The following is a 144,179-nucleotide window of genomic DNA, read 5'->3' as shown; positions in this document are numbered from 1 at the left end:
TTAACCACAATCGTGAACTCCGAAATAAACAACACGTTGCGGCTTTGTCACAGACTAACGGCCTCGGATGTGTGCTTTGACAACAGAACATCTTCAATAGATAAAATGAAAGTATGCAACGCAACAAAATATTGCAACAGGACGGTGGCTGCAGCATTGAAGTTTCATGCGGAAATACGAGAATTACCGGAGCTTCTTACTACCGCATGCTTCATAGAAGACTTTGCTCGATGGTTCGAGCTTATCAATAATAGGGCAGAAGAAAAAGTATTTTGTTTGAATGATCCTATGAAATATGACGAGGATATCGCTCATCTGAAGACCATGGTGCGGTTAATGTATGATCTCCAAGTAGGACACGGACATTGGAAACCATGGCAAACAAGTGTAATCGTTTGCACGAATGCAATTGTGAGGTTGACAGATCGGCTTTTGCATGAAGGACACCCACAAATATTTACATCGCGGTTCGTCCAAGATTGTCTGGAGAGTCTTTTCTCATTGATTCGTGCAAAGCAACGACGCCCAACTCCATTGCAATTCAGCAATAACTTGAAAATTGTGACTCTTTCGCAATACATGACCGTAGTACCGAATGCTTCGTATACAGCCGATACACAACAACATCTTATTGGATTGATAGATTTGCTATCAAAGCGGCGTGAAGAATGTTCAGCCCAGAAATTGATGGACAATGAAGCAGCATCGACATCATATCGAATTTCAGCTTCATCTAATTCTAGTGATAATGTGGATGATATGAATATTGAATTCGACTATGAGTACACCGTCGATGAAGCGAAAACTTTTCTGGACAGAACAGAACAAAATTCGTTGTTCTATATAGCTGGTTTCATCATCAAAAAAATTATTCAGCGGGAAAGAACATGTCAGCAGTGTAACAAGAGATTGGTAGTCAGCAAAACACAACCTAGATTGTATCAACCGTCTCTTTTTTCATATTTGCGAGCTACAGCTTCTAACTCTCCCATCTGCATAGTGAATGATGAGACTTTTAATTTCTTCTTAGCAATGGAAATTCTATTCCGAAATATGAAATCGCATTTGGAACCTAACGAAGCTGATTTGCCGAAGAAAATGGCAGGAGAAATGTATGTTTTGCCATCCACTTTATTCCATTGTGAAAAAACAAGGAATGACATTATAAAAAAAATTTATATCTTTTCGTTTAAAAAGCGGAGAAAACAAAAAAACAAGGAAACGAAAATTTGATAGCAGGAGCATGGCATGGTAGAAATAAAATATATTAGTATCAGAAACCAAATAGATTATTATTAAACTAAACTTATGTCCATTTCCATTTTAGTGTTGTCCGAAAACTCATTTTTTCCACTTTTTCCCAAAAATGACTTTTTCAAAAAATCATAACTTTTGAACCTCTGAACCGATTCAGATGATCAATAAATCTAATTGAAGCCAATGAGGTAGATTTTTAATAGAAAAAATATTGAAAAAAGTATTGAACTTGGAAAGAGGGTTCTAGAGAGGTGTTTTTTTCGTTTTAGAGTCATTATTTTGTAAATTTAACATGTTTTAAGTCTTCGTTCAATATTCTTATGTGACTAGACTAGACCTATGCGACTAGAATCCTATCTTTCCGGTAAGTGTGATATTTTTTCAAAAAAGATTGGCTTATTGGCTTCAATTTAATATGTCGATCATCTCAATCAGTTCAGTAGTTCAAATGTAATAAATTTTTGCAAAAAATTATTTTTGGATAAGAGTGGAAAAATGATTTTACGGACGACCGGTTAACTTTGAAAAGTCACTCAAAAACACAAAAAAGCCTATCTGATATCGAGATATGTTATGTAATAAATCCTCAGCTTTCAAGAAAAAACATAAAATATAAAAACATAAAAACAAAAAACATAAAAATAACAAAAAACAACTACAATCAATAGTTACGAAAACAAAATTCGATTTCTTGGCAAGCCTAATATTTTTCCAAAAAAGATTAATTGGCTTCAATTTGATATATCGATCATCTAAATCGGTTCAGTGATTCAAAAGTTATGAATTTTTAAAAAAGGCACTTTTAGGAAAAAGTTGAAAAAAATGATTTTTCGGACCACCCTAAAATAAGAAAAGGTCACCCTAACGAAAAAATAAAAAATACGGGTCTAATATTTTGCAATAAAGAAAGAAACTACCACTTTTCATGGAAATCTGAGGAGCACTATATCGGTTTGACATGAAATGGATGTATATATATATATATATATATATATATATATATATATATATATATATATATATATATATATATATATATATATATAAATTTTTCAATTCAATCAAAATATAGTAACAAAACAATTAGGTAAAACGTGTATACAATTCCTTCACATTTCCTCTAAACTAAGTATCGTAATATCAATTAAATTCATTTTTTTTCTAAATTCAATACAAACCCAACGTAATTTATTTTTATTGGCAACACAGGAAAAATCGACTTTGTTTACAAAATTTATCGAAATCGACCAATCAGAAATCAGAACGACTGACAGAAATTTGGTCCGTATCTCACAGAAATTTGGTCCGTAAAAGACCCCCTATTGTCTGATCTTATCTTAGGTTTATGCGATGACGAAATGCAGTAACCGGCTATATAAAAAAAAATGGACACATTTTTGTCACCAGCAACGGAACCGTCTGGGATGTGTGCTCACATCAAAACACAATCATCCATCTTGATCTCAAATTTCCCTCGGAAAAAGTGCAAGTCTCGCCCCCGAAGGGATGGCACATTACTTCCAAGTCACGCACCATACCACAGCCAAATGGGCGACATTCACGCTGGGGGGTGGGCTCCACCAAGGCGCTTAGACCGCAAGAAATCGCATGCATTGAGGCCGCTACGGTAGCGGTTGCCGTCTGAATTGGCAATAAAATTCATCGGAATGGTAAAACGAAAAGAAACGCTAGCTTATGTGACAGGCTTCTCCACATGATGATGGTCAGTTTGCAGCTAAAGAATGTTAGTTACTCGAGGAACAATATGTGACATGAGTCGACGCGCGGGAAGCACGTGTGAGATGTAAATTTTGTCCCTCGATGCCAGTGGAACCGGGGGGACGAAAGAGAAACTGTCCATCGGTCCCGTCGCCCGTCTTGTCTCGTATGGTCAAATTATGCACCTCTGAGGGTCTCTCCTGCATCATTCAGAGACACTCCTTCCTTTCGCCTAAATTCCATTCACGGGTGCCGAGGTTTTCGCGCTAGCGCTTCATTTTGGCCTCGGAGAGGAAATGAGGTATTTGGCACCTGCTGCTGCTGCTCGCCACCAATCGTCGCCACCAATGATTATGTGAGGAAATGCAAGTGCTGCGGGTCTTTCGGTCCAAAAGCTTTCGCAATTTACATGGAACCAATCGGTTATTTCACACGGAAGTGGAGTAGTGAGACTGGGCGAAAAGCTATTTTCAGTGATCCTCACCACTCTCATTGTTCGACCTCCAGCAGACGAATGAAAGTTGTGATTTTCCCGCTATCGATTTGGACATATTTAATTACCCGGTGATGCATTGGAATCAAGCCAGAGAGAGAGAGAGAGAAAAAGAAAAAGCAAAAAAAAAAGATCGTCCATTTACGTTTATTACTGTTCGTGTGTAAATTCATGTTTTCCCTTGGCCAGCTTTGGGTGAACCGACCGGCGAAGAAATGCCCAAATATTTCGATCAATCTGGAAGATGATGCCCGCGGGCTGTCGATCGCATCCGGTAGCGTTCCGAGCGTTCGGTAGGTTCCCTTTCCCCTTGCGATTCGAGAGGCGAAACATCGAATCATTTCGGGTTACGTATTAGGTTTTGTTGTTTAATGTGCTGTTCGGAGTTAATTTAATTAAATTGCTCTCAGCTATTCCATTCCGACACCACTTATCAATGACTGCGAGTGAAAATGAAAGGTTGCACTCAATCTTGACGAGCCTCTGACAGCCCATGAGAATGGGGGAGTCCTGACATCGCTTAATGATCAATAATGGCAAGATACCTGCATTGCAATTCAATCCCATTACCATATATATTTGACAGATCGCCATAAACTTGTGGCCAATTAGGAAGCCATTTGGACCGGAAATTCCTCGCTCCAGTGTCATTCTGCCTAATGGCACCAAGGCTAGATAAATATTCAGCCAATTCAGTTATCTCCATCCGTCCTTTTTTTTTCTTCTTTTTTTCGCTCTGCTCTTTTTGTGATTCCTTGATCATCGCGTTGTCGCGGTTACCAAACAACAGTAACAACAACAAAAAATGTATAGGGGAACATATCCCAAAATGCCACCCCGGAGCAAAAAGACATTTGGAGAATAGGAGCTTATCATAGCTCTGTTTACTAAAAGTTAAATATTTTTAATTCTCGAATATTGTAACCCATAAAAATTCGCAGAAATTACCAAACCCAAAAAAAACTTCGATATCACATAGATTCATCTATTTTTTGCCGTAAGCTTTTGCACAAGTCCAAATAATACCTTCAACACTTACTGTTGTTCATTTTCTGAACAGTATATAATTTATAAAATGGAGTTTTCATTTAACTTTCTCGAATTTTATGCTTAATATCCAGCAAAAAGTAACTTGAACAAAACCAATAAGTCGAAAGAAAGATTCGATTTAATCTACTTTTTGAAAAAAACAAACTTGTTCATCCGATCCTATTATACACATGTTTTCAAGATAGTGAAATAATAGGAAATGTAGATTACCTTTTCAGGTTTCCGTCATATGGCTGAGATTTCGCGTTTAGGAAATCACATCACTTACCGCAGTGAATCCTGATTTTTCTTAACCATTCCCACTAACAACTATCCCTCCAATGATAAACGCTAGGGAACCACGCTATAGAGGCGACCCTTCTGGCCTTCGGGCGGCGAATATCATACTAACATTCCTTCCCTTTCCCTGGTGACTGTAAGGTCGGGGATATTTCAATTGACAAGGTTAACCACTTCAAATATCTTGGAATTCAGCTAGACACGACCTTATCATGGACACAAGAAGTACACTCTTTGGAGAGAAAAATTTCTTCACTCTGTGGTTTATTAAAAAGAGTATCTCACTTTGTGGCCAAGAAAGCGTTAATCAATTTCTACTTTGCATGTATACACTCACTATTGCAATATAGAATAATAGTATGGGGGCATGCATGTAAAACAAAACTAAAAAAATTACAAGTGTTGCAGAATAGATGTTTGAAAATCATATACAGACTACCAATTCTTCATCCTACTTCGGACTTATACTCTGACGATTCTCATAGTATACTGCCTCTTATTGGACTGCGCGAATTACAGACTGTAAAATTTATTCACAGCGTTATAAATGACAATAATATCCATCACAACCTGACAATACCTACAGCAAATCACCAACACTCCACACGACCAGCCCAAAATTTAATGCGAAGTCGGGCAACAACCAATGTTGGTCAACAGCGCATTTTGTTTTATGGACCGTCCCGTTTCAATGCTTTGCCACCGGAAATCCGAGCAATAACACGTTCAGATCTTTTTTAAAATAAATTGAAGCTATACCTAAAATCGATCATAAGAGTTTTCCTAGTATAGATTTCGATCAACCACAATAAACCACCTCAGTATTTAGCTTTCTTATTTTTGTATACTTGCCAGTTTTGACGTAGAACTACGCCTTTCATTAAGGGTGCCAAATCAGAAAACAGGTCACGTTTTTATGAAATAAAGTTAACGTTAATAACTATTTTTGACGCGAACGGATTCTGGCGATTTACATACTAAATGAATCGGAAATTCCGTAAGATTTGTTTAATATACTATACATTAGAATCCCCTGGTTTGTAAATGGTTAAAATTCATGAAAACTTTAAGCGTTTCATTTTCCCATACATTTGTTCTGTCCATTTGTGTGCTTTCCCGAACAGAGCTGTCAATAACGAGCAACTTATCGACGACCAACGGAGGGGAAATCGTAGGATTTAAAGTCTGCGTGAACAAAGGAAAAGTAGAAGAATGAAGGGGAATACTTGCCTAGAGTATAAACAGTTGATCTCGCTGAGGCAAACTTTCATTCGGCATCGGACTGTTGAGCAATCCAGTTCAATTTGCTTTCGCTGCGCTTCGATCTAAGATTGGACCCCACCAGTGGTAATCCAACTTGGATATCGTCGTTTGGTTTTTCTGTTCGTTTTTTTCGCATTATTCGTATCGTGTATTTTTCTTTCCGCGTCATAAATTGGACGCTTCGCGTAATGTGTGATGAGCAAGAAGAAGAGGAAGGCAAGCTCTAGCCCTGCAAAAAACGAACGCATTGCCAGGGGCAATAAAATTTCGAGGCAAGCGTCATCTAATGATGCACGCGATGTTGGCGCAGTGAAAAGCGCTCGCACTGAACCGAGCCTTCTTAAATGTGGCACCGCGTCGAACAACTGCGAAGTAGGCGCGTCGGTCGAAAATGTAAACGTCGTTACCCAGGCAGCAACCAAAATCAAGCTCCCCCCGCTGGTAGTTAAGGCGGTCGCTCTTGACACACTCATCAGCGAATTCGCATCGATAGGTGTTACAGCAGAGTACAAGCTGTGTGGCATAATTCATAATTCAGTCTTTTTCCAAGCAGTTAACATTTTTTGTTTTCCGTCATCATAAGGGCTTCGTTGGTGCCTTTGAGAATGCATCAATGCATTTAATTGACGTTATGGCGAAGCAGGCGTTAAGGTTATGCGTCAAAAAATTATTTGGGCGAACGCTTGTTTGGCGCTTGGTTTGCGTTGTACGAACGATGCCTAGAGGTGCGATTCCTTTGAGGCAATACTAAATAACATGTATCAGGATATTTGATACTTGCAAGTGTTGACATTGTTGTTGTTTCCATGCGGTGCCAAAGATATATTGATGTAGTTATGAGATGTGGAATAATGGTGCTGGTGCAACATGTATATAATCGACTGTAGCCGAGTCTGTGTCAATTGCGAAAAAGGCCACCGGAATAACGTTGGAGGTAAATTTTCAATGCATTGACATGAAATAAATTGCGACATACGATCAGCTAGTGTATTGTTTTGCGAGGGCAAGAATGAATCATCAATAACTTATCGTCAACTGATTCTACAATGAAAAAAACTATTTCAGAGATTATTCTACTAAGCAGTTGTTTCTAAAATTTCACAGCATTATAAATAATATCCGAAGGTATAAACAAGCGGCTTATAAAAAATAACAGCGTAGTTCTACGTCAACAATGCGGTCGTATCTTGGTATCTTTATATTCAAATTTTTGTTGTTTCAATTTATCTTTTTTACTATGTTATATTCTTATATTATATTGGATCCCTTAAAAGAAATACTATTTTCACTGGGATCCATACATCTTTGCTTTACATGTTATTGTCCGCTCACCTCGTACCTAAATATATCTTGTTTTGTCCTGTGGAATTGTAAATTGTCTTAAATTTTTTTTTTCAGCAAAAAATAATTGGAGCCCAACTCTAGGATTCTCGAATAAGAGTTTCTTCGAGATGGGGGTGAGTGGAGGGAATTGAAAAAAAAATAAAAAAAAAATTGGGTGGGTTATATCTATGATATAACCGCAAGGCTGACGTGGGACTACCTTAGCTTAGCAATCCTTTGTTGTATTGATTAAATTTTTGATTGAATGAAACAATTTCCGAATACAATTGAATCCAATATATTTGCTTTGTGAGTAAAAAGATTGTATAATGCCATGTAAGGTCAATTCATGAATTGTGATAGATTTATTCATTCATTTTCGTCAAACAAATGTAGGCTACATACTTATATATTAATGATACAATGTTTTCTCCAGTTAAATATTATTTCTACAGTACATGTTTCAGGATTATGTTCTTCGTTACAAGTAAATTTAATGACAGTCCTTTTACGTTTGATATGATGACATCTTGGTTTAGAAGTCTGTACTAGGTAAACACATTTCAGTCGGAACAAAAATGCTCCCGACTTACATGTATTTGCAATGCCAATCCCCATGAATTGAAACAGGTTTTCAATATATCTGAAGTTGATGTTCCATGCATTTCTGAAACTTGGTTGAATGAGTGCATTGATAGTAGTTTGATTGCTATTGATGGTTACAATCTTATTAGGAACGATAGAACTAAAAGGATGGGATGAGGAAAAGTTATTTATCTCAAGAAAGGTTTTTATTATTGTATTGTTGATCTCAGTCAAACAACGATACCGATAGAATCACTAAGTTCTTGATGATAGAGTTGTTAATCGAATGGATGAAAATTCTGTTAATTGCTTTTTACAACCCTCCGGGAGTTGATGCCCCGATCATTTTGGATATATTTTTGCAGAAATGTGGTTCGCTTTACAGTCATATATACTTTTTGGGCGATTTCAACACAAATTTGTTAAACTCTGTATTATTTTCAACGAGACGATTCATGAATGTTCTAGTCAGCCATCAGATGGAAAGCTTGGATCGTGAGCCTACTTATTTCTATAGCAATGGCTCTTCTCATCTTGATCTCATAATAGTGTTTCTATCCAAGTTCACAGATTCAACCCAATATAAGACAATTCCGGTTTTATCAAACCATGATCATATCTTATTGCATCACTGGATTACAGTACCGTAACTGAATGTTATAATATTAGTTATCGTGTTTACAATCGCATAGATAATGATGATCTTAGAACGACCTTAAATGAATTCGATTGGGATTATTTTATTCGTCATTTGATACTGACGTTTTGGTTGATTATTTTAATACTGTTGTTACAAATTTATATGATCAATATGTACCTATGATAATATTTAGAGCATCCAAAACGAGAATGAATCCATGATTTAACAGTGCTATTGGCAGAGCTATAGTCGATCGTGGTTTAGCGTTCAGGCAGCGGAATACTTCACATGAACATGTTCATCATTTACTATACAAAAGACTTCGCAATCATGTGACTTATCTCATACATAAATCTTAGCTAAAAATCTATTAAAACCTTCCTCCTATGGTTTTGTGGAAAAATTTGGGTGATATGTGAATAAGAAGGTCATCCACATACACATCCAACAACTTTAATGCTAATGAGATTAATTAATATTTATAACTATGTATGTTGTCAGCGATGTTGAATTTGTTAATGCTCTGTATGAAATCTCGTCTAATGCTATTGGTACTGATAACATTTTTTCAAGTTTTGAAGATAATTTCGCCACTTGTCGTAAGACAAGTTACTTTCACATTTAATTCAATCGTCGCAACACAAAAGTTCCCAACTGCATGGAAATATTCAAAAATAATCTCAATTAAAAAGCCACCACTGTCACTCGCGAGAACTGCCAAACTCTCAAGCTGGTGTAAATCAAGGCGCTTAACATACCGCATACCGGGTCAAAATGTGAAAACCACTCTACAGCTATGAATTTACAGGATGACATTAACACACTTCTAAAATAAAAAGTTATGAATGAAAAATTACTTTTCTGTTTCGAATATGTGATGATGTATATCATAATAGTGAGTTTTTGTAAATGTTGTGTGTTGTGAAATATATAGCCAAATGGTCAAGAGAGCGTCGTGTTTTAAGTAATCGAATAACTTAGGATCTCCTTTCAAATGTTAAGATTGCAAAACTGCCTTCTTTAAATTTCCGTGAATTTGACGATTGTTTTGAGCTAATTATGATAAGCGAATGGGCGCACCTTGTTTAATAGATCTGCCTTGAGCTCACCGAGTAAATTACTTTTGAAAAATGGTTGATAGCTTATTCAATGTCTATACTAATTGGTATTGTTATATAGCGCATTTTATCAAATTCACCCTGTGGTTTTGAAGTGGATTTCAATTAATGTGAACAAATAATATATTGCGTAACAGCGAACTAAGTTTTATGAGTTTAGAAATATAATTAGCTTGATAAACCATTGATGGAGTGAATATAGTTCCTATTTCTTCCATAAAAAAACTGTTATAGCTATTTTTTTTATTTCAGCTTTAAAGTTTTGATTGTAACTCAAATCATATCCATAAAACTATAGAGGCGAATGAATTGAACATTTTAAAGCCTCTTTAAAATAAAGAAGGTTAATGGTCCATAAAACTAATTATTGAAACGGTATATAACAGGAAAACCTTCGATTTGTGAAGTGGTCGTATGAAAGATTAACCTAGAGTTTATTGTATAGTATAGGCCCAAAATAAAAAATACATTGTCACAATCATTTGAATTCTCGAGCGCAAATGAACTAATGCCTTCTAGAGACAATAGTATTCAGATCGCTTGAAGCTCTCCAGAATTTGAAGTAAAAGTCGCTTTGTTGTTGAATTCATTCTATTGCTTTGAAGGTAGCAACTGAATAACCCCGAGACAAAAGTCTCCGTTGATTACTATGAACAAAAGTAAACAAGTGATACTGATAAAAAAGCGAGCAAATGGAACTGAGACAAAAGCGTTACTTCTTTTGCCGATATTTTGGGTCAATAGTTAGAATTTCATGGAAATCATAACTCTCAAAAAACCCACGTACGCTATCATACTGAAATGTATTCATATATTTCAGAATGTCTTCAAAATGTATTCACAGTAAGCCAAATGTCTTCAAAATGAAAACATGTCTTCAAAACTGGCATCTCTGTCGAGTAGTTTGATAGTTTGGCAATGACAGCTAAATTTGCAACACATCTTGACTCGCGGATCATATCCTCTTGGCCGGGGACTGTAAATAACGAATTCGATCGAAAATGCTTAGATATGGCATTATGTCCCCCGTTCCCCTATACCGAAAGGGAATATACAATTCTCGCTTTCATCCGACCGATGAAAGATGTTTGCTCACACAGCGCATGCCATGGCTCGGGAGCCTTGGGTCAGAGAAGGGCAGAGAAAGAATCCGGGGAAAACGGGGATGGGGGTACGGTTCGTATGTTTTGTGCTGTTTGCGCAAGGAGGGGAAAAGTCTACGAAAGCAGGAGACACACAGCCTGCTGCGACCAGGGTGACTTGTTTGCTTGGAAAAGAGATGAACTTGTTTTTCCTTCATTGCAATTCATAAAAGCAGCGTTTTTCCTGCTCACTCTCACTCTCGTGTGCACTTTGGTAAACAAGAAGAGGAGCCAATTCGTCAGGTTTACTTTTCTCTTTTTTTTTGCCTGCCTCCTTCTCAGGCTCTGCGCGTTGAACACGGATGGCGGCGGCAAATGGCAAGTGCTTTATGTCCATCCGAGAACCTGTAAATCGACCCCTGGGAGATGGCGCACAAAGGCGGCAGCGGCCCGGAGAAGAAGCCACCGAGAGGATACCGTACATAGATCTTGTCGCCACTGACCGAGCGAACTAATGCTGTGGCGGGTTGACGGAACGGGTGACGAGACTCGGTAAAAAGGTACCCGGTTGACACATATTTTATATCGTTTGGCCAGAGCCAGTTGTCGATTGATGGCGATATTTATCAATTGATTTCTAATCGCGAGCCCCGAACTCGTCCAGGAACTCGGGGTTTCAGAGACAGCCGTGAGCCGGAGATGCTTGTTTTTTTTTCCCACTCCGTGTTGCTGTTGCTGTTGTCGTCTTTGCCGCCGAAGTCAAACTGGAGTGATAAGTGAAATCGGTTGCACGAGAGAGCAGCTGGAAGCGGTCAGCTCAATTACCAAAAACAGATGGCGATTTTGTGCGGTACGCGTGTGCGATTGCGCCGGATTGTGAGATGGTGACAGCGGCGGGAGAAATGGACGAACGGTGGCAAAAAAAAAGAAACCCGGCCTAACTTACAAAACTGCTGCTAAAATCCGTGGTCCAACGTCGTACAATTTTCGCACGGAACGTCAGCCAAGTGATCTCCATTAGATATCAATTTTCGTCACACGCCCAAAACGTGCCTGGAATCAATCTCTTGAGGCGCGCTGCAAACGAAAGGGGCAAAACTTTCGCTCATTAGTCTATTTTTTTCTGCTACTCTCGCTCATATGGCTGTGTTGTGCTAAGATCCACCTAGTAGCGCGATGACCCTGCCCTGGAGTGGATGCTAATTTTGCATTCTGGTGGTGGCGCGGTTTGACGGCGCATGAGTGAGTTTCGGCATTCGAGTTCTACAACCTGCGAACAACAAGTAACACAACATTGGCGTGATGATCATCACAGCTGCGTTTGTATGCGGGCTGACATTGCGATTGCGGGATCAACGAAACGACGCCGGCGTGAGAGGAATTCCGAGCGGTCGTAACTCTCTGCCGGATGCTTTTGAGCAGCGATCATAGAATGACTGATGCAGCTGAATATTTGGCGATGTTTACCGGAATCGAAAAGCTTTTTAATTTTTAACAAAAAAAAAACGGATGAGTAATGTCATATACATGACCGGAGAGACATATGACTGAATAGTTCATTATGTTGCTTCTTATTTATATTTCAGTACAGAACGGTGCAAACCACTCTCAAAGCAGCGATAAAATTGTTCGAATCAACACTCAGCCTCAGCATTACTATATACTGTTAAATGCTCGCTGTCTAAAGCAACACTAAAACACGGAACTTATTGAATTTCCAAATAGTTTTTCAGTATCTTTTAGCCCCAATGCTTCCAAAAACATCATTTCCAGAGGAATAATCCACAAACCCAACACCTTTCGTAGAACGGTAACAGAAAATCTGAAATCAATTGTGTTGTGATGGCAGCGACTCCACTTTTAACCCCAAAAACACGCCTAAATTCACACAAGCTCTCCCCCGGCAAACAAATTAGAAAAATCAATCTTGTTTTCATTTTTTCGGATATTACTTCAAAACTATTGCGTTGAATTGCATTGAAACAAACTCTTCAGTGAAAGTTCGGCGGCCCTGAAAGGCGTCATGATTTTATGGAAGCAGCTGAAGATGGTTATTCCATTGGATTCATTCTTGCTCTCACGAGAACAAGCTGGCCGAATGACGAAATTTAAGTCCTTGTTGCTAATGCTTGTCCACGTTAAATTTCGGACACTTTTCTTTCAGTGTTGTGCATGAAATATTTCACTAATCAATGAAATATTTCACTTACATGACAGCTGAAACCCTCCTATTTATTTCGATGTCCAACATGTTTACATTTTTCTTCAGTTTGGTAAAATAGCGTCGAATCAAGTGGAAGGACGCAAACGCATTTTGAGCAAACGGCAGCAAAAACCAACACTGTCGGTACGCGATCTCGCCAAAAAGCTAAAACTGCCGAAGAGTACCGTGTTTAGTGTGTGTAAATCGTTTGACCAGCGCTTAACTGTGGATCGGAAGGTTGGAAACGGAACAAATCGAAAAGTATGCTCCCGACAGATGGACCGAAAGGTGGTTGCCTTAATTGAGAGTAAAGTATGCTCCCGACAGATGGACCGAAAGGTGGTTGCCTTAATTGAGAAACATCCCAACCTTTCAGTTAGAAATGTGGCTCGAAAAGTTGGAAAATCAAAATCAGATGTATAAAAAGTGAAGTAGAGGCATGGACTGAAGGCGTACAAAGTGAAAAAGGTGCCCAATCGTGATGATTTCAAAATTTCACCTCTACACCTAGTTTTTGCAAAAATGTTCATGCACCATAATGGATGATGATGCTTATGTTCTCGAAGACTTCAAACAGCTTCCGGGTCTCGCTTTTTATACTGCAATGCGAGGGAATGCCATAGTCGAGTGTTTCCGGATCAAGTCTAAATTTCCCAAAAAGTACTTGGTTTGGCAGGCCATATGCAGTTGTGGCCGAAAATCCAAATCTTTCGTCTCTACCATAAGAAGCCACGACTCTCCAGCGTTGTTCTGGCCAGATTCGGCCTTTTGTCACTATGCCAAATCCACCCTGGAATGGTATAATGCACATGAGGTCAAATATGTGCCAAAAACAGAAAATCCACCAAACTGTCCAGAACTTCGACCAGTGGAAAAGTACTGGGCTCTGATTAAGCGAAAACTATTCGAAACTAAGAAGAAGGCGAACGGCATTAATGATTTCAAGAGGAGAAGGAAAAGCGCCGCCGCCAGCAGTATCCTCAGATATGGAACCTAATGGCAGATGTTCCCAAGGAAGATCATGAATTTTACAGACAACGTAATTAACGTCGAAGTAAGCTTTCCTTGTTTTAGACATAAGTCTATTTTACTGAAATAAACAATCGGTTTTGTTGTATTACGTGAATTTTTGTTTTACTGGCATCATCTTGGTGTCCGAAATTTAACGTGAATAGGCTTTAACGCACGTAACGCATCTCCTTTTTTTCTAGACACACGGAATGCAGTCACAAGCGATTCTTTAAACGTTTTCAGTTCATTCGCCAAAGAACCAAAAAGCCAATGTCACGACGTCTGGTAACTAGTTGGATGGCAACAAAAACTGTGATAATTTGTTGGGACAGGAGTGGAGCAAACGGTTCAGATGGTGCAGGGAAATTGGAACTTTATGCCGCTGCTGACGATATTAGTGCTACTGCTGAGATTAAGTCTATTGATGTTGCTGGTAGCTACCACTTCTCCTGTTGTGAACTGCTTCCCGTCTAGCAAATGAATGATAATATTTATCCGTATGGACTGGTTGGATCATCACACACTGGGTTGGGGCATGCGATACAATGTTTCGCTTCTCTTTAGCCCTCCACTGTATTGAGCAAACCGTTGTAAGTGCCAGGACATTAGGAATGAAAAGGAAAGCTGACATCAGCTCGCTAGCTTGCGCGCGTATTGACTGTACAGTCCGTGAAACTCACCGAAGAGGACTGCATCGTAAGTCCCGCCTCTTTTCCCCTTTTTCGTAAGCCCAATTTCTTTTTTCCACTTCGCCGGAAAGCTGTTCTTCACCAGCACCTTCAGCCGCTGTTTTAGGGTGATTGCTTGCTGCTCAAACGCGACCGGCCTCGACTGGCGTTTCCGCATAAAAATGTCCATTTTGGCTCCACCAACTGCTCCGATCTGCTTAGCCCTCCACTGTATTGAGCAAAACCGTTGTAAATGCCAGAAACATTAGGAATGAACAGGAATGCAGACATCAGCTCGCTAGCATGTGCGCGTATTGACTGTACAGTCCGTGAAACGCGCTGAAGAGGACTGCATCGTAAGTCCCGCCTCTTTTCGTCTTTTTCGTAAGCCCTTTTTTTTCTTTTTTCCGATTCTTCACCAGCAGCTTCAGCCGCTTTTTTAGGGTGATCGAAGCCGGCCGGCCTCGACTGGCGTTTCCGCATAAAAATGTCCATTTTGGCTTCACCGACTGCTCCGATCTGCTAGCCCAAGGCGTGAAACGATGAGGCAATCTTCAGAAAGATCGTATGATGACAAATCGTTGAATCTAACTGGAAACACGTTCGGCCTCCAAGATAGGAAGTGTGAATAATACCGACAAGTTGAGAAAAACTTCGCATGTATTGAAAACTTTGTTGAAAAATGTTTTCCAGAACTAAAAGATTTAATTGAATATTTTTGAGGTGTGGGTAAAGCGCGCATATTATAGGGGTGAGACATAATTTTATCCAATTATGACTTGAAATCATTTCGTATGTTCGTTAAATGTTGTAAAACTGAAGTGAATTAATCCACCTTAGAATGATATCGTTTATTTCTCTTGCCACAGAGCATGTTTAACGTTTGCATTAAAAAAATGGACTTTTTTCGGATGGTAATAAAAAAAACTAAAACAGATAATTGAGTTATATTAGTATTATATTAGCTAACTTGCAAAAAAAAATCTACGCCCTTGCGAGCGGCCTTCCGACAGTTAACCGGAACATTCGCCATGGCGGACGAAAACATGCGTGTAGGCTTATTTTTGAGTTCTTTCTTTGTTTTCAATTCCTTCTCAGTTTTCGCGACAAAATTGTTGGAGTACATCTTACGCTTCAGGTTTTCCCAGACATTCTCGATAGGAGGCAGCTGGGGGACGTTGGGCGGGTTCGCCGACTTGAGTACCACATCGATATTCAGGCGCTCCATCTCCTCTAACGATCGCTTCGAGTAGTGGGCCGACGCCAGATCCAGCCAGAACACCGCGTCTTCACTCTTATGGTATTGCTTGTAGAACGACGAAACTTCCGGCAGCCACTTCGTATTATAAATTTCCCCATTCACGGTCAGTCCGGAGCTAAAGAAGAGCGGCTTTGACATCCCCTTCTCGTTGATTGTCAGCCACAGCAAGGTGCTGCTCTGGGAACTTGGTGTGTGGAATAAACTTAAATTCGGAGCTCACCTTCCTTCGCGGAGCTTCCTTCCGTTCGCGGTACCGTTCTTTGAACGCATACACTTCTGAGCAGAGCAGCTTCACTGTTTTCGCCATCACGGTTAGAGTTCGACTGATAGAGCTGTCATTTTTTTCTGCTGACTCATGGGTGACTATGATTGATGATGCATGGGTAGTTTCGTTTCATGGGTGTGAAGGTAAACCCATGAAAAATCGGCAGTTTTTGTCCATTTTTTTAAGAAGATTGTGAAGATTGAGGTTGCGAAACATCTTCCGAAGAATAAAACAGACTTACCGAACGTCATACATACAGCGTGGTATGCTATTCCAGGTTCTAAGTGTGAAAAAAAAATTGGTGACAAGCCTTCCACGAAGATTGAATATGGTTCCACGAAACAATGAAAGTGAGTTTTGCAACGTAAAAGGTAACACTATCAGTGTATTTATTATTTTCGCCATCACTGTAAAAACGAAACCTCGGTAAATGGCTGTAGTGATTGATATCTCGTATACTCTCTAATGTAATAATTCCAAATGTATGCTTGTTGTAAAGGTGACATTTAACACTAAACAAGTTCTTTTGTGGTAAATTAAAAATCCATTCAGTTGTGAGGTACAGGAAAACCTGTTTTGGTGCGGTTGCTTTTTGTGCGATTTCTCATTTGTGTAACTGTTTAGGCGCAATTTTATTATTTGTGCGATTAGTTTGAGTGATTCAAGACCCGATGCTACAGTAAAATGGTACAAAAAGAGTTGTACAAACAAGGCATCACGCGAGAAGCGACCGCACAAAAACAGGTTTGCCTGTACAGGGTATTAACAATGGGAATCAACAAAGAAAACAAACGGTTCATTTTCAGTCTTTCTCTGATAAAAGCGAAAATGCAACATAGGCCTCTGAAATTGTGAAAATTTAACAAAAAATGGTGCGTATTTGACCCATATCGGACAATCCGAAACATTTTAAATAAAGTTTTGAATTTCACGCAAAAATAATTAATTCTTTTCCCCCAACTTGTATACCAAACTTCAGAGTAGGACCAAAATCATGGAGTGAACGCGTTGATTGAAGTATCAAACCTCAGAACATATGGTTTTATGATGATAAGGCAACAATACGAATTCGAATAGGTTATCATGACGACATGTGAATTATTGAAATTCGCACGAACTGTCACTACTTTCATCGCTTACGTGCACTTTCTACGGAGATATCTATGGCTACGACATCACAAGCCCATTGGTCATACATCTCGCCTGCTTCGGTACCCATTAGGTAGTCAATGAAGCGAAAAGCATTTCGCCTCACGCCACTCAAATAACGTGTTAATGGTGGCAACTACTGTCTCTAATAGCAATCAATTCCATGGAGATCCGTTTCCAAATCTCTACGCCATGGTTGTACGCATGAACAGTTCTCTTGCGTGTCCAAATTAAGTTAGCTTTAGTTTTTTGGTAAGACGACATTGACAGTGTCGGACAAAATAAAAAAAAATCTCAAAAGCTTCTGCTTACTTGTGTTTCACGTGTCATATGTTTTATTCTTCTGTCAACCAAACAACTAACGTACATCCGACGTACGAGAAGTGCAAGTGACATTTCTCCTCTATTGACAAAAACACGAACTGATCGAAATGATCCGATTACTGCTCCCGCAGTACATTCCGCACAACGTAAGGGTTCAACAAACTCTCGGACATGTCGAAAGTCATGTGTAAAAACTCAGCCAACTTCTATTTGACCAATTGAGGACAAACACACAGAGCCACCATCGAGCAATCAAAACTGTCAAACCAGGGACCGGGCGAAGTCGAATTTCGCACATGTCAAACCAATACGAATGTTTACTTCGATCTTATCTCCGCGAGGCTCTCCGAATTGGAGATGAATAAAAAAAAAGAAAACAAACCATTCTCACTCACCCCATTGCAGGCGCTGTTTGGTCAAAACAAAAAATAAAAATCAACTTTGCAGCAGGAAGAGAAAAAGCGCACCGCGCGGTCATTACACTAAAAATAATAGCCGCAAGGCTCTTTCGTGGCTTTAAATTGCGAAAATTTTAGGCATCACCCGCCCTCCCGCTCTCCCTTCTAGCTGTCGATCTTTTGTTTTTTTTATTACGCCGTATAAAACATTTCTCAACTAGAGGCTCCTTCCCGTGGTGGTGGCTTTCACACACGTCCCATGCCCTTGCTTCGCGACGACTCTCGTGGCCGACCCCTCGTCCTCTGCATCGGTGCTGCCTTCGGTGCGGATGTGTGGATGTTTGAATGACGTACGTGAGCTTTTCATTTCTACCGATAGGGTTGAACGGATGGTATTTGGAAGATTGGTGGGGTGTTCCGTACGACGCACGACAATGAGAGTCCTTCGGTTGGGGACGGGAAAGTTTGCTGACCGATTGATTGACACACATCGGGGGTCGATATGTAGCGTTTTCGTGGTCCGCCGTTTTACCTACAATCCAATTTGTATTATTTTCAACCATTTCCAATTGCGTATAAGTGTGTAGCCTCAACCCGGTACCGTTGAGGTGTGCGGTGTTCCACACCGCAATAACTGAGATAATAATTATGTAATTTTCGGAAAGCATGTTTTCTCCTCACGCATTATTCGCAACCAGATTGGCAATGACGTTATTCGATAATAGGACCGATTTTACAATCACCAATTTTACATTGATTATCTATCATTCTGTGAAAAAAATCAGTTTAAAACTGGTAAGAATAAAGTATGCACTCTTGATGAACATGTTTTGTAATCATAGACAACATGAGATCGATAAACCATATACAGAAGAAGAAATTGCTATAAGCGCAACTAACGTTTGCATTTAAAAAAGGGCTTTTTTCGGATGGCGATAAAAAAACTATGACAGATAATTGAGTTTGATAAATTTCCCATGAAAGGTAATTATATTAGCTAACTTACAAAAAAAATGCTACGCCCTTGCGAGCGGCCTTTCGACAGTTAACCGGACCATTCGCCATTGCGGACGAAAACATGCGTGTAGGCATGTTTTTGAGTTCTTTCTTCGTTTTATTTATCAATTCCTTCTCAGTTTTCGCGACAAAATTGTTGGAGTACATCTTACGCTTCAGGTTTGTCCAAAAATTCTCGATGGGAGGCCGACCACATCGATATTCCGCCGCTCTATCTCCTCTAACGATCGCTTCGAATAATGGGCCGACGCCAGATTCGGCCAGAACACCAAGTCTTAGCTCTTTTGGTATTTCTTAATGAACGATGTAACTTCCGGCAGCCCCTTCGTACTATAAATTTCCCCGTTTACTGCCAGTCCGAAGCTAAAGAAGAGCGTCTTTGACATCCCCTTCTCGCTGATTGTCAGCCACAGCAGCACCTTCTCGGGGAACTTGGTGTTTGAAATAAACTTCACTTCGGAGCTCCCTTCCTTCATGGGGGAAGTGAAATGCGAAATGCCCTACCAGTCTTTGACATTCAGGGTGAGATACGTCTCGTCGTCCATCACCACCGCCACGTCGCGATTTGTCGGGAAAATCGACTTGACCATCTTATTCAGCCGCTACCGCTGCGTCATTGCCTGCAACTCCGAGACCGTTGGACGGGACTTCCGCTTCCTGACATTCCTGATATTCCTTCCTGACATGGCTTCCATGTCCATGTTCGCCAGGTACATTTTAACTAATTGTCCGGTTACACCGGCCTCCCGGCCAAGCGCACGCAGCGATGTAGCCACTTTTCCCTCGATCTTCCTTTTCAGCATCCTTTGGAGCTTCTTGTCGCTAATAGTCATCGGCCGTCCGGAACCGGGCTTTTTTTCGATGCTCCGATTGTTGTCCAATAGTGCCAAGATTTTGTTGATGCCAGAACAGGCGTATCCGGCGTCCACAAAGTGCCGCACGATGTCCGTTTTCGACGCGGCGAGGTACCGTTCTTTGAACACGCACACTTCTGAACGGAGTAGTTTCACTGTTTTCACCATCACGGTTAGAGTTCGACTGTCAATTTTTTTTCTGCTGACTCAAGGGTTACTATGATTGATGCTGCATGGGTAATTACGTCAGTGCGCGTGAAAGTGAACAAACTTGCAAACTATACTTCATGTCAGATATCGTGTAACTGCGACGCGCAATCGAAATAGAGTTGTTCCCAATTAGGTGACCTCAAGCATATAGGATTTCTTTCATTGATTGAAAAAACAGGTGCTCCGTCGAATATAAAAAGCTATGACATAAAAAGCGCTTCGCCATAAAAAAAAATTAAGGGGTTGTATCTAGGACACGACCTCATTTTCGACGAAGAACTACGCAATTATATTAGGCTGTCAAAAAAGTCCTGCGGTATTTTTTTTGAATTTTCATTTGTTCATAAAATTAGTTACAGTCATCTGTTTTAAGTCAAATATGCGCCGTTTTGTTCGATGACTTGTTCCCAACGAGATGCCAACTTCATAATATCCCTGTTATAGAAACTCGCTTCCTTATTGGCAAAAAACTCGGATAGCCAATTTTCACAGGCCTCTTTTGTGGCTAACTTCTGACTACCTAGCTCGTTCGCCATGGACAAAAACAGGTGGTAGTCACTTGGTGCAAGGTCCGGACTATACGGCGGATGCAAGAGAACCTCCCATCCGAGCTCCCGGAGCTTCTGGCGCGCCACCAAAGAAGTGTGTGGCCTGGCGTTGTCCTGATGGAAGACAATGCGGCCTCTGTTTATCAAAGATGGCCTCTTCTTCATGAGTGCTACCTTCAAGCGGTCCAGTTGTTGGCAGTACAGGTCCGAATTGAGCGTTTGGCCATAGGGAAGCAGCTCATAATAGATTATTCCTTGACAATCCCACCAAACACACAGCAGAACCTTCCTGGCCGTTAATGAGGGCTTGGCCACCGTCTGAGCCGCTTCAGCGGGCTTCGACCACGACCGTTTGCGCTTCACGTTGTCGTAAGTGACCCACTTTTCATCGCCAGTCACCATCCGCATCAGAAACGGGTCGATTTTGTTGCGATTCAACAGCGATTCACATGCGTCGATATGGTCAAAGATGTTTTTTTGCGTCAACGTGTGTGGCACCCATACATCGAGCTTCTTTGTGAATCCAAGCTTCTTCAAATGGTTAATAACGGTTTGCTACTGTGCCGGTCTTTCTCGGCTAATTCAGCGATTTTGTCGCAATTTTCGACGACAGGCCTTCCGGCATCTTCGACGACCTCTACAACAGAACGAAAACGTTGAAACCATCGTTGTGCGGTGGAAATGGAAACTGTATCGGGTCCATAAACTGCACAAATTTTATTGGCAGCTTGAGATGCATTTTTGCCTTTGTCATAGTAGTACTGTAAAATATGTCGGATTTTCTCTTTATTTTGCTCCATATTTGCGACACTATAACTCACGAACGACTTAACCAAACAAAACACTGTCAATACAACAATATTATAGCGCGCAAAAATACCTTTCCAACAAGCTATAGTATGACTCGATACAATGAATACAACTAGAACTACGCGCTCACAACGACACCTCGCGGAAAAACCGCAGGAGTTTTTTGACAGCCTAATATTACACAAACGCTGTACCAGTGTGGGAGAGTAGCAAATTTTCTGTTATTTTTGAGCTCATTTAATGTAACAAATCCGGATGCCAAAACATGTGCTATAAATCAATTTTGAGTGTATCAGAAAAAAATTGTATATTTATTACCGATTATTTCCATTTAAATAAAGTTAATTGTACAAAAATCAGGAAGTATCAGGAAAGTTTCAGTAAAATCAGACAAAATTGAGTGTTTTTCAGAATATCAGAGAACGTGTCGGAAAGTCTGGAAAATCCTGAAAAATCAGGAAGGTCTGGCATCTCTGGCTGTCAATGCAGAATAATTAGGAAGCGGACCAATCCGTTGTTCCAATAATAACCAGAATTGTTGCAGATCAGTGAAATTGTATAGAAGCCCTGTTAAAATCACAGCTGAAACGACGACAGCAGCCACAGATAAAACAAGCGAATTCACCGCCCGAGGGACAGTTTGTTTTAGAAAGCGATGCGGAGTGGTATCACCACTCGGACACGTTTATCTGCGCTTTTTCCCTCCCATGGATCACTCACATCCATCCTTAATTCCACATTGTTTTCTCAGCGATTCCGCTTTTGCGTAGAGGAGGCGAAAATTATAAAGTGATATAAGATGAAGAAGCAAAAAAAAGCGCCAGAAGTCATTAAGGGAATAACACTTTTCGGATGTCTTTCCCCTCATTGGACACACAACAAGAAGTCCCGTGGCCGGAGTAAGACGACCGATGAAGATGCACAGAGAAAATGAAGGGTATGGTTTATTAATAGAGAAATCATCTTCCCTGCAATTTTGCCCCCTCGGTACGATCTGATATTGACCAACCGCAAAATACGCGTGGATCGTTCATTTCCAGTTTCCTGTTTCTCGGAAGAAAGAGAGAGAGACCCGCAATGAAGTGCGAGATGAGTTATGGAATATGGGCGAGAAGAACTGTTGTAAATAAAGACGACATCGTGCGAGCGGCAACAAGTTAACCGTCGGTTCCAAAGCAGAGATGGTCACATTCCTAACAAAAGGAAAAGCTCTCTTCCATCGCTGGACCGCAAACAAGCGAAGAGTGTGGTATTACGGACACAGGTGATGATTTATTTTTGTTTTGTTAGGAAAAACGCTTGAAAAAAATCAAGCAAACTTTCCCACTGTACTTATCTGCAGCAGCACTAAAAACGAACAGAGTTGTGGATAACTGAACAACTTGTTGGCAAATAAATCGATGGAAAAGTTTCGGGTCCAGAGACGTACTTGTTTTACGACCATCGTAGGCAACAAAGTTGCAGGGGAATGAAACAAAATATCTAATTTCTCAAAAGTCGCACAGATAGCTCCTACAACTCTATAACTTATTGATTTACGACAACAATAATCGAACAGCAAAGTAAATCACACTTTCCAACCTGCCATCGAACACCAAAAAACACACCAAATCGAATTGAACAAATTTCTTACCAAGAAAGGAAAAAAAACCCGAGCGGTCAGTCAACCAACCGGTTTATTGGCAAACTTTTGACAAGCGAGCATAAATCTTTACACATTTCTTTTATTTATTATCCACAAAAACGCACTTGTTTGGGAGAGTTAAGTTTTTTTTCCTCACCCTACAGAAAGTGAATCCATCCCATTTGATGTGACCATACGTAGTCAAAATTTTCCCAAACCACTCGGGAGGTTCCGGTCCCCGGAACGGGGGACGAGGGACGGACATTTACTACATTTTTGTTTTCCATAAACATCGGAGTGGTATGCGCGTTTATGATCTGGCTGTTGTTCGCTTGGGACCCACTTCTGGATATTTGATGCTGCCGCACCACCGGTCGGCACTGTCGCTGCCGTTAATCAATCAATGAAAGTGGATTCCATTCAGGTGTCGTGAATGGTTTTTGGAATATGCGGCGAGTTCGCACAGCTGCGGAGAAAAGCGGAACCGGAGAAAACGAGAAGCGCGATCGAGAACTAGTTTAAATTTGGTGACCGGATCGGGAACGTGGTTGACAAATTGACTTTATTTAGGATATCCGGCTTCTGGAGTTCAATTGTTGGTGGTGGCGAGAGTTGCCAGCTTACATCTGCTTATTCCCGGTCAAGCGACACGTAAAACTGGTAAGGTAACACGGGGTGAGTTGGACATACGGGTTAATTTGGACCACCCCATTATCTCAAAAAGTACGGCTCAACTAGGATTTTTTATAATGTCATCTTCTATCATTAATGAAGTGTATGTAACTGACGTAAAAAAACTAATAAAATCGTAAAAATCGACTGGGGGAAGGAAATGGTAGCATTAACACAGTAAGCACTTTGATTGTCCAAAAATGTGAATTTTCCGATCGTGGTTTTAAGGTTTTCCCCGCTGATTAAACAAACTTTTTGTTTATTGTGCTATAAAGTTCTGTTCGCTTACAGAAGAGGAACAATTTGATGCAGCGAAACTGTAGGTTTTGTGTGATTTTAGCCACCAAAAGTCCAGCCATTTCGGAGATGTTTTATCCTTTGTCCGCAGAGCACACGTCTTTAGGGATGTGCCATCCGCTCATGAGCTGTTCATTCGAATCGCTTCATCATAGAGAGCGGATTCGGATCGGTTCGCAATCAAAAAAACGCAGCTCATTAGCTCATTACGGAGCTGATGAGCTGTTGAGCGCAAAAGCTGCAGAGAGTGTGAATTGCGAGACGCGAAAGGATTTTTCGTCTCCCGCGCTTCATGGCATGACGTCAGTTTGTTTTCGTGTATCCCTCTTCGTACTTTAGCTTTAGCAGAGATGCCAGATAGGAAAAAAAGTTTTTGTTTTGAAGATATTCAATCGTTCGTTACTTCATTAAATTTTTCTTATATGGCCAAACAAAATAATGCACATTATTATATGCTTGTAAATAAATTTAATATATTACATTGTTATTTAAACATTACTGTGGAAACACATACATTTATTTCCGCGTGCTGAATCAAAACAATTCAGAAAACCACCCGGCATAAATGTTGATGATTAATACTGGTCCTTTTGTTACCGCGAATTTTTGTTTTTGTGATCGCGAATAATTATTTCTCGTTGCACCTATTAGTGGATTTATTTTTATATCCTCGGATGCAAAAAATCTCGATGGTTTTTTTTTCAAAAAACGTTGTCTCGGCCAATATTCCTGGAGGCATTCTATTTGGCTACTGCTGGTTTTTCTGTTGTTTAAGTTCAGCATATCCTAAGCTAATCTTCTATGTTGGATTTCAGCATTCAGTATTTGTTGTATATTATATTATTAGAATTCATATTAGTTTTAGTTTTTGTACAATTACGAATTAAATTCGTTTTTTTTTTGCTTTCCGTCTATTAAAAAAATGCACACTATGCAATGTCTCATGGTGATTACGTTTCATATGCAATTGTGTGGACAACTGCAAAATTCAACTGAGCTGAAGAGCTGTTCCAAATGAGCAGCTCACTTGTATGAGCTGAACGGCTCTGAGCCGCTCACCATGATGAGCTGATTTGCCCATCTCTACACGTCTTGCCTTTACCGCTGCCAGAATCCCGAGCGAGACGAGATCTCGTGCTGCGTAATTAGGTTGGGCGATGCAGGGTTGCATCGCATAGGCACGGTATGTATAAAAGGGACAACGCAACTCATTGCAAGTGAAATACATTGGATGTAATAGGAGGATCACATTCACGTCCCACACATCACCCCTCTTCCGAAAAAAAAACCGAAACTCAGGGATAAATAGTTCATTGTGTTGTCGAATACATGATCAAATATATACTTTAAACATGCTAGATTTTAAAATGCTTCATTTCCAACTACTGTTATGAAATTTTTCGAGAGTTCAGGTGTTCTCTTCGTTCGTTTTGGGCGTTCAACAACTATAGGCTGTGAAATTTCATACAGGGGTGGCTGTAGAGCAGTGTTGGCGACCTAGCCAACTGTTATGGGAAACGCCACCACTTTTACAGTAAAAGGCAGGAACTGTATTCGTCGCCACCACGGTTGTAGTAGCTAAATCTAGCACTGGGAGGGCCGGAACTGGACACGTCGCCACCACGGGATGTGGTAGCTTAATAGCATTGGGAGGGCCGGATCTGGACACGTCACCACCACGGGATGTAGTAGCTAACTGTCACAGGGAGGGCCGGAACTGGATTCTTTGCCACCACGGAATGTAGTAGCAAACCTGGCACTGGGAGGGCTGGAACTGGAACTCGTCACCACCACGGAATGTAGTAGCTAACTTGGCACTGGGATGGCCGGAACTGGAACTCGTCACCACCACGGAATGTGGTAGCTAACTTGGCAATGGCACTGGGATGGCCGGAACTGGTACTCGTCACCACCACGGAATGTGGTAGCTAACTTGGCAATGGCACTGGGAGGGCCCGAACTGGAACTCGTCACCACCACGGAATGTGGTAGCTAACTTGGCAATGGCACTGGGAGGGCCCGAACTGGAACTCGTCACCACCACGGAATGTGGTAGCTAACTTGGCAATGGCACTGGGATGGCCGGAACTGGTACTCGTCACCACCACGGAATGTGGTAGCTAACTTGGCAATGGCACTGGGATGGCCGGAACTGGTACTCGTCACCACCACGGAATGTGGTAGCTAACTTGGCAATGGCACTGGGAAGGCCCGAACTGGAACTCGTCACCACCACGGAATATGGTAGCTAACTTGGCAATGGCACTGGGATGGCCGGAACTGGTACTCGTCACCACCACGGAATGTGGTAGCTAACTTGGCAATGGCACTGGGATGGCCGGAACTGGTACTCGTCACCACCACGGAATGTGGTAGCTAACTTGGCAATGGCACTGGGAGGGCCCGAACTGGAACTCGTCACCACCACGGAATGTGGTAGCTAACTTGGCAATGGCACTGGGAGGGCCCGAACTGGAACTCGTCACCACCACGGAATGTGGTAGCTAACTTGGCAATGGCACTGGGATGGCCGGAACTGGTACTCGTCACCACCACGGAATGTGGTAGCTAACTTGGCAATGGCACTGGGATGGCCGGAACTGGTACTCGTCACCACCACGGAATGTGGTAGCTAACTTGGCAATGGCACTGGGATGGCCGGAACTGGTACTCGTCACCACCACGGAATGTGGTAGCTAACTTGGCAATGGCACTGGGAGGGCCCGAACTGGAACTCGTCACCACCACGGAATGTGGTAGCTAACTTGGCAATGGCACTGGGATGGCCGGAACTGGTACTCGTCACCACCACGGAATGTGGTAGCTAACTTGGCAATGGCACTGGGATGGCCGGAACTGGTACTCGTCACCACCACGGAATGTGGTAGCTAACTTGGCAATGGCACTGGGAAGGCCCGAACTGGAACTCGTCACCACCACGGAATGTGGTAGCTAACTTGGCAATCGCACTGGGAGGGCCCGAACTGGAACTTTCACTTGGAAGGTTTGATCACTAATAAACCAAATCCTAGATTGGTTTTCATTTTATACCCTTTGAACAATTTGAGGTGGCCAATCGTATTCGCTGTTATATTTGTTTTTAACGGTTGCTTGGTATGATTTGTTCGGTTACCATAAGAACAAACATTACTGATGTGTTGTTTTAACTATTGCGTAGCATTGGTTGTTTGGTTGGTATGGAGGCGAAATTCTAATTTGACATTCAACATAGTTTGCTTAGATAATTTATTTCGTCCGCGAACAAGCAGTGTGATCGTTTCTTCTGCTTTCCTAATGTTCTGTCGGGATAGCTCCTTCGGAGTGTCTCCCATTGTATGCTTTATTTGTCTGCGACACATGTTTTTTCAAGAACTGACCGCTTTCATCGCTCAAAACCAGCATGCCATTCCGTTTTTCCATCGCGATATACTTATGATGGTCGAAACGTGATTCCCCTTTTGCACGAGTTTGACGTTCAACAACGACTGTCTCACCTAATTTAATACGATATTGACGAGCTCCCCACGCAGCAGAGTTATATGCATGAACTGTTGCGTCAATTCCTCTCGGTAGCTTATTCCATTTGCAAACTGTGATCATGTCTTTTTTTTCACCGGCTTCATGCAGTTCTCTGGTGATTGCGCAAAAATGAAAGACTTCATCTATCCCTCCGTCTCTTTCGCATACTGGTCAAAATATTTTCAAAACCCATTACGTTTCTCGCGTAGTAATCTAGATCAACCATCGTATATAATTACCAAATCTATTAATCTCAATCTGGTCGTCTCAATCCGCTATCATTCGTTCTAAGTATCACGGTCGCCTCTATTCGCTAATTGAATAAAAACGCAGCCGTCTCGACCCACTAAACACACTCAAAGCGCGGTCGTCTCGATCCGCTATAAATGTTCAAAGCACAGTCGTCTCGATCCGTTACAAGTACGGAAGTCGTCTTGATTCGCTATAAGCGCGGTCGTCACGATCCGCTTTTAATAACACCAAGTGCGGTCGTCGCGATCCGCTTTTAATAACAACAAGCGCGGTCATCGCGATCCGCTTTTAATTACATCTAGCGCGGTCGTCACGATCCGCTTTTAATAATACCATGCGCGGTCGTCGCGATCAGCTTTCAATTACACCAAGCGCGGTCGTCACGATTCGCTTTTAATTACATCTAGCGCGGTCGTCGCGATTCGCTTTTAATAACACCAAGCGCGGTCGTCACGATCCGCTTTTAATTACATCTAGCGCGGTCGTCGCGATCCGCTTTGAATAACAGCTAGCGCGGTCGTCACGATCCGCTTTCAATAACACCAAGTGCGGTCGTCACGATCCGCTTTTAATGACACCTAGTGCGGTCGTCGCGATCCGCTTTTAATTACCACGATTCCGATCCCTTACATCCACAATGTACATCACTACACATTTCAAACAAAAAATGTACATCACTACCCATTTAATAAAAAAAATACATCACTACACATTTCTAACAAAAAATGTACATCACTACACATTTTTTTCTCATTTAACAAACAAACAACATGTGAGAAAAAGACGGGTGGGTAATGTCGGGGACATAACCGGAGTGACGTAGGACTATACAAAGGGGACAGCTTTTGTTAAATATATATTTTAAATACATTGTTTTATTTTCTTCTCCAACGTGAATACCTACCTATCTACCTGAAAAATGGATTAGTTTACTGTTTACTCTTCATGAATATGTTGATGGTTCTGAAAAGAACCTTTGGTGTTGTGTTTTTGTTATCACTCGATATTCCCATCTTGTTCGGTTAAACCTTCCTGTTTAGCTATTGCGTTTGCCACTCGCCACAGCTTTCACAGTTGGAAAATTTCTTCCCATCCAGCTTGTACATGTTGTTCAGTAAATTACATTGAATGCGACGTGCCGGAGAAACACTTTGCCACTCACTGAAACTAATTGTTGCCTTGATGAGCGCCGAACTGAAGCTGCTCTGTTCTTGATGCGGGTTTTCTGATTGTCGTGAGCAGCTTTGCAAGCCAACTCGAGCACTCCGACGGCCGAAACTCTATAATCGCTGTTAGGTATACTGGTGCTCCGGCACCAATCCGTTCGGCCTAGTTACCCTTGCGGAGCAATCAGTGAATGCGACCAATAGGGAACTGGAGACCTGCACGGTTCGAGTGAGACTTTGCCTTTCCCTTAACTTGTCCTCCTTTGTTACGTCCACGATGCCGATGCCGTACAACCACACGGGTTTACCGTTTGAAAGAAAATAAGATATTTTTCTGGGGTCCGCGTGTTTTATACTCTAGCGGTACACACTCACAGGATAGAGACAAATCGGCAGACTCAGCCAGAAGGGCGAGTCCAACGAGACGAACGAATGAGCGTTAAAAGGGAGCGATGGCAAAAAAATACATTCATTACGATTTGTTCGCTCGTTGGATTCACATGCAGGCTAAAAAAGGTCCTTTTCAGGATCACAAAATTATCTTTAATCTAAAGAGTTTATTGTTTTGTTATCACTCGATATCCCTTGTTCGGCTAAACCTTTCTGTTTAGCGATTGCATTTGCCACTCGCCACAGCTTTCACAGTTGGAAAATTTCTTCCCATGTGACATATTTTACAGTAAATTACATTCAATGGCACGTCGCATTACCACCACTCAGTATCGGATTGGAGGTAATTTTAACCTGTAATTGAACATTTGCGATGACAGTGGTACAGTGTCAACTTTCAATGTGGGGTCATAATTTGGACCCCGAACTCTATGCTTACAAAAATGTCCAACTAAATATGTCGCATTACAGGTCCGTCCAATTAGCTAAATGTCGAGATAAGTGTAAATTACTGTACTTTCAATCTAGAAGCAATTTAAGAATTGGTGAAAATCAATAAGCTCAGAACAACTGCCAAATTCACATACTCATCATATCCTGGCAAACAAATTATGAAAAAATCAATTTGTGTTTTATTATTATTTTGGATAATGTTTTAGAAAGCATTGAACTGTATTTCCTAAACTCTTTTTTGGAAGGTTTAATGGCCCTGAAAAGCGCCTTGTTTTATGGAATGGTTCCAATTTAGAAAACTTAGTACTCGTGGTTTTGAAAAAAAAAACATTTCGAACGCCCTTGATGCCGCCTTGTTCTGGATTTGCCACCAAAGCAGTTTGTATAAAGAACAAACTTTTTTCTTCTGCTACCTGATGCCGTTTTGCGATTGCGTTTGCCACTCGCCACTCGCTGCTACTGCCTGTTGTTGTCTTGATGTCCACCGAACCGACTGTGTTCTGTTCTGAAAGCGGGTTTTCTTATCGTCGCGAGCAGCTTTGCCAGCTAACTCGATCACTTCGGCGGCCGAAACTATATAACGCCGGCCAGGTGGACTGGTGCACTGGTACTAACGCGCTCGGCCTAGCTACCCTTGCGGGGAACTCCAGATCAACACGGTTCGAGCGGGATTTTGCCTTTCCCTTCACTTTTCCTCCTTTACCATGTCCAGACATGGCTGCTTGGGTTGGTTTGTTGATGTGTTGTGATGCGAACCGATGTGGTGTACGGTTTGAATGAGAATGATCGTTACGGAAGGAAGGAAGGTATTGTATTATAGAGACTTTAAACTTTTGCAGTTCATTCGTCTCTAGCCTTGAGAAAGGCCCTTTGAAAACTCTACTCTACTTTACTCCAGCGCTACCACCTCCACCCTCTTGCCTTGAGAAAGGCACTCGATCCCTCGCCGTCCAGCTCGTCCAGCAACGATGTTGTCCAGTCGGTGTCCACACAAAGAATGCCGATCGTTACGGCAGCGGAGCGGGGATTTTTAAGCTTACTGGCTGGCTCGAGAATTACGCATGTGTGAGACTGCGACCAATGTTTCGTTCATTTTTTTTCTTTTTCCTTTCCAATCGTGCTTCATTCTATTTCGCTGCTGCTCTGGTTGCCCGTTTTGGTCGGTACGATTTGAGGAGCACAATATGGACCAATCAAAAATGGGCACATAGTGCATTTTGACAATGCTTGATATTTCACAATTATTCAATTATTTATCTCAAGAAAAATGAAATGTTATTCGTTATGATAGATGCGTAGATATATTTCCTATCAATTGATGCAAAAACCTTTGCAATCTATTGAGAAATGCTCGAGTTATAAGCGTTCCAAATCTTGCATTTTTTCCTACTTGTTCAGTGCCTAGATTTCCATTTCACCCCCTATATCTTCCGGTTAGACGTAGTCCTACGTCAAAAAAACACTCGTGTTCAACCATCTTTCCAGCTACCGGCGATATTACAACAATCACAATAACTAAGCCGGGATGACAGCCATGTTTTTTCTCACTTCCGCGTATTTGTTTTTTCGATTTTTTCTTGCGATTTCGCTCCACACAACGCTAAAATAATCAGCCAAACGGTTAATTACCCGCGACGAACACAAGTAGCCGTACTGCAAAAAAATCCAGCTCCTGGCAGGATCGCCAATGTGTGATTTTAGCCACCAAAAGTCCAGCCATTTCGGAGATGTTTTATCCTTTGTCCGCAGAGCACACGTCTTGCCTTTACCGCTGCCAGAATCCCGAGCAAGACGAGATCTCGTGCTGCGTAATTAGGTTGGGCGATACAGGGTTGGAGCAAACCTTATAGCCGGCGAAATATGAGCGGCAGGGCTGCATCGCATAGGCACGGTATGTATAAAAGGGACAACGCAACGCATTGCAATTGAAATACATTGGATGTAATAGGAGGATCACATTCACGTCCCACACAGGTTTGATAACAATAAATGAAATTATTTGCATTTCAATTTTTGTATGTTGTGTGGGGTGACATGGACACGTTTCTGTGGGGTGAATTGGTCCTACAGATTTGAGGTTTTTCTTTGGTCTATTGATTCCAGATGCCGCTGAATTACAAAAAGAGGATGGAGAGACAACGTTGGAAGAAGGAGGAGCTTCAAAGAGCAACGCAAGCCATCAAGAACGGATTTTCTTTACTGGTCCAGAGCCATTCTTAGAGATTTCTGACTGTGTGTTGAATAGTGAGCTGAAAATTGGGAAGGCCAAAAAATGATAGCCGATTGATTAGCTAATCTAGAACTTAAACAAGTCAATAAAATTATCACACCGAGTATTAAACGATTGCTGAGTGTTTAAAACAAAGGCCTCAGCACATTTGCTGAACTTATAACAGAACACTGTCCGAGCAAATAACATCCTCAAAACATAGGTTTCGAATTTCGATTTGTCGCTTTTAAAACACCGAAAGCGAAACCTCAAAACATTTACCCTCCAATTACGGAGCTCTAACAACATGCAGACTTCAACATCTTGAAAGTAATGTTGAAGACTCCATTTAACGAGGATAAGGAATCGAGGCGACCCAAGTCGCCAGGATGACGCGATCCAAGTCGACCGCCGATCCGTCGTCGGAAGCGGCGGTCTCTTGCACGCAAACTTGTGCTCTACTGATTATCCGGTTAGTTTGAAACATACGATACGATCCCTTAGCTAGATTCGTCCGAGCTAGTGTCAGACGTCATACGTTTAAATGCTGCATTACGTTTGGCCGGTTAATTTTTGTTTTGAAATAGGTGGAGGTCATTTTTTATAAAATTTTAATGATGTACAAACTTGCAAAACAATGTATCAGTAGCTTTGACACTTATTGTGTGCACCTAGTTGGCCTTGTGTTAAAATTGTAAATAAAAATAAAAAAGTAATCTACAAGTAGCAGTTGGATTTAAGTTTTCTTCTGCAGAAAATAAGGTTCCCATTGTTATCGAGTAATTTTTGGGAGAATTTTTCATTACGTGAGTGTTTTACCATCACTTTTCTTCCTGTTTATCGAATTGGTCTCTTTTGTCATTTTTACTCCAAAAATATTGATAAAAAAATACTAATTAAGTCGGTAAGACGAACACTCCATCGAATTGGCTTTCGAACTGGCGGAAAGAAACGGTCAAAATCGCCTGAGTGGTGCCTCGGCATGTCACATTAAATGTAAGTTACCGTTTGTAACAGTCGAGTTAGTCTTTTAAATAAATACTAGCTGACCCGGCAAACTTCGTCTCGCCCAAAATTTGGTTTTTGTTATCAATACCTTCAAACATTCACGTTTTCTTACTATAAGCAAGTTCATAGGTCCAACCGCAGAACTGTTCATTGATTGATCTTCTATTTGACCCCGTTGAATTTACCTTTTATTATAAAATTCCTAGTATTTCTAACAAAACTCATCATTATAATATCAGACTATTTTCAGAACAATTCTCGTTCAAGGTTTTTCAACCACTTGCAAATAACATGTTTCTCCGTTACATGGAATAAATGTTTTATATAGAAAATATGATAGAATAAAGACAGCCCTAAATCGGACAATTCCTTCCTCGAGTTCTGCTCTTATCAACACATCCGGCGATCCTTTTTTGTGGTATAGATAGATGAAGATATAGGAGTGCGTTTCATCACATAAAATTCCATTTCCAGTTTCGAAAAAGGATCAATTTCGCTAGCGCAAACATCAAATGGACTAACAGCACTTGTCACTATGTAATTGTAGAACATATGGGAATTTAATTTTCCGAACTTTCCCTTTTTCCTTCAAAGTTTTCCGAAAATTTTCAATTGTCATGTTAGAATATTTTTGGTTGAAATATGTGTAATGTTTTTATGGGACCCTCTCTTCATTTCAGAGGAGGGAGGGGTGTCATACCATTATAGAAACATTTTTCATAACCGAAAACCTCGAGTTATGCAGAAGTTTGTGTTTCGTTTGTCTGGCAGCCCCCCTTAGAGAAGGGGGAGGAGTGTATTTACCATAGAAACGTTTCATGCCTCGTAAAACCTTCACATGCCAAATTTGTCTCCATTTGCTTGATTAGTTTTCGAGTTATGCAGAAATTTGTGTTCCATTTGTATGACAGCCACCTTTAGAGAGCGGAAGGAGTGTCTAACCACCATAGAAATACTTATTATATCCTACAATCTCCACAAGTAATTCTCGAGTAATGCAGGAATTTGTGTTCCATTTGCATGGCAGCGCCATCCCCCCCTCCCCTAAAGAGGGGGGTGGAGAGTCTAACCACCATAGAAATATTTATTGCACCCTTAAACCTTAATATGCCTAATTTGCTTTCATTTGCTTAAATAATTCTCGAGTAATGCAGAAATGTGTGTTTAATTTGTATGGTAGACCCCTCTTAGAGAGGAGGAAGGGGTCTCAAACTGTCACGAAAACATTCCCCGGCCCCAAAAACCCCTACATACCAATTTTCATGATGATCGGTTCAGTAGTTTCCGAGTTCAAAAGAATCAGGCAGACAGACAGACAGACAGACAGAAATGCATTTATATATATTTAGATTTTGTTTTTTTTAAATATTGTCAATTTTTTTGTAAATTTGTTTAGTAGGGAATAATGTTTGTCAAGTAGGGACGTAAATAAATTTGATGTGTATTATATTTATAAAATCGAGCGAACATGGTGGCGAGTTGATACGGTAGAGCATCACGAGGAGAGAGAGAGAGAGGGAGAGTGAGAGTGAGAAAGAGAGAGAGAGAGAGAGAGAGAGAGAGAGAGAAAGAGAGAGAGAGAGTGAGCGCTGTTCAAAGAATCCAAAGAAATAAAAGAAGTCTCGAGGAAGAATCCGCTAGACAAAACGAGGCTTTTTGGATTCAGGCGTGGTGTGTGACGGACGTTTGTCCAGGAGTTCGGTCGAATAGTTTGGACATAGTTTCCTCGAGGAACTTCCGGTTGACCGGCACACCATTTTTGTATCCATGACGTCAGAATATTACTAGCCTCCTTTGACCTTACACTTTTTCTGAGCGGGTGTTTCTGTTACAGGTGTTTTTACGAAACCGCTGGAACCGGAACCGTGCTTACTATGATGTTAACATCATCATAGTTCATCCTCTTCGACTAAGTTTTGTGAACATACAAAGCTAAATTTTGAGAAAAAGATGAAAATCTCCCACCATCATTTCAAATATACGGTGTTTCACACTCAATTCACATATCGCTATTTTATAACAAACTAAAAATAATGAGAAATATATCTCAAGAATTGTGAGTTTCATTGGAAAAAGGAACCCTACATCTCTTGTTGAAACACTCTATAAAGACTGGAACGCGCAAAAATTGGTCGACCTCAAATTAGTGTATTTCTGTTAGAAATGTATTTAAAAAACTATGGGTGGGTTATACCTACGATATAATCGCAAGGTTGACGTAGGACTGCCGTTGGCATAGTAATCGATTGTATTTCTTCCATTAGCAATAATCCCACCTCGGATGTTCCTCATTGGGAACGATATCGCCGCTGCGCAGAGCTATCTTTTGTTTGTATTGATTAAATTATTGATTAAACTAGTGAATGAATGAAACTATTTACGAAATCAAGTGCAAACAAATCCCAATTTAAGTCAATTCATGCATTATGGTAGTAGTTATCGCAGCAAATAGTTATCAACATTTCACCTAATCATCAAACGGTATGCGTAGAAGATCAGTTATCTGGCGACATGAAGGGATATCTTCCAATGCAGTCTTGAATAATCGAGCCAAAGCGTTGCATTTGTACCCGCTTTTGTAGACCGTGATAGCAAAATGAATTACGGAGTGTAAAAATGCTTGAGGGTATAAAAGTATTGCCGACTTGAATGTATCTGCAATTCCGATATTCCCAACTTCTAGGTTTCGGAATCTGTATTGGGAAAACACATTCCGTTTTGCAAAAATGCAAGCGAGTACAAAAGTACTCGCAGCTTGCATCTATTTTGCAATGTCGATTTCCCCAGGCTTCATGATTTTGAAGTCTGTGTTAGGGAAACATTCCAATTTGCAGAAACGCAAACGAGTGCAAAAGCACCCACTGCTTGCATCTAATTTGCTATGCCAATTTCCCTTGGCTCTATGGTTTTGAAGTCTGTGTTAGGGAAACATCCATCCATTCCAGCGATCGTACCTCAATCGTTGCGCAATCATAACTGAGTGGATTTCCGAGTGGAACTCGCTTATATACCGACGGGTGTGATTTCAATAGCCTGTTTTGAAAGCAACTTAGGGCTATTGAAACAAGTTTTTGGATCAAAAAGTAACAAGCATATAACGCGTGGACATTTTATTTTTCGAGTGAAGCGTTTATCATACCATTTCATTCAGTTGTTTAGGAGCTATTAACACTCAAAATCTCGTTCTCCGGCGTAACGCTTTCGTTTTCGAAACTTTGAACTTACACCCCAGTATAGAAATGAAAGACGTAGTCCTACGTCAAAAAACCTGAAATGCTACGATGAGTTTTCGTCGTTTGCTCTCTAATTTTCAAAATGACGTCGAAGCAAGAGGAGCAGCGCGTGAAAACTTTGCTCGCGCAGCACGAAGGTGTGACATTCACCCACGCCAAGTTGGTAAAATTGCTGAATGTGGCCAAATCGACAGTGACATATTCTTCGAACTGATTAACACGTTGAGTGTCACGGTTTCATAGCGACTCTATGGGAATTTTTAAACGTATTAGGTCCATCATGTCTTATCGTAGGGGAAGGTATTTTTGTTCGAAAAGGAATGCTTATAAGCTTATATGCTTATATTAGTTACCTATATTATCATATGTTATACTGTCAGTGACTGACGCAGCATAAGTGAAAACTCGGTGTCAGTCATCGATGACTGACGTGGCAGTCAACGTGTTAAACTGAAAATCTTAAACTAGTGGCAAATGAGCTCCCCGAGTTAAACTTAAACTAAACTCTCGGCCTTCAGAAATATGTGATATGTGTGAGGTACATCTGCAGAAAATCAATCACATACGCATACTTCATAGAGCACGCCCATATTCGTATTGAATGAGCAACTGGGAGAGCGGAAGTGGTTTGTATCAATCGACCAATCAGAATGCAGGATTTTCGCTTAGATAATGCTTGACATTTTCAATTGTTCGATAGTTAGTTGCATAAAATATATAGAGGGTGTGTCACATCAAATTGCATCACGGAAAAAACGCTGTAGAAATTTAATTTTTAGGAATTATATCTTCAGCTTTCGCTTATAATCAGATAAGAGTGTATAGATCACGTTGGCCATGCTTCACTGTCAATTTTTCGTAAATTTGGAAAAATGTCGTCGAACGAAAAAGAGCGTCGTGAATTAATCCTGTGCACTCATTTCGAGAATCCGGAGTTGTCACATCGGGACATCGGTAAAATGATGGGAATCGTCCAATCCACGGTCAGCAGAGTACTAAAACGATACTTCGAGAACCTAACCATCGACCGGAAGGTGAAGAACGGCAAAAATGGATGCTCCGTCAGTGAAAAAGATCACAAGCGCGTAGTTAAGCAGTTTAGACGTGATCCGAGAAGCTCGGTCCGGGATGTCGCCAATAAGCTGAATTTGTCAAGTTCATTCGGCCAGCGGACCAAGCAGCGGGAGGGCCTGCGTACATACAAGGTTCAGAAGGCTCCTAACCGCGACGAAAGGCAAAACATGGTGGGGAAGACGCGAGCCCGAAAGCTGTACACCGAAATGCTGACGAAGCCACATTGCCTGGTAATGGACGACGAAACCTACGTCAAAGCGGACTTTCGTCAGCTGCCGGGACTGTTGTTCTTCTCCGCAGAGGACAAATTCAGCGTTCCGGAGGAGATTCGTAAGATGAAACTATCCAAGTTTGCCAAAAAGTACATGGTGTGGCAAGCGATCTGCTCTTGCGGAAAGCGGAGCGCCCCCTTCGTGATGGCCGACACGGTAAACGGGCAGGTTTACCTTAAGGAGTGCCTACAGAAGCGCTTACTACCACTATTGAAGCAGCACGAGGGCCCGACCATCTTCTGGCCGGATCTCGCTTCGTGCCACTATTCAAAGGACGTGTTGGAGTGGTACGAAGCCAACGGGGTCACCTTCGTGCCAAAGGAAATGAACTCGCCCAACGCGCCGGAGCTTCGCGCAATAGAGAAATATTGGGCGATTATGAAGCAGGCCCTCCGGAAGAACCCAAAAGTTGTCAAATCGGAGGCGGACTTCAAGAGAAAATGGATTTCTGTTCAAAAAAAAAAACTACAACCTGACGTTGTACAGAACCTTATGAACGGGGTAAAGAGGAAAGTGCGAGCATACGGGCTTGGGCTCGAAGTATGAATAAAAAGAAAATGCCAAAAGTTGTTTAATAGTTTTTATTTTACTGTCTAAAATTTTCAAAAGGATCGATCTACTGGGCGAATTTCTACAGCGTTTTTTCCGTGATGCAATTTGATGTGACACACCCTTTAGCTTTTCTCTTTTTAATAAATTATTATGGAGTGCCCTAATGCGATTGATGCAATAATCTCGTAAATCACTCAAGAAATGACTGAGCAACAAGCGTTCAAAATTGGATCATTTTCGCAATGCAACTATCTGTTTTTCGATTTGCACCCCAATATGTTTCGGAAAGACCACTCGATTTTGTTCAAAAAATTTTTTTTTCAAGTTCAAAGATTCAGAAAAAAATTTCCTGGCATCAGATTCTGCCAGGAGTCAACCTAAAGCTTAGCTGAATATTTTTCTGAAACTTTGGACTAAGATTTTTTTTAGAAATTCGAGTTGGTTGAAGTGAGACTTTAATAAAATTGTGTTGTAATGGAGACTTGGTCTTATAATGATATAGTGTAGAATGACTGTAAAAATCAAGTCTGGTTATGCTGAACAGATACCCAGGTAAAACACTACTTCACATAAACTGACCACTCTGTATCCAATCAGAAGCCAATGTTTTCCGGAGCGGAAACAAGCAACACTCCGCGCATGGTTACAAACCAATTTTCGCGCCGCCTTCCTGTGTGTCCGAAAGCAGGCAAGCAAAGAAGCAATTCGGTTTGCCCCTTGGAGACCCGGCGGATCCTGTTCTTCCTGCTGTGCTGTGTGCTGTGTGTATTACGCGATGATGACTGGTGCGCGAAAGTGTCCGACAGCGCGGATTGCAAACGAGCCGCAAGTACCCGAAACCACCACCACCACTGGCTAAAGACCGAGTGAGAGGTGAAAGGTGTCCGCCTGCCTGGCTCATTGGCTGGCGCGATGCGTCTCGTTGTCTCGCGGGATGCATTGCAAAATGCATTCAATTTGAAACCCGCCAGACGTGCGCAATTGATGAATGACTCCGGCACTCTCGGTCGGTTGTAATGTTTGCCACTTGCTGCCCGGCCGTGCGGTAGGCAAATCGCACCGCGATCCCGTCGCGTCGTCAAAGAGACATTAGTGCAGCAGCAGCATCCACAAGTAGCACCTGACGGATGGGGTGGGATCGAGAAACAGAGAGACAGAGAGACAGAGATCTCTTTGGGTAAGAGTTGAGCAGCATGCGACAGGCAATTTGTCAAGTTTGACTTATTTGCATGTCATTATTTGCCCGGTGCGTGTGACGGACGCTGGTAAAATTAACTGTCAGTGGTTAGAAGGGGAAGATGAGCGGATGTTTATTATTTTATTGTGAGAAAATAGCAAATAAATCACGGAGAAATTTATCACACTTTCGATTTCTTCAGTCAGAGTTCGAAGAATTCGTACCCTGAAGAAGGAAACGCAGAAATGGCGATTTGGATTAGTCGAGGATGTGCAGAGGGGAAAAAACGAATGGTGTTGGAGCTCTTTTTTACCGTAGGCCATTACTTAATCCAAAAATATATCACGAGTAATGCTTTCTGATGGTTTTTGGTTTACATAACGAAATGGACCACATAATTGAATGAATCGATCATCTCGTGCGTGATTGATGAAAATCATGAGCTCTACCTAATAATATAATCTCGTTATTGCAAAACATTAGGCGGAGAGCTTCGAACACCGAAAAGCCAATCCAGGCAAGTGCAGCTTCTTCAATTATTAAAGAAAACATCCGCCGACAGCAGAGATGCCACTTAGAAATGTTTTTGAAATTCACTTTCATCGCACATTGGCTGCGAATAGGCGGCGAAATTACACACTGGCGAGAGTAAGCCGGTAGCAATCAATACAGGAATGATGATGACGAGACTTTTGCCGGGGTGGCGGCTTCTGTGAACCACCGACTTGTTGAATATTGGCCAGATTGAGGTAGGGGGGGAAAGAAGAGTTGCCGGTAATGAAAGAGCTTCAAGATGCGCTCCTTAATAACAGAGCGAAAATTGTCCGCATATGTGAAGCGGCCTTTACGTCATTATCGTAATGTGTCTCAGGCGTTCAGCAGCGTTTACACAGCGACTGTCAAACACTCAGTCGGCTTTTCTCTTCAATCAATGATGCGTATGACTCTCGGAAACGGACCTGTTCACAAGCGGAAGAATGCATGAAAATTTATATTTAATAAAGAGCTGCTCAAATAATCCCATCCCATTAGGGCAACCGGTGCTGTTGTCGGAAGGGAAACGTAATTGCCGTTGAGTCGCGAGATCGTTATTTCGGTCATTAAAATTTGGAAGCGGTTCCCCAAACTTGGCACTGATTTGCCGGAGTATTTCCCACCGAAGCGTTTGACAAACGTTCAATGACCGACCGACCGACGACTGGCGCAGCCTTTCAAAAATTTTGGGCGCAGAGAGGGAAGTCCAGAAAAAAAAAGAACTGCATTGAGCCACGCAAACCGAGCCACGTCTAATCGGCTAATGGAGCAAATAATGGCCGGCGCAGATTTCGTCGACGAAAGTGAAAATTGTCCCGCGTACCTGGCAAGGGTGTGGGGCTGCGCTCGATCCGATCGAATGAACACAGGCATTCGATGACATTTCGGCACTCCCGCAGTATTGTGACGGCCGAGGCGACGACACACAGATAAAGGTATTCATTTATGGATATGGGAATTTAGCTGGAGGAATTTGGGTTTTCTTTTCTATCTCAATTTGATTCATTCAGCTATGAAAGGATACTTTGCACTTTACGGATATTGATTTCTGTAATGCTATTCTGTGCACGCTAAATCTTTATTGAACGAAGTGTCAAAAATACTGAACACACTTGTGTGACACGACGCATGCATAATATACATTCAATCACTAAATTGAGCGTACACCTGCTACTTCACGACATTTTCCATTTGTTTGGTACAAAACATATTTAATATATTTATTTTTCTGATGCATATTAATTACTCACAGAAAAGTTTTTTGACTTATTATTTAGCCCCAAAAAGGGGCTATCTACATACCACGTGGACAGGAAAAGGACCATTTTAGACTTCCTTCCCCCAGCGAGGGTAAGCGTGGATATTAACCCCTACCCGTGTTGCCCACGTGGATATTTTATTAAAAAAAAACAGAACATAATTGAATTGCATCTAAAGGGTGTGTCACATCAAATTGCATCACGGCAAAAACGCTGTAGAAATTCGCCCAGTAGATCCTTTTGAAATTTTTAAACAGTAAAATAAAAACTATTAAACAACTTTTGGCATTTTCTTTTTATTCATACTTCGAGCCCAAGCCCGTATGCTCGCACCTTCCTCTTTACCCCGTCCATAAGGTTCTGTACAACGTCAGGTTGTAGTTTTTTGAACAGAAATCCATTTTCTCTTGAAGTCCGCCTCCGATTTGACAACTTTTGGGTTCTTCCGGAGGGCCTGCTTCATAATCGCCCAATATTTCTCTATTGGGCGAAGCTCCGGCGCGTTGGGCGGGTTCATTTCCTTTGGCACGAAGGTGACCCCGTTGGATTCGTACCAGTCCAACACGTCCTTTGAATAGTGGCACGGAGCGAGATCCGGCCAGAAGATGGTCGGGCCCTCGTGCTGCTTCAATAGTGGTAGTAAGCGCTTCTGTAGGCACTCCTTAAGGTAAACCTCCCCGTTTACCGTGCCGGTCATCACGAAGGGGGCGCTCCGCTTTCCGCAAGATCGCTTGCCACACCATGTACTTTTTGGCAAACTTGGATAGTTTCTGCTTGCGAATTTCCTCCGGAACGCTGAATTTGTCTTCTGCGGAGAAGAACAACAGGCCCGGCAGCTGACGAAAGTCCGCTTTGACATAGGTTTCGTCGTCCATTACCATGCAATGCGGCTTCGTCAGCATTTCGGTGTACAGCTTCCAGGCACGCGTCTTCCCCACCATGTTTTGCCTTTCGTCGCGGTTAGGAGCCTTCTGAACCTTGTATGTACGCAGGCCCTCCCGCTGCTTGGCTGGACGAATGAACTTGACAAATTCAGCTTATTGGCGACATCCCGGACCGAACTTCTCGGATCACGTCTAAACTGCTTAACTACGCGCTTGTGATCTTTTTCACTGACGGAGCATCCATTTTTGCCGTTCTTCACCTTCCGGTCGATGGTTAGGTTCTCGAAGTATCGTTTTAGTACTCTGCTGACCGTGGATTGAATGATTCCCAGCATCTTACCGATGTCCCGATGTGACAACTCCGGATTCTCGAAATGAGTGCACAGGATTAATTCACGACGCTCTTTCTCGTTCGACGACATTTTTCCAAATTTACGAAAAATTTACAGTGAAGCATGGCCAACGTGATCTATACACTCTTATCTGATTATAAGCGAAAGCTGAAGATATAATTCCTAAAAATTAACTTTCTACAGCGTTTTTTCCGTGATGTAATTTGATGTGACACACCCTTTATTTAGTAATCAAATTCTTCTGTCGATAGTGACTATTCTCACTGAGAATATTATAGAGGAGATGTGTCTAAAACGCGCCTACCGGGCAATTTGACCCGCCTGATTTTCTCGTAAACCGTGCTAGTCAATGATATAATCCTACCATGCAAATTTTACATTTGTAACATGCTTTAAAAAACTAAGAAGAATATATTTTTTTTGAAAGCAATTTTCTATGTACTTTTCTACATCATTTCTATAAGGTTTTTGTTGCTTGAAACCGATTCAGAGGCGATAACTGTGGGTCATATTTATTGAGTCGAGCTCCCAGTGAATATCTCAGATGAAGAAAATGGTTAGAAAGGATTCACTTCTTTCTCAATTTGATATCTTCCGCATCAGCTTACCATCGGGCATTATGGCATACCCTCCATCGGGGCAATTTGCTCGCTTTCGACCGTAAACATTCTCACGAGAGAAATAGCTTGTATGTGAAGGATGCCAGATGATTTCTTCGAATATCTCTGCATGGCACGAAGAAATGTCTTCAAATGTTATCATAATGAATAAAAATGAGCAAACCATCACGATTTCTAAATCATGTTCGGTAAATTACACAAACAATTGTTTTTACATACTTTGAAATGACCTCAGTATTTTTTCACAAAATTAAATGTCTTCAGAACGAAAACATGTCTTCACATCTGGCATTTATATTATGTGCTCAGGGAATGCAGGAAAACAAGAGCGCGGACTGGAGAATTAATGCACGAATACTGAGAGAAGACGCTCACCGGAGGAACGGTTTCTTCTCTTCGCTGGTGGACATGAAGGGAATAGATTGATGGAATCTCTCATTCATACAAGTTGTTTCTCTGAGCTTTATAGTCTCTGAGAGAAACAACTCATGGGCATATTATACTTCTGCTGGGCCATTTTACACCGTATGATTGGAAATTTAGAATTTGGGCGCCTTACAAAAAAAAATTCGTAGCACTTTTGTTATTTAGTATCTAAAATACAGAACGATTACAGATGACTGAGGGTTAACTAATCTACGTACTGACGTAGTTGTTGCCTTAAATTTTAAGAGCACGGTCAAGATAAACCCATTCTCGCTTAGGGGGTGCGTATTACGCACTTCTCCTATATTACTCACAAGAGAACGCGGTTCATCTTCACTCTCTTTTTCCGATTGATTTCTCATCGGCACCCTTGTCCTTGCCCTTGTTGTGTTTGTAAAAAACCGTACCGGTAAGTTTCTTCGGTTTTACAACAGATGGCGTAACTTGATTTTAATTCCAGTGAATCAAATCTCCAGACATTCTTTGGGAAGCTACTGTCATTGCGCGTCTTTTTCAGTATATGTTAAAAAGTCGAAGCGTAAACAACATAGTTTTTGCCACTTCGAATATGTCGAGTGTTAATTCATTATTTCAATATAAAGAAAAAAGCTGCGGAAAGTCATCGCATTTTGGTGGAAGTTTATGGTGACCATGCTCCGACTGAGCGAACGTGTCAGACGTGGTTAAACCGTGCAATTAAAAGTGATAATGTTGATTTGGAAGACGAAGAACGTTCCAGACCGCCAGAAATGTTTCAAGATGAAGAATTGGAGGCTTTACTCGATCAAGATCCCTCACAAACGCAACAAGAACTTACAGATACACTTGGAGTAGCTCAGCAAGCCATATCCGATCGTTTAAAAGATGAGATGAGAATGAGAATGATCCCAAAGATAGGACATTGGGTGCCGTATGAATTGAAGCCACGAGACATCGGATGCCGTTTTTTCACGTGCGAACAACTGCTCCAACGGCATAAAAGAAAGAGTTTTTTTGGCATCGAATCGTTACTGGCGATGAAAGGTGGGTTCGTTACGACAACCCTAAACGTTGGGCAACGTATCAATACTTCGACCATGCATCAACATCGATGGCCGCGCGGAATATTCACGGCCAGAAGGTTCTGCTGTCTATTTGGGTGGGACCAGCTAGGTGTACTATGAGCTACTAAAACCGAATGAAACTATTACGGGGGACCTTTACCGATGTCAATTGATGTGTTTGAGCCGTGCACTGAAGGAAAAACGACCACAATACGAACAAAGAGACGATGAAGTTATTTTGCAGCACGACAATGTTCGGCCGTATGCCGCGAAACCGGCCAAAACATACTTGGAAACGCTGAAATGGGAGTGCCATCCGCCGTATTCTTCAGTAATTGCTCCGTCCGATTACTACCTTTTTCGATCGATGCAACATGGCCTGGTTAACCAGCACTTTTCCAATTTTGATGAAGTCAAAAAATGATTCGATTCTTGGTTAGCCGACAAACCGCCCGATTATTTCCGCAAAGGGATCCGTGAATTGCCAGAAAGATGGGAAAAAGTTGTGACTAGCGATGGGCAATACTTTGAATATTATATTTTAACTATTTTCGCAGAATGATGCATTATTTTTTGAAAAAAACGAAAAAACTTACCGGTACTCCTATTACTTTATTTATCATCTAAATTTATATATCCGCCTTCAAAATAGATCCCTTCTGAAGCAAAATTGACAGTAGTTTCTTTAAAAAAATAGTAGTACTATGAGAAAAAAACAAAAAATATTCAGCACTTAAAGTTACAAATTCCCGGTATATAGCCGACAGAATGTATTGAAAACAGCGAAGTGTCAACGATCAGAAATTGCCAACGATGACAAAGAAGAAATAATAAAAAATCAAAACGAAGAACTCGTTTATAGAAAAGAGACCTATTATCCTACTAGCTGACCCGGTAAACTTCGTCCCGCCCACTATTGCATTTCTGAATAATATAATTTCGAACACTCACGTTCCCGGAAATTATTTCTCTGTTCGCGATCTGCATTCGCAGTATATAATTTCTTTTTTGACATATACACCTGACGCAGACTGAGACAAATCAATCCCAATACTGACTGTTCAAATCCGTTGCTCCATTCTTGAGTTAAATCGTGAGGAACGGACAACAAATCATTTTTTTTATATGGATGTACAAAACTTGCTAAAAAATTATTTTCCATTTTTCCAAAATTTTCCGAATGGTTTTTATAATTTTTCTAGTATATAAACCTGACGCAAACTGGGACGCTTCAATCCTGATACTGGCTGTTCAAATCCGTTGCTCCGTTCTTGAGATATATCGTGAGGAACGGACACCAAATCATTTTTATTTATATAGATTAAGCTTGGAAATTTAATATAAAAGTTTGTGAATTTAGTCACATTTAGTTCGCATTTATTGTAAGTTAATACCATTTGTGTAAAATATGAATAATCTGAAGTTATAATTAGTGAATTTAGATTGTTGTACAACACAACGTCGCTGGGAAGATTATTTTTTGAGGAGTGAGTCTACAAATAACTGTAAGAGCATCACGAATTTACAGTTGTATATTGTATAATAAAATGCGTTTCAGCCTTTATCGACTCGTTACCAAATAACCTGGTTATTCGCCAATAATCGTTCAAATGTCGTCCAAGAAATTCTCAACGAGCAATTTTTTTACTTATCCGATTTTTACTAAAAACTCTTGATTTTTTTTTTACAAAAATGAGTACACATTATAGACTACCATAGAATAAAAGAATTCTTGACACTGTGCTTCCGGACTTACTAGTTATTTCGAATATTTTAGTCGCCCTAAAATTGAGTAAATCAGATCTAAGCAACGCAAACCACTTTTTACCTCATAATGTTCGCTACTGTTATGAAATGTATCTTGTTTACACTGCTGCTGGTACAATATTGTGTTAAACGAATGCAGTATTGCTAGATTTTTATGATTGTATGTTTCCAAAAGCCCAATGCGCACCTTTGCCCCGCGCTACCTTAGTGCTAATCTGTACACGCTAAATCTTTATAGAACGAAGTGTCAAAAATGTTGAACACGCTAGTGTGATACGACGCATGCATAATACACGTTCGTATAGCTTGGGGCTGTCCACATACCACGCAGACAGAAAAAGCACGATTTTAGACTTCTCTCTTCCCCCTTTGATTGTCCCGTCGTTTCATAAATTTGTACCGTATTTTAAGTATAAAGAAAAAAATATTTGTATTGCTGTCCTGGTTTAGATCGATTAGTGATCTTTCAAACATTTACTGTCCTTGTTTTGAAGAGATGCTGTATCTGTAAATTGAAATTGTGAAGAATATGTAAAGTGTTCTCATAAAAATATAGAGACCGCATTATTGACGCAGGGCGTAGGACCGGTGCCATGCATCTGTGTTTGTCTTGAGATCCCATTTTCGATTACTATAGTTGTTTGTGCTCTCGCGGCCGAGTAGTTAGCGTCACACACTATCATGCCGGGGGTTCGGGTTCGATTCCCGTTCTGGTCGGGGGATTTTTCGTCAAAGAAATTTCTTCCGAGTTGCACTGTGGTCACGTGTATTCTAGAGCTTGCCAAAACCGAATACATTGAGGGCGTGTTATTCGGCATGGGGCTTCGTCATCCGCACATTTTATGAAAAAAACAATCGGTCAGTGATTGCAAAACAAAAAGGTTCCAGTCGACATTTTGATATACCCAGCTCAGAATCGGTATCCTGTGCTTAAAGCAATTCGAACGTGGTTAACCCGTGAGACTGCCACATGAAGCTCAATTCCATGGGGCACAATTGGACGGCATAGGTGTTAAAGAACACTTTTACTTCATATTTCATCTCTACAAAATCATATTAAATCAAATAAACTTGATCATGTCTCATTCAATGTCATTCATTCAATGATGTTTTTCTTTATTGATATCTGGTAATTTTTGTAGTACGCTCCTATTACAAAGGAATCCCCACGTCTAGAAAGTCCATACTGCTACTGATGACATTGACCCTCGATACATACCACATTATTCGCTACACCTATCTAAAACCACCGTTCTTGAGCATGGGTAAACCACCTGGTGAAGCACGGGTACGGAAAACGCTCCAATATATGGACTAAATTGTGTGTCACATCAAATTGCATCACGGAAAAAACGCTGTAGAAATTCGCCCAGTAGACCGATCCTTTTGAAAATTTAAGACAGTAAAATAAAAACTATTAAACAACCTTTGGCATTTTCTTTTTATTCATACTTCGAGCCCAAGCCCGTATGCTCGCACCTTCCTCTTTACCCCGTCCATAAGGTTCTGTACAACGTCAGGTTGCAGTTTTTTTTAACAGAAATCCATTTTCTCTTGAAGTCCGCCTCCGATTTGACAACTTTTGGGTTCTTCCGGAGAGCCTGCTTCATAATCGCCCAATATTTCTCTATTGGGCGAAGCTCCGGCGCGTTGGGCGGGTTCATTTCCTTTGGCACGAAGGTGACCCCGTAGGCTTCGTACCACTCCAACACGTCCTTTGAATAGTGGCACGAAGCGAGATCCGGCCAGAAGATGGTCGGGCCCTCGTACTGCTTCAATAGTGGTAGTAAGCGCTTCTGTAGGCACTCCTTAAGGTAAACCTGCCCGTTTACCGTGCCGGTCATCACGAAGGGGGCGCTCCGCTTTCCGCAAGAGCAGATCGCTTGCCACACCATGTACTTTTTGGCAAACTTGGATAGTTTCTGCTTGCGAATCTCCTCCGGAACGCTGAATTTGTCTTCTGCGGAGAAGAACAACAGGCCCGGCAGCTGACAAAAGTCCGCTTTGACGTATGTTTCGTCGTCCATTACCATGCAATGCGGCTTCGTCAGCATTTCGGTGTACAGCTTCCGGGCTCGCGTCTTCCCCACCATGTTTTGCCTTTCGTCGCGGTTAGGAGCCTTCTGAACCTTGTATGTACGCAGGCCCTCCCGCTGCTTGGTCCGCTGGACGAATGAACTTGACAAATTCAGCTTATTGGCGACATCCCGGACCGAACTTCTCGGATCACGTCTAAACTACTTAACTACGCGCTTGTGATCTTTTTCACTGACGGAGCATCCATTTTTGCCGTTCTTCACCTTCCGGTCGGTGGTTAGGTTCTCGAAGTATCGTTTTAGTACTCTGCTGACCGTGGATTGGACGATTCCCAGCATCTTACCGATGTCCCGATGTGACAACTCCGGATTCTCGAAATGAGTGCACAGGATTAATTCACGACGCTCTTTTTCGTTCGACGACATTTTTCCAAATTTACGAAAAATTGACAGTGAAGCATGGCCAACGGGATCTATACACTCTTATCTGATTATAAGCGAAAGCTGAAGATATAATTCCTAAAAATTAAATTTCTACAGCGTTTTTTCCGTGATGCAATTTGATGTGACACACCCTTTACATATCAACCCATATTCCAGAAACCGATCTAATTTGACATATCCTAATCTGAACGATCAAGATTAATTTTCACATTCTGCCATCCAAGGTTGCAACATTCGCGAAACCCGATAGGATTTGACTCGATCAGATTCAAGAATGCAACATTGTGCTAATTTAAAATCCGACATTACAACATTTTTTACAACTCGAACAGTGCGATTAGATCAACATCGTTTGTTTATTTATATCACTTCTGTATTGTTTCGACGAATTTCTTTGATATTTGCCAATAACTGTTCTCAAACAAAGCGCTTAATTTCATTGTTTTAATTTTTTGATACTCAAATAACCAACCAGCTATAATGAAAATATTCGGGAGTAGGTTCACATTGATATTTTTTATATGAATATGGAGATAATGTAAATGGGATTTGGAAGACAATAATGAGCTTCCCGGACAATCTTGAAAAAAACAACTCGTTACTATTAATAAGACTACCATTTTTATCAATAAAAACATGTAATAGGAAACAGAAACAAACTTGAAATGAAATTCAAGCGGAAAATATAGAATTTATATTTAATTTTAATTATATAGAAACATATATCTAGACTGTATGGAATTCGTGAAGCTTACTGATTTTATTTTGTGTTTGCCTGGTAGTATCGCAATCAGTCGAAAGGATTTTTCTATGATTATCGTTATTTGGACAACAGAAAAGTCATGGTATAAATGCTATGATATTTTTTGTGACAGAACTTTCATCGGGAATTTGACAAATTTTATGATAAAACTTGCAAAAATCATAATTTTCTGCGCGAAGTCTTTTCAGCATCTCAATATTACTTCGTTATAGGAAGCTAAGCGGGTACATCTAAGAATGTTTGATTGATTGGATTTATTCGCGGTATTATTCACTCTATAAAATTCTTCAAAATATTTTAAATAAATATAAAACTTTTTTTTGGTTTACGTATTCCATTTTTATTCCTGAACTATTTGGTCAGCCTAACCTTTAGTCATATTTAATTATTTGAGTTCACGATGGATAGACACTAAACCGTCCATAAATGGGGTAACCACTTTTTGACACAGGAATATGTTTTTGATTTCTGTATAGGGGGGTCACACTACGAAAAATGTACCGATCCATCAGGAGTTTTCAAACGCATATTACTCAAAATCGTAATTGCGACATATGTTGTGTTATATACCATTAGACAGGAAATTTATCCAAAAATTTTTTGGCTTAGAACATGAACAGTGAATATAGTAAAAAAGTTAACAATTTGACTTTTAAAATGGGTATGTTTTTTTTCGATTGCACTAACCACTTGCTTTCCTGCCCGACGCAACGAGCAATCTTTTTGCCTAAATTCGGGCGTTAGCTCACAATGAGTTGATGCGTATAATGAATAATTCTTCATTTACCGATAATAAGCATTTATCAGTTATTGTATTGTATGTTTCCCAATTAATTCGGGCTGAATTCACCTTTTTTATCGTGTAGGTCTTGCTACTTACAATTTTTGTATTTGTGGTCCAGATGTCATAATATCGAGCATGTTGTTTGGTTATGTGAAAAATGCAATCAATGAGTTTAACTGGCTGCTGACTTAGTAGATTGAAGGGTATACTCACGTATATCAGATTATGATAGCTTGAGTAGTCGCGATCTTAATATTATGCTCCCCATATATGTCTTCCTATGAAACACGCTTCACTTCTTCGAATGCACTTTCCCATTTTCCTCCTAAAGGATACAAGTGTATACACGGAACGGTTTTTTAGGGTTTCCATTTGATGTATCAAAAAGGAAAAAAATACAGACTTTGAACAATGAAAAAAAACAATTCAAATGCACTTACTGCCCACAATCACAGTCCTATGTCAATATCCCGTCTGTGCCCTAGGCCCAGACCCATCAACTTTTTGCAACAGAGATCAGATTTTCGTTTCTCTTTATATGGACGTAAAAATAAGATTGCGTACGCGGCTAATAATTTCGTTCCTAGGGGGGTACAAATGTAGATTGAAGTCAGTTGAATGAAGAGGCAGATTTGTTTTCATTAATCACGTCAGTTAGAATAACCACTGACTAGACTAGTTCATCAGTCATCCTCGCTCTCAACGCTAGTCAAATCATTTTTTAGCCACTTCACTTCTTGTTGACAGTGACTGCCGAAGCAGTTCTAGCCGAAGCGAAGCTACTGAGAGTAGAGTAGGTCCTCATTTTTCACCTTCGAAGATATCAGGCCCTGTCTAGAATGCTTCCAAAGTGCTCACGGTGAAAAACGAACTTTGCCCGGAAAGTTATTTGTATTGCTGTTTAGTTTCTTCCAAATTCTATTTATGCTGTTTTTTGGTGATTTTGGTTTGCTCAAATATGTAAATATGCAATCCGAATAGTTTACTAGAGAGTAATTCACCGCCAAATTAACCCGTCGCGTAACCATTTGAGTATATCATGAAACTTCAACCATTATGGATTCGTTTAATTTTTATAGTTTTGGACAACGAACGTTTATGCATATCCTGTAAATATAAAAGCTCGATCATGGGGAATAGCTCGGCCGTTCACAATTTACCTGTGTTATTTTCAAAACAGAGATTTCAATGGTGTGAGATGATGTGAGAAAAAATATATGAACTTATGCTTGATTAACATTAGGATCAAATTGTTACGAAAACCAACTTGTTGATTGACCCAATTCATAAAAGCTTCAAATGGTAAGCAGTGTACACACAAACACATTGTGATTATGGTCTCATTAAAAAAAAAATCGTTACAGCAGGTTCGGCATTATTTGACGAAATCGGAAAATTGAATCTTCAAGAAGTCAGTTAAACAAACACTCACTTTTCTGAGAACTATTCGGATGCTTTCTGCAATATAAGACTAAACATTTATGACCACTAATATAATTGATTGCTTTTGGGTCGGATAGAATATTCAAAACAAAACAGAAAAACAAACAGTTCTCCGTTCCCGATGTTCCTCAATTATCATGGAATGTGTAGATTCAAATACAAGAACTCTGTTTTCGTTCTGCCTGGCAATATAAATATGTCCTTCGTCTGTATTTCGCTATGCATTCGATCCCTACAGAGAGTGCCCGTTCTCTTATCATTCAAATATTTCCTTTTCCTTCTTATGCAGCACTTCGTTTCTCGTTTTCATATAGCACTCAGAACAACTTAAACTGGAGAAATACAGCAGATGATGGCATCGTTTCTGGAACTGATTAATCACCGCCAGTGTTTATCGAGTTCTCGAGTGAAACGTTGTAGTTTTGTGCCCCCTTGGATAAGTGAATTAGCTGAAGCGCAAATTGAAATTCTGTGGTGAAATTCCTACGAAAAACAGGTGAATCAGTGGGATTCAAATAGTAAAGAAGTATTTGGGGTACATTCTCAATCCAACAACTCAAAGTTCACATTTTTAATCTCGTTGCTCTCGGTCCGATCCCAAGAGGCTTTTCACTCCACCACGTAGTTTCAAATTAGGCACGAATTTGATAACGACGACTTGGAACCAGATTTACAAGCTCTCGGCAGTCGCCGTCAGCGAAATGCGAAACTAAAATAATAGCGCAAATATCTGTGATGCTGCGCGATGTGTGAGACACAATCAGCCCACATGGCATAGGTTGATAACCAAGCACTAACTACTGCGGCCCAGCAGCCGAAATTAAGCCTGGAGGGGTTTACCGCCAAAGTGAGAGCCAAAGCGATTGTGGAAGCAAGAATTTGCACGTTTTTTCGCTTGTTTTGGGTGGTCACTTCGTGAAATCCATGACCCGCTGCTGGGACCACTACCAGAGCGCGTTTCGTCGTCGTCGCACTGTGCCAGTGCCAGAAGGGTTCAGCCGAAAAAAGAGAAACCTTTAGCAGCCGTTCCGCCACTGTCACCGGAGGGGAATGCCAAGAGAAAGAGCTCCCCGAAAAAAAATGGTGAAATATAACAACGGTCAGTGATAGCACACACACACACCGAATTCGCGATTCATCTCTCGGACGCGTACTCGGGCCTACTGACCATTCACGCGTCCCCTGCTTTTAGGTGGACCCCTTTGCTTCTTTGTGGTGAAAGTTTTGACACATTGTAAATAATAATTACGATCGGAAAGGGTGGATTTTCCTTCTGCGTGAAGATTATTCTCTGATCGCAGTTGTCTTATCATTTGTTCCAGCTGGGAAACAACACATTTGGAAAACGGTCCTATTAGACCAGAGCATGATCGCGCGCAACAGATGTCATCGGTGTGCTTCAAGGGCCACCAAAATCAACCTTTGGAGTCTTTTCATCATACTGCTCTTGATTGTTGGCCAGAGTAGCTCCGAGGCGGCCAGAAGGCGGAACAGAAGCGAGCGGTGCCCCAGGGTAAGTAGGAGAGTAATGATTCCATAGAGGATGCCCAACGTCGAATACCTCTCATGGCATAGCATATCTAAGCGCTACATATTCTCAAAATATAAACGTGTTGGTTCCAATCTGGCATAATTTAGGACAACGACCATATTAAGCTGCATTTTGAGGAACATTAGGGGTTAAGGGGGGGAATTTGGACCACCTGAGCAAATCGCCCAATATTTCCAAACAAATGCGGTCTAAATAGAAAATGTCACCTCGAACTCTGAGCTTCACTTGTTTTCTCTCAATCAATAATGTTTAATCATTATAAGAACCTTCAAACTTCCAAATATATCATAAAATAAAAATGATGATTTTTAGACATTAAAACTTGATGCGGAGTGATTTGGACCACTGTGTGTTTCATCGAAAAAAAACATACTTTACATACTATGTTTATGTAAAGTATTTCGGGATAATGTTACAATCAGTAACAGTGTTCTGGGATCGATACCAGGTGTCTTGACCAGATTCCAGACCAGAAAAATTAGATTGAGACCACCTCGAATTCTGTATGGGTTTTTTCACTGTTGTTCGAGCATTTTCAAACCCTTTCGATGCTTGGTCAAAGAAAAACCGCTCTTGATGGCATGCGTTGCTCTTTCAAACTCCTCCTTCTTGCAACGTTGTCTGCCCATCCTCTTTTTGTAATTCAGCGGCATCTGGAATCAATTAGATCAAAGAAAAGCCTCAAACCTGTAGGACCAATTCACCCCACAGAAACGTGTCCATGTCACCCCACACAACATGCAAATATTAAAATGCAATTAATTTCATTTATTGTTATCAAACTTACAGTTTCGATACATCAAATCGTTCCTCTTCTGTAGACGAACAGAACTTTACTGCACAATACACGAAAAGTTTCTACGTTAGATACATACAGCTCAACAATAAAAGGAGATGACATTTTAGAAAATCCAAGTTGAGTCGTACTTTTTGAGATAAAGGGGTGGTCCAAATTGATTGTGTCACATTTACCCGAAACCCACTCATCCGAATGACAGTTACCCGAAAGACATTCACCCGAATGTAACAAATATCCGAAAGCGACAGCTATCCGAATGCAACAATTACTCGAATGCAACATTTACCCGAATGTAACATTTACCCGAATGCGACAGTTACCCTAATGTAACAATTACTCGAATATAACATCTACCTGAAAACGACACTTACCCAAAAGAAGGATATATTCAAATAATACACCAATTTTACTATATTTGTATTTGTATTTGTATATTTAATTCTGATCAGTGTTATATAAAGATCATATTTGTCTCATACTTTCATTTCCATTCAAAAAGTATTTTTCGTGGGAAGTACAATTCGAGAAATACTGGCATTGAATAAAATCCTTTTCAAAATAATGAAAAGTGAAAGATTGCAGTTTTATAACGTATTATTAAGTCCCTCCATTCTTATGGATGACGCAGCCTGTTTACGAGCGTCGGACGCCATATGTTTATCTGGTGCATCACGTTTGCAACCAGGCAATCAAAATGCATGACATGCATAATTAACCGGGCAAACGTAATGCACCAGGTAAACGTATGCAGTCCGACGCTCGCTAACGCTCGGTCGGACCTGACTAAAGGATCGTCTCCTATGTTTCAAACAAACCGGGCAATCGGTGGAACACAGGTTTGCTTGCGAGAGGCCGCCGCTTCCGACGGCGGGTCGGCGGCCTACTCGGATTGCGTCACCTCGGCGGCTTGGTGCCGCCTCGATTTCTTATCCTCGTTAAATGGGGACTTCGCCCCCATTACATTGATCTCAAAATAAATTTCGTCACGAAATAATAAACTCATGATAAAAATTGCGCTGCGGCGGCTAATACGTAAGTACCATTTTTTCTTATCTATTCTTTTCACATTTTCTTTTAAAATTTTTATGTTAAAGTTACCTGTTTATTTTCGGAATATTTCATAACCCATGCTCATTTCTGAATGATCTCTTGGTCTTAAAGAGCAATACGGAAAGGAAAGAAGACAGCATGTCAATGGTGCCTACACTAATTTCTAAAAATGACACAGCGAAGTCTTCAACATCTTTTTCGAATTTCCTCATTACAATTTCTCAGTTTACTTCGTAACTTCCTAACAGCAGACTCGACAAAACTCATAAACTGATTTGTAGGATTTTTTCCTTCTTCTTTCGGGTAAACATCTCATTCGGGTAAATGTCGCATTCGGGTAAATGTTCATTCGGGTAAATTTCCATTCGGGTATATGTTGCATTCGGATATTTGTTACTTTCGGGTTACCCGTATGTCCAACTCACCCCGTGTTACCCTACTTGAAGGAGACGACAATCCAATTTGTCTCGATGCAACATATCGGGAACTGACTTGATGGCTAAAATATTATTCTAAAACACATCAACATTCTTGAGTTCATTGCTGTTAGGGGATGTTTAGATCGGCATTGTAAAACAAGTAGAAAGGGTTGTGCCTACAGGCACGGACGGAAACCTTGACGTAGGCCCTCGAGGAAAATAGCTTTTGAATTGAGGTTCAGAAATCCATAAATTTAAAATAAAATAAAACTACAGATAGTGGCCCTAGAAACACCGCTACTCATTCGATGATCATTGTACATTGTACAATGTGCATAAAAATCTTATTGATGAAACCTTCTCTACAGAAATATTAATCGATCGGTCGCCTTAGGCGGCTCGCACGCCGGAGCAATAAGCAACTAGCAAGTGTCAACATGCAATAAGCAATATTATCGCCAATGGATTTTTCCATTTAATCTTTGTTGATCTCGCACACCGACGCAATACGATATCGCTGTCGTCTTTACAGAGCAACACATGTCGCTAGCAACACGGCGTGTCGGTTGAAGAGCAACTTATCGCCCGTATTTTGACAAGTTTCGTACATTAATCCGATTGTTTGCATAATGTCAGGGGTTTTTATTGCTCTCGTATGCGAAGAACAACAAAATATGTTGCCTGTTGCATATTGCGTATTGCAGTTTGCTAGATGCTTATTGCTCCGGTGTGCGAGCCGCCTTACTTCTTTCGTTTATTTAATTTAGCTGAATACAATAAGAAGTCATTATCTTACAGAGCAGTATTAACCTCAAAAGGAATTAAGGGAACCATCAGTATTTCTTGGTATGATGTCGCGAACTGGTTTGCGTGGATGTACCCTTCCGAAACACTCAATCGGCAACGAGCTAGGTTCTTTCATTGCAAAATTTTCGACATTATCAACATACTCAATATGATATCCTACATGATAAAAACTGTGCGCTTCTCGCTATTGAGGAAAATCCCTCAACACTATGACACGTCTTACTTACACGAAGGTCCAAAGAGAAAAAAATGCCGAATATTGATGTTCCATGACGTCTAAACTATCAAATACAACAAATAAGTTTTCAATCTGAGTTATTACTTCACGAGAAAGTCAATTAAAAGAATGCTTAGGCGTCGTTCACAAATTACGTAACGCTAAAAATGAGGTTTTTGGACCCCCTCTCCCCCCTCCCCACCCCCCTATGTAACAAAAGGTAAAGCAAGACGAACCCCCTCCCCCTCATGTTACGTAACGCTAATCTGTACACAAAGTAAAAGTCGTTTGAAAATTTTTTAGCTTTTTTTAAAGAAATGAGAATATCAACGTAAAAAAATCAGATATCTGCCCAGGTCGGAATCAAATGTTCAGACGAAAGTTCTTTATATGCGAGTAGTGACTTCGGAAGAACTTTCGACAAGTTCATAGAATTTCGAACAAACGGAGATGGAAAATTAATGCTCACATCTGTTGGGATTGGTGCTTTCAAACCATCTGGCGTTTAGCTGAGAAGACCATGAACTGGTAGAAATTGATGTTGATTTACACAAAAATAACTACTCCTTCGTTCAATGCGGCAGTTCCTGCCGTTTTCACTATCTGCAAAAAGTCTAAGGATGTCTTTACGTGACGAGCAAACAATTGTACTTGATATTGTATTCATTCCGCTTCGTCGATTTGGGAGTTTGCGGACTTAATAGGGGAAAGTCGGGAAAGACGAACACTCCTGTATTATTATTAAATTACATTTTTATTTTGAATTTCAATGATATACAAACTTGCAATACAGTGTATCAATACCTGTTACACTAAATGTGTACACTTAGCTGGCTTTTTGTTAAATTTATTGATAAAAACAAAAAATAATCTACAGGGAGCAGCTTGATGTAAATTTTCGTCTGCAGAAGGTTCTCATTGTTATCGAGTAATTTTTTGGGGTATTTTTCGCTACATGAGTGTTTTACCATCACGTCGAATTTATTCAGGAATGAAAATGGAATTTTGTTACGTAACGATCAAGGCGCCTAGAAGTATATCCTAAGGTGGGCCAACTTGCTAAAACCACTCTTCAGCCATCTTGGAAGTCTACTGTGCTTTGTTTGTAAACAAAACACAATACGCTAGTGCCGAAGCTCGCTCGTGATCAGTCTGTCTCTTTCACGCTACAAGCAAATAATTCCCCTTCTACTTTCTTCCGTACTGTTTTCATATACCGCTCTCCTAACCATCTTAGTGACGAAACGGCCTCACCTAGTACCATAGACCCGTCTTGGTAACGATCACACATTAAGTAATGTAGCCATGTATTTAGCCATGAACGAAGAACAACGCTAGTACAGCTGTATGTAGAGATGCCAACCTTCCTGATTTTTCAGGATTTCCCAGACTTTTTGACACGTTCCCTGATATCCTGACAAACACTTAATTTTTCCTGATTTTTATGAAATGATCCTGACTATTGCTGATTTTGTACTTTTTACTTTATTAGAATGAAAATCATCCGTAATAAATGTACGAAGTTTTGGTTGGAAATGAGAATTGTCATAATAGCTTACATAAAAAAGTTCTCCAGTCCGCACTTTTATAATGTTTAATCTTTTTTTGATTATTATCTATATATTCCGGAGCGATTCGGTTTATTGAAGACACCCTGTTGATAAATGTCAACAAAGCTTGAAGTTGGCGTGAAAGAATGATACTCTATCAGATTAGCACGCCCAAGGGCAGTTATATTTATCGTTATATTTTGAATGAAAGTAATTACTTGCTGTTTTTTGAAAACACGTAGTCCCAATTCTTACTTTACAACTTTGTCTATACATTTCCTGATATTCTACCAAAACTCATCATCATTAGCATAATCTTTCGAAATTGATCTCGACGCTGAACTTGTTCATTATTCTCGAAGCTCTATTATGAACTTCTACTAATTAAACAGACCATAAATTCCTACAACTTCTGCTCGCAACAAACTTAAGGAACTTCCAGAATTAGTCAATGTGATAGCCATCGTGTTCCATCAGAGTAAAGCCAAACTTCATGTTTTTTGACAACGCGACAATTTATTTTAGAGTCTGGCTGGAATAGCAGCTAAACTAAACAGGTTACGGTCCCTGTGAAATTATCTCAACCACACGAACTTCGACACTATGAACTATCTATCATTTATATATAAAACAGTTTTCGATGAGCATAAAAACATACTCTGGGATGATAACATTTTTATGCTGTGTGAAAGATGGTGAAAGAACGTGGAACAAAACTGTGCTAATAAACTTGAATAAATGTATGTCTGCCTATACCTAAATCGGTTTGAACTTTTCGGACAACACAATATCCTGATTTCAACTGATTTTTATTTTTATTCTCCCTGATTTTTGAAAATAATGGTTGGCAATCCTGGTCATAAGTATTAAACTTTAAACCAGGCTCTCGTCGAAATTTTGGGAGTAAATATTAAAGGGTGTACCGTTTATAATCCACACATACAACATCACAACATCACCAAATTTTCAGGGAGTAAAAAGAAACAATTAAATGTAGTTTTGGCATCATTCATTTAATTAATTTCGCCTTTATATCCGAATGCGCGAACCTTGGCCTCAACCGCAGCCATAAGGTTCTGCACGATCTCAGAATCAACAGATTGTTGGATATTAACTAGTAATTCCGCATGTTGCAACATCAAAAAAAGATCTGGACATAGAGGAGAACGCACAAAGAACACCGAACTCACTTCGGTGTTCTGCTGGAAATTTTGAGAAATAGAAATTGAAATTTTGAAATTTTTGAGTAGTGGTATAAAGTTAATACTGTTATGAGCTGATAGTCAATTATATTTAATATATAATAATTCACTTTTTTTTGCTAAGCGAACGTTCATGGGTCTAATCGCAGAACTGTCCATTGATTGATCTTCTAATTGACCCTTTACAAATTCCTTTTACTATAAATTTCCTAGTACTTCTACCAAAACTCGCCATTGTAGTATCAAATTATTTTCAGACACAATTCTTGTTCAAGATTTTTCAATCACTTGCAAATAACATGTTTCTCCCTTACATGAAGTACATATTTGATACAGAAAATATAATAAAAAGATGACATCTCAATCGGACGATTCCTTCCTCGAGTTTTGCGCTTACCCCTTTGCTTGATCAGTTCTCGGGATATGCAGAAATTTGTATTTCTTTTGTATGGCATCCGCCCCTCCACCCCAACCTTAGAGAGGGGGAAGAGTGTCGTACCACTATAGAAACATTTATTGCCCCTTAAAACCATCGCATCTCATCGCATTTGGCTCCATTTGCTTGATTAGTTCTCGAGTTATATGTGTCGAATCACAATAAAAATATTTCTTGCCCCCCTAAAACATCCACAAACCCAATTTGGTTTCGTTTGCTTGCTTAGTTCTTGAGTTATGCACAAAGTTGTGTTTCATTTATATGGTCGATCCCCTCTTATAGAGAGGGGAGGAGTGTTAAATCATCATAAACACATTTCTTACACCCTTAAACCTCCATATGCGAAATTTGGCCCCATTTGCATGCTTAGCTCCCAAGTTATGCAGAAATTTGTGTTTCATTTGTATGACAGCCTCCCCTTAGAGAGGGGAAGAGTGTCGTACCAAGATAAAACTAATCCCTAAAACCTCCACATGCCAATTTTGGTTCCATTTTCTTGCTTAGTTCTTGAGTTATGCAGAAATTTGTATTTCAATTGTATGGCAGAGAAAATTCGAAATATTCTTGCTATAATTTGTTTATCTCTGTGAAATATTGATAAAGAAGTAACGATAAACAGTACATGATAATTTGCACTTTTCATAATTTATGTGCTCGCTTTTCGTTTATCGTCGCACCCATCTAAAACACCTTGATTTGCACTTTATAGAAGGCCTCCTCGAGTATCACCTTTATTCCACCGAAGTGAGCCATGAATTTTCAACAGTCGGGACTGATTTCGAGAAAATTCATTCTAAATGGAGATTCAAAGCGAAATAGTAATTCCCTCTCAGAACGATCTTCATCATGAAAAGCAAGCCGTACTATCAATGAATATTTTGGAAGCAGTGAGTAGATTAAATTATACAGAAATGTTACTGGCGGCAATACTCAAAAAACATGTTCTCCCTCTTTTACTGGTGACTCGTCGGATTTCTGGTGACCATTATCGCAACGACCTCGGGTCACAAAGATCTGCAGTACCGCTTGCGTTGGAGTGCATTTGTACGCTCTGGTGAAACACCCGGTACTGTATCGTGGTGAAATGCTATTTTTCGGAGTGTACCTGGGATATGCCCTGCTGTCCACATTCTCCTGTTTGTCACTGTGCCGGGGTAATGTCACGCTCAATTACGTCTCCGAGGCGGTAGTATCGTTCGTCGGATGGTTTGGATTCGTAGTGTGTGGATTTTTCGCGGTGCTCAACGTGGATTACAACGTACGGAATCATCTGTCCCACAGCCACGACCGGTTGGAGAGTATTTTTTCGATGCTGACCTCGGGTTTGTTCCTCATGCATGGCTCATTCATGCTGGACGTTCTGGGCGTCTTGGAAAATATGCTCGGAACGGTCTCTGTCGCATCTTTACGCAGCGATGACGGGAGAGCTCGTCAACGCCTAAAATTGAAGCCATTCTGGATGTTCGACTTCAGAGGCTTTTTTAAAAGATTGCTGTATCGTGCACCTAACACAGATTGATGTATGACTTGTTGAATTGTATCGTAGTAATGTGATAATGCTATAATAAATATTTTGATTTATTCGTATTATGAGTTCAGATGACTTTTTTGTGTTCTAACCAAAAAAGCACGGAAAAGCAGATCTTCTTCATAATTTTTCTATAAAAACAAGAAAAAAAATCACACATCACTTCCTTCATTATTCTAGGGCAGGGGTTTTCAAATGATGCTCCGCGGGAAATTTGTGCTCCGCAAAGTTATAGCAATTGCTCCCACTTGAAAACCCACCTTGAAATAAACATTCATTAAGTCAATTTCACAGGGCATATAGTAATCTATCTTGTTAAGTCCGGGTCAGATGTCGTGTAACTGCGACACGCAATTGAAATAGAGTTGTTCTCAGTCGGGTTATTTCTATGCAAATAGAATTGGTTTAATTGGTTAAAAAATGCAGTTGCTCCGTCAAATGTTTTTACTATAAAAAGTGCTCTGCCATAAAAAAAATCTGAAACCCCCTGTTCTAGGGCATTGATGAGGGGCCTGATCACGAACGTCACTTCACGGTGAAAACGAAATGAAGTGTATACAACCTTGCATACAATTCATTTCGTCTCAATCTCATTCAGTCTCATCAGTGTCCTAATATAATGAAGGAAGAGGAGTAATAACTGCTATCTGCTACTTGTCCAATTATTTGTTTAGGTTTAAATACATTATCTGTATTATTATTATGTTTAAACCGTTTAACTTATAATAATAGTTCACTTATTTCATTCTCTAGTTTTCAGTGCATTATCTGTATCATTCGTATATCTCTACAATGAAACCATTCAACATTTCTTTAAATTCATATTTATTACTTCATTTATTTTTCGAAATGTTTCTGAATTCACACCGGTCTGCTTGTAGTCCAACTCTTACATTTTAAGAATGAAATTCGATTTCGGTCATATGACCACCACGGGCCCGTTTACATCGATCTTCCGTCGGATCCATTGTTCCCCTGCTCGGCCACACATTTCAACCGAAATAATGCGAATTCTCGCATATGATTGACGTTAAGATCTTCCAATTCTGGTCAAAAATAGTCTTCCAACATGTCGCGATAGCATAACAGTCCTTCTTCAAGATTCGCCAGAGCCCAATCGGAGAAGTTTCGTCGCTTCATATGGTCAAGTAGTTTCAATTCTCGAGTCAATTTTATCTTGTAAGGAAGTAGCCCAAGATCTTTTCGCACAATACGCCACAATAAGGTTCGGGAGATGCCCAATTCTTGAGAACGCGATGCCATGGGAACATCCAACAGCGAAAATGTAGACACAAATTTGGTTATTAAACTATGCAAAGCCTATCGACTGGGACGATTATTACGGCCGAAAGTTGAAGTAAGCGCTCTCAAAGTTGCAATCACCGTCTCCGCATTTCGGTAGTAATTTTTAATAATTATTAAGCGTTGCTCGTTTGCGTACTTCACCATGATGAAAATGTTGATTTTGATTAACGTTTTGGTATCGACAGATCATGAAAATGTTTTAAGGGTTCGTTCATACGAAGAAAAAAAAACCTGTAAAGTCGCTAATGGGTGACCCTTCATACAAACTAGTGCCCGCTCGGAAAACCATTTAGTTGTGATTGCGATATGACTGGGGAATAGTCTCGCACGTTCGCTAGAAACTATGCTCTTTTCTCCCAATCCCATTTCATTTCTGTCATCGGACTGAACGGAGCGTTTATAAAAGTAACGAAGATAATTCGATACAAATTGCGTACGAATGGAGCCATTGCCTATGGATTTGTTAGCGGAGAATACGAAATGTTCGATATGTGGTAGAGAATATTTCTCTATATCAAAGAAACCTCATTGTTCGGTAAAGGAAGCAGTTACAATATCATTTGTTCACGAATGCCGCATTCGATCGAAGATTTAATCGTGGGGATGGTGGTATTATTTGCACTGGGTAATCTCGAGAAGGAATCGATTCCTACTTTGAGCGTTAACAATTCTTCTCCAGCTCAACGAAGTGGTATGGTAATCCTTTTATACAACAGATACAATGTCCAAAAGTTATATGCTTGCTACTTATTCATCCTGAAAACTGTTTAAATAGCTTAAAAATTGCTTTGAAAACAGGCTATTGAAATCACACAAATCTGTATATAAGCCGTTGCCTGCTCGGAACTTCATTAGCCTCTCTAATACAAACAAGGAAGGAAATCAATTTAGTCAGTCTCTCTCTCTCTCACTCTCTCTCTCTCTCCTGAATTTCGGGACATTGAAGCAAATATAAACAAAACGGAAAACAAAAAGTGGTGGATTTCAACATTTAATATACACGGGTAATGAATTTAATTTTTAGAATAGTAGGTGTAAAACAAAAATATAAGGCTCTGTAGAGCTAATTAGATTAAAATATACAAATTAGCAACGTTAGAAATACCTTTTTGCTGCATAACATGTACTTTTATGGGGCGGAAAAAAATTAGCACATCTTCTGGAACAACATGAATGAAAATAGAATTCTCCCTTTCAAATGAATATTCTATGTAAAAGTATAACGAGTTTTCTTAAAGTGGTTGCAAAATCGTTTGCGAAAATAGGGTTGAACAATGATATTCCGCGAGTTTTCTCAGTTGTCATTATTGGGAGAAAATGCAACCTGCAATGTATTTATAGGTCTGGTAAATATTTTCAACTTCGCTGCGAAGGTACTTTTTTTCGATTCTGTATTGTGTATCCGAAAATAAAACGTTGATTTATGAGATAAAAACCGCTCTACCACAACGTATTTGTATGTTTCATAAATGTATGTTTCCAAGAATTCACGTTTACGGCTTAAATCCGGGACAGGGATTTGATTTAGTAAACAAGATGACCAGCCCAGAATTTGAAGCCCCTATCCATCAAACCATGTTATGACCTTCCGGATTTTATGAATTGATGTCAAATTACCAAATTATCATGGTGTTTTTGATGCAAAAAAAAATGGGTGGGTTATATCTATGATATAACCGCAAGGTTGACGTGGGACTACCTTAGCTTAGCAATCATTCGTTTGTATTGATTAAATTCTTGATTGAATGAAACAGTTTCCAAATTCAATTGAATTCAATATATTTGCTTTGTGAGGAAAAAGATTGAACAAAGGCCATGTAAAGTCAATTCATGCATTGTGATAGAATGTTCTTCGTTACAAGTAAATTTAATGACAGACCTTTTACGTAGGGTATGATGCCTAGGACAAAAAATATATGTATTGAAGAATTATCAAACGTTTGATGAACCAGGAACAAAAATACCCCCGATTTGCATGAATTTGAAATTCCGATTCCCTCCAGGCACCTTGGTTTAGCTTGGTTTTGATGGCTGTGTTAGGGAAACCGTAAATCGGGCCAATCAAAACGAGGCAGTTGGGGCGTTTTGATAACGCCTAATATTTTACAGTTATTCAATTGTTTATCTAATGAAAAATAACATTTCGTTGGTTGCGATAGATGCGTGGAAATATTCCCTATCAATTGATGCAAACATCTTTCCGATCCAGTAAGAAATGTTCGAGTTATAAGCATTCGAAATCTTTCATTTTTTCCTGCTTGTTCTGTGTTTAGGTTTTCATTTTACCCCCCATACATTCCGGTTAGACGTAGTCCCACGTCAACAAAAGTAAATGACTCTGAAGTACTTTATTGCACTTCTGACCGTGCATTCGTGTTGATGAAAGGCTATCTGAACCAGGCCTTTATGAAAATATTTCCCTCAAACCATTAAACTGCCTTCTGCAAAGTTACGAGTTGAAAAATTACATGACACGTTCCGCAAGTCCTTCTGTTATGAAGAAATTCTATCCAAATTGAATTTCTTTTTATCAGAGAAGTTCTCCTGAAACAGGGAAACTCATGGGATTAGCTTCCACATTAGTTATTGTACCCGCAGCTTTGGAGATGGGATTTTTATGGTTTGGGGAGATTTTTTTCAAAAATGCCTGGTTCAGATAGCTTACCATCAACACGAATGAACAGTCATAAGTGCAACGAAATACTTCAGAATCATTTAGTGCTGTTTTTTCATAAAAAAAAAAAACAATGTGATATTTGGGTAATCTGTCATTAATTCATAAAACCCAAAAGGTCAGGGCATAGTTTAATGAATAGGGGCTTCAGATTTGGACCTGGACAGATTGTTCACCAAATCAAAACCTTATCAAGAACTTATGCGGAGTGACCGTACGAATAATAGATGCAGCTTACCAGCAGTATGAGCGGTTTGAAGAGCTCAAACGAGCAGTATCCTCTGAGTAGAACGCATCTACAATATGGCGCATCTTAATCGAAACCATCCCGAATGGGTTATTTGAACTGATTGAGAACTAAAGATGGCCTGCGAATCAGAAACTTATTGTAATTCATGTGAAATTGACGTCATTTTGTATAGCAGTGAGAGTTTTTCCATATGATTCTATAGTTGTGAAACACTGAACTTTAAGTTCTTGAATGTTTCTCGCCTGAACACAAAAATAAAGTTCAAATGGCCAGGCTTTTAAATGAAGATAGTTGTTATATCCTATACCACATACTTCAATTCAACCAACTTCTTACATATCTCTGGAAACTCAGAAAAATTGAGTGGTTCTATAGTTGTGAAACGCAGTGTATAACCCATCTCGAGTTTTTAATTCAGTTATTCCTTCTTTATTTTCAAACCAGGTCCGAGCGATGCGCAACTTCGATCTTACCTCTATGATGGGCTACTGGTATGTAATCCAGTACTTTGCCTCGTCGGAAACTTTGGCGGAGTACTCTTGCATGCAGAGCTCCTTCGGCAACTCGGATGGTTTCGTGACGATGAACTTCACCTACTATTTCTCCGACGATCCGCTCAAGAACTTCCAGCAGGGTAACATCACCTGGGTCATACCAAACTATAGCCAACCAGCGCACTGGATACACGCCGAGTGGACCTGTAAGTGCTTCCGATGGGTTTTTTTGTTTGAACCTCAACAACCTCATTATGAGTGATTGTTTCAGATGAAGAAGTCTACAACACCTACGTCATCGACACCGACTACAAGTCCTGGGGACTGGTGATGCACTGCGCCGAGAAGACCAAAACCCAGAAGTATCTGTCGGCATTGATGTTATCCCGTCAGCCAACCCTCACCCAGAACGTGATCAATTTCCTGCGGGAGAAATTGCCACGGTACGACATTGACCTGCAGTACATGTTCCCGATTCCACAGGAAAATTGTACCACAAGTGGGGCCGAGGATCCTAAGAAGTACTTTAAATATGAAACATTGTAACGTTATGTGCCAGAATTTCGAGAATTGGTTGTATATGTATATATGTTATTGGAAAAAAAAAATAAAATAAACATGTTAAAAATATAAGTTTCAAACGGTCGTTTCAAACCGCCATGCGTTAGACATTGAACGCACTCATTTTACAGAGAGCTCGAAAACTGCTCGAGCCGCCGCTCATTCCGAGCCAGCGCGTCGCCGCTGCAGGCGCAGCGCTGTGTCCCTGTGTGTTGGTGTGTTCTCGGCTATACAAAAAAAAAGAAACTTCGCTCCGATGTGTGTACCTTTCGTTCGTCGTGTAAAGAAGGAAAAACTTTCGCGTAAATAAATATCTGCAGTTTTGGATTGGAATTGGCGTGTTTTTACGGCTGAAAAGTGCATCTTCTGGTAGCCGAAGCGTCGGGCACTATGGAATACACAACCGGAAGTGAACCCCAGCGGCGAAACCGTGCGAAAAGTCATTTCTCGGTGAATTTTTCCAACCAGTAGAAGAAAGAGGAGAGACCGCAGGCGGACCAATCTCCTCCGCCACCACCCTCTCTCCGCCCGCGCGCTCCTGGCAGAGATCCAATATTTTAGAAAAAAGTGAGCCAACGAGAAAGGGAACCACAAAACGCGACGGAACGGAAGAACGCAGTGTGTGTGTGTGTATGCTGCACACTGTTTTGTTGGTAAATGCAATTGGCAGGATCCAGGCAGGCGGGTAAGTGAGACAGCAAGCGTGCGTTTGTGTGTGCTACAGGGTGAAAGAAGCTGAATATTTTGAATTTACGTTTGTCGCGCGAGGTGCTCCGCGGTATTAATGGTCTTCCGAAGGGGATGGGATGCAGTCGCCATGAGAGACAACGTGATTTGAACACCATTGACATCAAGTCAAGGCCTGCTGTAAAAGTATGCCGTTTTCGCCGCACGATTGGCAGTCGTTGACAGTCGACGGTTTGTTGCACTGAGTGCGCTAGTTGTTTACAAACAATTGCAGAGGAAGAGTGGTTTTGGACGAAGATAAAAAAGTTGCTAAATATTTCCTCCACGGACAATGATATGTTTTGCTAACATTTACCAGAAGAAGACAACGGAACAAGAATAGCACCCAGTTGGTGGTCTCTGGCAAAAAGAAGATATTTTGCTCGCAGACAGGACAAACAGCTCCGTTTTGTGGCTGTTTATGCTTCGCGCTGGTGTTGGTGAAAAGTTGTAAACATAAAGGCGCTGCTGCTGCTGCACCATTTCTCAGCGTAAACCAGTTTATGATTAGAATGAGGTAAACTGTCCGTGTTTTTCGCTGATGTCGGCGAATGTCATTTAAAAACGCGTATAGCAGTTTTTTGGTTTAATGAGATAGGATTAACTAAATCAACGTTAAGTTGGATTTAGTTAGGGGTTTTGATCTTGTAAAGTGTTAGGATTTGAAAATATTGCACATTTTTAAATAGATCAACCGTAGCGTACAATTCTAATAGTTGAAAAATAAAAAAAAGGTTTCCAGTAATCTATACTTTTTTAAATGTAAACGTCAAACACAAAAAAAATCATTAAGGAGGTACAGTCAATTGCAAAATTGAGTGTACACATGCTACCTGACGATACTCTCCAATTATTTGGTGCAAAATATTTTAAATACATTCATTCTTTTGATGCAAATAACACACGTTCTGATGAATAGCTTGATGCTTTCTATATTGGAACAATATAGAAGCACCGTCAGGAAGAGGAGTGTGAAGAACTTGAACCACTGCATCGTTATCATGAGACGCGAAAGTTCTACCAAAAACATCAGGGAATAAGGATGGGAGTATCCTGGCGAACGAACGTGAAGTGACCGAAAGGTGGAGGTAGCATTTCGATGAACACCTGAATGACGTACAGGCAGAGGACCAAGATAACGATGGAAGTAAATAATGAAGATGTACCACCACCCCCAACGATAGGTGAAGTTAAGAGTGCCATTAAACAGCTTAAGAACAACCAATTAACAGGAAAAGATGGCATCGGAGCAGAACTTATCAAGCTGGGCTCGGAAAAAAATGGCTAATTGTCTGCATCGACTGATTGTCAGGATTTGGGAAACGGAACTGCTACAGGAGGAGTGGAAAGATAAGGTTATTTGCCCTATCTTCAAGAAAGCCGCCTACCAAGTGTTTTCCCAAATCATATTCCGTCGTTTATCGCCACTTACAAATAGATTCATGGGAGATTATCAGGCCGGTTTCATCGAAGGTCGATCTTCTACTGACCAGGGGTGGCATTGCGCATTTTCGAAACGATTATTATTAAAAATTCTGTGACCTACTAAACACAAACAGAAAATACTGGAGTTTGCTGCAGAAATAAGCATGCATTTTGTTTTGCCAACATTCAACTTCAATTGCTTAACTTTGAGCCATTGAGTCAGAGAATGCAAATCTTCGTCTATGTGCTTCGCGGTTTCTTTTATATTCTCAGCTGCGATGATGTCACAGTATCGTAAAACCCGTCGCAGATCATTTATGTATAAAATAAACAAAACGGGCCCTAAAACACTTCCCTGTGGAACCCCGAGTGAGTTACCAATGGGATCGGAAACAGAATCGTTGAAATGAGTCTTTTGAGTTATGTCGCACAAATAGCTTTCGAACCATTTGTACGCCATTCCTACAATTCCAATGCGCTTCAATGTTTGTAACAATAAGGACCTAGAAATTGTTTCAAGAGCGCGTTTAAGTTCCAGAAATATCGCACATATGTTCTCTTTCTATTTTGCTAACACCAGGTTCAGTGCGGTTTCACAAGAGTATCCGTCTCGATATCCCGACTGTTCTGGTATTAGCAAATTTTTGTTATCTATAAATTGTTGACTTTTCACAATAAGTTCTAACAGTTTTTCTAATATGTGCAACATGTTGATAGGGTGGTACTCTTCGGCTTTATCCGTCCCATTAACTTTGGGGATTGGAATCACAAGGGATTTCTTCCAAAACTTTGGCACGTGCCCAGTTCGTAGAGATTCATTTATCAGATCGAGCAGATCGTGCCCAATAACATGAAAACAATCTTGAATCACTTTTACGTGGACATTATCAGTACCAGCCGATTTTGAAAAAAATAAATACCTTCCAAACCAGCAAAAGTGAAAGGTGAATCTGATCTGCAATTGATAATAATCGGCTGTATTATTCCGACAGGTTCACTAACCAACTCAATACTTTGGTTGATCAGTAGAACACTATTAACGAAATAACTGTCAAATTAATCTACAATAATTTGGTCTGACTGTTCTTCTGACCCTCCGAAAACTGTGGAACGCTGCACATTATTTTTAAAATTTAATATTGTTTTTAGTACTTTCCATAGTCCCTTGCTATTTTTTTATGTTCATCGATTTTCCTCTGTATATATTCACATCTAGTATTTCTGAAGGTCTGTAAATATATTTTTCGCGCCAAAGTGGCAAGGGGGTGGGTGGCAATGGATGTATGGAAAAAAATTCATCGAATGTCAAAAACCGACCACGTACAATTTGTTTATTGGCCCAACAAAATGACCTGTGCAATGTTTCAGCTCAATCGGACATAATATAGGGTGCCTCAAAACGCTCAAAGTTTTGATTTTTTGATCCTCGAAAATCTTCCAATAGGGGAGTGAAGGAAATCTGGAAAATCAAAATTTTTTTTTTCGAAGTCTAATGACTCAAAAATGCATGAAAACAAATATGGCCGAAAATCGATCTTTTGGGATTTATCCAAAAGCTGTTCTAACTAATACTCTTTCAAAGTATTAGTTAGAACAGCTGCTTTATCATTCAGATGTCCAGTCAAAATCCAGGCTTGCCGACACAAGTTGAGACATAGCTTCCTGAGAATATTATTCCCAGCATTTGATCTTCACTTTATTTCTATCACAGTCCTTCTGTCCATTCTCAATGTTAACAAAATTGTCTCATAGTAAGTTATTTTAAATTTGGCCTCTGTCGAACAGTAGCAAAATTTGAAAAGACGTGATCAATTAGAGTTCTACTATGTTTAGAAATTCTAGTAGCCAACCAACCAATAAAACGCTGGTCACTGAAACTGGAGGAATGGTATACAATTCCATAATTTCCCATCTTCATGCCTTTTTCAACCGAAATAGCCAAGAACCAATAATTTTCAACAGATTCGTTTGACCGACTGTTGAATTTAACTGATTATTTTGCATAAATAGCAACACCTCCAGTGTGTTTGGAGTGAGACAAGCGAAAAGCAACGTTATAACCTGGTATGTTGTACTGGTCAAATTAATCTTCGTCAACTATGTGAGTTTCAGCAAGAAATACCATTTGTTTTCTACAAGTAATCGCATTTCTGCGTAATTTGTAGAAAGCACAGCTACATTCAAATAGATTATTGCTAACTTACCTTCACGTGTACTTTTCCTAAATTCATATTTAGTTGTTTGAAAAATGTTGCTTTTTTTTCTCCAATAGTCTCCGATACACAGGACACTGTGTACTATAAGCTGGTTGATTTTCATCCAAATTCAATTTTTGTTTTTTTATTTACTTTACAACAATTGATGCATTTCCATTCAGTTGATGAGCACTCAGATGTTTTATGTTTCACAGTACATCTAGAACATGTTTGTTCTTTGTTGCAATCTGTACTGAAACAACATAAAATATGAAAGGCCTCTACCACGGTACATCTATCCCACCCGATGCATACTTTTTGAGCAGCCATCAGGTTGTCGCAAGTAACATGGTCAACTTCAATGATTGTATTATATTTGTTATAGTCCAAGCGTGGATTTTCATATTCCACAACAACTTTAACATCCTTCATCGAAATGTTTTTATTTTGATTCTTCAAATAATCAATGAAAATATCGGAGGAATATCGATCACTCATCCCAATAATTTTCAATTTTGTTTTCATTGGTTTTGGTATGAATGTACTAAACCTCTTTCCACGATTGTTTTCAATTCCATTTTTTACGTTTTAAAAAAAGTGATTTGGAAACTAAAAAATAAAAATCTGCATAATTGGTGCACCGAAAAGGGTGTTGTAAACCACAAAATAGCAAAAAAAGAAATCAAAGTTTGCTCAGAAAGTGTTAAACGAATCGTCGCAAAGTTCGGTAGGGAGTGTTCTTTCGAGGATCTTAGCAGAAGTGGACGGAAACCCGGACCAAGTAAATCCGAATTGGACCGAAAAGTTGTAAATTATATTCGGAAGAACAGCTCTGCATTTATTCGCTATGTGACCAATAAGTTCAAAATCAGTGTTGGAATGATTCAGTGAATTAAATAGAGACATGCTCTAAAGACATATAAAAAGCAAAAAAGTGGCCAAACAAACGTATGAGCGTATTTTGAACGATCCCAACCAGTACATTCTCATGGATGACGAAACATACGTCAAAGAAGATTCCAGAACGCTGCCAGGACCTCTATGTTATACTAAATCAATTGGAGAGAGTGTACCATTTGCGGATACGACTGTTACGATGGAAAAATTCAGCCAAAAAGTTTGGCAAGCCATTTGCACGTGTGGCCTGCGATCGTCAACTTTTTCATAAAAGAGACTCGAAATGCTCAAATTTATGAGGAAAAATGCTTGAAGAAGAGATTGCTTCCATTTTATAGAAAGCACGAGATTCCTCCTCTATTATGGCCAGATTTGGCATCAGCAAATTATGACAAATCCACTCTACAATGGTTTTCGGAAAACAACATCATGTTCGTCGAAAAAGATCTCAACCCACCTAACTGTCCCCAGCTGCGGCCAATTGAACGTTATTGGGCAATTGTCAAGGCCACGTTCAAGAAGGAAGGTATAGTGTCTAAAAATATGTCAGAGTTCAAGAAGAATTGGTCTGTAGCGCCCAGAAAGTGCACAATGACTACAGTGCAGAATTTGATGAGTGGAGTTAAACCTAAGGTTCGATCATTTTTTTTTTGTTGAAATCAACAATAAGCTTGACTTTTTCATTTCATTGCTATGTAAACTTGATCTTCTTTAATAAAATTCACTCTCTTAACACTTTCTGGACGTTTTCAGTTTTATTTTTATGTTTGAAAGTTTAAGACTTCTTTTCGATACACTCCTTACAATGGCAGCTTCTGGAACTGGAACCATGGGGTTTATCGATACGGCGATGGACAAATTGCAGAAATTGGGCCCCCATCGTGATAACAGCATAATGACCCGAAGCACACTGATTTCATCGTGCGGGAGTGCCTACTCTATAATGTCCCAATCAACTCAGAACATCTCCGCAATCATCGGAATTTAACACTAGCTTGAGCATCTATGGTGAAAAAATCAAGAACCGTCTGAAGAATAACAATCCAGGGATCAGAGCGGAACTCAAAACGACGAATAAGGAGTGGTCTACAGTGACCAAAAATCTCGCCTGGCGCTTGCAGGCAGTGCTAGAAGCCAAAGAGGGCCATAGCAAATATTGATTTTCATTATCTGTTAACATTTCTGAACTGATTTCAATTTTCTTCTAAAGAAAAACTTGAACTGTATGTTCAATTTTGCGATTGACTGTTTGAAATAAATTGTTCAGTGTCGACGACAATAAAATATTTGCAATCCCGTTACCAAATGTTGAAACTATCCTAGTCCAATTCTAGCATATAATCCAAATCTATACTATGAATCACTAACCACCATAATTTATATTTTAGGAAATCAATCAAAGCAATCGTTTGAACACAAAAAAAAATCTAGTGACTCCGATAGTTGGATCGCGTTGTGTCCAACTAACGACATAAGCGTCAAAACATGTCCAAGTGGGGCAAAAGCCACGGGCTGATCGTACCGATCGATTCGTTGCTGAAGGAAAAGGAAAACACTAATCGGCCTGCACCGCTTCGTTCGGCCGGTCTAGTAGGAAGATGGGGCATTACGAGCTTTACCTCCATTCGGAACACCAGCTATGGTGAGAGATTGCACCCAATTTCAAGTCAAATCCAAACTGTTTAACCCATTTCTCTTGTTTCACAGAGTTCGAGAGCACCAGTCCGAAGGAGTCGGACGAGGTCAACTGCACCTCGAACCTGGCGAGCTTGTCCACGCAGGTCAGCAATCCGATCAAGCCGAAAAAGTTCTTCAAAAGCCGTAACACTGTGCCCGCCACACCGGATCCCCACCGGCAGGAGGCCTTCAGCCATCAGCAGCATCCGTTCCTGCATCACCAGGCTTCACAGCTGCAGGCCAGGATCGGTGGCGGAAGTTCACCCTACACATCGCCCGGTGGTGGTTACCCGCTGAATCGTGGTTCCTCTAAATCACCTGCTCACGCGGAACTCCTGTCGGACACGAAGCCGGTCGAAACGAAGAAGGAGAAGCCGAAGAAAAAGAAGCAAAAATCACCAAGCTCGGCAGCGGAGGTCCCTGTGGAACAGGAACCGGCAACCGAGGACGATTCTTCCGCGAAGAAGGAGAAAAAGGAAAAGAAAGAGAAGAAACCGAAAAAGGTGAAAAAGGAAGCCGAACTCCCTCCGGAGTTACCCAAGCGGAACTCTACGCGCATACGCAACAAGGTTGTCAACTACAACGAGGATGACGATAGTTACGACAGTCCTGCACCATACCCTCCGGAAGCACCTTCGATTCCGATTTCCAAACTGGCGCTGGAACCGCCGCCGGCAGTAGTAACACAATTGGAGGAGACGATCGCTGAGCAGGGAACCGAGAAGGAACGTGGAAAACCACCGGCGGACACAGGTGGCACAGAAGAGAAAACATTGAATGAATCAGCGCCATGCGAGCTGGTGACTTCGCCGCCTCAGACGGCGTTGCTAGCGGGTGCGATAAGTCCGACTAAATCCGGCAGTGGAAGTGGAACCGAAGATCGACATAAATCGAGGGAGCACAAAACGGCGGCAACGGTGCCAATGACGCTGGGTTCACCCTCCGTTACCGAACACCCGCCGATCGTGCTGCGGATATCGAAGGTGAGTGAATGGAAATGTTATCAATTGGGATTTTTTTTTGCCGTATTATAGTGTCTTTCAGCTTTTTAGCTGGTTCGCCACTCGGGCCATGATTTTACTCCCATTCCGAAGGTCGAATGTCGGAAGTGAGAATTGTGAGAATGTCGGGAGTGAGAGAGTGAGAAGTCCCTTAAACCGGGGACAAATTGATCACGATTTCCAGAATAATGCGGATATTTCCGAAATGTTTAGTTTAATAACTCTGTAAACCCAGATTTTAAAAACCAGTACTGGTGCCAGGGTCACAAAACGTTCTGAAATGTTTTGTTGAAAAATTACTTTAATCGTTAGTTTTTGTTATCCCATCTGTTTATTTTATTAGGCTCATTTAGCAATTCAGCTGTAACAGAGCCGAATTCAATCATGTTCATTTTTATCTCACGATAATTTTTACACAATGTCGCCTTTTTCGACGTGAGAATATTCTTATTCGAATGTTCACAGTTGGACCATACATAGCGGGACTGTTGACATGGGGCTTCAATTATGTGTTATTAATATCCCCAATCACCTATGCAGCAAACCGTATTTGAAGTGAGAGACCATCACATGATGATTGTTGCGTGGACGAAGTAGCTAGAATAACGGACTCATGATGCTCATGATCATTCGCTTAATAGCGGACACGTAACCAATTAGGCTTAATTGTTAGTTTGGAAAACTTCAAAACATACCTTTGGAGCGAAATTGATCCATCTATTTTTTTTGTAGTGCGATATGCACGAAAAGGGGAATTCATTCATTTTTTTCATCTGTGGTAATTAAAATAATAATTCATAGGTTTGATGATACCAAATCTGATTTAACCCATCTACAGATGTAGTCGTGTCTTTCCCATATTTCGATCAGAAATTTGAGCTGCAGGAATTTTGATACTCCAAATGACGGGTTTTGTGTTGTTTTGGGTTCTAGAATCAATTCCCCAGAATTTGTTTCCTTCATATCTTCGGAGTCCGTGGATCGATTCCGATCAAACTTTGAAAGGTTTTCAAATGATACAAAAGTTTCAAATGAAACCTGTCGAGTCCAATTCTGTTCAGCTGTTTCCATGGAAATTAAGGCGCAAAATTAGTTGTTTGGTTAAGAAAAAATTGTATTTCATTTGTTTTATTTTTTGTAAAATTCATTTTTCTCACTTGTTTTAAGACTAATTGTAACTATCTGATTTAAGTGCTCCCGTGGTCGAGTGGTTAGCCTCACACATCATTATGCCGGGGGTTCGGGTTCGATTCTCGTTCTGGTCGGATGATTTTTCGTTAATGAAATTTCTTCCGACTTGCACTACGCACCTTGCCACTCCAGAATACATTCAATACGTGTTATTCGGCATAATAATCTTAACTAAGTACTACTAATAAAAAGGGCGCAGGTAATACATACGTTGAGAAGGCAAAAGGGCCATCCAAGAGGAACTATCTGATTACTATTTCAAATTGTAAAGAATCAGCTGAGTTTGAATTAATACGATTGACCTATATTCATATCGATTTGATGTGTTGAAAATATATTTCTCTACCATAATTAAAATGGAAACGAGAGTGCTCTTCAGAAAAAGATCAATTTTCATGCAATTCGATGAGAACCACTGACGAAAAAAACCTACAGAGGATTATTGAACGTGTCATATAAAAAAGTTTCAAATTTCATTAAATAATTCCACCAAAAATTTCAGTTTGTTTTCTTTGATACTTTTGATCAATTTGTCCCCGGTGACGATACGAATGTTAACTACTACGTGATCTCGCTTCCTCTTTATTTGGGTCGTGTTACCTTTTTTTCTAAATGGAAATATAAATTTTGTTCTCAACAAAGCAACGCATTAATGAATTTTCAGTAATCCTAAAATTAGCAAAGTCTTAGATTATGAAACGTTTTCGAATAGAGCTGCTTTGTCGTTCGAATCGCGGAAGTCCTTCAAGAAACTAAATGCCTCGCAAAAGGCATTGTGCCGCGGGCCTAAATGTGCAGGAACAAGGAAGGAGGCATCTTGACGAACGAACGCGAGGTGATCGAAAGGTGGAGGTGGAGAAAAGAAGGAGGCACTACGATGAACATCTGAACAGCGGGCAGACGGGTGAACAACGTGAACAACGACGACGTATCATTCCCGTCGATGGGTGAAGTTAAGGAGGCCAATAAATAGCTAAAGAACCACAGAGCAGCGGGTCAGGATGTCCTCGCAGCAGAGCTTTTTGAGGGATGTCCGGGAAAACTTGTAGAGTGTATGCACCGGTAGTCTGCCCCAATCTATAAGAAAGGTGATAAGCTGGATTGTGGAAATTGCCGAGCTATCACGGTCCTTAATGGTGCCTACAAAATTCTGTTTCAGATCCTCTTTCGCCGTCTATCGCCAATAGTAAACAAATTTGTGGGAAATTATCGGGCCGGATTCATGCTCGGTTGCTCGACGACGGACCAGGTTTTTATATTGCGGCAGATCCTTCAAAAGTGCCGCGAGTATCATGTCCCTACGCGTCACATACTCACTGATTTCAAAGCCGCATATGATACCATCAACCGATGACAGCTATAGAGAATCATGGACGAACACCGCTTTCTCCGAAGGCTGACAAAATTGATTCAAGCAACGATGAACGATATGCAATGCAGTGTGTGAATCTCAGGCGATCTGTCGGAATCGTTTGAGACTCACAGGGTACTTCGACAAGACGATGGACTCTCCTGTCTGCTCTTCAACGTGGCGCTGGAAGGTGTTATGCAGAGAGCGGTCTTCAACAATTTTCAACAAGTCTAGTCAGTTTATCTGCTTCGTCGATGGCGTGGATATAATCTGAAGAACACATGCGACAGTGGCCGACTTGTATACCTGACTGAAACACGAAGTAGGGCTGATTGGGCTTGGGAGCAATGCGTCTAAGACTAAATACATGCTATTAACTGACAACAACAACAACAACAGCCGTAATATTCGACTACGCATAGACAACGGAAGTTGTGCCTATTATGGGCTCCGCAAATCTTTAAAATCCAACAAACTTCGATCCCGTACAAAGTGTATCATGTACAAATCCCTAATTCGACCGGTTGTTCTCTATGATTCACAAGCACTTGGTCTTTTCGAACGCCGAGTGCTCAGAACAATATACGGTGGTGTACAGGAAAACGGAGTATGGAGAAGAACAATGAAGCATGAACTGGCGCAACTCTACGACAAACCCAGCATCCAGGAAGTTGCCAAGACTGGACGAGTGCGATGGGCAGAGCATATTGCAAGATTGCCGGACAGCAACCTTGCAAAGTTGATGTTCGCATCGAATCCGGTGGGAACAAGAAGAAGAGGAGCCCAGCGAGCGAAATGATTGGACCAGGTTGAGTAGGACTTGGCAGGAATCGGCGCGATCAGAAGTTGGAGAACTGTAGTAAAAATTCACGTTGATCCGTTTTGTTTTGAAAAGTAGCAGGCGGGAAGCTGAGAGAAGAAATTGGATTGTGGACACCCACATTAAAAATCCGACGTGTTCAGGTAATAAAATCGCGAAAGTGGTTAAGTGTACCGTGTATGATGTGCTAAAACGTTTCCGTGAAAATTGTTGTTCGTATGGATCAGATGACGCGCGTCGTAGCTCGGAAGGCTCGGAAGCTGAGATCGAAGGTATTGATAACAATTAAGGCAAACCCGGGACTCTCGGACTACGGCATCACCAAAAAAAAAGACAACTCTAACTAAAGTACCATCCGGAGAATCCGTATGCAAGAAGGTTATCATAATCCCGTGCCTGCAAGTTACCAAACAGAACGCTGAATCAAAATCTGATCGGGCAAAAAACGCGCTCGAAACATGTTCAACAAGGTTTTGACGAAGTACGAAGGATGCATGCTGATGGATGACGAAACGTATGGGAAGATGGATTTAGGACAGCGTTCTTGATTTGGCAAGAGATTTGCAATTGTGGACAGAAAACCAAGATTCTCGTCACCAACAAGACAATGGATTCGAAAATGTATAGGGAAGAGTGCCTGCAGAAAAGTATCCTTAGGGATCAGAAAGGTCCGGCAAAATTTGGACCACATTTGACAAGCTGTCAAAGTCGTGAAGTGCCTCAGAAGTACCGTGACAATGGATTCCATTACATTGAAAAAGACCTCAATTGCCCCTAATCACGCCCAACCGAAAAATATTGGGCAATTGTCAAACGGAAATTGAAGGGTGTCAAAGTGACTCGGGATACTGCAGAAATAGAGATATCGTGGAATAAAATGACCGCTGAGGTTGACCTAGAAGGAGTGAAAACTTTGATGGAGGGTATCTGAAAAAAGTACGAAAATTCATCGAAGCTGTAACGGAATAATACAGCAATTCCAAGCCAAACCGATATAGTGGTTCTTAGATTTTCGTGAAAAGTAGTAATTTTGTTCTTTATCACAAAACATTAAACCTTTTTTTTATTTTTTCCTTAGGGTGACCATTTCCATTTTAGGGTGGTTCGAAAAATCAATTATTTTCACTTTTTCCCCACAATATTTTTTTTCATAACTTTTGAACCACTGAACCGTTCTAGATAATCGATATATCAAATTGAAGCCAATTATTAAAAAATATTGAACCAGCAAAAAAATGGATTTTGTTTTCGTAATTATTGATTGTAGTCCTTTTTTGTTGGTTTCATGGCTTTGAACTAGAGGGCGCTATAATTTTTTATATTTTTTCTTGGAAGCTGAGGATTTTTCCATAACATATCTCGATATCAGAGATGCTATTTTTTCGTTTTCAAGATATTATTTTCCAAAGTTCGAAGAAACAATTTTTTCGCCTTTTTTCGTTACAAATTCATAACTTCTGAACTTTTGGACCGATTCAGATGATCGACATATCAAACTGAAGCTCACGAGTCAGTTTTCTTTGAAAAAAGTTTGCATTTGGCAAAAAAATTGATTTTCGTTTTTATAATTATTGATTGAGTCAGTTATTCATAGTTTTCTCGGTTAAAGATAGAGGGCGCTATATTTTTTATATTTTTTCTGGAATGCTGAGAATTTTTTACATAACATATCGCGATAAATATCGTTCAATATTCCTATGTGACTAGACTAGACCTATGCGGCTAGAGTCCAATCTTCCCGCAAGTGTGATATTTTTTTCAAATAAAGTTAGTTTATTGACTTCAGTTTAATATGTCGATCATCTAAATCGGTTCAGTAGTTTAAATGTTATGAATTTTAGCAAAAAGTCATTTTTGGTTAAAAGGGGAAAATGATTTTTTGGACTATTGGTTAACTTTGAAAAATCATATCTAAAAAACGAAAAAATAGCAACTCTGATATCGAAATATGTTATGTAAAAAAACCTCAGTTTTCGAGGAAAAATATAAAAAAATGTAGTGCCCACTAGTCCAAAGCCATGAAAACAACAAACCACAAAAACTACAATCAATAATTACGAATCAAAAACAAAATCCATTGTTTTTTTGCAAGTTCAATATTGTTCAACAAAAGGCTCATTGGCTTCAATTTGATATGTCGATCATCTGAATCGGTTCTGTGATTCAAAAGTTATGAATTTTTGAAAAAAGTCATTTTTGGGAAAAAGTTGAAGAAAATGATTTTTTCGGGCCACCCTAAAATGGAAATGGTCACCCCAACAAAAAAATAAAAAAAAACGGGTCAATAAAGAACAAAACTACTCTTTTTTATGGAATAATAAGATGACGAAAAACTTCACGTTTTTCGAAACCAGCGAATAAACGACTAGATAGTTGAGGAAGCTACCAGCAATCAAAAACTATCAGCTACATTTTCCGTTAGAAAAAAAGGCAATAAAACATCCCGCGTTGTGTGAAGAATCTACATTACTGCGGAAAATGAATGCGATATAAGATCCGGAGAGCCCGACACAAACACCACTTCCAACGTCTTCAATGGTGGCGGAAATAAAATCTTGCACCGAGATGGCCACGTTAGAGGAGTACTCACAAACAGTTCTCACATACTGTGTTTACTCCAAGGAGTTATGACCTTCCTTTGCTGTGTAGTGAAATCCAAGCACAACGTGAGAAAAATTATAAAATTGCTTTGAAAATCCTGTACAATTCATTTGAGCTACATCCAATGCTTCGGAACGTCTGTTTTTGAATAACGGCTTAGCGAAAATACCAAACCTACATTGATTGGTTTTCCTGAAGCAATGCACTTTTCAAAAGTACGGAATCGCTGATGAATGTTGTATTGTACTATTTTTTTTTTTGCCAAGAAAAGGCACTCAGAAGATTCAACGTAAAATCGCATCTTTTTGACGTAGGACTACGTCTTACATTAGGGGGCCAAAGAAAACAGGTCACTTTTTTATGAAATAAAGTTAACATTAATAACTATTTTTGCTGCGAATGGATTTTAACGATTTGCATACCAATCGAATCGGAAATTTTCTAAGGTTTGATATGCTATACATTACAATCCCATAGTCTGTATATGGTTTGAATTGATGGAAATTGGAAGTATTCCCATTTCCCCATACATTTGTTCTGTCCATTTGTGTGCTTTCCCGAACAGAGCTGTCAATAACGGGCAACTTATGCAGCCGCTAGAATTGAGACAACGAAGGGGGATAGCGAATATCCCTTCCGTAGTAAGTAAGCTTTCGCTAGCGTATAAGTATTGCATCTCCTCTGAGGAAAATTCTCAGAATCTTTCTGTGCCCGAAACAACGAAGGTCGCTTATTCTGCTCGTTTTGTGTTTTATGTTTCCCCTCGAGCTGTGAACGCTAGCGAATATTTCACTTGAAGTGCATCTGGCATTGCAATTAACACAACCATCCGAACTATGGCAACGCAGGCGAAAAAAGAGAAGAGTGCATATGATCATAGCCATCAATGTATGGCTTCGAGTGTGTTGCTTGTTTTCGTTGCGCGAAACTTAGAACTTGTTCATTTCCTGTACATGTGATTATCACACCTTCGATACTTTTAGTTGCCATTCGTATTTGCTCTCGTGCACATCGGCTCAGTTCTGATGCAACCAGCTCCTAGCTTTGTTGACGGTTTTGACCGAGAGTCGAGAAACGATTTTTCGTAAACGGCCATTCTCGCGATGTTCCATTTTTATTGCTGTAAATGTGTGCATCTGTCAGACGCGTGTTTGATGCTTGTTGAATGGCGATGCACGGAAGATGCCTCTCGTTAAATGCTCAGTGCAATGCGTGCATTGACATAAGGAAACCAATTGTGACATATGACCAATTATTGTATTGTTCTCGCAAAGGCAAGAAAGAATCGTTGCTTCTCAAAATGATTCTACAAAATCACGCAAGCCCTTAAACCTTTTCTGGGTCCCCAGAACTTTTACTAAAGAGTTATTTATGAAATTTCGACGTATTCGCAAATAATATCCAAAATGATAAGCCAACAAATTAAAAAGATTGCGTAATCCTACGTCTTAAGCGGTCGTGTCTCGGATACAACCCCTCGATTTCTCGTATTATATTAGTTACGATATAAACTGCGTGATGCTTCCTATGATTTTTGAAATGTACATGGAATGAAAACGTTCATTTTAATATCGTTGAAAATACCTGTTTTTATTAATTTATTAATTTATTAAATCTGGCGATAATTCGACCTTAAAGAGACGTTGAATCGTATCAATCAGCAATATGCAGAAATATTTTCATTCAGTTGATGAACGACTTTGGAAAATCGGACACCACTAGAAGCAATCCGAATTAATGTGTAACTGTTTCGGAATGATATCTACAATATCGAAACTTGGCAACCGGGCCAAACCGCGCAACTTCATCATTATCATTACATTCATTCAAATATGTTGCGTAACACAACAGTTCAACGAATACAAAACAGCGCTTGCAGAAAATGGTATACATCCATATGTTCGACTAAGGCAATTTTTTTCGATCATACCCAAATACTCTAAACCAAGCCACTATCGTATTGAACCATACCCGGCATGTTTCATGCAATGTTATTTCTTCTAAGGATTCGGGAAACGTCTACTCCACACTTATTACTTCCCTTACTCAACACCACCACCAAGATGGCGCCACGTGTGGTTTGCTGACGGTGGCCATGTGCAGCCAAGTGCCCATTCATACGCACACACGGAACCTGCCTGTGTTCGTTGCGTGTGTAGTGATTTATTCCGTCACAAGACTCGAGACTGTATTGGTTCAACTCCGACAGCCAAAGTCTGGGCTGGTGTTGGTGTCGCACAAGCGAAACGAGGCCGTGTAACATATCGAATTGGAATACTCGCTTGCCGAAGCAAGCGAGCAACCAGAGAACCAACGGACAGTTACGAGCTTCGCGTTCGGCTGGCGTAGTCGCTGTTTTGTGTTTCCTCCTGCGTTTGACAGTTATGTGTGTTTTATAGCTTTTGTTTTAAATTAGGCTTTTAATCGTCTATCACCAAAAGATTATGTTGCGATAGCGTTGTATCGTCGTGTACCCCGTTCTCAATGTGTCTTGCAAAGTGTTCCTCTAGTGCATTGAATTTTCGATAAGGTGAAAGTGATATCATTCGTGGTTTGCAGCTGTGGCTGCGGTGTGTTTTGTGTTAGGAGACAAGAGTTGTGCTAATTAACGATAAGAAATACGCCAGTGTTGAAGCTCTCTGAGTTTAGAAACCATAGCAGCGTGATTTGTGTCCTATACCTTGTGTTATGTGGTTGATATTGTAGCATCTGGAAGCAGAAAAATAAAGTAAATAGTAAATACAGTTAATCGCCAACACTCACGTTACAAACACGAATACACACATACGCGACGGATTTACATCAGAGCCTACTAATACGGGTGTTGGCGGGGAAAGCGGCAAACAGTGGAATACCGAAATAGCGCATCGTGCGTACGTACGTACGATTGACGATCGCTGAGGAGGAGGAGCGGCTTTCCGCGCCTTGTCTCGTGCAAACGGTGCAAGCAAGTGTTGCAAGGTTAAGTGACCCGATACTGGTTGCCGATAGCGCCGAGTGAAAACGGTGAGTTGTAGACGGGAAGTGGTTTATGTTTTGAGATAAGGAAAGTGTCCCGCGCGTCAACTGGTTTGTGCAGCTGATAATAAGCTTGTAAGCTTGTAAGCTTGTAATATGAATGTCAATTAGGTTCAATCTTCTCCGACCACACTTCGTTGGCCAGTACATAATTTTTATGTTTATCGATTGCATATTGGGTATGTGCATGTTGTGTTCGCAACGGCATGCCTGTTATGTGTTTATGATTGGTTCGCATATGTTGAGTAATTCTATCGGAAATTTCCACCGTCTGAAGGGGAAAGCGATATAAAATGCGGACGGTTCTCTGAATAAACGATGGAACAGTGTCATGCCGAGAATAGGATAGTATATCGAACTTATCGCCGGTAAGGGCCCAATCAGATGGAAATCACTACAGATGGAAAATCCCAAAACGATATAAAGTTCAAAATAACTGGCATAGGTTTTTAGTGGGAGGTCTGCTATAAATAGCAGACACTGACGAATGACGCGTTGGGCATTGTTATCCGACTTTATGTTAATCTCTCAACCGAATAGTTATACAAATTTCTTGATCGTATTTAAAAACGAAAAGTAAGCGAAACTCTATGAAATTATCAGGTACTAGCTGATCCGGCAAACTTCGTCTCGCCCAAAATTGATTTTTGATACGAATTCACATTTTCTTACTAAGTAAACGTTCGTGGGTCCAATCGCAGAACTGTTCATTGATTGATCTTCAAATTGACCGTTTAAAATTTCCTTCTACTATAAGTGTCATAGTATGTACTTCTACCAGTACTCGTCATTATAATATCAAATTATTTTCAGACACAATTCACGTTCAATATTTTTCGATCGCTTGCAAATAACATGTTTCTCCGTTTTATAGAATACACGTTTGATACAGAAAATATAATGAAAAGAAGACATTTATAATTGGACGATTCCTTCTTCGGGTTTCACGCTTACCAACACATTTGGCGATCCGTTTTTATTTGTATAGTTAAAATATATAGAAGTGCGTTTTCTATCCTGAAAATCATCTTCAACTTTCGAACAATGCTCAATTTCGTTAGCGCAAACTTCCAATGGACTAACAACGTTTATCACGATGCTATTGCTAAACAAATGGGAATTCGATTTTCCGAATTTTCCTTCATAGTTTTCCGAAAATTTTCAATTTTCATGTTTGGCTGGAATATGGTTGATTGAAATATGTGTAACATTTTTATGGGTCCCTCCTGCCCCTAACAGAGGCGAGAGGAGTGTTAAACCATCATTGAAACATTTCTCGTACCCAAAAATCCTTCACATGCCAAATTTGGCTCCATTTGCTTGATTAGTCCTCGAATTATGCAGAAATTTGCGTTTCATTTGTAAGGCAGTAGGGGAGAAGTGTCGAATCAGTATAGAAACATTAATGCCCCCTAAAACCTCCACATTAGGATTGGGCGATCTTGGATCTATTTTCAGAAGATCGATCTTTTCCATTTCGATCTCCGATTTTTTGGATCGATTCAATGTGGTCGACAAAATCGTGAAAATGGATCTTTTTCCTTCGATTTTTTAGATCTCACATTTTTTTCCTGTGTACATCGATTTTAATCTCACTACCTGACAAATTTTACAAACATAAGGTCAACATTTGGACAGCTTTCGAGGATATAAAATGAGTGAAAATTAAAAATAAATGAATAGGATTGCGCGATCTTGGATCGATATTATGAAGATTGATCTCTTTCTCTCCGATTTCCGATTTTTTGGATGTATTCTTTTTACTCCAAAAAAAGTCGCGAAAGTCGATTTTTTCTTTTCGATCTTCCCGATCTTTTTGATCGTTGAGAGAAAATGTAAATTTGTTTTTCAGTTAACATTGATTTTACTCTCCCCGAGAACCACTTGGCGAATTTGGATTTTGGATCCCTTTCAAGGTTGTCAAATCAGTGGTAAAGTTAAGTTAAGAGAAGTTAAGAGAAGCATTTTTGTAAGTTTGATCATTACAAAAGAAGAACTGAACTACTAGAACTGGGTCTACTACCAAGATTTCGACTAACTGCCAGACGTATGATCGAATTAGTTTCAACGGAATTATTATCTGCGGAATTCTGGATGTATATCCGTTGTTGAATTTCTAATAATAATTTTCAAATAATTTATTCCATTAAATAATTCCATGACGGTTCAAGATGAACGCCCTGGAAAATACATTTTTTGTTGTTTTTTTTTGTATCTTTCATTCCGAGAATCAAAATGAAATGCTTTTGATGTTTGAATAGAAATGTGAAATGTTTATTCCATGTTCAAAGAAAATACACTTATATAGAACAAATACATAAATTGGAAAATGTATATTCGATTTTTAAAAGATCGATTCAGTAATGATTCTTTGGTACCGATTTAATCAGTGAATCGATTTCTGCACCGTTTAGAAAATCGATCCATCAAGATCGATCTTTTTCTAAAGATCGCCCAATCCTACTCCACATGCCAAATTTGGTTCCATTTGCTTGGACAGTTCTCGAGTTATGCGCATCTTCTCTCCTTAGAGAGAAGGAGAGGAGTGTCAACCACCGTAACAACATTTATTGACCCCTAAAACCTCTATGTGCTAAATTTGGTTCCTTTTGCTTCATTAGTTCTCGAGTTATACAGAAACTTGTGTTTCATTTGTATGGTAAATTTTTAAGGAAAATACACTATCGGTTTCCTAGGGCGTATTTTGTCGATTATTCAAATTGAAAACCTGTATATGAGGTAATCCAGATTTATTAATCTGGATTAATCAGGTAATTTCAGATTAAACGCACACGCGACAAATTTTAATAACTTCTACAAAAGTGAACCGATTTTAATTTTAAAAAACGAAAATAAAGCTTATTTGAGGACAAACGGTAAACGAAATTCTTCATGCACAACTCCAACATTACGACTTCGATGCTGTTGAGTTATTTCTTCTCTAAATTCCTCCAAATTTTGTAGCTTATTAATATAGCAACGGTCCTCCACGTGCCCCAGAGGAAGTAATCGACGACAAAAATGTTGAAATTTTTACCATAAGGGGACAAATTTTCATAAAGGTTTCGGTTGTTCAAATAATACGATTTCACTAAAAATACACGTTCTTGTAAATTGTACATCTTGACACTAAAAACCATCCGATCAGACTGAACGAGTACCCGAATATTATCGTCCCGAAGTGGGGAATGCAGTGTTACCATCGACGGAGCGAAAAAAAATTTATAAGGAGTTATTCGATTTTTTTGCGTGAGCGTTTGATCTGAAGGACCCTGTAGTTGAAAATTCACCAGCGAAATTTAAAAAGATAGAAGTTGTAGAGCGGTTAGGGAGCTTTAATTTGGTTGATAGAAACATTCAAGTTTATTATGACTTTTTTGGATAAATTTAAGAATAACACCTTTAAAACACTAACATTTAAGTTTTTCACTTGTAGAATCCATTAATTTGGAAGTTTCACATCTGTATCTTGTATGGAAGTTTATCATCCTTCAAATGGAAGCAACAGAATTTTTCTACGTAAAAAATTACAAAATAAAGTGTCCGAAATTTGAATTCAATCTGTCCGAAATTTGATTTAGTGTCCGAAGTTTGATTCTTATTCGCTTCATTTGAAAAGCAATTTTTTCGATGATTTTCTTTTGTTTTCAATCAAATAGGTACCAAAGTAGAAAGCTTAAAAGCATATTGAATTAATTCATTAAAAATATCTACCAAATAATACCTGTGCCTAATGTTTAGATCTGTTTTCTGCATCATATGCCTTAAGCGTCCGAAATATGATTCGATACGGTATACAGTGGAAATAAATTGGAGACTATATATAATCTGTATTAACAAGCATCATCTTCTTCTCGGATGGCCCTAACGTTCCCAGTGGAACTTTCGCCTTCTCAACGTAGGTATTACTTGCGACATTTTTATCAGTAGTAGTTAGCTGAGATTTCTATGCCGGATAACAACTCCTTGAGTGTATTCTGAGGTGGCAAGCTCCAGAGAATACACATGACCACACTGCAAATCGGAAGAAATTTCTTTGACGAAAAATCCCCCAGCCAGAACGGGAATCGAACCCGAACCCTCGGCATGATAATGTGGGACGCTAACCATTCGACCACGAGAGCACATATAAGTTCTTATAAAAATGACGCAAGTAATACTACGTTGAGATGTCGACGATCCTGTCTAGGAATGGCAGTTTAAGAAAAAAAGTATGACTTTACGAATCTAACGGGTGAGTAAAAAGTAGCGGTTCTAAATGAAAACACCTTTGGTAATTTTTTTTTAAATTCAATGGTCCTATCCAAGCATCCGAAAGGCGTCTTCTCGGAGGAAACTCTGTTCCGCGACCTTCACCATAAACAAACGAAAACACATTTAGCACGAACAACGCTCACAAAGAGAACAGAATCACTCATAGTTTCTCTCTCTAGCGCGTGTGACGAAAAACGTGACACGAATTGATTCCCGCTACTTCTGACTCACCCGTTAGTACACACAAGAGTCGTATGTGGTACATTGAAGACCGAATATCCAGAGGGCAACATCCTGTTTCGGGTTCCAGACTCGACAGGATTGCTTGAGGTTTTGTTGAGACGACAATCGTCGTTCTTTTCATCTATCAAGCAAAAAAATGCTCTATGTATATTTCTTCGAAGAGGTTTCCTTGCAGAAAACTGTTATAACGTCCATCTGATCGACCTTTTGTTTCCAACGAGAAGTCATTGCGAAAAGATATCGCAGGGAATTGTATCGGACGACTGGTGAATAGTTTCAATACCCTTCGTTGGTGATCGAAGTTGTCGCTACTGATTCTGCCCAGAAAAGTTTTGACAATTTCGCCTCCTACAACATGCATTTCGCTCGTCCTACCATCGTGCGGTTGACACGTTCCGCAAGCCTATCTGGACCGTTGTCCTTCAACGCTGACGCTCAGTCGTTTTTTGGAAGTCCTTGTAGCGTTGCAACACTTCTTGAGGAACGTATTTTTTTCGTGTCATGTCATCGAAAACTGACAAATAATCTCGGCATCCTACTAGTGAGTTTTTTTTTCCATTGGTCCAACGATACCCGAATGAACCAATACAAGAACTTCATAAGCGCGGTACCCAATATGATTGAATGGAAGTCGCGTTTACTTCCCGAAGACACAGGTTTTGCATTGGTCAGTGTCGGTTCCATCGAATTGGATTCCTTCTGCCATGTCATTCCGTAGTTTTATCAGATTTCGTGATATCAAATGACGCTTGTATCACAAATCTGCCGATACACTCGGTGTACATGCTAGCACCATTCGTGGTTTTTGGTCTGACTTGAACAAATTGTCCAAACAACATCTTGTTGGGATAACCTTACAGATTGGATTGATGATTTTGCAACCTGTCCTGGTTAGTGTTACAACATGGTCTTGTTCAATTATCTTACCTACTAAGAGTAAGTTTACTGCCAGGTCCGAGATTAGCTCTAAAGGGTGTGTCACATCAAATTGCATCACGGAAAAAACGCTGTAGAAATTTAATTTTTAGGAATTATATCTTCAGCTTTCGCTTATAATCAGATAAGAGTGTATAGATCACGTTGGCCATGCTTCACTGTCAATTTTTCGTAAATTTGGAAAAATGTCGTCGAACGAAAAAGAGCGTCGTGAATTAATCCTGTGCACTCATTTCGAGAATCCGGAGTTGTCACATCGGGACATCGGTAAGATGCTGGTCAGCAGAGTACTAAAACGATACTTCGAGAACCTAACCATCGACCGGAAGGTGAAGAACGGCAAAAATGGATGCTCCGTCAGTGAAAAAGATCACAAGCGCGTAGTTAAGCAGTTTAGACGTGATCCGAGAAGTTCGGTCCGGGATGTCGCCAATAAGCTGAATTTGTCAAGTTCATTCGTCCAGCGGACCAAGCAGCGGGAGGGCCTGCGTACATACAAGGTTCAGAAGGCTCCTAACCGCGACGAAAGGCAAAACATGGTGGGGAAGACGCGAGCCCGGAAGCTGTACACCGAAATGCTGACGAAGCCGCATTGCCTGGTAATGGACGACGAAACCTACGTCAAAGCGGACTTTCGTCAGCTGCCGGGCCTGTTGTTCTTCTCCGCAGAGGACAAATTCAGCGTTCCGGAGGGGATTCGCAAGCAGAAACTATCCAAGTTTGCCAAAAAGTACATGGTGTGGCAAGCGATCTGCCCTTGCGGAAAGCGGAGCGCCCCCTTCGTGATGACCGGCACGGTAAACGGGCAGGTTTACCTTAAGGAGTGCCTACAGAAGCGCTTACTACCACTATTGAAGCAGCACGAGGGCCCGACCATCTTCTGGCCGGATCTCGCTTCGTGCCACTATTCAAAGGACGTGTTGGAGTGGTACGAAGCCAACGGGGTCACCTTCGTGCCAAAGGAAATGAACCCGCCCAACGCGTCGGAGCTTCGCCCAATAGAGAAATATTGGGCGATTATGAAGCAGGCCCTCCGGAAGAACCCAAAAGTTGTCAAATCGGAGGCGGACTTCAAGAGAAAATGGATTTCTGTTCAAAAAAAACTACAACCTGACGTTGTACAGAACCTTATGGACGGGGTAAAGAGGAAGGTGCGAGCATACGGGCTTGGGCTCGAAGTATGAATACAAAGAAAATGCCAAAAGTTGTTTAATAGTTTTTATTTTACTGTCTAAAATTTTCAAAAGGATCGGTCTACTGGGCAAATTTCTACAGCGTTTTTTCCGTGATGCAATTTGATGTGACACACCCTTTACATTCTTCACCTTAATTACATCCGGATTGCACGTAGACTGAAGTTCCGTTGATTTTTTCACGACAATCCTCATGGCACTCTTACAGCAACGCCACGTTTTCAATCAAATGCCTTACCGAGCTGGAAGCAAAATGCAAAAATACCAGAAATATCAGAAATTTCCAATCCCAACACCACAGGGCGATACTTCTCAACAGAATATTATGGGTTGTTTACATTTAATGATATTCAACAGGCAATAATATAGTAATTATCGAGTAAAGTAGTGAAGTGCAGTAACTAACAATGCGAAACAAATACAGAATAACCCGGATTATCCGCGGAATAGTCGGGCTAGGTCACCGCGTATAACGCAATGAAGGGGTGAAATAAGGTGTAAACACGAAAAAAGATGTTTTATCATGAAAACTATGTTTCATCAAAACAGAAAGCATTAAACTATCCATCTGTAACGTCGTGTACACCAATGTTCAGATAATGTGAAAGCCATGACCAAAACAAAAGCGCAGGACGCTACCACTCAATGACAAATTTCGGGAAGGCCTATACAATTACTAGGAAACTCGCTTTCGCGGATAATCCGCATCGCGGATAATCCGCATCGCGGATAATCGAGGTTCTACTGTATTACTTTTGTTACTTTCGAGAACAACGACGAATAACAATATTCACCTTCACCAAATAAAATCATTGCAAGAATATGTTCGTCCTCTACTTAAGGAAATCGTTAATCGGATAAATCATTAACAATCTCTTCTTATTTTCGCATAAGTGGTGACCATCAATTATGCATTAGTCACTTGTCTGACTGCCTCCTCGCCGCATTAGGTTAAATCGCATAAACATGTAGTGATATCTAACGTTATTTACTCCGTTCTGTGTTTGTGTATGTTTTCACTCACGTCGATACCATAAAAACGATAGCAAACGAATAGCGATAGCAAAGATGTGCTTTTGCTTCTAAACAACAATGGGGGGTAATAAATTAATAAAAAGAAAGGGAAATCCCGTGAGCTCTTTCCAGCGCAGAGACTGATACTTACTCTAATGTCGGTTACACAGAGATGTTTGTTATGATTGTTTGACAAATGATAATCATGCCCAGAACTACTATGTCGGATAAGTTGGAAATAATAAAACGATCTCTCAATCACGTGGTCACGTTGATGTTGAGTGTAGATTCGGAAACCATCAAAGCCTGCCCCACCACTCGGAGGCTATTAAAATAATTCTGATCGGCATCGAGCGGATCAACACTCAATCATCGTTTTTTTTTCATTTGCAAATGACGGTGGCAGCCGAGCTACTTCAGGTAGAAACAAATTTGTATCGTTCGACAGGGGTTCACATTGAGATTGTTTATTTTTATAACACGTTCACGTGTGTAGCAGTTCCACAACGTGCCGTTGCGAATGCCCTTGTACGGGATATTTAGGTTGTGAATTTTGAATAACTATGGAGTAAAATTTCATCAATTAAGTGCAATTATAGTTGTCATTATCACCTTCCTTCTCACAGGGTAACGGTCATGTGACGCACAACCGCATGATGTTATGATAACAGATATGATTTCCACGGCTTCTACATTCGAAGGCGAAAACAGTCGCCGTAGCAAATCGCAAAGCAAAGTGTGAACCCGAGACTGATTGGCCTCGCCAGGCGAATGAAACAAATGTGTAGGGAAGACAGAAGCTCCGATAATCGTGTTGGCAAACAGCGATTTGTAGATGTAAGCATAAAATTTGCGCGCGAATCGCGAACACCGTTCTTGGCAGTGTTTGTGATGCTACAGTTCGACTTATTACTTTGCTGGTTTTCAAACGTATAGCCCGTGTGAAGGATCCCGATAGCCCCAACTAGCGATGTCCGAATAATCGTTCGATTGATCGATTAATCGAATACTGACTGCACAAATCGATTATTAATCGAATGATTACAGGTCGGACTCGATTATATACTCACTTGATTATATATGATTCGATGAAAACATGAGGAAAAATATAATATTTCAACGTTAAGGTGAAATTTAATTGGCTATTATGAGTACAGTGGAATAAGAATCGTGATTTTTAAAGATTTTGATTGAGCTCTCATCAGAAGTTATTTGTAACGATATTGCGGCGGAATTAAGAGAGATAGAAGTTGTGTTTCAAAGAACAAATTACAGAGCGGTTTCCGATGTCCGAATAATCGTTCGATTGATCGATTAATCGAATACTGACTGCACAAATCGATTATTAATCGAATGATAACAGGTCGGACTCGATTATATACTGACTTGATTTTATATGATTCGATTATATACAGTTTGATTTTTTTTATGTTTCAAACATGAGGAAAAATATAATATTTCAACGTTAAGGTGAAATTTAATTGGCTATTATTAGTACAGTGGAATAAGAATCGTGATTTTTAAAGATTTTGATTTAGCTCTCATCAGAAGTTATTTGTAGCGATATTGCGGCGGCATTAAGAGAGAAAGAAGTTGTGTTTCAAAGAACAAATTACAGAGCGGTTTGAGATCTTTAATTTGGATGATAGAAACAATCAAGTTTATTACGATTTTTTAGTTAGGATTAATAATAACACCTTCAAAATCACTATCTTTTAAGTTTTTACCTTCCAAAATGTGATTCAAATGGAAAATTAAATCCACTAGTTTAAATGTTTCACAAATATATCTTGTACTACATCTTTCAAATGAAAGCAACATCGTCCTACGTAACATACTTTCCGAAATAGAGCCAGTTTGAGGCAAACAGATGTAGCTGTTGGTTTTTTCTTTTTAGTCAGGGAAAAGACGATATCTAGCGTTCTGACCAACTGCGCACTGCTTCCCGCGCCCGACTGGCTCAGTACTTTTTATTAACAGCTTTTGTTTACTATCACAATTTCTTATTTACTAACTGAATTTTTCGGGTCGCGCTAGAATCGTACGCACACGTTTCCGTGGTGCTGACTCGGCGCGAACCCCTGTTGTACAATCAAACCGCTATGTTGAACTTGTCCCCCGGAAATTTGGCGAATAAACAAAAACTAAAGTGGGGCCGGTTCGACATAAGCGAAACTTATAAATTAAATAAGGGCGCTTCACAGATCCCGGAACCAGAAGTGCAATAACTCTGTCATTGTTGTAATTCGACCATATGGATTTTTTTTGTTTATTTTTTCATGTGAGAAAGGCGATGAATCAAAAACTAAATTCTTCTTTTTTATTCAAAAAACCAAAAATATATGTATAAATAAAAAAAATAGTGTTTTGACTCAATTATATACAGTGAAAAGAAATCGGAGATTGTATATAATCGAGTTCGCCCTGTACTACGCAACCAACCCAAATTCCGGTTTGGTAGCCAAAATTGGGTCGAATATAATGTCGTCAGTGATCGACTCCAAATAGTCCCACCTTGCAATCGTTTCATCGACCTTTTGTATGTGTTTGATCGACAATTTGACGTCACTTTTTTGCCAACATGTGTTTGCACTGCTTGCAGCGATGATTGTTCCATATTATAGTTGTATTTGTAATGTTTCGAAGTAAACAGAAAATAAATGAAACACTATTGATCACCAATGTTGTGGTCAGAACCGCAGGGCATATGAAGATGTCCCTGTCGCAATGTGAGGCAGTTAATTTGTCTTGACAGACGGCGAGAAACAAAGAGAAGGTGTAAATAAAAACATCACAAAGCGAACAGAATCAAAGGTAGAGGTGAAAATACAAGGTACAAGAATTATAAAAAAATAGATTGAATTAGGGATTATTTCCATTGCTATTTGTAAGTAGTAAATGAGTTGATTACTTGAAAATATGTTTAACTGTGAAATTCCCTATAGGAAACATTATAATTGTATCAACAAAACCGAATCATATTTGCAAGAGGTGTCACACGGATTCAGAAACTAAATTTGTAAGGTTTAAAAATAATTCAAGTTTGAACTGTAAAAAAAAAACAAATATAATTTCAGCTTTGATCAGGCTAAAAACTAGCTGATTTGCATCGAATTGATGGAAGAAATCCGAACAAAATCAAAGAAATTTAACCTCAAAAGATGGATTCGGAAAAAAGAGATTGCCTGATGTGCAATGCTCCCAACGAAATCTGCGATATGGTGCAGTGCGATACGTGCGAGCTGTGGGCTCATTACTCGTGTGCTGGCGTTACGGAAGCAGTGAAGGAGAAGGAGTGGAACTGCAGCAAATGCGTTAACACGCTGCAGGCTCCGAAAATTCGGAAAACTACAAGGAGCGATGCCAAAAAGACGACAGGACTGAAAACGAAGAGCGATTGTGGATCGTCCGTTAGGTCTGTTTCGGAGAGCGTCGGAACGCTTGAAGATTCGTTGAGAAAATTGGAGAAGGAGCAGCGTGCGAAAGAAAAAGCCTTAGAGGAGGAAATGATCCTGCGTGAAAAGCGACTCGAAATGGAAAGAGCTCTGCAGGAAAAACGTCGACAAAGAGAGAAAGAGTTTATGGAGAAGCAACTGCAGCAGGACAGGGAACTAAAAGAGCGTCAGCTGCAAGAGGAGCGCGAGATGCTGGAAAATGAATTGGCTGAGGAAAAATCCTTTCAAGATCGACGCAAAAGGATGTTCGACGACTTCTTGAAGGCGAAAAAGGCCGTCTCAGAACCGGCTCTTGACGACGAAAGCGCTGTCGGTGATGCAAAGGAGGAAAATGAAACGTTCACCGAGAAAAAGGTGAAATTTTGGTTGAAAAAACAGTCTGTCACGAAAAACTATCCACCGACTGCATCGAAGCAGGAGGATCAGATAGCTGGTCCGTCCAAACAACAGGATCAGATAGCTGGTCCGTCCAAGAATGTTCCAGTTACACGTGAAGAGAATAAAGAAGATGTAGCCGAAAGTGAGGATGAAGACGATGATGACACCGAAGATGATAGCGAGGAAGAGGTGGGTGAAGCAGAGTTGCAGCTGTCTCGAGAGGAAAGGGAGTTACTTGCTCGTCTGCTGACCGGAAAAAAGCAAAAGCAACCGTCGGTGAAGAAGCAACAATCGTCGACGAAGAAGCAGCAACAAAGGCGTTCGCAGCAAATGGATGTATGTGTCCAGAAGTTGTCCAGAGAACAGATAGCCGCTCGACAAGCCTTCTCCAAAAACCTGCCAGTTTTTAGGGGTGAACCAGAGTTGTGGCCTATTTTTATTAGTAGTTACGAGTACACCACGCAGGCGTGTGGGTTCTCAAATTTGGACAACCTGAAGCGGTTGCAGGATAGTCTGCAGGGGAGTGCATTAGAGGCTGTAAGGAGCCGACTTGTTCTACCCGACTCTGTTCCTGATGTTATCGATGATCTTCGACGTCTTTTCGGCAAACCAGAAATACTTCTCAAGATGTTGTTAACAAAGGTGCGCGGCGCTCAAGCTCCGAAAGCTGATCGTCTGGAGTCGTTCATCCAGTTCGGAATCACGGTGAAGCAACTATGTGATCACCTTGAGGCAGCTCACCTGTCGGACCATCTTAATAATCCGATGTTGGTGAACGAACTAGTCGACAAACTTCCGTCCAATTATAAACTGGAATGGGTCCGGTATAAGAGACAGAATAGAGGAACGCCGCTACGCGTTTTCACTGATTTTATGAACGACATCGTTTCCGATGTGTCGGAAGTGTCCGAGTTCTCGGCGCTCAGTCTGAGCGAAGTTTCGTCTTCCGAGAAAGGAAACCCAAAGAAAAAAGAGTTCCTTCATGTTCACGGTTCAATCCCGAATGAATCCGAGGGTTTGACGATGTCAAAGACGCTCAAGCCTTGTTGGGTTTGCAAGAGAACAGATCACAAGTTGCGATTCTGTGACGATTTTAAAAAACTCAGTGTCATAGATCGACTGAAAACAGTGGAGCAACATAAACTCTGCGCGCTGTGCCTGAATAACCACGGCAAAAGTCGATGCAACTTCAAAGTTCGATGTAATGTCGTCGGATATCAAGGAGAACATCATCCTTTGCTGCATCGAGCCGAGGGAACCGTCCAGCTGCTTAATGTAGAGTGTCATGCCCACGGACTATTAAATCGTGCCGTTATCTTTCGTATGGTGCCAATTACACTCTATTTCGGAAACTACGCGATAGATGTTCTGGCCTTTTTGGACGAAGGTTCATCCACAACACTTGTAGAGGAGTTCGTAATCAACGAATTGAATGCGGAAGGAGTTATTGAACCGTTGGTCGTTACGTGGACGGGCAATGTAAAGCGCTACGAGAATCAGTCGAAGAAGGTGGATCTCAAGCTCTCGGCTAGAGGATCCCGTGAAATATTCCCGTTAAAGAATGTACGTACGGTGGAAGTGTTAAAGATGCCGAATCAAGCGATGCAGTTTGAGAAGATCGGAAGTCGTTATCCACATTTGAAGGGGTTGCCAGTATTGAGTTACGCTTTGGAAGAACCTCGTATTATAATCGGTCTAGACAACTTGTACGTATTCGCTCCTTTAGAAACGCGCGTCGGCGAGCCTGGTCAGCCGATCGCCGTTAGGTCTAAGTTAGGGTGGACCATCTATGGGCCAGAAACTCCTGCAGCAGTTGTCGTTGCGGAAAATTATGTGAACGTTCATTCCATTGAACCGATCAGCAACGAGGATCTCCATGAGATGCTGCGGACCCAGTACTTGCTGGAGGACACCGGTTCTCTTTGCATCGCAGTCCCAGAGTCCATTGACAACCTTCGCGCACGTAAAATTCTCGAATCAACGACGCTACGGATCGGCAATAGATTCGAAACGGGTCTACTGTGGCGTGAAGACAAGAGAAGATTCCCGGACAGTTATCCGATGGCGGTCCGACGGATGAAGGCGCTAGAGAAAAAAATGGAGAGAAATCCGGAGCTTCAACAAAATATCCACCAACAGATAGAGGAGTATGAGGCGAAGGGTTACGCGCATAAAGTAACGAAGAAGGAGTTAGCTGGAACAGAGAAGAATGCGGTGTGGTATCTTCCCTTGAATGTGGTGCTCAACCCACGAAAACCTGGCAAAGTTCGTCTAGTGTGGGACGCAGCAGCCTCGGTGGATGGCATTTCGCTCAACACCGACATACTAAAAGGTCCCGACATGTTGCAGTCTCTGCCGTCGGTGATCAACCAGTTTCGCGAACGGCGAATCGCGTTCGGTGGGGACATACAAGAAATGTACCATCAGATACGCATACGGGCGGAAGATAAACAGGCTCAGCGGTTTCTGTTTCGGTCTAATCCTGCCGATGTTCCGACAGTGTATGTCATGGACGTGGCTACGTTTGGGGCTTCCTGCTCCCCCTGTTCGGCGCAGTTTATCAAAAATTTCAACGCATTGGAATTTGCGACTGAGTTTCCACGAGCCTCGGATGCGATCGTTCAAAAGCACTACGTGGACGATTATTATGATAGTGTGGACACCATCGAAGATGCTATAGATCTAGCGAAACAGGTGAAACATATTCACTCTCAAGGTGGTTTCAGGATCAGGAACTGGGTGTCCAACTCCAAGCAGTTTCTGAAAGCGATGGGTGAACAGAGAGTGAATCCTACTGTCCACTTCAGCCGGGACAAAAACACGCACACTGAGCGAGTTCTGGGAATCGTGTGGGAGCCCAACGAGGATGTTTTTTTGTTTTCGACCGCCGAACGAGAAGAGTATCAACCAGTTCTGCAAGGGGTTAAACGACCAACCAAAAGGATCGTGTTGAGCTGTGTCATGGCGATGTTCGACCCTCAAGGTCTGCTTTCTCCGTTTACCGTATTTGGTCGCATGTTAGTTCAAGACCTGTGGAGAACTGGCTGCGGATGGGATGACGAAATCGACGAGGAGTCATTTCAGAAGTGGGTTCGCTGGACAAAAGTGCTGCCGATGATAGAAGCGATCCGAATTCCCCGAAGTTACTTCGGAGACGTCAGAAGGGACCAACTCGAAGATCTTCAACTGCACGTGGTGTCTGACGCTAGTAAAGGTGCGTACGGGTGTGCGGCCTATTTCCGAGCTGTGATTGGTGGAACGATCCGGTGTGTGTTGGTGACTAGTCGGGTGAAGGTGGCACCATTAAAGCCAATATCCGTTCCTCGACTCGAACTACAAGCGGCAGTATTGGCAGCTAGGGTGGCCTTTGCGGTGAGAAACGGTCATTCATTCAGTATTAGGCAGCAGTTTTTCTGGACGGACTCAACGAACGTGCTTTCGTGGATCAGATCTGATCAACGCAATTACAAGGAGTTTGTTGGTCTTCGCATTGGAGAAATTCTAACCCGGACAAACCTCTCGGAATGGCGTTGGGTTCCTACGAAGATGAACGTCGCAGACCAGCTAACTAAGTGGACGAGAGATCCTGAAGTAAATTCTACGAGCAGTTGGTTTACCGGGCCTAGATTCCTGTATCTGCCAGAAGCAGATTGGCCGAAGCAGAAGCTGCCGCGTCCAGATACCGAGGAAGAATTGAAAGCACATCTACATGTCCATGACGTACAGCTTCCCGCCTCTGTTATAGATGTAAATCGTATTTCGAAGTGGACGGTCCTGGTAAGAACGATGGCTTGCGTGTTTCGGTTTGTATCAAATTGCCGGAAAAAGGTGAAGGGGTTGCCGCTAGAAACGCTGAAACCGACAGAAAAGCAGATGAAGAAGATTATTCCGATTGCCCATGCGGTGTCACGGACGCCACTGAAACAGGAAGAGTTCCAGCAGGCGGAAATTTGGCTAATGCGGATGGCACAATCGGATGAGTTTAGCGACGAACTGAAAATTCTTATAAAAAACTCGAAGCTTCCAATCGAGGCGTGGTTGGAAATCGAGAAAACCAGTTTCCTCTACAAGATAACTCCTCTCATCGATGAAAACAACCTTCTGCGCATGGATGGCCGAGCGGGACCAGCTGATTTCCTGCCGTTCGATCTTCGATTCCCGGTGGTGCTGCCGAAGGACCATGCCGTCACCTGGAAAATCGTGCAGCATTATCACGAACGGTTCGCCCACGGTTACAGAGAAACCGTGAAAAATGAATTGAGACAACGATTTGTGATCCCGCAAATGGGTAGTATTGTGGCGAAAGTAGCCAAAGCTTGTATCCAGTGCAAGGTCACCAAGAGCCGTCCAAGATGTCCTCGGATGGCTGCGTTACCAGTGCAGCGAGTAACTCCCTTCCAACGACCGTTCAGCTTCGTGGGGCTCGACTACTTTGGGCCGATAACAGTGTCGCTCGGTCGCCGAAGTGAGAAAAGGTGGGTCGTTTTGTTCACGTGCTTGGTAATTAGGGCCGTTCACCTCGAAATAGCATATTCTCTGACAACGCAGTCGTGCCTGATGGCCATTACACGCTTCGTCTCTCTTCGAGGGCCGCCGTTGGAAATGTTTTCGGACAATGGCACTTATTTCAAAGGGGCCAGTAGGGAGTTGTTGGACCAATTACACAGCATCAACGAAGAATGTGCAGGAGAATTGACATCGGCTCAGACGAAGTGGAGTTTCAACCCTCCAGCCTCACCCCACATGGGAGGAGTTTGGGAGAGACTCGTCCGTTCAACGAAAACAGTACTCGAAACAATTGCCGATGGAAAGCGATTGACGGATGAAATCCTGGCAACTGTGATAGCCGAAGCGGCGGAAATTATAAACAGCCGCCCGCTTACATATGTTACGCAGAAATCGGAAAACTTGGAAGCCCTTTGTCCCAAACATTTTCTTCGCGGTATGGCTCCAAACGAACCGAGGCTCAATGCACCTCCTGTGAATCCAGCAGTAGCCCTGCGGGATTCATATCAGCGATCACAGGAGATAGTCGAAAACTTATGGAAGAGGTGGATAAAAGAATATATTCCATCTATAAATCAGCGTACCAAGTGGTTTGGTGAAGCAACGAATTTGAAGCGAGGTGACTTGGTGTACATTGTTGAGGGGGAAAAACGAAAATGCTGGGTGCGCGGAATCGTTGAGGAACCGATAGTAGCTGGAGATGGAAGAGTACGTCAGGCCTGGATCCGTACAAACAGTGGTGTACTGAAGCGAGCGACAGCGAAGCTTGCAGTGTTAGAGATTAATGAGGGTGACGCTGGACCGGATGTGGCCATCGGACCAGGTTCACGGGCCGGGGCATGTTGTGGTCAGAACCGCAGGGCAGATGAAGATGTCCCTGTCGCAATGTGAGGCAGTTAATTTGTCTTGACAGACGGCGAGAAACAAAGAGAAGGTGTAAATAAAAACATCACAAAGCGAACAGAATCAAAGGTAGAGGTGAAAATACAAGGTACAAGAATTATAAAAAAAATAGATTGAATTAGGGATTATTTCCATTGCTATTTGTAAGTAGTAAATGAGTTGATTACTTGAAAATATGTTTAACTGTGAAATTCCCTATAGGAAACATTATAATTGTATCAACAAAACCGAATCATATTTGCAAGAGGTGTCACACGGATTCAGAAACTAAGTTTGTAAGGTTTAAAAATAATTCAAGTTTGAACTGTAAAAAAAAAACAAATATAATTTCAGCTTTGATCAGGCTAAAAACTAGCTGATTTGCATCGAATTGGTGGAAGAAATCCGAACAACCAATAATGATTTTGTTTTACATTTATGCAATTATCATAAAAACTGTGCGATCAGCCTAAGTCAAGACTTCCTCCTGTTCTGGAATAGTGAGCAGGAATATTCGCGAAATCATTCACATAAGCAGGGTTATAGCGGCTCTACATCAGCAGCGCCTAGCTCCGACAATTTTATTAGTTCCAGCAATAGGTCTTCCGTTCAATTGACTTCAATTCCCTTCCCCTTAGAAAGGGGGAAGGAGTGTCGAACCACCATAGAACCAATTAATCCTCCACATGCCAAATTTGGTTCCGTTTGTTTGATTAGTTCTTAGGGAGGGCGAAAAGTGCATATTCACTATAGAAACGTTTCGTGCTCCCTAAAACCTTCATACGCCAAATTTGGCTCCATTTGCTTCATTAGTTCTTGAGTTTTTTTTTATAATTTTTTTATATATTTTACAATTCATTCATATCACGAACTGTATCTATGCTATCCAAATATACTTTGAATTCGTTCTCAAGTTTATCATGATTAATTATGTTTTTCGATAGAAGAATCCGGTTGGAGCCAACATTCAACTTGAATTCTGATATGATTGGAGAATGATCACTGAGGTCACTAAAAAGAGTATGATTGCAAAGCCGGTGAGCATCAACCATTTTACAAAGAATATGATCCAAAATATTAGAGCTAACAGATCTCGTAACAAAAACATTGGAACAAATAAACCCATAAGACTGCAGTAAGTACTTGTATTTTGTTACTAAATTATTGTTGGTCAGATTCACAGGTATATTTACCAAAAACAGGTATATCACCAAATATGAAGCAATGTCGATTCGCATTGTTACTCATCAACCAACTTTCCAACTTTCTATCATGGAACATATTAAAATCGTATGAAGGAGGTCGATATAAACCATGAACATCGTACACTGTACCATTTAACGACAACTCAACGAATATATGATGCAAACCATCGGTGCAAATATTTTCAACAATTTTATACTCAATTTAATTTCTTATATATATTGACGGACTATCTCTGTCCTGTTATAACCATCAATTTTGTACAACGATGAGTTTTCTTCTTTTATCCACGTTTCTCCTAAAACGATCACATCAATGGGAGCCACCAAGTGATCAATTGCTATCAAAATATCGTCAAATTTGTGTAAATCATTGATTCCACGGACATTCCACTGTAAAATACGCAGGTGTGTGATTGAGCTTTCCTCATAGGCTGTATTGAAATCATCAATGCTTTCGTGTATGATTTTTCGTGTGTGATTTAATATTGTATCCATTTCTATATTGAGACATTACACAAATATTACATAGGTTAACAAAAACATAATTAATTCTTCTTGCGCTTCGGTGATGGTGATTCTCTGAGCGAAGTAGAATAGTGCGCAATCAACCGATTTAGATCTTCTCTTGTCCTGATCAAATCCGGTTCAGACATATCATCATTCTTAACAAGAATGACTCCACCTCTCCCCGGCCACACATGTTTTATCTTGAAAGATGCAGAAATTTACGCTTCATTGGTATGGCAGACTACCCAATAGTTTGCAAACCCACAGCAGCAGAATACTCACAGAAAGTTGATGAGCGGATCGATGAGCAATTTAGAGGAGACCTGAATGAACAGTGGAACCATATCCACGGTACGATCAGCAGTACAGCGCGAGAAGTGTTGGCCACAACAGTGGCAACCCCGCCCAGTGAGTGGTTTGACGCGGAGTGCCAGCGAGCGACAGATGAGAAGCTACAACGGTCACACGTCTGATCAGAGGAAGATATCGTGATGCTAGAGCTGCTGAAAAGAGACTCCATCGCAGGAAGAAACGTCAACATTCGGAACAAATTCTTGCGGGGGCGGAGGATTGCTTCTACAGGCGCGACGGGAAGCTTTTATAAAAAGATAAACCGTAAAAGGAATGATCAACTACAGGGAAGGGAACCTGATTACCGATAAATCGGAGGTGACCAGGTTTAGGCAGCAACATTTCGATGGGTTGTTGAATGGTGAAGATTGAGTCGTCGAAAGGAATAGGATTGAGCTTGAGGATGATGGACAAGCTGTGGATCCACCAACCATAGATGAAGTGAGGAAAGCAGTGAAAGAGCTGAAGAACGGCAAAGCGGCTGGGAAGGACAGCATACTTGCCGAGCTACTCAAAGTCGGTGGCGAACAGCTAGTTTGTTTTATGCATCGGATTATCGAGCGGAAATGAACAGATGAAGAACTACCAACGGACTGGTTGGAAGGACTCATTTGCCCGATATATAAAAAGGGTCACCGCCTCGACTGTAGCAATTATAGAAGGATAACTCTCCTCAACTCTGCGTATAAAATTCTCTCCCGCATCCTGTTCCATAGACTGAGGCCGTTGCAGGAATCTTTTGTTGGCGAGTACCAATATGGTTTTCGAGAGGGACGATCTACAATGATCCAAATGTTCAAGCTGCGAGAGTACAACCTGCGGACTCACCATCTGTTTGTAGACTACAGGGCTGCGTACGATTCAGTTAAACGAAACGATCTATGGCAGATAATGCCGTAACATGGTTTCCCAACAAAACTAATTAAGCTGATTCGTGCCACCTTTGATGGGTCTGCATCAAGCGTCAGGATAGCGAGTGAAACATCCGACTCGTTCGTAACGTTGGGCGGTCTGAAGCAGGGTGACGGGCTTTCGAATTTACTATTCAACATCGCGTTGGAAGGTGTTGTACGAAGGGCTGGTGTGCAAAGGAGTGGTACCATCATCACGAAGTCTCACATGCTCCCGGGATTTGCGGACGTCGTCTATATTATTGGTGTTTACCATAAAGCCATGGAAGAGGTCTATGGACCTCTTAAGAGGGAAGCTGCGAGGATTGGGCTCATCATAAACTCTGCCAAAACGAAGCAAATGATGGCTGGTAGAGAACGTAGTGACCCGTCTGGTGTTGGTGCTGCGGTTGTGGTAGGTGGGGATACTTTTGAAGTAGTCGACGAATCTATTTACCTGGGTACATTAGTGACATGCGACAACGAGGTGAGCCGTGAAATTAAGAGACGGATAACGGCTGCAAACAGGGCGTTCTACGGATTGCGTAACCAACTGAGGTCCCACTCAAAACTTGCGATCTATAAGACATTGATTCTCCCAGTGACACTCTATGGCCATGGAGCATGGATACTGATCGAGGCTGACAGGCGAGCTCTTGGTGTCTTTGAGCGTTTAATCTTACGGTTCGTCTTCGGCGGCAAACTAGAAGACGGTGTATGGCGCAGGCGCATGTATCTTGAGGTATACCACACATTCAAATAAGCGGATATAGTCGAGCGAATAAAACACGGCGGTTTACAGTGGGCTGAACAGTAGCTAGAATGTCGGATGAGCGGTCAGCAAAGGCTATATTTAGCAAAAATTGCGATAGAGGATGTCGATTTCGTGGCAGGCTTCGCATTCGCTGGACGTGTGCTGTTGACGAGGATGTGGGTGTTAGGGGAGACTGGAGGACAGCAGGCCAAGACTGAGCAACATGGTGATGTATGCTGGATTCGGCCTTGGATCTATAATCGGTCCATCGCCAAAAAACAAACAAAACAACATGTCCAAAATTTACCGAGGAACAATGCATTAACACCTTAGTCTATGATCTTATTCGGTCACGCATCGATTCGTCGATTCAACTCTGCAGAGCGTCCTAGTCCTCATTTGCGGTCGTTTGTCTGCTCTCATCCACCACACCAAGGAATGATATTAAATACTTTATTAAATGATGTAATAGATTACATTTTTCATAAACGAATTTTAATGTCTAGTGACCAAGCAAACAATTTGTCATGCGTACATGCGAAAACAGAATAGAAACATACGGTATGAGGCATGATGTCGATGCCAACCTCTCTCAGTTTCTATTCTGTTTTCGCATTTTCGCATGACAATTGTCATGACAAATGGTTTGCTTGCTAGTGACCTTTTTTCGCGAATGTATATGGAGTTCCCATGATTAATAGGTAACGGTATTCGGTATAAACAAAATATTATTAGCGTGGAAAGACAAGAGGATCTTTTTCAAGGGAAAATAATTCCGACCGCAAGGGGTTAAACAGGTTTAAAAAAAGTATCACAAGAAATACATGTTAATCGAAAAACTAGCCCTTGAACAAATCTCGTATAATTTGCGCCTTTTTCGTTGCTTTGTCGTAAACAGCCAGTTAAGGTTTCTAAGGTTATTGAAGATCCGATGATTGTTGAACTTTTCGATTAACGTGAGTGAAAGCTTGTACTTTCATCCATATTTGCCTTTTTGAAATGTTTCCGGTTCGTTGCAAAGGAATTGTCGAATGAAATCTTGTCTTTCCATGCGCATTTGATGATGCTGACTGCCGAACGAGACCTGATATTGTGTTCCAGCATAATTGTTGGTCCATACATATTTTACATAATCACTCCATAGAACAACCCACCGCTTCCGTTTTCCCTCCAGAAGAATAATTACAAATTAATTCAAATACAGATAATAACGGAAGGAAATTGCTAACGAATTAGTAATATTAGTCATATATAATAACCATTTCTCTGATTGTGGCGATTAATCGATTATTCCAACAAGATTAATCTATCGAATAATAAACAGCTGAAAAATATTCGATTATTTGATGAATGATTCATTTCAAAAATCAGACATCACTAGCCCCAACCATATTGTCCAATCCATAAATCAACACTATGATATCAACAATATTTAACATTCTGTATTTTCCTTTTCACCTAGGGCACCTCCCGGCTGATCAGTACCGACAGCGAAGATGTCCATTCGCCACCGCATGCGGTTAGTGTTCAGCCCCAACCACCGGTAGCATCCCAGCAGCAGCCGGTCCCGGCGGCGGCGGTGGCTGCCGCATCGGCTTCATCCGCAGTTGTCTCCCACGAGGTGGAAGAGCAACCAGAGCCAGCATCCACAGCTGCACCCGCACCCTTAACCACTGCAACAATTCCAACCATTGTGATAAAACCTGTGGTGCCATTGCCTCTCGTAGCTACCACTAGCAGCAGTAGTACCCCGGAGCAACAAGAACAACAACCTCGGAAGGAGGATTTGAAGATCAAAATATCGCTGAGCAAATCGTTGATTAACAACGCCGGGAGCACTAACAGCAGCGGTGGTAAGAGCAAGAAGGAAAGTAAGAAGGAGCTGCGGCATTTTAAGAAGCGTGCGATTGCACGCGAGAAGGGCAAAACAAGCAACAAGAGGGCCAAGCGTGGTGAGGCGGAAGAAACGCCCCCTGAGGTGGCGTACGACGAGGGAAAAGACGAAGAACTATTGGCTGAAGTGGCAGACGATTTGCGGGTGGATCCGATTGTGATACCCGCAATTAGGCCAACCTTCCCACTGCCTGGAACGGACGCGTACGAGCTGTACCGAACGCTAGCGTCTCCCTCCGGTGGAGACGATTTCGATTCTCAGAGTTCGATTCTTGGAAGTGCCTCGTCCAACAATACTCCCAAACATGGCGGCTTAACGGCGGCCGAGGACTGTCGAATCATTCACAGCCGAGGATCGAGCGATTGTGGAAGCGATTTGGAGTTGTCCCAGAACAGCTCGACGGCTGCAGCGCCCCCTTCGGAGATTAATTTCGAAAGTGAAAACACCCAGGATATTAAAGAAGACGAACCAAAAGTGGTCGAAGAGAAAAAGGAGCAACCTCCCCCCAAGGAAGAGCGAGTGGAAGTGCTGAAGTTGAGCTTGAAGAGAGCCCGGGTGACAACCAGAGCTACGCGAAGCAGCGCCATGAAGAACGCTCAAATTGAAGTAATCTCCAAACCGGAACCAGTCCCGATTCCAACGGCGCTGCCTACAGCGGAGCCACCGATCAAAAAGTTTGGTCGTTCAACACGGAATCGTAACAACAACAACGTAGTTCTACCGGAGGAAAAGCAACAGCAGCAGCTTTCCACCGAATCGGAACAACCAGCAATCGATCCGATTCCGATTCGTGAAACAACTCCACCGCTTGCCCCCGTTCAAAAAACTGCCACACGGCAATACAGTCGGCGGAAGAAAAACATCATCCCGCCAGACTACCAGCCGGATCTTATCACCAGCCCACACCGACAGACCGATATGCTAGACTCCGGTCCACCTCCATTCACTCTAGCTTCGGAGAGCGAATCCGCCATAGCTGTTACGAAATCGGCCTGCGATGCGGCAACAGAACTGGATCTCACCATCGCGGTTAGCCGATCAGAGCCGACAAAAGCAGTGCCCGGTTCCGTTCAGGATGAGAACAACCCGGAACCGACAGAGTACAAAATTAAGAACAAGTTCAAACGATCTTACTTCCGCAGCGAGGCACTGGCCAAACAGCAACAACAGCATCAGCAGCAACAGTCGGAATGTAGACCACTCTCGGAAGCGCCCGCTAACAATACCATACCATCGGCAGCGCCAGCCAGCACATTAACGGTTCCTCCCATCACCATTCCAATCGGATCATCCAACACCCAACAGCAACAGGATCAGTCGAATCTCCAGCAGCAACCGGTGAAGCTTGTGATATCAAAAAAGAAGGGTAGCATCTTCAAAAGCAGACCTCTGACCGGGAGTGCAGAAGCGACGGACAAAAAGCGACACGTGTACAAACACAAGTGGGATGACGATGACGATGACGGGAAGGACAAGAGCGCGATGGCTGAAACGGAAGGGGAAAAGAAAACGACGCATGTTTTCGAAGGTGAACCTTCGGGGCTATCGCGGGTGACGAGGGCGCGAAATTCGGGTGGTGGCTCCTGCACCGAGTTCGATGATGATTTTGAATTTGACGCGAAACTAAAGTGCGACCGGGACGCAAAACCGTACTACACGGTGGTGCGGAACGTTAAGAAGGCCCACCAAATCCAAGAGATCGGGGAATCTCAGGAAATGGACGACGACGTTGAGTATATACTGTCCGCTCTCCAGCCGGACAACCCGAACGCTACCCGCTGCCTATCGGCCATGACGCTGGCAACCAAATGTATGACACCTGCCTTCCGAATGCACGTGCGAGCACATGGGGTCGTGACGCGGTTCTTCAAAGCGCTGAGTGACGCCCATCTGGATCAGAGTCTGGGCCTTTGCACCGCCACCATTATGTTCGTCCTCTCGCAGGATACCCTCAATATGGATCTCGATCGGGACTCGCTCGAACTGATGCTTAATCTGCTGGACGCGGACCATCGTTCCAGCGGGGACGAAGATCTCAACCGCGGGCAGCTGGAGAAAAATAAACAAAAGGTCCACGAGCTGTGCGAGGAAATTAAAAATTCCGGCAAGGCAAAGCACATGGATTTGGAGAACATCACGGTTGGATCGCTGGCGATGGAGTCATTGCTTTCGCTCACCTCCAAGCGGGCCGGCGATTGGTTCAAGGATGAGCTGCGGAATCTCGGCGGGTTGGAACATCTCATCAAAACCGTGTCGGACTGTTGTCGACAAATTTCCGATTACGTTGTCGAGTGGACCGATGATCTGCTGTCGAAACTGCGGAAGATCGAACGGTGTCTACGAGTGCTGGAGAATGTGACACTTCTGAACGAGGAAAACCAGAGTTACATCCTGCAGTACGACAATGGAAAGCTGGTGCACACGCTGGCGAAACTTCTCAAGCTGGTGGACGGTGAGGTAGTCCTGTATCCAACCAACGAGCTGACACCGAAAGAAGAACGGGGCGCTGTCCTACGGGAGGTCATAATACCGGTGCTGAAAATTTTCATCAGCTTGACGCATCCCTTCAATGAAAATGGTGAGCGAGTTGGTTCATTTTAAAAACTTGACACAGATTATTCTAATTCCACGATCATGATTCTAGCTTACGGTGCCTCGGTAATCGGACCATTGCCACATGTGATCGCCACAACGCTGCATCTGCTGCTTCGGGTGGGTGAATACGTACCGCAGAAGTTCATCTTCGAAATGAACATTCTGGTGCTGCTGTTCCTTATCAATCTGACGATGTACACCAAAGCGAACCGAAAGCTGCTGATGGCGGCGCACGCGCCGGATGATTTCAGCGACGGTGACGGGCAGCAGATGGCCATCGATGCCCTGGTGGAGTACTTCCACCGGCAGGATGAGCTGGCGAGGTAAGAATTGACCGGGGATTGTAAGAGATTTGAGGTTGGATTTATTCATTCGCGCGTGTTTCCTGTTTTCAGGTATGCGGAGAAGAACACGGATGCCATTTTGGATGCCAAATCCAAGAGGAACGAAGATATTGAGGAGACTGTTACCAAATGTAAGTGTCACCACAAGATTCAAGATTTTTCTTACGTAGGATTACGTCTATCATTTCTGTACCGGGGTGTAAGTTCAAGCTTTCGAGAACGAAAGGAGCACACTTGGAGTGGAAGGTTTTGAGAATTGATATCTCTTTGCTGGCTGATAATGATAATCATTGCATTCGAAAGATAAAATGTCCAAGAGTTATATACTTGTTAATTGAACAGAAAGCTGGGTCCGTGATTGCAACTTTAAGAGCGCTTACCTCAATTTTCGTCCCGGTCGGCATGCAAATTTGCGCAGTAGATTTTGGAGTGTGAGTTCATTCTCCGGATTGCAAGTTAGGATCTATGTAGCGAGTGGCCGATGGACTTAAAATTTTAGTTCGGTGCTTCAATGATCAATATATGTGTACTAGGGTGGTAATGGATGCATGGAAATAATGTCATCGTCGGATTTGAAGAACTGACTATGAACATTTTGTTTATTGACCCAAAAAAATGACCTATGCAAAATTTCAGCTCAATCGGACATGATTATGAGTGCCTCAAAGTTTTGATTTTTGACAACTGACCACTCGATTTTCGGTCAAAACGGATTCAAACTATCGACATATCTAATTGAAGCCAATGAACTAGCCTATTATTAAAAAAAATTGTAAGTGGTTGTATCTAGGACACAACCGCATAATTTCGACGTAGAACTAAGCAATTATATTATGTAATTAACTTGTTTACCATTTCGAATATTATTTTAGAACGCATCGAAATTTTTTGTAATAGATAGACCTTCTTCGTTACAAATAAATTTGATGAACGTCCTTTTACGTTTGATATGATGCCTAGGACTACCAAAATATGTGAACGGAAGATTTGTCAAACGATCAATGTATTTTACATTTCTCTCTGAAATTATTGCACATCTCATGTTTACGTAGTTCTCGAACCGCGAAAGTTCATCCACGTCTAGTATCTGAAATGACAATTTTCCCAGGCTTCTCAGTTTAGAAGTACGTTTTAGGGAAACATATTCCGGTCTGCACAAAGACATGGGAGTACAAATGAAGTCAACACCAAAAATTACCCTCGACTTGCATGTATCTGCAAAGCGGATTTCCCCAGGCACATTAATTTTGAAGTCTGTGTTGGGGAAACCGTAAATCGGGCCAATCAAAACTTGGCAGTTAGGGCGTTTAGATAACGCTTGATATTTTACAGTTAGGGTAGATAGGGTCAATATGGTCCCCCTAAGAACGAAACGTCCTAAAACACGTAGAAACGTTTATAAATTATGCTACATGTTAAAACCTCACGTTTAAAACTTTATTGATCGATGTAAATTGCATGAATATACTTTAAAAAAGATTTATGTGGAAAATTAACAATTTTAAAAATGTGTTCCATTTCCGTCGATCGAAAGTACTACGGGGCAAAATAGTCCACCATGCGGGGCAATATGACCATGTTAGTTGTTTCAATCTTTTGAGAATGTTTTCGCTAGGAAATAACGTAACAAGTTCATAAAAAGGAAGTTCATTCTATTTTGCAACTATCTCGTATATTTCATTGGGTTGTGATCAAAGTGATTGGACTGCAATTTTTCGTTACTCAAAGCAGGAACAGAGAATATCTGTGCCGTTATGTACCCAATGTTGGCATCGATAGCGTTGGATCCATCCATCGCCGCCCGTAGAGGAACTGAATTGTGCCGACAGTAGCAACATAGGGAGTCCTGTGGAAGATTCTATGATTGTTATTCCGTGTTCAGCACTCAGCACTCAGCTGAAGTTATAGCGCTTTTCTGCCTTTTTCCCCGCATTGTTAGAATTTTGGAATTTCTGGTCTGTACCTGTTGAATGAAGATAATAATTTTTAGTGTACTTGCTTCTCCTATTGATAAGAGATAGTTACTGGAATCACTGAATTCTCATCGACGTTGAATTGCCTTGGAATGTTGTACTTCTGTTGTACGTTCTCCAGTGAATCGTAGAATTTCCCGACTGCAATGCGATTGAATTCTTGTGCCCTGGCGACGGAGGTTGCTTCTGATGTTCGAAAAGAGAGTTGTGGGTGGTACTTTCGAAAGCCAGCCAACCAATCTATTCCGGCTAATTGCTTTTGGCTATTGGAAGGGTGAGGAATATCATTTCTTTCGGCCAAATCATACGCCAGCTTCCGGATTTCTCTTGTCGTAACACCGTAGAATCGTTGTCCATAGCGAGAATACTGCTCCGTCGTAAAAATATTACCAAATGATCCGAGCAGCTGGAGCTGCAAAGGATCTGCACAATGTAAATAACGTTCAAGTGTTTTCCGCGGGACACAATGCACTAAGAATGCATGTCGCATTGCCGCGTTCAAGCCGTTCTGTGACCACTTTTTACGATCGGATGTTCTGGTATGCTTCCGCATCATGATTCCACATCTAGCTATTTCCAACTATGTTTACAAATGTTGACAACTGTATTTACAGGTTATGTTGAAAAAATACATGGTCATACTGCCCCAAGCAGGTATGGCCAATCCGCCCCGTTCATTTACGCCCAATAAAAATGAACTGATCTTATACATATGAAACGGCAAAGCAGTACTATAAATCAGTGGAAATTCAGTATGAAGCGTACAGAGCTTATTTTGTTGACTGCTTTTGACGTAGGACTACGTCTAACCGGAAGATATAGGGGGTGAAATGAAGTAGGTAAAAATGCAAGATTTGGAACGCTTATAACTCGAGCATTTCTCAATAGATCGCAAAGGTTTTTGCATCAATTGATAGGAAATATATCTACGCATCTATCATAACGAATAACATTTCATTTTTCTTGAGATAAATAATTGAATAATTGTGAAATATCAAGCATTGTCCAAATGCACTATGTGCCCATTTTTGATTGGTCCATTTTGTGCTCCTCATATCGTACCGACCAAAACGGGCAACCAGAGCAGCAGCGAAATACAATGAACCCGATTGGAAAGGAAAAAGAAAAAATATGAACGAAACATTGGTCGCAGTCTCACACATGCGTAATTCTCGAGCCAGCCAGTCAGCTTAAAAATCCCCGCTCCGCTGCCGTAACGATCATTCTCATCCAAATCATACACCACATCGTTTCGCATCACAACATATCAACAAACCAACACAAGCAGCCATGTCTGGACATGACAAAGGAGGAAAAGTGAAGGGAAAGGCAAAATCCCTATGCCGAGCGCGTTAGTACCAGTGCTCCAGTCCACCTAGTCGGCATTATATAGTTTCGGCCGCCGAAGTGATCGAGTTGGCTGGCAAAGCTGTTCGCGACGATAAGAAAATCCGCATTCAGAACAGACCACATTCGGTTCGGTGGACATCTAGACAAGAATAGGCAGTTTCAGCGAGTGACGAGCAGAAGATAAAAGTTTGTTCTTCATACAAACTGCTTTGGTGGCAAATCCAGAACAAGGCAGCATCGATGGCGTTCGAAATGGTTTTTTTCAAAACCACGAGTACAAAGTTTTCTAAATTGGAACCATTCCATAAAACACGGCGCTTATCAGGGCCATTAAGCCTTTCAAAAAAGAGTTTACGAAATACAGTTCAATGCATTCTAAAATATTATCCAAAATAATAATAAAACACAAATTGATTTTTCATAATTTGTTTGCCAGGATATGAAGAGTATGAGAATTTTGCAGTTGTGCTGAGCTTATTGATGGTTGGGGACTTTCTCGATTATTCAATTTTCACCAATTCTTAAATTGCTTCCAGATTGAAAATACAGTAATTTTAGTTCGATAATTAGCTAATTGGATTTTTGTAAACTCTATGGGGGTCCAAATTACGACCCAATATGTCCCAAGCTGGATGGGAAGAAATTTTCCAACTGTGAAAGCTGTACCACTGTCATCGCAAATGTTCAATTACAGGTTAAAATCACCTCCAATGCGACACTGAGTGGTGCTTCGGCATGTCGCATTAAATGTAATTTACAGTACAACATGTCCCAAGCTGGATGAGAAGAAATTTTCCAACTGTGGCGAGTGGCAAACGCACTCGCTAAACAGGAAGGTTTAACCGAACAAGATGGAGATATCGAGTGATAACAAAACAATAAACTCTTTAGATTAAAGATGATTTTGTGGACCTGAAAAGGACCCTTTTTAGCGTTTGCTTCCTTCTCCTTCTTCTTGTCGGTTTCCGAGATATTCTTCTGCGCCGTGCCGAACTTTTTGGCGGCTTTTCCACTATTCCACTAGTCTTCGGTGCCTTCGTGTTTGTTAGAAACACCTGCATGTGAATCCAACGAGCGAACAAATCGTAATGAATATATTTTTTGCCATTGCTGCCTTTTAACGCTCATTCGTTCGTCTCGTTGGACTCGCTCCTTTGGCTGAGTCTGCTGATTTGTCTCTATCCTGTGATCATTCTCTTTCAAACCGTAAATCAGTGTGGCATCGTTTCACATCACATCGCATCAACGGATTGGTGCCGGAGCACCAGCATACCTAATAGCGGTTATAGAATTTCGGCCGCCGGAGTGCTCGAGTTGGCTTGCAAAGCTGCTCACGACAATAAGAAAACCCGCCTACAGAACAGAGCACATTCGGTTCGGTGGCAACAATCAGTTTCAGCGAGTGGCAAACGCAATCTTAAAACGGCAGCAGGTAGAAGAAGGAAAATGTTTGTTTATACAGACTGCTTTGGTGGCAAAACCAGCCACCGTAAAACACGGCGCCTTTCATGGCCATTAAGCCATTCAAAGAAAAGTTATTAAAAGGTATTCACAATACCAATGCATTCTAAAGTGACAAAATATGGCATATAATATGAACTGAATTATTTTGTTTATGCTTGTTTTTGAACTTATTGGTGGTTGAGGTCTTTTAAATTGATCATTCAGTTTTCACAAACCCATACGTGGTCTCCGAATTAAAAGTGGCTCCAAATTACAACACATTGTATGCAGGATGGCATTAACGAATTTTCTCGGTAGCAAGAACTGCTTTCTTTAGTTGATAACTGATGTTGAAAATTGACTGACGTTACATCCGCATTGTATAGAAACATAACTAAGGAGCAATATGATGAGCTATGCATTTCCTGCTACTCTGTTCTTATTTTAAAGGACTTTAATTCGAAGGTCATCCGTCCCTGTATTCACATTGATTTTTCAGAACGTTTATAGCTCGTCTATTCCTCGACAGATTGTAGAGTTCGTCTCCAAAACCTCAGTTCTTTTTCATTTTTATTTATTTTGTTTGCGGAGACTACAAATATTACAATTCATTCGTGTCCGAAACCACAGTTTAAGGTACGGTAATGTGCTCAATGAACTGACGACCACCTATGCATTCCTTATCACAGCCATCATTTTGATTGTACGATATGTGCATACGCCGAAAAATGCCCGGCGTTGAACATTTAATGAGTACAAAGCCTTCGGAAAAAAAATCAAGAATCTTATAGTTGATTCTTGATTTTTTTGAGAAAAGTGAGAAAAAAATGAGAAATTTTTACAAAAAAAAACGCAAAAACACAACCAAAAGGTTCATTTCAGAACTCCCAACATGTTCATAAAGAGTAAACAGTAAACTAATCCATATTTCAGGTAGAGAGGTAGGTATTCACGTAGGAGAAGATAATAAAACAACATATTTAAAATATATATTTAGAATAAGTTGTCCCCGTTGTATAGTCCTACGTCACTCCGGTTATGTCCCCGACATTACCCACCCGTCTTTTCATATATGTTTTTTGTCATAATCAGTCAGTGTGAGATTCGTTCCAATAACTTTATAAAACAATTGAATTCGAATACGAAATTAGTGCTATTGGTTCAATAATAAGCTCAAACGAAGGGTGGCCCATTTCGTCCCGCCTGGTAATATTGCACCCATCTACCCTATTCAATTGTTCATCTCATGAAAAATAACATTTTATAAATTGTGATAGACGCGTAGAAATAGTTCCTATCAATTGATGCAAATATCTTTCGGACTTGTTCGGAAATGTTCGAGTTATAAGCATTCGAAATACGGATAGGGTTAGCACACAAATCGGCAGAACAAATGTGTGGGAAAAAAGGAAGTTCATCCAGTTTTCATGAATTTAAACCGTTTAGAGATCAGAGAATGTCCGATTCGATTGGCATGCAAATCATGAAAATTCGTTTACAGTGAAACTAGTTATTAACGTTAACTTTATCTCATAAGAACGTGACCTGTTTTCTGATCTGGCACCCTTCCTGAAAGATGTAGTTCTACGTCAAAATATTAAGCTTGCTACAAAAATCGATTTTATTTTCGTAATTATTGATTGTAGTCGTTTTATATTGTTTTCATAGCTTTGGACTAGAGGGCGCTATATTTTTTCTCGAAAGCTGAGGATTTTTTACATAACATATCTCGATATCAGAGATGGTATTTTTTAGTTTTTGAGATATGATTTTTCAAATTTTTCCACTTTCATCAATAAATGGCTTTTTGCAAAAATTCATAACATTTGAACTACTGAACCGAGTTAGATGACCGACATATCAAATTGAAGCCAATAAACTAACCTTCTTTGAAAAAATATCACACTTGCGCGAAGATTGGACTCTAGCCGCATAGGTCTAGTCTAGTGAATCATGAACTGAAACATCTTTAACCATCTAGCATTATTTTGGGGTGAATCAAACAGAATCTCAAGGTGAATGCTCCTAAGCTCCTAAGGGGTGGGGTATTGAGGTTGCGTCATACGGAAGAAGCCGTCCATTTCGGCTAAAGATAAAAAACCATCTGGAATATGCCCGTAAAATGTAGTATAGCCTGTAGAGTTCGTGGACGAGTGGAAATTCAACATTTTTGGGTCCGATGAGTGCTCTCGTCGCTGAGTGGTTAGCGTCCTACATTATCATGGCGGGGGTTCGGGTTCGATTTCCGTTCCAGCCGGGGGAGTTTTCGCCAAAGAAATTCCGTCCCACTTGCACTGAGGTCACGTGTATTCTAGAGCTTGGATTTCCAATGAAAATATACATAAAAAAATCGAAGAGGGGGTGTTTTGAGGAATAAAAGTTTTTAATATCAAATTCAATTTTTTAATAAGATTTTTCAACAGGGCATTTAAAATGTTATAAGTTAAATGTTCTTATAGTTCATTAATTTTCCAACAATTTTCTGAAACATCATATTTTTATCAGACATCTGGATTTTGATTCACGATTTTTTCATATCTTGTTGCACTTATCAAAATTGCCTTGTTTCAACTATCTTATGAGTGCAGAGGCTACTGTCAGAGCAACGCGATTTTTTTTCGCAGCAGAAACTTGGAAAGTTTTATCTTTTTTCACTTCTGCGCAAGTGATCTCGCGCTTCGTTCTGATTGATTGGAGAATATAAGCGAAAATTCGCTCAAATTTTTCTTCGTTGTGAAGAAAACAAGCTTCACTCGGTAAACAATAGGGTTTTTTAAAAGTCCGTTCTAGGGCATATTCTTGAGAATCTGAACTTCAGAAATATGAAGAAAAAAAATCGGCTTTTTTCAAATTTCTAGACTAGGATATTCCCTTAAGGGGGTATTCTAGTGTAGAGACACGAATTTCGGACGTTTTTTCGAACTCCGTAAAAATAAAACAAAGAATATTTTTACTATCCATTATATCATTATTCGTTTATCTATCTTTCAACAATAAAACAAAAATAGGACGGAAAAAAAATATTCATAATTAGAATAGTTACATGCTGGTGAAGTGAGGGTGTTCAAAAAAAAGTTGTGCCATGGCGTACACGATTCCAGTCCTTCTGGTTATCTGAAACAAAAAAATCGAACAGATTCTGAATCAGTAAAGATGTCGCTATGGCATGAACCTCGGACAAGTCAAAAACATGGGTTTTAACAAAATGGCGGCCGTTTGAAAACAAAAATGCTGTTTAAAACGTTTTTTTTTTGCGCTTACCGATTTTTTAAAAATAGTAAAATTAAAAAGTTATAATTTTTTATTGGTTCATGCGATAGAGAGATGTATGCAGATTATTTTCATATAAATTTGACATAAATCGGTTCAGTAGAACTTGAGATATCGTGTACGCCAGTTAGAAAAAAACTAGTTCCGAGAGAAACGCGTTTGAAGTTCATTGTGATGGCCGTAACAGGTTAGATAGCACATCACTAAGATGGCTCTAACTAGGTAAATAATAGGATTTTCGATAAGTCCTTTCTAGAGTATATTCTTGAATGCCTAAACTACAGAAATATGGTAAAAAAAAAATTTCGATTTTTTCAGATTTCTAGACTAGAATACCCCCTTAAGAAAAGGGATACTAATTAAATTATTATCAATCATAATAATTTTGGGAAGAACCAGATTTTTAAAGTAATCTCAGCACAATTCAAGAAAGAATATTCGGCCACTCAAATTCTATAGCTTCTAATTTTCTGTTGTTGCAGTACTTCAAAAAGCGGGTCACCATATGGAGCACACGCTAATGGCCAGTTACGTGTGTCTGCTGATCGGTTGGCTCGTGATGGGCAGCGAGGAGAACGAGGCCACCGTTCGAACCTACCTGAAGGACAACAATTTCGTAATGATGGTCAGTTCGCTGGAAAAGTATTACAACTTCCTGAATCTGACAGCCAATGTGAGTATCTTGCAATAATGCTCCTCCGCAGAATATGGTGTTCAAGAATGATGCTGTTGTTTTTATTTCAGTCCGATGCACTCAGCTTGCAGCACGTGCGCCAAACCAAGAACATTATCGACAATCTGAAACGACTGGATTCGGCGGATCGAGTTGCCAGTAGTCAACCGTCGGATGCATGCTCCAGTCAAGCTTCCGGTACTACATCATCTTCTCAACAACAATCACCTTCCACACCGCACCACCGATACGGATCGCGATCATCCACCAGGGCGCACTACTGACAGAAGGCCTCGCTCTAAAACGGGCGCGCTCCCATGGCCCCCGGACATTTGTGTGCGCGCATAATGTTCCAAACTTTATTCCCCTTGTTGTCGTCGTCGCGTGCTTTTGTTTTTAGTTTCATCAAACCGCACATAAAATTATTAATTTTAACGAGAGCATTCATTTTGGAAGTTGTTTTAACTTGTTGTTCACGACGAGAGCTCTGTTTTGCGGACAGGTACGATCCAATCGAATGCCGCCAAACATTTGTAAAGTAGTGAGAAAAGGGCGGGATATCAAGGGGAACACCGCCCAACCAGGAAGTATAATTACAATTATGCTGTGTTCCATATTGCCCACGCCCACGGCTGGGTCCACTCCCAGCCACAAATACAAAACAGTTTATTTTTTAATTTACCCGTGTTTATTTTTATCTAGGCGGTAAGGTAAGGTTATAAATATATTAACTACTAAACGTGTATTAGTCTCACTGTTGATATACATTGTCCCATGATGGTTAGCATATGTAAGACACCCGCGCTCGAACTGAGACTGAGTTGGATTTAGTTGATTTGATTCGGGCCTCCCTCCTCTTTGCTATATTATCATTAATGATGATGATGATGATGATTCTGCAAAGTAGTCTTCTAGTGAAAACAACAGAGCAACATAGCCTGTGTTGTAAAGTAAAGCAAAATAAACAAAAATCACACAATTGGTGGATAGAATAAAACAAAGAACCAGCAGCGATGCAGCTTTTTTCATCTAAGAGAGAATATTGAAGTATAACAGAAAAAAGTAAGAAATGTAGCTCTAAGTATCTTTTGCGTTAAGTGTGTACATAGTATAATATATTGTTTAAATTATTAAGATGCATTAAAAGAGAAGAATTCTTTGAAAAGAATACATTTTTTAATAAAAAAAAGTGCAGAAAGTTTACGAAAATCTTTAGTATTCACATTCAAAGGATGGTGAACCTGTATGGAATCGTACGTGGGAGTATCACATTCCATATTCTTGCCGACTGACTTTTGAATTTCAAGATTCTCTCTTGTGTAGATTTTGAAAACTCAGGATTGCTCGGGATTGCATTGTAAGGTAAGGATACAGCAAGAATTCTCGTTAAAAATGCTACTTACGCAGCTGCATTATTGTGATATCCAATATACCGCTCAGCTTTTGAGACGTGCAGACGTATATTCCCATTGCGCCTATCACAAGTGAAGCATTAACCGTTGATTTTTCTAATACTATACTGTGCCGCGTCGCGTGATCAGTGTTCCGCGATGAGGCGAGAAAACACGTTTAAAATAGACTATTCTCAATTCGCCGTTAAGCCGTCGGTCGAAAAGCTTGTTGGATTTTGTTCTTCAGTTCTCGGATTGAAGATGGAAGACATCTTCTTCTTCTTTTTTCTTGAGGAACCATCTGTTGACGGTTCGATGTGAGGGCCAGTTACTGCAGACTATATGCCCTGTGTTTTTCTGCTGACCGCATACTGTTGTGTTTGTAAATTCATTCTAATGACTTTGACAAATGATCGCACATGTTGTGTTTATAAATTCATTTCAATGACTTTGACAAATTCCAATATTTCTTTATAAAAGAATTGGTTCCCAGATTCGAATAGTTCAGTAAGCGTAGCAAAATGAGTTTCATATGAGAATTTGGATCGTGATACAGCGTATCTTGGGCAACCCATAATAACATGTTCTGATGTTTCTGGTACGGCGCAAATCTCACAATTTGGATCATCTGTTATTTTCATTTTTGCCAACCAAAATTTTGAGAAGTTATGTTCGGTTATGAGTCTGTTTAGGAGCCTGACTTCATATCCTTTGCATGTGCTTCCAGTGTACCACGGTTTCTCCGAAAATACAGGTTGAATCGAGGAGAAAATTTTGCCCTTGTCTTCTGAATAAACCTGATACCAGTCTAAATTTCTTTTCTGCATCTGTTTTTTAAGCTGTAACATTGCGTCATTGAGTTGTAAACGATTGCTGATTACGCTGGTTGTTGTTAGTCCTCCTTTTGCAAGCTGATCCGCGATCTCGTTTCCTTCTATATTGACGTGGCTGGGAATCCACTGTATCCGAATGTCCCATCTTCTGCAGATGGTAATAATATCTGTAACATTCTTTTCCGCTAATCCAGATTCTTGTGCGTTTTGCAGTATAACACATGCTGCTCGTGAGTCAGTGTATATAACCATTGCACTTTGCTGTTGTTCCTCGATGATATTCGTGGCGATTCGAATCGCGTAAACTTCTGCAGAAGTTATGCTGGTTACATTTTCCAATCGATAACTGATTTTCTGTTTTGAGAACTCTGCATATATACCTACTCCGCACACCGTCCCGTCCTTTGAAGCGTCAGTATATACCTTTCCACGATGCCTATCTCTTCCATTCATCACAAAAAGTGCCAATTGTTTCAACCGCATAGGATTACAATTTTGCTTCGCTGAGTTTAAACCTTCTAGGCAATCGAAGATTTCGATTCCTTCAACTCTACACATCTTGATCAATGGATCAATATTGTCAAAAATCCTTTTGTTACTCCAATATATTTTTTCCATGTACGTATATTTGGACCATTGCTCGCTGTCTTCTGGTAAGTGTACTTTTCGAAGTTGCTTAGCTACTACATTACCTGTAGAAATACACCTTGCAACTTCTCGTGATGCAACGTATTGTTGTCTGATGTCTAATGGACCATGTCCGCTTAGACCTGCCAATGCATTGAGTGGTGTCGTCCTAGTTGCGCCAGTCACCCGGCGTAGGCATTGATTGTTCGTCACAGTTAACATTTTGCGATTTGTTGGTTTGGCGTTGTTGTAAATACCACAGCCGTATTCCATAACACTGCGGAAAACTGCCTTGTATACTTTAAGCATTACGTCTGGATGAGTACCATTCTTCACACCGCTAAGTATCTTAACCATATTTAGGCGATCTTGAATTTTCCTTCGTGTGTCTTTGATATGAATTCCGAAACTCAGAAAGCGGTCTATAGTTACTCCGAGATATTTATGATACGGTACTGTCTCCACTAATGTGCCGTTTATTCTAATGTCTAAAGTCTTGTTGTTGTTCATAAACAGCACCGCTTTGGTTTTGTCTGGATTGATTTCAAAATTTAGAGATGTTGCTGCTTCCAAAAACGTACCGATGAAATTTTTAGCGGCTTCATTCAACTTTTCTAGCGTTTTTGCTCTAACAAGTAGACCAAAATCATCTGCGTATTGCACGAGTGCTCTATCTTCCCGACTTATCTGGTGAAGTTCTAACGTATATACGTTGAAAAGTGTTGGGGACAAAACATCTCCCTGGGGCAAGCCATTCGTGATTCTCCTGCAAATACTCCGATCGCGCAATTGGAGGCTGATTTTCCTCTTCGTAAGAAACGATGATATCCATGACTGTATATCCACAGACACGCCGAGTATAGACATTATATCCACTAATTTTTCTACTTTGACCGCATTGAATGCATTTGAAAGATCGATACATATTAAAGCAGTCACAAAATTTTCTCTTTTGCTTGCTTTTATCCAGTTTATCACAAAGGAAACGCAAGTGGTCGTCGATAGATGTTTACGAAAACCGAAAGAGGTATCCGGAAGCACCCCACCTGATTCGAGGAACTGTTGTAAACGGTGTAGTACTGCTGAATTCGCTACCTTTGCCAACGTTGGTACTAACGAAATCGGTCGCTTTCCTGTGGGTATGCTCTGGTCACGACCATGTTTTGGAATAGCAACCACCTTTATAATTTTCAGAGATTCGCTTACTATTCCGCGCCTCCACATGATATTGATATCTTCGATGATCTTGTCCGTTACCTCTGGGCTTAGACACCTGAGCAGTTCGTAAGTTAATTTATCTTCTCCTGGCGCAGAGACTTTTCGTTTAGAGTTGAGTATCATTGTCCAGTTCTCCCTCGTCAGTAAGTCATCCGTGGCTACTTGAAGTGGATAAAATGGATACTCTATTTCTGGAGCTGAGTATTGTGCACCAAAATGTGTATTAAGGAAACATTCAGCTTCATCTGCATCGTCGTAGATAATGTTATTTTCTTTCCTGCTGATTCGCTTTCCTGTTAGTCTACCTATTTTGAGCCACAGTTCTTTCGATTCGGTAAACGGTCCGACTTCATCCGGAAATTCTTCGAACTTCTTTTTAATTTCTTCTCGTTTTCTTCGTAGAAAAATTGCAGCTTTCCGCTTTAACTCTATGAGGTTCTGCACACTGGATAATCGGTTGAATTCTTTCCTTGCTGAATTTTTCTCCTTCCATGCTGTCTCAACGCTATCTGACCACCAAAATTTCGGTGTGCGAACATCTTTCTTCTTGTTCCTCTTATGAATCGTTATGGAATTTCTTGTTAGATCTTCTATAGTTTGCACACTTGATAGGTTCAGGTTAGAGATTTGTTCAGTAATCCTCTTTCTGTCAAAAAAGAACCCTGATCTAGTCTCATTTTCACTTGTCCAATCAATTTCAATTCCGACATGATGGCTTCCTATGCCGAAATCTAATGTTTTCCAACTCATATTGTTAATCAATTCTCTCGAACATAGTGTAACATCGATTGCAGTAGATCGTGCATTATTACAAATAGGTATGAATGTGTACGAGCCATCATTTAAAAAGAAAAGATCACTGTTGTTGGAAACATCTACCAGAATTTCACCTTTTCTATCACAGATATCGTCACCCCAAACGAAATGATGTGCGTTTAGGTCTCCTCCAATCAGCACTCGTTTAAAACCTTGCAAACCGTGGAAAATTCTTCGTATATCATCTTCAAATACCTTCAATGTAATTGAGGGGCTCGCATACAGTGATACTATTACTAAATCAAGGTGTATGATCCGTACACTAGTCACCTGTGTCAATCTAGAGACGATTGGAGAAGGAATCAGTTTGTAGTTCAACGAATTTTCCAAATATATTCCGGCCCCTCCATACTTATCATCTCTTGAACTAGGAATATAATGGAAACCAGTTATTTTGTATTTGTTAGTGTTTTCCATTGCTTGATATGTCCATGTTTCCGATAAAATCGCTGCTGAATATTCATATCCATTGAGTACACGATGTATTTCATTTTTATTTCTGCTTAAGCTTTGTACGTTGGCTTGGAGTATTTTAAAGGTTTTCTTCGCCATTTGGGATCTCTGGTAGGTGTTCCATTTGATCTGTATCCATAATTATCGTGTTAGTCAGATTGAAATGTTTCATAGTACATCTTCTAAATGTCTCTCTCACGTCCATGTCTTCGTTCACATTTTCGATAAAGTCCGCGTAGAAAGACATAATAAGCTCCTGTTGTCTACGGCTTTCCGTGGCTTGCATCTGGTGGAATTTTTCCATAAGTAGTTCTTCCTTTTTCTTGAATTCTGCTTCCAATCGCTCCTTTTCCGTCGATTTGAGGTTTTTGTTCAATCCAGTTCCATTTTTTGCCTCTGGTATCTCTGCAACAATAAGATTTCTTTGTTCAGTAGTTTTATTAGCAGCTGTTTGCACCAGTGGCTGTTCACTTAAAACTCTCTTTTGCGATTTTTTCTTCGGATCCTCCTTATACGTTTTAACAGCAGCATGTACTGCTTTCCTCTCTTGATTGGTTTTTATCCATTCCTCACGCATTGGGTTCTTCCAAGTGAATTGGCCTTTCGTTAGTTGTGCATATGTTTCTGCTACTGTCGGGAACTCCTCCACATTTCGTAATGGTTCGTACATATTTTGTAATTCAGGCACTTGTTCTCGGGCTTCTGCATACGTCCAGTTTCTCTTTGACATTAGACGTTTAATATCGTGTTGTCTTTTCCGCTCGGGACAAGTTTGATCTACCGAGCTATGTTCGGATGACTTACAGTGAAACGCAGTGGTATGTTTTCGAGCATTTTTGATATTCTTCTTGTTGTTCGTGCCGTTGACTGCAGCGTTGGCATCTCATTGCTCCTTTGCAGTTATCTGTCTTATGTCCAAATCTCAGACACTTCAAGCATATTATTACTTTCGGCCTAAATGGCTGTACACTGCTGGAGCAGCAGAACATCTTGACGTTTCTTGGCAATTCGTTTGCACGGAAATTTATGCTTATTCTGTTTATCGGTACTTTTCCAATGCCTTCCTCATACCTTGTCATCCTAATAACATCCATTATTGGCACTTCGCTCTGGATCTCCGCCTTGAGTTCGTCCACGTTGATATTTGTTGGAACACCTGCGACTACTCCTGCGATACACACCAAATGTTTTGGTACATATGCTCTATATGCGCTGTCTCCTTTGTTAAACATTTCGATCAGTAGATTAGCTTTCACGTAACTATTTACAAAGACCATGATTTTGTACTGTCCCACGTATTTCATATCACTGACGTAGTTCTTCATCCCTAGATCTTTCAGCGTACTTCCGAGCGAAAATTTGTTAATTTTTACGTTTTCTGTTCTCCCCTGAAGTTCGAAAAAGATTCGATACGGTGCCATATCCGTTATGGTGTACTCAAAACTGCTCAGTTTTTCTGCTGTCTTCTGAGTAAAACGGTCCGATTCTGCAACCCATTTAGTTCCTCTATACTCCGTGTTTTTTTCACTGTTTTGCTTGAACTTTTTTGCAATCGCTCCTGTGCTCTTCATTGCACCCGGATCCGGTGGATCCGTCACCTCCTCCTCCATATTCTCCAAGGTTGTTTATGATTTTCTTTTTCTTCTTTTTCTCTTTTTTCCAGTTCACTCAAATATGGTATTTCGTAAACAAAACCAATAACGCTGCCCAATTGTAGAATTGGAAATAATCAACTCCAATTCTTTCTTTTTTTTTTTAAATATTAACACCGATTTGATAGTCAAAAAATGCACAACTGTAATTTTCCGAGAGAAAAACGTAGACGCGTCTGCATGAAACAGAAAATTTTTGCGCCAGCTCTACAAAACACAGTCCTTCAACCAAATGGTGAAACTGGAAGACATCAAACGACTTCAGTGCCACAGAGGTGATGCATGTGCGTTCGTAAAAGTCAGTGAATTGGCGATCGCACAAAAAGTCGTCGATGAACATGACGGAAAGCACGAAGTGGAGTGTGAGGGGAAGAAACACACTCTTCGAATTACGCTGGAAGATGGTAGTGTAGAAGTACGTGTTTACGATCTCCCGGAAGATGTATCCGAAAGGAAGGTCGTCGATTTTCTCACTGCGTTCGGTGAAGTAATCTCGATCAAAGAAGTATCGTGGGGCGAAAACAATGAAGCCCAAGGAATACCGCTCGGCATTTGGTCCGCTCGTATGCTGGTAAAGCGAAATATAGATTCCTGGGTAACAATCGACGGAGAGCAAGCGTTTGTCGTGTATAAGGGACAGCTTCATTCCTGCCGCCACTGCAAAGAGCAAGCACACACTGGCATATCATGTGTCCAAGCAAAAAGCTTATTTACCAGAAAAGCTACGCGAACGTGGCGAAGCAATCTGGACATACTAATAGGTCAACTTCCAATCAACAACATAAGAAATCAGCTGGTGAGAGACCGACACAAACGAAGAAATCTACCGCTCCACCACTGACATCATCACAAGTGTTTCCGGAACTGCCGAGTGTTACGAACCAGAGTGAACCCTCGGGTTCAAAAACGCACACAAGTGGGCAGCCCGAAAGCACCTCATGTCCAAAACCGAATGCAAACAGCCAGCCTGTAGCCCAATCTCAACGAACCAAATTGCTAGCGCCACCGCAAGCTGTCGTAGCTGTGGACGATTTTTTCAAAAAACCAGCGTTACGATCGCAGAGCAAGAGTAGCAATGGTAATGAAACAGATGACTCTACCACATCCAACAGCAGCAAATCGAACCGAAGACGACCGGCTGGTAAAAAACCTCGCCGGGAAGATACCGACGGAGAGAGTTTTGAAGTGATGCTAATCTAAATGGCTCCCACATCGTATAATATTTCGTCCATCAACATCGCTACCATCACGAACCCCACGAAACTGAACGCTTTACGAAACTTCGTCAACAGTCAGAGCCTTGACATCGTGTGTCTGCAAGAAGTAGAGAACGAGCAGCTCTCCTTGCCTGGCTACGTCGTTTTCTTCAATGTAGACCATACGAAAAGGGGCACAGCTATTGCTCTCAAACAACACATACAAGTTACAAACGTTGAGAGAAGTCTGGACAGCCGACTGATTGCGCTGCGAGTGCAAGACACGACGATCTGCAATGTTAACGCTCCCTCCGGTTCTTCACAACGCGCCGTTCGGGAAATTTTTTTCCACGAAACGCTTCCCTACTACCTTCGTCATAACACCACGAATGTAATCTTGACCGGCGATTTCAATTGCGTGCTTCGAACATGCGATTCAAGCAGCCCGAATGCGAGTCCCGCTCTCAAAGCAGCCGTCCAGCAACTACAACTGCACGACGTATGGGAGAAACTATGTCCCAGTGATAATAGTTTCACGTACGTCTGTCGCAACGCCCAGTCGCGCCTAGACCGCATCTACGTCAGCAGCGGTCTGCGCGACCACTTGCGTGTAGCACACACCCATGTCTGCTCGTTCACCGACCACAAAGCGCTCACACTTCGTCTATGTCTTCCCCACCTTGGACAAGAACATGGTCGTGGATTTTGGTCCCTTCGATCATATCTTATGACTAACGAAAACGTTGCGGAATTCCAGTGGCAATACTGGACCCGACAACGCAGAAATTACGGCTCTTGGATTGAGTGGTGGCTCTGTTTCGCGAAACCCAAAATAAAGCGCTTCTTTAAGTGGAAAAGTCGATCCGTTTTCAATGAATTCCATAGTGAACATCAACGTCTGTACGGCGAACTACGACGTGCATACGACGGATACTACCAGCATCCAGAAATGTTGACCACCATCAACCGACTGAAAGGCGAAATGCTAGCGCTCCAAAGGAGATTTTCTCACAATTTCATGAGAATCAACGAAACATACGTGGCGGGAGAACCCATATCGATATTCCAGTTGGGGGAAAGACGGAGAAAGAAAACCATAATCACGCAGCTGCAGACAGAGCGGGAGCAAACAATAACAGAGTCGAGATCGATCGAGGACCACATGGTCACCTACTTTTCGTCACTATACTCAGAGGAGGCGAGAGAGGCCGATGGGAACAGTTTCATATGTGAACGTGTTATTCCGCCAAACGACGAAGTCTGCATGAGCGACATTACGACAGCAGAAATATGGTCTGCGATAACCGAAAGCGCACCACGAAGATCTCCTGGCTGCGATGGAATACCGAGAGAGTTTTACCATCGCATGTTCGACGTCATCCACCGCGAGCTGAAACTTCTGCTGAACGAGGCGCTCAACGGAAATATTCCTGCAGTGTTTGTGGAGGGTATCATCGTGCTGGTCAAGAAGAGGGGAGGCGACCATACGGCCCGATCATACCGTCCGATCTCACTGCTCAACAGCGATTATAAGCTGTTCTCCCGTATCCTCAAAACCAGGTTGGAGCGAGGGAACACCACGTGCTAAGCGAAGGTCAGAAATGCTCGAACTCAGAGCGGAACATTTTCCAAGCCACTCTTGCTCTGAAAGACCGCATAGCGAGTCTCCGTCATGACCGTCGTGCTGGGAAGCTAATTAGCTTCGATCTCGACCATGCGTTTGATCGGGTCCGGCATTCTTTTCTCTTCCAAATCATGCGTTCTCTCGGCTTCAACGACGATTTCATCGCTCTACTCTCGCGCATCGTCAGTCGATCTGCGTCTCGACTGCTTATCAACGGACATCTCTCACGGTCGTTCGAGATTCAACGATCGGTACGACAGGGGGACCCGTTGTCAATGCACCTCTTCGTACTGTATCTCCATCCACTAGTGTGCAGACTCGAAAGTGTATGCGGGAACGATCTGCTGGTAGCGTATGCGGATGATATCAGCGTGATCGTCACATCGACAGCGCAAATTGAAGCGATGCATGAACTCTTTACTCGCTTCGAAAATGCTGCTGGGGCAAAATTGAATTTGAGAAAAACTGTTGCTATCGATGTTGGGTTTTGCGAAAACGACAGTTTCAACACCCAGTGGCTGCAAACAGCCGATGTAGTCAAAATATTGGGTGTAGTTTTCGCAAACTCGATAAAGCACATGACAACACTAAACTGGAATGCACTGGTGGGGAAGTTTTCACAACTAATGTGGCTGCACTCTCTGCGTATGCTGACGCTGCATCAAAAAGTGATCATGCTTAACACGTTCGGTACCTCTAGGATATGGTACCTCGCGTCCATTCTCCCACCGTTGAACGTACATATAGCGAAGATTACATCAACGATGGGAACATTTCTCTGGAGAGGGACTGTTGCCCGCGTCCCGATGATGCAGTTGGCTCGCTGCAAGGAAAAAGGCGGTCTGAAGTTACAATTACCAGCGCTTAAGTGTAAGTTGCTCGCAATTAATCGTCATTTGAAAGAGATCGGATCCGTTCCTTATTACAGTTCCTTTCTTCTCCAAACAAATCCTCGACCACAAATTTCAGTAGATCTTCCTGACCTCAAACAAATCCTACAAAACGTATCCCAAATTCCACACCAAATCCTACAAAACCCCTCCGCCGATCAAATCCACAATCACTTCGTCATTCAAACCGAAACACCAAGGGTGGAACGAAATAATCCAGCAGATGACTGGCCACGCACGTGGCGAAATATTGCATCGAAGCATCTTACTTCAGAACAGCGTTCAAAACTGTACTTATTTGTGAACGAGAAAATTGAACATCGAAAATTATTTTTCGTGATGCGGCGTGTAGATGACGAAAATTGTACACACTGCGACAACCGAGTTGCAGAAACAGTAGATCACAAGTTTTGTACATGTGTTCGCGTCCAACTAGCTTGGACGGTACTTCAACAGATGATATCAGGCATCTTAGGCGGATGGAGGAGGCTTGATTTCGAGGAGCTGAAAAAACCTACCCTACTAGGAATTAACAGAAGGAAAACAGTGAAAAAACTTTTCATTAATTATATTTGCTTTATCAATGATTCCAATGATAGAATTGATATAGATCAATTGAAGTTTCATCTACATATGCAATTTTGACGAATTAAAATGAAACAAGCAACCTTTATAAAATAAACTGACAAATAAAACCATTAAAAAAAAATATCTAGGGTTCCAGCTGTCAAATATCATATTCCGACCGGAGAATTATTGGCGTGCAGAACAACATAATTGCAGTTGAAACTGCTCGACGAAAAGGAATGATTCACCAGAGATGGTGAAAAAGAATAATTCTTCATGTTTGAAAATGAAAAGCCAGATCCGTCAGAATCGTCGTCAACTGTATGCGGCACCGAAGACACCGTATGATTTGTTTACGAATCCCAGTGATCCCATCTAGACTGAGGGACTTTAATCGCACGGAAGAAATTGTTACAATCAATTGCTTGGACTGACGCAGGTAAGATGAATAAGGTCGATAGTAGATGTAGTGTAACATAAGGATTTGCCGATGTTATAGAGTAAACTAACTTAAAAATGGCAGCAAAAGATACAAAAAATGAGAAAAACTTCATCATATTAATAATCATTCAACCGGCAAACTATTTGAACACTAGTTCAGATGTGAATTGCATTTCCGTAAGTGTCTTCAAAAAAATCGGTAGTCGGATTTGATATTTAGACCTGGGTTGGATTATTGTAATATGGTTGTAATATGGTCATAGTAAAGTATAGACCCGATTCTATATGACCGGACGAAGAATTCGCTGGTTTCTTCACAATTTTAGTCCTTTGGGTTCAATTTGAGTTATCGATCATTTCAATCATTAGCTCAAAAGTTATGAATTTTTGAGAAAACATATTTTTGGAAAAATAGCAAATATAATACAGGGTGGGCCATTTAAAGTGGAAGGATTTGTTTTTGCAATAGCAAAGTAAAGAAGTGGAATTTAAATTATTTTTTTTGAAATTCATTTATTTTGGTCCAAGGAGATTTGTTCTAACTACTTTTTGATTATGATATATCGTAAATGATCGCCTCTGGCCTTGACCGCAAAATGTGCCCTTTTTTCGGCATTTTCCATCACATTGCCCAATGTTTCGGCCGATATGGCAGCAATTTCTTGTCGGATATTGTCTTTCAGCGCAGCCAGGGTCCTTGGTTTACCAGTGTATTCCTTGGATTTTTAATATCCCCATAAAAAAAGTCAGGAGGCGTCAAATCAGGTGATCTCGGTGGCCAGTCATAATCGCCGTTTTTCGATATTAATCTTCCGGGGAACATTTCGCGCAATAATTTGGTCGTGGCAGCCGCTGTATGGCATGTAGCGCCGTCCTGTTGGAACCAGTAATTGTCCAATTCATTCTCACGAACAAATGGCAATACAAAATCGGTTATCATTGTCCGATAACGCTCCCCATTCACGGTTACCGTTGCTCCATTTTCGTTTTCAAAGAAGTACGGGCCGATGACTTTATCGGCATAAATGCCACACCACACAGTAACTGTTTGGTCGTAAAGAGGTTGCGTTTCGATGAATTGAGGGTTTTCAGTAGCATAAAACCGACAATTTTGTTTATTCACTTCTCCATTCAAGTTGAAATGCGCCTCATCGGACATTATGATTTTTTGCCAAAAGCCACGTTCATTGTTGGCCATTTCGATGGTCCATTTCGCAAAATCAAGTCGACGTGGTAAGTCAGATGGGTTAAGTTGTTGAGCCATTTAAATTTTATACGGAAACATTTTCAAATCAACACGAATTATGCGTCGGAGAGTGGTTCGATGCCTAACTCTTGCGAACGATGGCGACCTGATGTCGATGGAGTCTCTGCAACACTGGCTCGAACGGCATCAATATTCTCGTCGAAACGTCTTGGTCGTTGTCTGGACAGATGACTGGCATTACCAACACTACCAGACGATATAAATTTGGCATATAATCGACGTATAGTGTTGTCTCCAGGCGTTGTTTTAACTCTATTTTTATTTTTCCACGCACGTTTAGTTAACACAATTGAGAAGTTATTTTGAATGTACAGCTGAACAATTTCAGCGCGTTGTTTAGGTGTGTATTGTTCCATGGTTAAAATTGTACTGAAATGACGCTTCCAACGCGGTATGACATTTGTTAATCTGACATCTCTGTCAAAAGTTATGGGGTTGCCAGATGCTTCCACTTTAAATGGCCCACCCTGTATATTTCGAGCTTTAGGTTGACTTTGAAAAACCATAACTCAAAAACAAAGAAAAAACGCCTCTCTGATTTTCTTGTTATGTAATGTTATGTTATTGAAATGTTATGTAAAAATCTCAGCTTTCATAAATAAATATGAAAAAATATAGCTCCCTCTAGTCAAAAGCCATGAAAACAATAAAAAACAAATACAAGCAATAATTACGAAAACAAAATCCATTTTTTTGTAAGTATAAAATTTTTCGAGAAAGAGTAGTTAAATGTCTTCAATTTGATGTGTCGATCTGATGTCAGATCGGTTCAGTAGTTCAGTTCGAAAGCCATGATTTTTTTTTTTTGAGAAAGTCATTTAAAAAAAATATCTGAGCACTCTAAATAAAAAATAAGGGTCTAGTATTTTGCGTTAATGAACAAAACTATCACTTTTCACAAAAATCTGAAAACCACCCGGCAAACAATAAGTCGCAAATTTGACATATTCAAAGCCGCATATAAAGTGAGATCGAATCAAATCATATATCATGTCGAGCATAGTATACATGGTGTTCCAAAATCGTATAAAATGCAAAAACCTCGATTTCATTTATCACTACGGATTAGGTCGTACTTCGGTATAACAAGCATCGGTCTCATGATAGACGCTATCGTAAAATCGATCTAAACGAAATCATATGACAACATTAAATCGTATCAACAGTCATAATTGAAGGCGATATGCATACATCCAAGAAACATTTGTATGATATATGAGCTCTATTCCAGAAAACTTGGCTTCAGCCACTGTCGAGACGAGCAAAATATGCTATTCCAGTACACGAGTTCCATTGAAATGTTTTATTTGATAGACTGGAGAGACTTTTGTCACTTTTTCTCGATATTTTGTGAAAAACAACAAACATTTCAAAATTGATCAATCGATACTTTTTTCTCAGTGCCAAAATACTAAAATCATAACAAAAAAAAATAAGATTCATATATCTTTCGGTTTCATTGATATTTTTTCTACTAGCATATGGTTTTCACTCGGACATTTTGTTATTATGGATTTATTTAAATCAATGTTTGTTCACCTAATTAACGATTGATCAAGAAAATTTTAAATCTATATGCATGTATTTCCATTTACAGTTATACGATAAAGTAGTCTAGTTTTTTTTCACATTCATAGCAATAAACTTCGAAACATTTAGGTACGAAGAATGAAACACGCATTATTGTAAAATGTGAATCAATAAAAAAACAACATTGGGTTATCAAAAATGCACATTCGAATTATTTTTTTTTATCCAAAATATATATTTTTATTAAGGCTCATATGGCGTCAACCTGACGGAGCCGGGAGTTCAATATTTCGACAATGTTTGCCTTATAACTATGTTAGTAATATGTAACCGATTACTCGTGGTTGGCTAGAGGTTAGTATTACAAGTGTTTTCGTAATTGTGATGTTGCTGTCTCCAATGCTCTATACGTGTGCCCGACACGGAATACTTCCTATTGGGATGCAGCTGACCATTAATCAGCGACGCCCCCCTAGTCTGTACTCCATATCTAGCGTGGTGCGTCTTCTCGACTCGAGGAATCCAGGATAGAATGGTCACTAGCCGGCACAAACATCAGCTCGTGTAGAGTTGTCCTGAGCGGTACAACCTTCAGCTCTTGTTGAATGATCAGTGGACTGCACAACCTTTGGCCCGTGTATCTGTAAAGAGTGTGTGTATGTATTGCCGCGACTAAGTAAAAGTTTATAGATCGGATAGGAGGGATATGAAACAGGGACACAACGAAGGAAACATCATTGAACGTTGACATCGGCGTTTCTGAGGAACAGGTATAGATGATCAGGATCACGGCTACCTAAGATATCCCGGACGGGGATATCCGATTGTCTGCCTTTTGCTCTCAGTGCTCTAGAGAGCTGAGAGCGAGCAACATGGAACCGGATACACGACCAGACAACATGCTCGATGTCGTGGCAGCCATCGCCACAATCACAAAGATTGTTTGCTGCGAGCCCAATGCGATAGAGATGCGCGTTTAGGTTGTAGTGACATAAGCCGAGATATCACGCGAATGAAATCACGACCTACATTCAATCCCTCAAACCAAGCTCTCGTCGAGACCTTAGGGATAATCGTGTGTAACCAGCGACCGAACTCATCTTCACTCCACATGCACTGCCAACTAACGAGTGTGTGCTGACGAGGAATGTGAAAAAATTCGTTTTAAGAAATTTGCCTTTCGAAAAGTGTGCCTTCTGAAGCGCCCACCTTAGCTAGCGAGTCCGCTTTCTCATTCCCCGGAATCGCTATGAGAGGGAACCCGTTATTCCTTTTCGTTCAATATGATGTGAAGACACTTTTCGTGCCGTGTTAATATATTCAAAACAGTCTTCTGGCATCCCTGGATATGAGTTCAATGTTTACATTTGATTGGGTTGTTTGGAAGAGGTCCATTTGAAAATCTGTAAAATTTTGCAATTACTGAATTGAATTTGATGGTTGCAGTTGAAAACATACATTGCTTATGGAATACTAGTTTAGCAGTGACACAATTTTTGCAGGTAATGGTGGAACAGAAGAATACAGATGCTTTAAATCAACAAGCTGAACAAACACATCAAACAAACTAGACGACTCGACTGATTCATCGGCAAGCGACACAACAATGGAAGCCTCATATCAAAAGTCCCGCTGTGTACTGGAGAACATTCGAACAATAGGAATATTCTTACGCCTAAATGGCTACTGTGTAATATACACCAAATTATCGTGAGATAAAAATGTATACGAATTAATTCGGCTCTTTTACAGCTGGATTTGCTAAATGATCCTCATAAAATAAACAGATGGGATGAAAAAATATATATACATGATTCGATCACATACAGTGAAAAGAAATCCGAGACTGTCAGCCCAATTCTGTATTCCGACGGATTTCCATTTCGTTCGGAATCGTTGTTTCGTTCGAGCTATAATTTCGCTTCACCTATTTCGAACGTTTTGCCCCTTTAATGTTCTAAGAGAAACAGATCGAACGAAATGTAAATACAACTCGAACGAAATACAGAATGGAATTTAATCAAGTCGTTCGAAATATTTCGAATCGATCGAAATACAGAATAGGGGTGTGTATAGAATCAGGTTTGCTCTGCATTAGGAATTCTACATATCAATATTCGCGATGTCGTATGTATTTAAGGATGATTTAGGGAGGCAATAAATCTCTACCAGATCTGCAGGCCCGAAAGCAGTTTTAAACTGATAAAATTATCTTATCTTTTTGTTTTAGAGAGGCTTCAAACTTTGCAGTTCATTCGCCTCATTAGTAAAATTAGAATGAACATTTTCACTTCTTGTTATTTGATTACTTAATCCTCCTGTACTCGTGCGCAAAATCGTAACTTATGTACTCACAGACTGTACGTGTCTCTGTAGTATTACTATTGTGTATTTCTAGGCGTTATTGGTATTTATTTAAAGAAAAAGACATAATTGAATGAAAAAACTCCAGAAAACATTTTTTCTTCTACCTTCATTCAGTTTTAATAGTCATTTGATTCAGCCACCTCATAGATTCTCGGTCTGTCAGACCGTATGCGCGAGTATAGGAGGGTTGAAACACGTAGCACTGAATCTTACTTGACCATTTCTATATAAATTTCAAGACATTTCCACTAAAATACAGTAGACAGCCAGGGATGACGTATCCGATTACATCTTTTCCGTATTATATGTACAAGTTTGAACTGCTTTAGAATTATATTCCAGATAGCCGTGAGAGATGGCTGTCGAATCACATCGGCACAAATATTCCTCACCATTATCGCCACTCATTTCAAATATTTCCACTCCCTCTCACTAAAAGTCAATAGAATAATTCCTATTTTTGGAAACATAAATGTTGTCATGAAGCAGTTCGTGAGGTTTAAAAAAATAATCATAACCTCACGAACATATTCCGCCTGTTTGCCTGTAGTGAATTGTATATACGTATGACAATAATCGTACTAAATGCATATGCAACTCGTTTATTCATCCAAACTAATTCACAAGTAGATGATATGTATGTATATCGCTTCCTTTTTTGTACGTATATGCCAGCTAGGCGCATTTTATGCCATCCAAAATTTGGGATATATACTGCTGTATATACGCTTATTATACGATTTGTTTGCTGGGTAATAAAATGGGAGCATACACATTATCAAGCAAACATCAAATGGTATAATTTTTGCAAATGCTAGGTCGTACATAAATTCGCATCAAACTACAATTTCATTGATGTTTTTACAATTTAAAACAGCTCTCGTGCATCCTAATCTGATAGAGATTAATTTGTCTCCCAAGCACGAAGGTTACCATCAAACGTCGCGGAGAGGAACACTTTCGAAAATAAATCAACAAGGAATGCCAGATGTGCAGGTTTTTCGCAATGGTGCAAATTTTATATTAAAGCTTTCTCTTTTTATTTTCATTGTAAAGTTTTCGAAGTCGCGCAAACTATCAATTTGATGAAATTTGCGAAATTGGGTAGTTCTGTTTTTGACGTAGGACGTCTTACATCAGAAAACAGGTCACGTTTTTATGAAATAAAGTTATCGTTAATAACTATTTTTGCTGCGAACGTATTTTAACGATTTTCATACTAATCGAATCGAAAATATTCTAAGATTTGTTTGATATGCTATACATTACGATTCCATAGTCTGTATATGGTTTAAATTGATGAAAATTGGAAGCATTCCCATTTCCCCATACATTTGTTCTGGCCATTTGTGTACTTTCCCGAAGAGAGCTGTCAATATTGGGCAACTTATACAGCCGCTAGAATAAAAACAACGGAGAGGGATAGCGAAAAGAGAATATTTGCGAAGAAAACTCCACCCTTGCATAGTAAGTATTGATATAAAGAAACAAATTGCGACATATGACCAATTAGTGTATTGTTCTCGCAAAGATAATAAATGATCGTTATTTATCGAAACAACTCTACAAAACCACGCAGGCCATGAAACCTTCTCAGGGTCCCCGGAACTTTTTACTAAAGAATTATTTATAAAATTTCAACATATTGACAAATGATATCCGAAATAATAAACCATCAAATTTCAAAAAAAAGATTGCGTAGTCCTATGTCCTAAGCGGTCGTGTCTCATACACAACCCCCACGATTTTTTTTTTCTTTCTGCTCGAGCTAAGAAAAATCTCAGTTGAAGAAGATCGCCATTATAAAACTTTCTTCTTCAGTTAAAAAAATGGCATCTCTGCCAGCGATAATACAGTTTACAATGCCAGATGAAAATTTGACTATTTCATTACTTTTGGGTTAGAGGCTTGCAGTTCAGCTCATCATGATGAACAGCTCAGCTCATCTAAAAGAGCTGTTCTTTATGAACAGGTCTTCAGCTCAGTTGTCAGACGTCTGGTGGCGATCTTTAGCAAATTAGAAGACACGAAGCCAGTTTTAAAATGTTAAAATCTAAATGAAATTGTTCACACCATGTTATTAAATTACTTGAAACACGTATTCCTGACCCTTTTTTTTATTCATTTGTCTATAGATTTCCGACATTTCTACTGAGATTTTTCATTATAATATAAAGTTGTCTTAAAAACAATTTTCTTATGAGACTTTTTCACGTTGCAGGCGGTGAACAAAGTGTTTTTCATTGAAATAGAATACTAATTTGATACACAGAAGTTAATTTTCTTTCATAATTATAATTTTGAAAACGTGTTCATTCTACCTGAAAGGCAATTATTATTTTTAGCGCCCCTTAAACTGTTAAACAAAACTCAAAGCCGTCAACGCGAATATAACAGTTGAAAAGACAAGAAACAAATGAAACTGAACTGATGTCATAACATGAAGAGCGAAAAGTGGTCAATTCATTTGAATCTTACAGCTCACACACTCTGCAATTCTACAGCTCTTTTCCCTCCTGCATCATTATCAAAGTGAGCTGAAGAGCTGCTTGTTTTTTTTTGCGAGCTTTTCCGTGTCAACTCACTTCAAATAGTCGATTCTTCGGGACAGCTCATGAGCGGATGGCTTGAGTTGCCTCAATGTGCAAAGCTGGAGATCCGATTGACATCGCCAACAAAGATCGAGTTGCGGTTCCCTACTGTGTGAAAGGCCTTAAGGTGAAGGTGGAAGCTAGCCACAAATGGCTGCCACAATGGCGCTCATTTCATTCATCTCCCTCCCTCACCTCTCGCCCGAAAATCATAATTTTGCGAAACAGTGTGAAGAAAATGATCGTTTTCGCACACTTCCCATCAAATAATATCAACCAAATTCTAATCGATTACTTACAAGATGTTGAATTTTCATCTGCTGTCGCACTGTATAGTGAAAAACGTCGGAAAACTCTAGCAAGTGCTCTGAAAGTTAAATTTTCGTTTTTCAATCTTCGGCATTGGTTTTGTTTGTATTGGTGAAAACATCGTTATTTTTTCGACACTGATGCCAGACAACATCATAGAAACAGCTATAAAAACCACTCAATAAAATGTTATTTGTGAGTCATAGCGTTTCATGTCATGAAAATCAATAGAATGAAATTGTGTTGATATCAATACAATTATTATTTTTACGTTTAATGGGTCTATAATGTATGTTTTAGCAACTTTAACATTGGGTAAGAAAATTGTATCGCAGAGCTCGGAACACTGCCACGGCTGCCTATGGTCTCAAAAACAGTAAACGGAAAAGTATTACATTCAATCAAAATTAAGGCTCTTCAACGTGAATATGTGAAAACAATACGATCAACGAAGGAAAATATTAAGGAATTATCCACATCGAGTTACTATGCGGAAGAACCAAATTAATACCAAAAGACCCCTAATTCGCATGTGTTATAAATTTGCTCATGTTACGCTCGCGTATAATCAGAATTTTGCTTCATATGCAAATGCACCTTCTATATATATTTATATTTGCAATTGTTCATCGGAACATATCGTTCATACATTTAACTTTAGTATTGAATTGTTATTTTTTTTCAAATGTATTCAAAGACTCGTGTCAATGAAGCGCCACACAGTCTGATAAGTAAATTGATCTATTTACGTGTGCTTTGCTCTTCTCTCACAAATACTATTACCCCATTTTTACTCGTGGGTTTACCTATACTACTACAATGGCTAGCTTCCACCTTCACCTTAATGTACGCTGGGATTCCTCTCTGTTAATCTAGTACTGCACTCTTTACAACCCCATTTTTCTATGGCAACATCGCGTTCGATTTTGTAAACATTATTTTCTATTGCTGTGTGAGTGTGTCATCGAACAAATATTTTCCACATCACAGCTGGTCATTATCCATCAAATCTAGGCAGACCAAAACAAAGAAAAGTTCGTCGCAGTAATCTTCCGAGTGAAATAATTCGAAATTTGGCTATTTTTCTCATCCGAATCGTACGCAAAATTACCCCGAACAATGGGTAAAATATTCCTCGACCATATCGGCGGTCCAAAGTTGTTTTCGTGCGCCGCCTGCGAAACCAATCTGACCAACAAACGGGAGCTCATCAGCACCCGCTTCACGGGAGCCACTGGGAGGGCGTATCTGTTCAAACGTGTCGTCAACCTGACCTTCTCGCAGGTGCAGGATCGGGTAATGCTGACCGGACGGCACATGGTGCGGGATGTGATGTGCAAGAACTGCAAGGCAAAGCTCGGATGGATGTACGAGTTCGCTACGGAGGAGTCTCAGAAGTAAGTGGTGTTCCGAATGCTGCGCCTTGCGCTGCAAGATTTTCCAATTATATTCTTTCTTTTTGTCACTTGGTCTTTCCAAAGGTACAAGGAAGGTCGCGTGATTCTGGAACACGCTCTAATTACGGAGTCGGATGGTTTCGCGGAGGCATGACCCTTCCTGTTCGATCCGATTGAATTCTAGACAGTGGAATGAAAATCGGACAACACAATAATCACTTTGATCTTCAACAAAATCATTTAATAATATTGATAATAATTATAACATCCGGTATAAGGAATATATTTCATCGTGAAATGATAAATAATTAAGTGTTAGAATAAGCGATCCCACGGTAATATTTCGGCTATCAATGCGCTGTATCTTATTCATAGTATAAGGAATTCAATTTTATTGCGAAAATAAGAATAGATTTAACATTAAACGAAACATTCCGTCTTCGCGCTACTATTTTACGAAGGAAATTACTTCCCACTGAGCTTCTGCATCGCAGCTATGGCATTTTCGTTCGCCAGCATCTGGAACTCCTGGAAGCGCTGGGAAATCCGCTGGTTCATTTTGAGGAACTTCTCCATACAATTGAGTGAGCATTTGTCTTCCTTGTCGGAAATGGTACGACCAGTAAATTCATTCACACAGTCGCTAAAGCATAGCTCTGACAGTTTGTTGTATGATAAGAGAAAATCGGAGAACTATTTAGGGGCGACAAATTTGTTGAGGTTAAGAAATTGTATGAGGGTTTTAATTACGCCGAAACTCACCGATTTTATTTGATCCTTGTCCAGCTGATCTATGGTTACTTGCGTGCTCATGGTGGGTTACTTTCGGTGGACTGCAGCGGTGGTTTTATTACAACTTTGTGTAATCTTTGAAGCGAATATTATTCGTCGATGATAATATATCTGTGTTTGACTTTTTGAAGGTGTTACGTCACGACCAGTGTTGCTGATTTGAAATCTTATTCTCGTGGTAGAAAATATATATCGTGGTAATCTTTTCTATTTGTCAAGGGACTTAACCCAAAGGTCATTCGTTCCTGTAAGGGGCTGTCCACATACCACGTGGACAGAAAAGGCACGGTTTTAGACTCCACCCTCATGGACATTTTCATACCCCTACCCCCCTTTGTCCACGAGGACATTTTTCCTTTTTAAATGAAAATAATTAGGGAATTAACTGATTTGCGCCTAAACTCCATTGTAATTCCATTTAAGTTGTTTTTATTTCAAATTTTACTATCTGTACCCTGTACCTGCTTTGTTGTGGCCCATTGTTCTTGTATGGTAGAGGAATGAGGAGCATAACAAAGCACATCCTTCATATGAGTTTAATTTTGAAATACTTGTGAGTATACAATAATTTTTGTTTTTCCTTTATCAGCGAAGACAAAAAAGCTACCTGGTTTGCAATGGCTATCTGTACAATGGCAGAAAGTAAGTGTTTCTTCTACGATCCATATAACTTCATAAGTAAATTTTATCATATTCTTTCAATTACTATCAACCGAATTTCCTACTTAAAAATTGCTTATTCTTGCTAGCGTACATTGGGCCCTATTATAGAAATCGAATCGAGGATTCGATACAATCACTATCACTATCACACCGAGTAAAATCTGGAATTATAGAAATCGAGGAATACTGCCCGATTCGTTAGCAAGCTCGAATGTCAGCGGTTGTGATGAAATATTTTGAAACAAGCTTGAAATGTTTCAAGAAGCACTATAGAAAGGATTCCAAATCTTTTTTTGAGGCATCTGCTATGAAAATGTCTTTCCAAAAGTTTTAATATGGTTATGTTTTGGAGAAAACTGATATTTCCTCTACGAATGAAGCTTAATAGGCGTAATGCATGCATGGATGTGTAATAAAAACGATATCATGGAACAATTTGCTTTACAAAAAATATAATTATTAGAAAATGAATCTTTTCATTTATTTTCACAACTGCAATCTATGGAATTCCGTAAGGAGTCCCACATAAATTCTACTTTTTTAAGGAAAACATTTTTTTTTTATGTAATTCTCTTTTAACGTCGATTTCTTGTTGTAGCTGTGTCAATAGCTTTATTGTTTGGGCCGCCACCATTGTTTGGGTTTTCTTTACCTTTCACCTCAAGTCAATCCAAATCTGTAATTTAAAAAAATCACTATTGTTTTGCAAGACATTTCAGCTTTAGCATATGGTATAGAAAGTTTGGTATAGTATAGCAATAAAAATGAAAATTGCTGACAAAAGTAACACGTACTAACATACGCTAGCAGGAATAAGACATTTTTAGGTAGGAAATTCGGTTGATAGTAATTCAAACAATATGATAAAATTTACTTATGAATTTATATGTATCATAGAAGAAACACGCACTTTCTGGCATTCTGAACCAAGACGCATTGATGGTCTCAGCGCATTAAGCTCCTCACTGAATTCCTCCCAGGTTTCCTTAACCGGGATTCTATTTGAACTGCCTCCACAAATACCTCGAGCAATGTTTACATTCGCTTTCATTGGTTCAACGAGTCGCTCAAACAGATGGTGATTTGTCTGTCCACTCGTTCTCAGCCACTGAAATATGCACTGGAAGTAAGTTCTGCATTGTAAATTATAACATGATTAATATGAATAATGTTGGATTGAACACTTACCTTGAATAGACTATTCTGACAGCACCGTAAAACAAATACTGATCAAAACAAACGAACGTGTGTTGAAAATTGCAGAAATCGAGGTGATAAGAATTTTGCTCGTTAGCTCTGTTTTACTATTATAGAAATCGAGCAATTCGATAGCATCGAGCGAGTGATAGCTATCGATGCAAGTGTCAGAATTTTTCGAGTTGTTTGGTTCGCTTGTTGCATATCTTCAGAGAATTATTCTGTTTTGGTTTGCGTCCCTGATATTTCCCTTTGGGAAACATTTCAGAAACGCTTAGATATATGCAATTTTCAACACAAGTTCGTTTGTTTTGATCAGTATTTGTTTTACGGTGCTGCCAGAATAGGCTATACAAGGTAAGTGTACAATCCAGCATTATTTATATAAATCATGTTACAATTTATAATGCAGAACCTACTTCCAGCGTATATTTCAGTGGTTGAAAACGAATGGACAGACAAATCACCAGCAGTTTGAACGACTCGTTGAACCAATAGAAGCGAGTGTAAACATTGCTCGAGGTTTTTGTGGAGGCAGTTCAAATAGAATGGGAGAAGTGGGAGAAATTCAGTGAGGAGCTTAATGCACTGAGACCATCAATGCGTGTTGGTTCAGAATCGCAGAAAGTAAGTGTTTCTTCTACGGTACATATAACTTCATAAGTAAATTTTATCATATTCATTGAATTACTATCAACCGAATTTCCTACCTAAAAAATGATTATTCCTGCTAGCGTACATTATTACGGGCTACTTCTGTCAGAAATTTTCTTTTTTATTGCTATACTATACCAAACTTTCTATACCATATGCTAAAGCTGAAATGTCTTGCAATACAATAATGATTTTTTTTTGACGTGGGACTACGTCTAACCAGAGTATATGGGGGTAAAATGAAAACCTAAACATAGAACATGCAAGTAAAAATGAAAGATTCCGAATGCTCGTAACTCGATCATTTCTTATTGGATCGGAAGGATGTTTGCATCAGTTGATACGGAATATTTCTACGCTTCTATCGCAATTAATAAAATGTTTTTTTTATTAGATAATCAACTGAATAACTGTCAAATGTTAAGCGCTATCTAAACGCCCTAACTAGCTCGTTTTGATTGGCCTGATTTACGGTTTCCCCAACACAGCCATCAAAACCAAGCAGCCTTGGGGAAATCGGCATTGCAAACACATGAAAGTATGGGGACTTTCGCTCGCACTGAAATGTGTTCCCTAACACAGACTTCAAAACCAAGCAGCGCTAGAGAAATCGGCATTGCAAATACATGAAAGTCGGAGGTATTTTTGTTCCGACTGAAATGTGTTTCCTCTGTGTTAGGGATCAAATCCATGGAGCGTGGGGAAATTGGCATTGTAAATACATGCAAGTCGGGGGCATTTTTGTTCCGACTGAAATATATTTCCCCAAATTCAGAACCAAGGTGTCTGAGGAAATTGGCATTGCAAATTAATGCAGCTCAGGGGTATTTTTGTTCCGACTGAAATGTGTTTACCTAATAAAGACTTCTAAACCAAGGTGTCTGGGAAAATCGGCATTGCAAATACATGCAAATCGGGAGTATTTTTGTTCTGACTGAAATGTTTGCCTAACACATACATCAAAACCAAGATGTCATCATACCAAACGTAATAGACTGTCATTAAATTTACTTGTAACGAAGAACATAATCTATTGCATGAATTGACCTCACATGGCATTGTACAATCTTTTTACTCACAAAGCAAATATATTGAATTCAATTGAATCCGGAAATTGTTTCATTCAATCAAAATTTGAATCAATAAAAACAAATGATTGCTAAGCTAAGGAAGTCCCACGTCAACCTTGCGGTTATATCATAGATATAACCCACCCATTTTTTAAATTACAGATTTGGATTGACATGATGTGAAGGGTAAAGGAAACACTAGCACACAATAAGAATTTAGGGTCACAGGTGGTGGCCCAATACAATAAAGCTATTGACGCCGCTACAAGAAATCGACGCTAAAAGAGAATTATATGCAAAAAAATTGTTTTGCTAAAAAAGTGGAATTCATGCTTGACTCCTTACGGAATTCCAAAGATTGCAGTTGTGAGAATACATGAAAAAGTTCATTTTCTAATAACTGTATCTTTTTGTAAAGCAAATTGTTCCATGATGTCGTTTTTCATACACATCCATGTATGCATTATGCTTACTAAGCTTCATTCGTTAAGGGAATATCAGTTTTCGCCAAAACATAACCATATTAGCACTTTTGGAAATATAGATATTTATAATTTTCATAACAGATGTCTCAAAAAAAGATTTGGCTTCCTTTCTATCCCAGATTCAAATATTTTCGAGTGGTTATAAACACCATGTCGACCGAGCGACGGAAAAAGCTACAAAAGTGCTAGATTCTAACCCCGCCTTGCCCCCCGCAGGCTGCTCTGCCTATAGTTCTAGCTATAATCGTACGCGATTACATGTCCGAGGGAAACGGCATCACTGCTTTTTCTCTTTCTTTATGATCTGTCAGCAAACGGACGGGAGCATCAAAGTTCTAAACAAACAGTCTCAAATATCAGCTCGTTGTTGTGTACTGTAATTCCATCCAAAATACTTCTCGGTACGGTAAAAATGAGCATGGATTTTGTTTTTCGGAGACGAGCAAATAAAAAAAAGTCACAGGCGGGTTGTGTCCGAGACACGACCGCATAGTTGACGTAGGATTCCGTTA

The 144,179-nt window shown here is 40.6% G+C and overlaps 6 protein-coding genes across 7 annotated transcripts; 4 read left to right on the top strand and 2 right to left on the bottom strand.

The window, feature by feature from the left end:
- The first annotated feature begins 52,173 nt into the window (after nt 1–52,173).
- LOC129761953 (apolipoprotein D) lies at nt 52,174–66,674 on the top strand. Its single transcript, XM_055759814.1, has 4 exons — nt 52,174–52,277; nt 53,104–53,294; nt 66,015–66,270; nt 66,336–66,674. Exons 2-4 carry the CDS (start codon nt 53,148–53,150, stop codon nt 66,608–66,610), a joined length of 678 nt encoding a protein of 225 aa, XP_055615789.1. The 5' UTR covers nt 52,174–52,277; nt 53,104–53,147; the 3' UTR covers nt 66,611–66,674.
- Nucleotides 60,562–61,344, top strand: LOC129761954 (uncharacterized). The gene is made up of 2 exons (XM_055759816.1): nt 60,562–60,700; nt 60,826–61,344. Exons 1-2 carry the CDS (start codon nt 60,611–60,613, stop codon nt 61,330–61,332), a joined length of 597 nt encoding a protein of 198 aa, XP_055615791.1. The 5' UTR covers nt 60,562–60,610; the 3' UTR covers nt 61,333–61,344.
- Nucleotides 66,675–66,870: 196 nt separating the features above from the next.
- On the top strand, nt 66,871–118,380 carry LOC129770303 (protein wings apart-like). Of its 2 annotated transcripts, none has more exons than XM_055773042.1 (8): nt 66,871–67,310; nt 73,257–73,510; nt 73,576–74,528; nt 105,558–108,567; nt 108,634–108,907; nt 108,980–109,059; nt 117,447–117,637; nt 117,709–118,380. In XM_055773042.1, exons 2-8 carry the CDS (start codon nt 73,354–73,356, stop codon nt 117,919–117,921), a joined length of 4,878 nt encoding a protein of 1,625 aa, XP_055629017.1. In that variant the 5' UTR covers nt 66,871–67,310; nt 73,257–73,353; the 3' UTR covers nt 117,922–118,380. The 2 variants fall into 2 exon arrangements, with proteins under 2 accessions (XP_055629017.1, XP_055629025.1); XM_055773050.1 differs by lacking the exon at nt 66,871–67,310 and adding an exon at nt 67,342–67,868.
- On the bottom strand, nt 110,602–111,656 carry LOC129770316 (uncharacterized). Its single transcript, XM_055773058.1, has 2 exons — nt 110,954–111,656; nt 110,602–110,891 (listed from the first exon to the last, which is right to left on the bottom strand). The coding sequence occupies exons 1-2, from the start codon at nt 111,455–111,457 to the stop codon at nt 110,814–110,816; spliced, it is 582 nt and encodes a 193-aa protein (XP_055629033.1). The 5' UTR covers nt 111,458–111,656; the 3' UTR covers nt 110,602–110,813.
- Nucleotides 118,381–138,383: 20,003 nt separating the features above from the next.
- On the top strand, nt 138,384–139,236 carry LOC129778589 (protein yippee). Its single transcript, XM_055785581.1, has 2 exons — nt 138,384–138,806; nt 138,891–139,236. The coding sequence occupies exons 1-2, from the start codon at nt 138,529–138,531 to the stop codon at nt 138,958–138,960; spliced, it is 348 nt and encodes a 115-aa protein (XP_055641556.1). The 5' UTR covers nt 138,384–138,528; the 3' UTR covers nt 138,961–139,236.
- On the bottom strand, nt 139,172–139,746 carry LOC129778598 (mitochondrial import inner membrane translocase subunit Tim9). Its single transcript, XM_055785592.1, has 2 exons — nt 139,569–139,746; nt 139,172–139,499 (listed from the first exon to the last, which is right to left on the bottom strand). Exons 1-2 carry the CDS (start codon nt 139,617–139,619, stop codon nt 139,272–139,274), a joined length of 279 nt encoding a protein of 92 aa, XP_055641567.1. The 5' UTR covers nt 139,620–139,746; the 3' UTR covers nt 139,172–139,271.
- Between the last annotated feature and the right edge of the window lie 4,433 nt (nt 139,747–144,179).

The sequence above is a fragment of the Toxorhynchites rutilus genome, chromosome 1 (genome assembly GCF_029784135.1).
Source record: "Toxorhynchites rutilus septentrionalis strain SRP chromosome 1, ASM2978413v1, whole genome shotgun sequence".
NCBI lineage: Eukaryota > Metazoa > Arthropoda > Insecta > Diptera > Culicidae > Toxorhynchites > Toxorhynchites rutilus.
This window is presented reverse-complemented; position numbering and strand designations above follow the sequence as displayed.

Coding starts and splice junctions, on each gene's coding strand:
- LOC129761953 (XM_055759814.1), top strand. CDS start 53,148: ATGATCGCGCGCAACAGATGTCATCGGTGTGCTTCAAGGGCCACCAAA. Junction 53,295..66,014: donor GAAGCGAGCGGTGCCCCAGG/GTAAGTAGGAGA, acceptor TTTTCAAACCAG/GTCCGAGCGATGCGCAACTT. Junction 66,271..66,335: donor GATACACGCCGAGTGGACCT/GTAAGTGCTTCC, acceptor TGATTGTTTCAG/ATGAAGAAGTCTACAACACC.
- LOC129761954 (XM_055759816.1), top strand. CDS start 60,611: ATGGAGATTCAAAGCGAAATAGTAATTCCCTCTCAGAACGATCTTCAT. Junction 60,701..60,825: donor CAATGAATATTTTGGAAGCA/GTGAGTAGATTA, acceptor CGGGTCACAAAG/ATCTGCAGTACCGCTTGCGT.
- LOC129778589 (XM_055785581.1), top strand. CDS start 138,529: ATGGGTAAAATATTCCTCGACCATATCGGCGGTCCAAAGTTGTTTTCG. Junction 138,807..138,890: donor GCTACGGAGGAGTCTCAGAA/GTAAGTGGTGTT, acceptor GTCTTTCCAAAG/GTACAAGGAAGGTCGCGTGA.
- LOC129770316 (XM_055773058.1), bottom strand. CDS start 111,457: ATGATGCGGAAGCATACCAGAACATCCGATCGTAAAAAGTGGTCACAG. Junction 110,892..110,953: donor ATGAGAATTCAGTGATTCCA/GTAACTATCTCT, acceptor TTCATTCAACAG/GTACAGACCAGAAATTCCAA.
- LOC129778598 (XM_055785592.1), bottom strand. CDS start 139,619: ATGAGCACGCAAGTAACCATAGATCAGCTGGACAAGGATCAAATAAAA. Junction 139,500..139,568: donor ACAAGGATCAAATAAAATCG/GTGAGTTTCGGC, acceptor GCCCCTAAATAG/TTCTCCGATTTTCTCTTATC.
- LOC129770303 (XM_055773042.1), top strand. CDS start 73,354: ATGTCCAAGTGGGGCAAAAGCCACGGGCTGATCGTACCGATCGATTCG. Junction 73,511..73,575: donor CATTCGGAACACCAGCTATG/GTGAGAGATTGC, acceptor CTTGTTTCACAG/AGTTCGAGAGCACCAGTCCG. Junction 108,568..108,633: donor GCATCCCTTCAATGAAAATG/GTGAGCGAGTTG, acceptor TCATGATTCTAG/CTTACGGTGCCTCGGTAATC.